This window comes from Oreochromis aureus, linkage group 8 (assembly GCF_013358895.1).
Source record: "Oreochromis aureus strain Israel breed Guangdong linkage group 8, ZZ_aureus, whole genome shotgun sequence".
In the NCBI taxonomy this organism is placed as follows: domain Eukaryota; kingdom Metazoa; phylum Chordata; class Actinopteri; order Cichliformes; family Cichlidae; genus Oreochromis; species Oreochromis aureus.
The window spans coordinates 22,790,439-22,932,135 of NC_052949.1; the positions used below are offsets into that span (position 1 = coordinate 22,790,439).

General features: G+C 40.4%; 8 protein-coding genes across 16 annotated transcripts; 3 read left to right on the forward strand and 5 right to left on the reverse strand.

The window, feature by feature from the left end:
• Positions 1-14,410: 14,410 nt before the first annotated feature.
• ubtd1b (ubiquitin domain containing 1b) lies at positions 14,411-33,606 on the reverse strand. Of its 2 annotated transcripts, XM_031748842.2 has the most exons (5): positions 32,817-33,605; positions 23,378-23,442; positions 22,618-22,845; positions 22,336-22,493; positions 14,411-20,374 (listed from the first exon to the last, which is right to left on the reverse strand). In XM_031748842.2, the coding sequence occupies exons 3-5, from the start codon at positions 22,790-22,792 to the stop codon at positions 20,102-20,104; spliced, it is 606 nt and encodes a 201-aa protein (XP_031604702.1). In that variant the 5' UTR covers positions 22,793-22,845; positions 23,378-23,442; positions 32,817-33,605; the 3' UTR covers positions 14,411-20,101. The 2 variants fall into 2 exon arrangements, with proteins under 2 accessions (XP_031604702.1, XP_031604700.1); XM_031748840.2 differs by lacking the exon at positions 23,378-23,442 and having other exon boundaries at positions 32,817-33,606.
• Positions 33,607-34,073: 467 nt separating this feature from the next.
• mms19 (MMS19 homolog, cytosolic iron-sulfur assembly component) lies at positions 34,074-50,928 on the forward strand. 3 transcript variants are annotated; one of them, XM_031748887.2, is made up of 31 exons: positions 34,074-34,188; positions 34,670-34,718; positions 34,823-34,923; positions 35,098-35,183; positions 35,334-35,408; positions 36,064-36,133; positions 37,520-37,648; positions 37,779-37,840; positions 39,741-39,827; positions 39,945-40,019; positions 40,231-40,308; positions 40,669-40,807; positions 41,749-41,903; positions 42,112-42,190; positions 42,660-42,785; positions 42,876-42,957; positions 43,048-43,145; positions 43,231-43,389; positions 43,589-43,744; positions 43,967-44,066; positions 44,376-44,478; positions 45,175-45,252; positions 45,369-45,495; positions 45,583-45,689; positions 45,814-45,870; positions 45,994-46,180; positions 47,819-47,901; positions 47,998-48,162; positions 48,333-48,392; positions 49,040-49,140; positions 49,624-49,654. In XM_031748887.2, exons 1-31 carry the CDS (start codon positions 34,101-34,103, stop codon positions 49,652-49,654), a joined length of 3,093 nt encoding a protein of 1,030 aa, XP_031604747.1. In that variant the 5' UTR covers positions 34,074-34,100. The 3 variants fall into 3 exon arrangements, with proteins under 3 accessions (XP_031604747.1, XP_031604745.1, XP_031604746.1); XM_031748885.2 differs by having other exon boundaries at positions 34,823-35,183; positions 49,624-50,928; XM_031748886.2 differs by having other exon boundaries at positions 34,823-35,183; positions 45,181-45,252.
• A 49-nt stretch (positions 50,929-50,977) lies between these two features.
• On the reverse strand, positions 50,978-59,382 carry zdhhc16b (zinc finger DHHC-type palmitoyltransferase 16b). 2 transcript variants are annotated; one of them, XM_031748889.2, is made up of 11 exons: positions 59,301-59,382; positions 58,983-59,205; positions 56,709-57,019; positions 56,433-56,627; positions 53,908-53,996; positions 53,787-53,815; positions 53,540-53,673; positions 53,052-53,137; positions 52,840-52,963; positions 52,606-52,676; positions 50,978-52,223 (listed from the first exon to the last, which is right to left on the reverse strand). In XM_031748889.2, the coding sequence occupies exons 3-11, from the start codon at positions 56,976-56,978 to the stop codon at positions 52,121-52,123; spliced, it is 1,101 nt and encodes a 366-aa protein (XP_031604749.1). In that variant the 5' UTR covers positions 56,979-57,019; positions 58,983-59,205; positions 59,301-59,382; the 3' UTR covers positions 50,978-52,120. The 2 variants fall into 2 exon arrangements, with proteins under 2 accessions (XP_031604749.1, XP_031604748.1); XM_031748888.2 differs by having other exon boundaries at positions 58,983-59,342.
• Positions 59,383-59,427: 45 nt separating this feature from the next.
• Positions 59,428-72,707, forward strand: vps35l (VPS35 endosomal protein sorting factor like). Of its 2 annotated transcripts, none has more exons than XM_031748829.2 (30): positions 59,428-59,623; positions 61,256-61,355; positions 61,467-61,649; positions 61,727-61,846; positions 61,975-61,999; positions 62,279-62,355; positions 62,448-62,576; positions 62,658-62,742; positions 62,819-62,875; positions 63,013-63,109; positions 63,582-63,629; positions 63,811-63,904; positions 64,233-64,433; positions 64,540-64,586; positions 64,917-65,028; positions 65,679-65,795; positions 65,888-65,941; positions 66,031-66,111; positions 66,207-66,269; positions 66,359-66,444; positions 66,538-66,618; positions 66,735-66,798; positions 66,948-67,046; positions 67,133-67,210; positions 67,498-67,612; positions 67,750-67,889; positions 68,012-68,177; positions 69,770-69,888; positions 70,114-70,260; positions 70,364-72,707. In XM_031748829.2, the coding sequence occupies exons 1-30, from the start codon at positions 59,607-59,609 to the stop codon at positions 70,460-70,462; spliced, it is 2,901 nt and encodes a 966-aa protein (XP_031604689.1). In that variant the 5' UTR covers positions 59,428-59,606; the 3' UTR covers positions 70,463-72,707. The 2 variants fall into 2 exon arrangements, with proteins under 2 accessions (XP_031604689.1, XP_031604688.1); XM_031748828.2 differs by having other exon boundaries at positions 59,430-59,623; positions 70,111-70,260.
• On the reverse strand, positions 71,910-80,721 carry get4 (guided entry of tail-anchored proteins factor 4). Of its 3 annotated transcripts, none has more exons than XM_031748831.2 (9): positions 80,495-80,718; positions 79,476-79,554; positions 79,062-79,143; positions 78,548-78,697; positions 76,922-77,060; positions 74,810-74,950; positions 74,611-74,686; positions 74,318-74,390; positions 71,910-73,432 (listed from the first exon to the last, which is right to left on the reverse strand). In XM_031748831.2, exons 1-9 carry the CDS (start codon positions 80,632-80,634, stop codon positions 73,344-73,346), a joined length of 969 nt encoding a protein of 322 aa, XP_031604691.1. In that variant the 5' UTR covers positions 80,635-80,718; the 3' UTR covers positions 71,910-73,343. The 3 variants fall into 3 exon arrangements, with proteins under 3 accessions (XP_031604691.1, XP_031604693.1, XP_031604692.1); XM_031748833.2 differs by lacking the exon at positions 71,910-73,432 and adding an exon at positions 73,543-73,840 and having other exon boundaries at positions 80,495-80,721; XM_031748832.2 differs by lacking the exon at positions 71,910-73,432 and adding an exon at positions 73,543-73,843 and having other exon boundaries at positions 80,495-80,721.
• Positions 80,722-81,957: 1,236 nt separating this feature from the next.
• Positions 81,958-86,771, reverse strand: LOC116327320 (GTPase IMAP family member 9-like). Of its 2 annotated transcripts, none has more exons than XM_031748873.2 (8): positions 86,687-86,771; positions 86,351-86,461; positions 85,695-85,772; positions 84,418-84,468; positions 84,258-84,308; positions 84,121-84,171; positions 83,840-83,890; positions 81,958-83,082 (listed from the first exon to the last, which is right to left on the reverse strand). In XM_031748873.2, exons 2-8 carry the CDS (start codon positions 86,388-86,390, stop codon positions 82,304-82,306), a joined length of 1,101 nt encoding a protein of 366 aa, XP_031604733.1. In that variant the 5' UTR covers positions 86,391-86,461; positions 86,687-86,771; the 3' UTR covers positions 81,958-82,303. The 2 variants fall into 2 exon arrangements, with proteins under 2 accessions (XP_031604733.1, XP_039472121.1); XM_039616187.1 differs by having other exon boundaries at positions 86,351-86,451; positions 86,687-86,752.
• A 221-nt stretch (positions 86,772-86,992) lies between these two features.
• On the reverse strand, positions 86,993-93,977 carry xrcc6 (X-ray repair complementing defective repair in Chinese hamster cells 6). The gene is made up of 13 exons (XM_031748862.2): positions 93,844-93,977; positions 93,336-93,440; positions 92,012-92,124; positions 91,757-91,898; positions 91,257-91,508; positions 90,859-91,045; positions 90,579-90,765; positions 89,190-89,358; positions 88,639-88,800; positions 88,293-88,422; positions 87,969-88,069; positions 87,766-87,882; positions 86,993-87,573 (listed from the first exon to the last, which is right to left on the reverse strand). Exons 2-13 carry the CDS (start codon positions 93,406-93,408, stop codon positions 87,374-87,376), a joined length of 1,833 nt encoding a protein of 610 aa, XP_031604722.1. The 5' UTR covers positions 93,409-93,440; positions 93,844-93,977; the 3' UTR covers positions 86,993-87,373.
• A 78-nt stretch (positions 93,978-94,055) lies between these two features.
• On the forward strand, positions 94,056-98,759 carry desi1b (desumoylating isopeptidase 1b). The gene is made up of 6 exons (XM_031748865.2): positions 94,056-94,418; positions 94,532-94,553; positions 94,663-94,735; positions 94,866-94,975; positions 95,327-95,449; positions 96,445-98,759. The coding sequence occupies exons 1-6, from the start codon at positions 94,331-94,333 to the stop codon at positions 96,521-96,523; spliced, it is 495 nt and encodes a 164-aa protein (XP_031604725.1). The 5' UTR covers positions 94,056-94,330; the 3' UTR covers positions 96,524-98,759.
• The last annotated feature ends 42,938 nt before the right edge of the window (positions 98,760-141,697 follow it).

A 141,697-nucleotide genomic window follows, 5' to 3' on the forward strand; every position in this document is an offset into this window, starting at 1 on the left:
ACTCTATCTAATAAACCAATCCTATGGCAACAACTCAATGCATTAAGCCAAGAAGTCCAAACCAAGCATCAGAATGAGGAAGAAAAATGATTTAAGTTACTTTGAATGCACCATTGTTGCTGGGACCAGACAGGCTGGTGTTAGTATTTCAGAAAGTGCTGATCTGCTGGGATTTTCCCAAACAGCCATATTTAGGGTTTACAGAGAATGATCAGAAAAAGACAAAATAACCAGTGAGTGTCAGTTCTCTGGGTGACAAAGCTTCACTGAGATCAGAGGAGAATGGACAGAAGGCAACAGTAACTCAAGTAACCATTAATTACATCACACTTTCTGCAGAGATGCAGAAGAGCATCTCTGAACACACACTTTAAATGATATAGTAGCAGAAGACCACACTGTCACTCTTGTCAGCTATGAATGAGATTACAAATCACACAGGCTCACCACAACTGGACGATTGAAAGAGTGGATAAGTCTCGATCTCTGCTGTGGCATTCAGATGTTAAAGTTAGAATGTGGCATACTTAAACAAAAGCATGGATCTATCCTGCCTTGTAACAATGGTTCAGGCTGGTGGTGAAGGTGCAATGGTGTGGGGGATATATTTAGCACACTATGGTAGCAACTGAGCATGGTTTTAATGTAACAGCCTGCCTGAGTATTGTTGCTGTCCCGCCCTTTATGACCACAGTGTTCCCATTAAATGATCTCAAATATGTTTCTTGAACATAGCAATTCACTCTTTTTACTGCATTCAAATGGCCTCCACAGTCACCAGATCTCAGTCCAGCACAGCACCTTTGGGATTTGGTGGAACAAGAGAATCATATCATGGATGTGCAGCTGATGAACTTGCAGCAGCTGTGTGATGTTGTCATGTCAATGTGAACCAAAATCTCTGAAGAATGTTTCCAGCACCTTGTTGAAACGATGTCGTGAAGAATTAAAGGCAGTTCCAAAGGCGACACAGGCTCCAACCCAGTATTAGGTAATATATTAATTAGTCCTGTCAGCGTTAATCTCGTTAAAATGAGGTCCTGAATGCATTTTAATTTAATCTGCCGCACTCTTTACATTAATCAAGATATGTTGGCTGCAAGCTCGTACAAAATCCCATCTGTGTAGCAACAGAAATGACATTTAGGAACATCTTGTCAGGTGTGTTTGTGTGGGTCCACTCACTTTCCACCAGCCACAAATACACCAAACTCTTTTCCAATGTACTTTTGTCACCTTAAGCTGTGTTTGTTATCACAACGCACAATGGGTCAGTCCTCAGCTCTACAAAGAAGCTACAACTGTAACATACAAACCTTCAGACAGCTATAGTTATGAATAACTATCAAAGCTCCCACTTTTGTGCCATGTTCAAGTCTCTCGCTTTGGGTCCTGCTCCCCAAAGGAAGGAAAGACTCCTACGCACAGCTGAAAGCAACAAATATATTTTCAGTTCCTGTGAACAAAGTGGTTCTCAAACTTCTTCTGGCTTGCCCCAATTTAGAAGCAAATCCACACCCCACAACCCACTATTTGTATCAGTCACCAAACAAAGATCATCCTGATAGCATCAGCACATTTGTGCATGTTTCAGAACGATCACATTCATGCACCTCAGGTTTACTTCATTTACCTGGTTGTCAAAACCCCACGTGCAAACTTTTAGAACAAATCGGCCGAGCTATCATTCTAAATGGCAAATTTCACGGTCACTGAGTAAAAAAGAAACGCACGCTTTTGTCTGTCATAGTCTAAAAATGCTAAAGCTATTTTCTGATGTTAAAATGTCCCTCTGTGGGTGTCAGCTGAGCAACGACTGGTCGAAGCAAGTCCCCCCCAAAAAAAACAAGTGAAGCAGCCACTGAGCCAGCTCTGCTCTGAGGTGAAAGGAAATACAGTCCTATGATGCAAACGTGGCACCCGGAGCTGCCCTCCCTCCACACACCCACATGCCCCACTCCCCCCTCTGTGCTTCCTCTCTCCTCCTGCCAAGCCAACAAGACCACTCAGGCCCCAGGGGCAACTTGTGTGGCACAGACTCCCCTCCCCTTCCATTTCCACCTCGCCTTCTTTACCTCCTCCACCTCAGCTGTACACGTTACATGTGCTTACTATCTTGTAGTGTCCGTCTAACTCTGCCATTACCTTTCACCACTGTCTATACTACCATAAACAGCTCTGTATGAGCAATGGAAATGCTCTGTGATGATGCTACAAAGCACCAAACTAGCAAACTTGTAAAATAATGTTGTCATGTAGCACCAGCACAGTGTAGTTATAAAATGATTGATACTGTAAGATTATTGCATTGTGCAAGGTTGGTCTGACCCAGACTGTCTCCAGTAGGCTTTGATTGTACCTTAGACCCTTTATTACACTGCACCCCCCCAACAAGAAACATAAACAGAGCTCACAGCGTGTTCCTTCCACACGCTAAGGCACACACATGGAGCTTGTTTTCAGGGATCTAGAGAGATGAGGGTGGCCTGGTTTTAAAATGAGATGGGGGGGGTGTAGGGGGTGAAGCAATTCAAAAACTATCATCTATTCTCAAGAGTTGTTTTCTTAAAGGTCTCTGACCAGTTTACTATAAACAACGGTCCAGACATTTTATTAGCACAAATAGAGCAGAATGAAGTCTGCAATCTGCAGGATTACCTTAATATTACTATGTTATGTATCAATAGTGTAAAATACACAATAATGATATACAAGAAGAAAAAAGAGTATGTATTTTCACCAATGGATGTGCAAAGGCCTGATTCTGATTTGACATCATATATGGTTGGAGTAAACCATTTGTGTGCATTTAGAGGAGGCTGCTTTCTTCGTTTCCTTGTTGGTACAGTTTGTTAGTTTGATAGCTTACAAGTAGGTGTTGTTTTTTTAAGACAGTTTCATTAAAAATTGCCACATAGCCACAGAATTGTGTGGCAGAAGTGCAATTAGAAATGGTTGTAAAATAGCAGTTATTGTATTGCTCAGGGGTTACATGTTATTTTCAGCTGTTAAATGTGATATTTATGTGTGTTATCACTGCATGTCCTCATCAGAGGTCTGTACTACAGCAGATTTGAGCTTACTGAGGTCACTTTAAGCCTGCGTCTTTAGCATTAAGAAGTTGGCTCACTTTTTACCAGCGTAACAATAACTTACACTGCAAACCTAACCTGCACTGGAGCAGGTTCATGATAAAAGATCAGTAGATATGAAATTACTGCTCACTGACCAATCACATGTTTGAAAAATTATGTCACCATGCATAGAAAAGACTTTAAGCGGGTTAAGCAAGTTTTTTACGAGTCTTCAAAGTCTGTGTATTTCCTTGACAAGCAATATTTCAAATATTTCAAATATAATATTCAACCACTAAAACTATTTTTTTCTGTTCAGAAATGCAAGTAAGTAGCCGTAATTTGGTGTTGTAATATATCTTTTTTCATTTTTTTACATTGAAAATTATTTACATTCAATTCAACTTCAATAATTTTAGTATTAAAAAGATTATTTTGGTTAAAGATCTTGTGGATTAAAAAATAAAAAATTAAAAGGAATAATGTTGCTTCTGAGGAAATACGGAGAGTATTCAGAAAATAAGTAAATAAATAAATAAATCTACGTCCACTGTGACCTCCAATTCCTAATAAAAGCTTTAAATCATTGGAAGGAAGAGCGGATGAGTTCATGTATAAAGACACAGGAGACACATCCAGAGATGGGGAGGACATGATGTGACCAAACTCTGGGATCAGATACAGTTCTCACAGTTACACAGCATTTACCTCAGCCAGCTGCACAGCCAGGACACACACAGTCTTGCTCGGTTCTCAGGCTTCAAATGCACTCATGTGCAAACTCACTTTTCCATACTTTCTGGAAGCCTGGTTTGCACACATCCTATTATCATGCCTCTAGAAAGTAAGTGCTGATGTAATCAGTGCTGATATAATTAAGAGTCCCAGGTTTTGGATCATGTTTAAATAACAGTGTTTTGGTTGCAACCATCTCAGCATCTTTTCTTTGTCTTTTTTCTGACATGCATGAAATCATCAGGTAAACACCTGGATTTAACAAAGCAAATAGGTAAGCACTTTCCACTGCATAATTACTGCAGTTGCCAACAGGCTATTTAACCCTGTTATGCAGCGATGCAGTGAGAAGCTTCTCATTTCTGAAACGACCTTGTCAGAAGACATATTCTGTGGTTGTGGAAAACATATTTGGTTTTTCAGAAGGGTCAAACTACTGGCATGCCTTAAGCAAAGAAGAAAACTAATGAGGTTGTTAAAACTACTAAAACCAGATTAAGAACAGCCCAACACACTATGAATAGCAGAAAGAAAAGTGGTGTACCATCATCTTTAGTGTGAAAGTAAAAGCAAAAAATTAGTACTAAACAGCTGTGTAGCCTTAAGAAAACCACTTCTCAGTGAGACTAATCTGAAAAAAAAGAAACAGGCCTCAGGTTGCTAGGGAGCGTAAAGATTGGTGTCTGGAGCAATGGAAAAATGGGTCATGTGATCTGATGAGTCCAGATTTACCCTGTTCCTGGGTAGGAAAAGAGGCATGTGAAGCGATGCCCAGTGCCTACCTTATTTAAACCGATGAAGGCATCGTTATGTTCCAGAGTTCCTTCAGTTGGTTAGGGTTTAGCAACATTATGAGCCAAAAAAATGAAGCTATGTGAACATATTGAATGACTAGGTTGTTTCATCAGTGGATTTTTTCTCCTATGGTTAATCACTCTATTATCACAAAGGACTTTTAGTGCTGTCTTAACTCACCAAACTTGCTTTGAAGACTGCAAGTAGTTGCAGAGCTGGTCAATGTATTTGAAGCAAAAGCAGAAAGACTGCAAATTCAGTGCACCATTTTATTGTTACAGAGTATTACAGCCATATTAGGAAAAAGTGTTATTGATCATTTTGAGAATAAAGTTAAAATTTCAGGGTGCCAGTTCAGCTCAGTGGGTGAGCAGTCGACCATGCACGAATCAGGCATATATGGTCAAATAGTTGCTAGTTATCATAGTAATTTAGCTGCTCCCAGTACGTTTTGCCTTGTTCTCTGTTTTTGACATCAGCCCAAAATAAACAGCTCGCTTTTTGTTAATGATTCAGTTCCGTCTCTCCCTTGTCTGCTTTTAGGTCACCTACACAAACACACTGGCCATTCTGGCCATGACATAACCACTAATGTATTTCACAAGAAACCATGAGCTGTAGTGTCGGTATTATCGGCAGTGACAGCATGTGGATGGACGTGTGAGCAATGAAGTGATGAGCAACACAAAAACAAAGATGCATGCTGAAGAAGAGCTCCCAAGAGTGTGAGGAAGGGTGGGAATTAAATATAGAAAATACTGGGCCCAGGTGTCTGTAATCAACCTGATGGCGTGCTCCACCCATCGGAAACAGAACAAAAAAAGAGATTAGGCGGGCAAACCCACCAAAATTCTAGATAAAACAAAATCAGGGAAGGAATAAAGGAAGGAAGTGTTTTTTTTCCTGCATCTAATTTAACACTTCCCTCGAACATCAAACTGCTGAAATACCAACATCCATTTTCTGTAAAAGAAGTTTGACTCATTTTTAGTCAGATATAAAAATGTAGAAAGAACCATGTCAACAATGCGCAAATGGAGAAACACCAGTACCGGTTCTGCTTCAAATCCACAGTGACAGTCAGATGTCGTCACAAACCACAGAATGACAAAAACACACAGCAGGGGCAAAGCGATAGGACATCTTTCCTCAGAAATTGTCATGTTCCTATTATCCTGCCATGTCATGCGGTTTGGATGTAGCAATATATAGGCCAGCAGTAATTGTGCATGATTAGGGTTATGTGTGCGTGTGTGTGATTCCATTAAGAATGTTACTGCCCCTCTACTGTCACAGCCAAATATTTATTTGGCTCGTCCCGAAGAAAATAACTGCGGTGATTTCTGACTTATCCGTGTCATTATGCCACAATATAAAATGTTATTTAAATGGCTCTTAAAATATAATTACAAAGTGCCCTAAATTGATAATGAGAGAGTATGGTACAGCACAAGACATAAAAGTTTAAGAGAAGCGTAAACACATAATTCAATTGATTCAATTGATTTATTGATTTATTGACTTAAAAGCTGCTCTCTCAGTGACTCAAACCCAGAAGACAAGAACTTACAAAGAATTTAAATTTTGCAAATATCTCCATTGATTTGCAGCTTCTGAAATTTTACTTTTCTGTAAGAGCAGAACATTTTTAAAAGAAAACATGACTTTAATGTAATGGACTGGTTTCTTGACCATGTGTCAGTTTCTGTTTCTCTGTGGGGGGTTTCTTTTCAAACCACACTGAAATGAGAGACTTCCTGCAAATTATGGAAAGATGCAATTCAATTCCATTTTATTTATATAGCAGCACAACAACAGTCGCCTCAAGGCACTTTATATTGAAAGGTAAAGACACTACAATAATACAGAGAAAACCCCAACAATCAGATGACCTCCATGAGAAACTGCTTTGGCGAACTCAGCTTAGGGAGGGGCAGCTATCTGCCACGACCGGTTGGACATGAGGAGAGGAAGATGGGATAAAGACGAACTGTGAAGGAGAGCCAGAGATTAATATTAACTAATGTAATCATTAGTTATTATTAACTAATGCACAGTGGTGTATAAACACATAGAGAGTGATAAAGGTGAGTGGAAAGCTCCAAGCAACCTAGGGCTATTGCAGCATAATTAAGGGGGGGTTCAGGGTCCCCTGATCCAGCCCTAACTATAAGCGTTTTCAAAAAAAGGACAGTTTTAAGCTAATCTTTAAAATAGGGTGTCTGTCTCCTGAATACAAACAGGGGCTGGTTCCACAGAAGAGGGGCCTGGAAGCAGAAGGCTCTGTCTGGTATTGCTAAACAGCGATGTCCGGCTCAAAACAGTCAAAGGCTTTTTGGTTTGGTTTGGTCTTTACTAGTCTAGGAGGACTGTTAGCATATGGCGGCTACTACCGTTTATTTTTTTTTTTATTACTTGTTCTCTTGGACTCTGCCAGTTCTTGGTGTAAGAACCTCAGTTCATTCAATGACATTGCCTGTTAGTTAGTCAGTTAGCATTAGCCAATAACTTCACTAATGTTTTGTAGTTAGATAGGCCGATGCATGGCCGATTCTCTGATGTGTATCTGTTTCTACCTTTGCTGATGCTAGCATGACTAAAGCTAGCCAAGCAGCAGTAAATATGTGAAGCAAGGCAGAAGGATAATCATAAAATGAACAGAATCATAAGAATATAACACCACCAGCACTGCAAATGTAACAAATATATGTTTACATCAAAGGGTATGTTACTAGAAATCTATATGAAACAATTACACATCTATTTTTTTCCAATTTTTTTATTTGTTTTTTTTTTCCACAATTATCTAAATCAGTATATTTGGGACTGGCACAGGTGAAAAGCCGAAGCAGCCAATTCCTCTTCTTCTTCTTTGTTTTTTTGCCACGGTCTTAGCTTCAGTTTCGACTTCAGCTGGCTTGGTAGTAATCGTGGCTCAAGAGTTGGCAGTTCACCTTGTAATTGGAAGGTTGCCGGTTTGAGCCCTGGTTCCAACAGTCTCGGTCGTGGTGTCCTTGGGCAAGATACTTCACCCGTTGCCTACTGGTGGCGCCAGTGTGCGGCAGCCTCGCCTCTGTCAGTGCGCCCCAGGGCAGCTGTGGCTACAATGTAGCTTGCCATCACCAGTGTGTGTGAATGGGTGGATGACTGAATGTAGTGTAAAACGCTTTGGGGTCCTTAGGGACTAAGTAAAGCGCTATACAAATACAGGCCATTTACCATTTTCTGTCTGGGTTCTGGTTGTTGTAAAGAGTCATGTACAGACACTGCAGTTGATGGCAGGGAGTCCTGTTTTTGTTCCTTGTCCTGTTCTCCAGTGTCTTTTTCCACCAGAGGCTCCACCCATACTCTTTTGTAAAATCTCTTCAAACATTAACTGAACACTTCTTCTCTGAAAAGCCCTCGTTTAGCTGACTACAAATCACTTTTCTGTACTACAAATATGGAGTAAGCCTAATCGTTAAGTCACTTCCGGTATTTCAGACAATCCCTTTCCGTCAAGAGCCACTTGTTAATTTGTTGCGGACTTGTTGCGGACTTGTTAAAGTGTTTTCTTAAATGTTATTTTGTTGTCAATTTTTTTTAATTTGTTTTTTTAATATAAAAGTGTTTTCGGAAATGTTATTTTGTTGTTGATGTTGTAAATGTGATTTGCACTTCCCAGCCACCGTAAGAATTGCAGTAAAAAATAAAACAAAAGCAAAACATACGTTTTAATAAATGGTTGTTAAAAACAAACCTAACCAAAGTAAAAGACGACTGTTTAGTGGAAAAGTATTTGACATTCTCACTCATGATAACTTCCATAATGTAAACTAGGACATGTAGAAAACTTTTCATATTTAGTTAAAGATATTTATTAACACTAGCCAATGACCAGCATATTTTACTGAATGTCTGTAGGCAGTGGGATCTTGGTGGTTGCCTGTTTCACTGCAGAATCTAAGAAACAACAGGCTGTAGAGGGCGACTTTAATAGAGGTTTACTAACTCTTACTATCATATCCAAAAATCTGTATAGACTTAGCATATTGCAAACTAAATATCACAGAAGAGCTTATGAGGCCACAAACACTGACGAGGTCCAGCTCAGAGACACAGGTTTAGCAGAGGTGAAGCCTAGAGGACAGCTGGCAGCTACACCCATGTATGAGAGCACCCACCTGTCACAAAGAGCAGCCTTTAACTGTAAGCACTCAAGCATTTTAAATGAAGAGTCATCTAAAGAAATCATCCTGTGCACAGTTGTTATGAAGGGAAAAATAAACTTTAGAGCTGAAAATCAGAAATTTAAAAAAGCTATCATTTGCCAACCAACATGAATAAGTTAAATTTGGCTAATGGCAAATCTAACTGGATAATATATGTATAATATTGTACAAATTATTAAAGAAAACCTTTAAAGGCTTATCGTTTGTACCAGAAGAGAGTTTCATAAACACATGCATCTTTTTCTTCTTCCTTTTTTTCTATCGTAATATCACAACTACCATTAGTACCATGCTATCATGGCACTTTAAAAACATCAGTGCAATGACAGACTAACTTCAAAAACACACGATTACACAGCTTGAGGTTCTTAGATATTAAAGAGAAACATTTCTGTTTTTAATTTTTCAGAAAGTAAATCAAACTCCTCAGACTTCCAGCCAAAGGTCTGGGAAAATCTTCCTCTGATAGAACTCATATCAGCATCTAATACCCCGTGGCTCCATGGGAGATTCACCTAAGCTGCAGTCGGGTACAGTCAGAGCTCTGACAGAGTCTGCTGATTAAAGCGGATCTGGTTTATTGGCTGTCTGGTCAGTGAGTTGATTCTGCAAACAGAGTCCGCCTAATTGGCTTTACAAACATGTCTACTCATGTGCAGCTGTCCATGTCCTTATGTGTTCTGTATATGTGGAGGTGTACATCCAGCACTCCATCTGCTGCCGTCTCACTTCATCTGGGCCTCTGATTTTGGTCATTGCAGGGTTTTCTTGAAAAAATCCCATTAAGAAGATAGAAAGAAAACACATATTCACTTTTAAAATGAGCATACTGACAACACCTCACCTTAGCTCCGTGAATCCCACAAACATCAGTGATTCCCAGCAGTTAAAGGATGCTTACAGGGTGAGAAGTCTACATGTGCAGGTGACATAAACTGTCAGAAATGAACTCCTTGTGAACAATCTCACATTTCGATGACCTGGCAACGCAGATAACCACACGTGATGCTCCTTTTTATGTAGCTTTTTTCTGTCTTTGTGACTTCCTTGCATCTTTCTGGTAGATATTCTCTCTTGAGGTCATTTTGAGTACGCTCACTGATCGCTTTGCCATGCCTTCAGTGACTGTGGAGATACATTTGAATACAGGGAACTTAATGTCACGCTCAAAGCACAGGTGTGAGATGATTTTAGGTTTGTGGCATGGCGTGTTATCCCGCTGGAAGCAGCCATCAGAAGATGGGTACACTGTGATCACAATGGGATGGACATGATCAGCAACAATACTCACCCCACCACAACCAGACGTAAATGTTGACACAAGGCAGGATGGATCCGTGCTTTCATGCTGCTGATGCCAAATTTCTTTCTGTTTGAAGCAATCTGGCTGTTTCACTCAGAGACGTGCAGCTCACTGGATATTTTCATTCTCTCTTTCAACTCTAGAGATGTGGGAAAATCCCAGCAGATCAGCAGTTTCTGAAATACTCAGACCAACTTCAGCAGGCCATCTTGACCATGACTGCTGCATGTCTAAATGCACGGACTTGCTGCCGATTGGATATCTAGTGTATTAGGTATGAGCAGCTCGACAGGTGTACCTAATAAAGCAAGTGTATGTTTGTGATTGTTTGAATTTGGTTTTAGACATTTTGCATTTCTTTGCAGGCTTTTTGAATACACTTTGTATGTTTTTGGCCGTTCTGTGGATATTTACGGATATTTCCTTTTTGTGCTCTTTGGATGGTTTTGTGCGTGTGTGGACATTCTCTGTTCTTAGACCTCTGCGGCCATGTGCTCTCTGATGGTGGTTGCTTGCAGTCTTCAAGGGTCGCTTATATCATCTGCTTGTGGTCATTTGTGATGATTTTTTATTTGTATTTATGTCGCTCTCTCTACATGCCTGCCTGCAGTTTTGAGTGGCTTTCCAACAAAGGCTGTGGACCAGATTCCCAGACCCATGGCGCCTATGACGACCCATTCAGTAATCCTTCCATGCTTCCTACAGCACTAAGCTTTGGAAAGCTTCCTCATCTTGTAACACCTTTCGCTGACTCTGCTCTAAGTGGGTGCTGTGACGTGTCTGTCAGGCCATGGGGTGACCAGGTTCGCAGTAGTAGTTTATGGTAGAAAGTATTAGGTGAGTCACACACATAACATAGAATTAGAGGAGGTTTAGGCGTGAGCTGTGTGTGCAAGGTGAGCGTTAGGTAAGTGGATGAGGGTCCAGTTAAAGAGGGATTTGATTTAAAACCTCCAATACCTAGTGCCAAACACACACACACACACACACACACACACACACACACACACACACACACACACACACACACACACACACACACGCCACCAAGCTCTGCGCTGAGAGGATTGAGCTTCATCTATTCTGGTTAAAGTCGTCTCTTATTCTGGATGAAAGTCTGCTTTGCATAACAATTCCCTGTATTTATCCCACAGGGAGTGCACACACTCCTCTGATAAACATCCTGATGACTCAAGAATGACCTCTATAGTTCCTGTAAGTCAGTGCGGCTGATTATTGTAGGTTCACTGTAAGTCTGCTTTACACTGAAAGGAATCAGTGTTTGGCCACAATGGCAGGTTCTGTTGTAAAGCAAACCAGCATGACACTGATGAGAGAGCAGCTGAGAGGAGAATTAACAGGAAAGCAGATTAGTGTTGCCAGTAAAAAATAAAATCCCCCAAAAAACAAAACAAAAAAACACACGTTTAAGCAAAATAACCACTTTTGAATGGTTTACTTTTGTTATGAAACAAAGCATATTTGGAAATTTCTTCGGCTGTCTGACAAAAGTAATCAAACTATCAAAGTTTTTTTTTAAAAAAGGCACAGTAAAATAGCAAATATCTCATGAATTGAGATAAGCTGAAACTAAGATGGAAACAGTAGAAAAAGAGTGAATGGGGTTAGAAATGATTGGAAATTAAATGCTTTAAACTCAGCAGGAGCAACAGCCATGAAACAGAAAGCATTCAGTGCCTTTATGTAACTTTATGGTTCTTTTGGTGTTTTTCTGGGATTGTGGATTGTAGGAAATTCCACTTAAACAACCAAGGAAAAATGGCAGTTAGAGCTTCAAGATGGAAACAACTGGGATTTTTTTAAGACCTTATTTATTTATGAGCTACAGTTTGTATCAGATGATATAAGAATACAACATTTTAACAGGGCATCAGAGCCATTGACTGTATATAAAAGATGAAAGTAGCTGTTGTGAATTCACTTATGTGGATAGCAGTTTTGAGTTTAAGATTTTTGCTTCTTTTTTTATGGGTATTGTGTTTTTTTTTAAGTAAGAAGTGATGAGTGTGTGTGTGTGTGTGGGGGGGGTGCTAGCTTATCAGCTAACACTAAGAAAAAATCTTAGTGCAGTTAACAAAAAAACTACATTATCTCTTATATCACTGCTTTAAAATGTTCTAAAGTTCACAAACATGACAAAAGAAATCCATTGTAGTCATAGTTAAGGTGAAGCCACCTGTACTGTACTGCCACCACTCTCTATGCATTTATATGCTTCTATTGTATATGATTTATTTTTCTCCTGTAGTTTGTGTTTTGTTCTATTTACCTTTACCTTAAATACCCACCCCTTCCTGTTTGAAAGAGGCTTCTTCTTCCCCACCATCACCAAGTACTTGTTAATAGAGGATAACTGCAACACTCTATGGTCGAGACCAATGTTGTGAATTACCACTTAATTCATCTAAACTGAAGTGGCTTGTAATTTATTTCACTAAAATGATGGATATGTACATAATTACACATGTCTAAAAAATTTTCAAAAAATGTTTTTTGTATTAACCCCGTCCCCGCCAAATAGCATATTGGCTAACTGATGTTTCATTATAGTGTCAAACTGTATGATGTATTATGTATTGCTAATGTCACAATGTAACATTAACTACAAATATTCCCACAGTAGAACAAATATTTGATCAATCATGACAGTAAATCCATAAACTGGCTAGAAGATTAATCTCAGCTGTGCAGCTGGAAATTATCAAAGTGACTCATTTGCAAACGCCCTTACTGACCAGCAAGCTTTAGGTTTGCACAATAAGGTAACAGTCAATAGGAGCAAAGCCGTAGAATTACAGGGTAAAACTTGGGAATTTCCAGCTTTGAGCAGAACAGTATGTCTATGTCTAATGGGGGGGCAGCAAGTGTGGATTTTCACTTGCATTTTCGCTTCACCTCTTCCTGTCAGGCAGAATTTGTCCTCGGTTATAGTGCGGAGTGACAAGCTGTGTTAGTTTGGGACTTTCTGTTTGGAGAATTTTGTATAAAATACACAGCTCTTCTTTTGCTGGGATGGGGTGTCCGACTGATTAAAGAGGAATAAAACAAACTACTTGCCTGTGAGTGCTGCGTATTAAATTAATCCTGTAAAAGTTCAGACTTTGCCGTTCATTGGGGAGGATTAGTGTAAACATTTATGATGTCCACTACAGTGTTTTTGTTGCACAGAGAAAAAAAATGAGTCATACATTCAATGTGGAAGGTTACATAAAACAATATGACTGACATCCAGTCTCCATGACAGTGTTAGGACCCCTTAGGCGTGTGTGTCTGTCCAAGTTTTCAAATCCTCTCTGCTGTGGAGTCAGGGTCATCCTGGGACTGTCTGTGGGGGAACAGAGAGTAGAATAAGACTTGGGCGAGTGACCGCAAACACTGCGCTCCCTGTGAAATTCCACTGTCAATAGGGGCTTTTTCCAGGCCTGGTGCACCACAACCCTCCGGAGACCCTCTGTTGACTGTATTTGCAGAGACTGAGAAAGAGGCAGCGCATAGCTGCACTGCAAGTTTCCTCTGAAAAATGTAGGCCCTAAAAACAAAAGTGCAGTAGAAAAATGAAAAATGCCTCCGTTTATTATTTACAGCACCAAAAACTGAAGGTTTTAAACACTGCACGCCCTGCGGTTTATTACCTCCTAGACAGGAAGTGATGCATTTTACAGTTTTGGTGTGTTCAGGTTTCCATCATAACCACTTCTGCTCACCACAGGTCAGCTGCATAAGAGAAGAGCGCCACCTACAGAAACCAGAACTTCAACATGGGAACCTTCTGGAAGACTGATTGTTTTGCCATCCACACTTTAAAGCAACAAGTGGCTGCTGGGAAATGCAGTGCAGAAACATTAAAGTTGAGCATCTAAAAAGTGGGATATAACAGCATGTCCCAGGTACTTTGACAGGTCTATAACACCACTGCTGATTAGAATGCCCTTATTTTGAAAGGGCTTTAAGGTATTTTTATGAATGTTAGGAGTACTTTTATCAGCTTATGATATATAATTCCTATTAGACCTATGAGGCGAGCATGTGAAGATGCAAAAATGTAACCTTTTTCCACTAAAAAGGAATTTTTTGTACTTTACGACTCTTTCCTTGAACACACATCCCGTAAATCACGCATTCCCTGCACAAACGCAGCTGTGTTTCATCCACCTCTGCCCAGCAGGGACCAGCTCACTCAAGTGTTTGCCTTGGAGCACAGCGCCATCTTGTGGTAAAGAATAAAAGAAAAAATAAATAAAAATCCTAATTTCTGGAATAAAAACACATGCTTCATTTGTATAATAGTTTGATTTTATTCAACCATTTAAAATCATGATTTAAAAAGAAGTCAGCACAAACATGAACCCAACAAAGGTACAATTATTTTGCAGATGTCATTCAAAACATATTCGTTAAAGGACGCTCTTTTTTTCCCCTACGCACTTGGGTGGTGTGGACAATTTCAAAAATATGTATTAGGCTCTCTCGATTTTTCTTTTTTTGTTTCCTTTTTTGAGTGCTTTACATATGGCTGCTCTTGTGCCAGAATAATTAAAGAGCTTTAACTTTTGCAATAGTAATGTGTGGAGTGTCAATACAAAAAGAAAAAAACAAAACAAAAGAATTTTAATAAATATCCACCGCTTGTTATGGCTTTTATAACCAGCTTTACATGGAATTTAGTTCCTGTTTATCATGAACATATGTGCCTGATGTCACATATTTATTTCAGTCAAGTCTTACATGTTTGCAGATACGCAGCACTATTCCAAGGAGTTTGAGACCATAAGCATGGTATTGTGTGTGTAATCAGTGTCCATTTGCATTGCTCCTGATTGAAATTCGACACGTTGAGGGTGCTCAGCGAATGATGGAAGAGACCAAACGCCATCTGATGAGAACACAGACTGTATATAAAAGCTGGACGTAGCCGCAGTGATGTCACCCCTAAGTTATGACCATCAAGGATTTTCATGTTCGAAAACCAGAGATGATCCGTAATAAACATAAACATGAATTTGATTCTTATTAAACACAACTTACAAAAGGAACATCAGACTGTGTGAATGTGGACTTGAAACTAGTGACCGAGCCCATAAAGTTCATCAGGAAAATGTTTAGTGAGACTGTAGATCATGGGAGAAGTAGGGTGATTTTCGTGCAACGTTTCTATGCATATTCTGCTGTACAGACTGTAGCAGCCCCCTGCTGGTTATATGAGAGAATGCAGGTTTAAAGCACATTCACATTGTCACTGTTAAGACCTGAAAACTATGTCCATGTTTTTTATACAGTCTGCAGTTGAGAATCACCTCAAAGTGTGGTCAAGGGATCTGATCTCAAGTCCTCTCCCATTTAAAAACATCTCCAGATGCTCAAAAATATCTTAAAGTTGACTTGGGCACTACTTCTATCACTTCTCATAGTCACAAACATTTTTGAGTGCTTGACTTCTCATAAATTGTGATTACATTTCGCTGAAAAAGATGAGTCACTGGACTCAACTCAAACTAAAGGAGGTGAAGTGGTTCAAGACAGAAGGCGGGGGGGAGCTAAATAAACACATGTTGCCTGTGCTGAGGCTGCGTGATGTATCTTCACAGATAATCTTAAACCATCTTTATCTTGAATTAACTGCCGTTACTTCAAGAGTGAGATCCAAAATATAACTCGACTGACAAACTTGTATCAGTGCTTAATCTCATGCCTCAGAATTTCAATTTTATCTCATCTTTTTCCTCATATTCCAAGGTTGAGAAGATAATTTATCTCCTTATGGGTTTAGAAGAAACAGATTTTAGTAACTTGTATCTAATGAGACAAAGAAAAGACTATTGCGAGTGGTAACATTTTTCTCTGGGTTAGTTCGCAAAGCTGATAAATGCAGAACAGTGATTAGAGCAACAACGCAAAACACAAACCTGTCTTAAAGTCCGTATGACCTATATGTGCAAACACCATGTCAGAAAGACTGATAACAAACAAGACAATTTCCAGAGTAACCCAGCAGGGGTGTGCTATGCTAATGTGTTAGCGAGGTAAGCCAGTGTTTTTAGGCTCCCCTTGAACCTGGACAAGGATCGGTTTCCCATTGACACTGTACGATGAGAAATCTTTTTTTTGTGGCCCCCTGGTGGCCATTAAAAACAATACAGGTTTAAGGCACTAAAGTTTAGGCTTCGGTTTTCAGTCCTGCAAGCCATGTCCATATTTTATACGATTAATGGTGAGTGTGCACAGAACCTGGTTTAACAAAGACAGTTGGTAAAAATAACCAAGGCTGTGACTAGGGTTCTAGGTTCAGGGGGCTAGATAATGCAATAACTAAATGGCTGGCTATGCTTTGCACAACACTCCTAGGATGCAACCATGCAGATATTTACACTTTGCCTTTAATTGGCATATTGAACAGCTAATGGGAGGGCGATGGGCTTTAGTCGTTTGTATACTGTCAATCAGGGGTCCTGTTTGCAGTTCTCTGAGGGCACCTTAAAGCACTTTCTAGTGTAATAACGTGGTCCCTTTAATTAAGTTTGGACAATGGTCAGTGCTCACAGTCTCAAAGACACGGAGCAAGCAAACAAGCTTACTTCAGCAAGAATGGCATAACAGGAGATGCCATGAATAAAACTGTCAGCAGAGCACCCTCAAGTCCAACGACACTAACCTTAACGGCTGAGATGAGCGCCGCACAATGCTAAATGGACACTGAAATGAACTGCGTAGGCAAATTTTAATCTTTAGATATTTACTCTAGAAATAGTAGGAGCCCGCGGGGACGGGGCGGTCAAGGCGACAGCTAGCAACACATTTTAAAGAGACAACACAAACACAGGTGATTGCAGCACTGCAGATTGTACCTTTTGACAATACTCATGGCTGGTGCTGTTGGAAATCAGCAATAAGCAGAAATCAGACACGAAACTGATGAGGTCTATGTCTATTGTATTGCACATACAGAGACAAACGCTTGTTCAAGTTTGCATACGATAGTTACAAAACATATCCCTTTAGGAACCACAGGTAAAAGGTGAAGGAGGAAAGAAAAAACATCCTGAAAACACACACAAGTTTATGAACCACAAGGTTGAAAAGTGGCTAGACAAAGAGAGAAGAAACATCATCTTGATGTGGTGAGCTGCTGCTGTGGCTCAGGTCAGTTTTATCACCTCCACGATGCTGATGATGCAGGATATTTGTGCGACAGGAGCGGAGAATGAAAACAAAGGTCGTCCAGCTGTGGACGTGTGTGACAGTGAACCAGCTTATTCTGCAATGTGACCTGGAACTGATGCACAGAGTGCTCTTGTATCTTTGGCTTTCCTCCTTTGTGTGCAGAAACAGGACAACTGAAAACTGAAGTTTGAAAAAAACAAAAGTAGCTTAAATGTACTTTGAGTTTGAAATGAGTCACTGAAGAAAAGAAAAAAAGAGAAAAGAAAATCAGCTGGTGTGTGCTCTGCAGTGACATAAATGTCATGATAAGGATTATGGCTTTTATTTTTCCTCCCATACACGTGGGACGAACAGACTCTTGTGCAAACACACTGCTCAGGAAAGCAGTCTCATATCTCTGATTGCAAATACAAGAAAGGGTGATTGTGGTAATAAAGCATGGTGTTTTTCACACCGAGTGATCCATGGCTATTATTCAGGCAAAATCATCTTCACTGAGCTCCAGTGTGAATACAGCCACAGAGATTTGAAGTGGATTCAGATTGTCCAGCATGAAGGGGATGAATGTGGGGCTGTTTTGTTTGTAGCTCATCAATCTGGGAGTCCAGCCTCTGGGGACAACATCCAATTTTTCAGGGATTCCAGCATCAGCCAAGCCTATTTTGTGCACTGGTTATCACTTATGAATGCTGTTAAATTTAAAAAGTTCCCAGATGATAGCTAATAATCTCCACGGGTACATACAAACAAAGGCTGCTTAAGGTGAGTGAAGTCGAGTGAACTCCGGACTGCTAGCAGCTATAAAAGTGAAAATGTTCCACTGCCAAAGATCTTGCAGCTCGTCTGCAAACTCTGCAGATTTACATACAGATATCACATCTCACTCGTTTGTTTCCTCTGGTGATCGCTGCGGCTGGTGACAAAGCTGATGGCTCTCTGCCCTCCAAACAATTATTGTTGCTCTTCAAGAGCCGGTTAGAGTCGGGGCATGAACACTAACAGATGTGCTATGATGTAAAGAAAACAGGCAGTGCGTGCTCGCCGCTCAGTGTGAAACTAAGACAGACAAACAAGCTCGAGAAAACCTCTCCTTGTTCTCTGAACTGACACCAGGTTACAGGAAAGCCACCACAGAAAAAAAACATTCTCGCCTTAAAGCACAGATTTTGGTTTGTTTTATTTTTAGCTTTCCAGTCAGATCTGTGAAAATATGATTAAATTAAAACTTGTTAAAGGGGAACTCCAGCAGTATTAGTACAAGCCCCCCCAACCCCCAAAAATCCCATAAAGCAGTATGTTGCATTTCCCTTTCCCTGCCTGTTTAAGACCATACCTGCCATATGTCCAGTTTGCTATATGCAAAATGAACACTTAGTTCCCAAATCCACCTTGTTGACATCACTCTGTGGGGCCTTCCTGCCACACAGAAGGCCTTATACAACTGCTTTTACATGACAAGCAAACAGACCGTTGTGTGGAAATCCCCAGGTTGTGCTTGTAAGCAGCAGTCATGATATGTAGGGGATCACTGGTATGGCCAGTTTTACCGAAGAAAAAACAAAAAACAGCTTGAGCTCTTTGTTTTCACTCGCCGCTCCGTATCAAACCTGCTGGTGAAGAGAACATGCCTTTTTGTCCAGTCTTTCTTTTTTTTGTTCAACATTACCGGACCACATCGAGAGGAAAAAGGCTGGATTTACATTCATCCGGTGATGGAAAGGGAAAAAACAAACAAAAAAAAAACAAAACAAGTGACCATAAACAACTGATCTGATTAAATGTAATAAGGCCTGTGCTGCTCCCTCCTGCTGGTCAGGGCGTCACTGCGCAGTCAGCAACGCAGCGGTTAAGACGACACCTTTTGCAAGGGAATTCCTCTTTCCCTTAAATGAATGGCATGATTCACTTAAGCTATAACTTTGAGTCCAGTCTCGACTCTCAATGGATCATATGGGTCAGTTTTGTAATCTTGTCGCACACCCCCCTTCTACACACGCACGCCCACACACATACACAACCATTCTGTCCGCAAGACTCACGAAATCTTGTAAAAGAAATAAAGGCAACACTTATAGCTTAGGTCCATCTAAAGGTTCCTGAATCTAAAATAATATTAGCCTAGCAGTAAAATTGCAGTGATCTCTCCCCGTTTTTGTCTTGTAGAAGGCACACAAACTACCACAAAAGTATAGTACTAATCTTTAAATGTGCAAAAAAAGCCCAGTTGACTTAATTTCCTCAGTAAGAGAAAGGGAAAAAAATTCAGAATAGTCAGCATGTTTTTTTTCCTGCTTTCCTTTCCTGTTTCTGTGGAGGAGAAAGAGAGCAACAGTGCTGAGTTTATAGGTGACCTAGCAGAAATACGCTCTAGAACCAACGCCTCTGCAGTTCCTCTGTTGGCACTCTGTTAGCAGGCTAAAGGGCAAAGGCAGAGTCTGCATGTGCAGCTCTGATGTGCACGTTCTGTGCACTGAGAAAAGGCTTGCACACCAGCGCAAGGAGCTCTGCTTTAATATGCAATGATGACAGGCATCTCTGGTTAGTGTGATGACTGGAACGACTCAGCAGAACCCCCCCCCAAAAAAAAACACACACGCGCACACACAGGGACATTTTTTTTAAAAAAAGAAAAAAGAAAAAAGCAGCACTTTTCAGTTTCTTCTTTGTGTGTTTTTGTTTGTTTCACCCTCACAGTTTATTTCTCTTTCAGTAACAGTAGCTTTTGTCAAGAAGAATAAGTTATCCAGCATTGGGAGGCACCTCTGGTCCATCACAGACTGCATCGCTCTTCCGACGGTCCTTGTTTACTCGGGCACAGGCGAGGAGGCGGTGGTTGTCGGTGGTGATGGCTTGGGGTCTTGGAGTGCCTGTGGGTTGACGATGACCTGGATCACAAAGTCCTTCTGGATCTTAGTGTCTTGGAGTCGCGTCTTGTCCGTGAGCAGCTTCCCGGAGAAGAACCAGCGCTGGTGGACGGCGTCGATGTCTTCCTGGGCTTGGAGCTGCTTCTTCAGCTGGCCTATGGTGTCAACCATGCTGACGCTGAGACGCAAGTCCTTTCCTGTGGACAGCCGCACCTACAGGGGAGCAGGGAGCAGAAGAGTGAGCTAACAATGCTTCATGGAGAGGTGAGCCAAGTACCAAATGTAGAGATCTCAAAAACTGGTCTGTGGCTTTTTTTTGTTGGCATTTTACAGTTTTAACCACGTATGAAGTCCTAATAAATGTCGAAAGCTGCCTGACTGTTAGTACATAAGCTTCTCTAACATCTGTTTGCACTTATTAGGCACATATGAGGATATGACTCATAACCACAGGAAGTAAATGTTGGATGAAATTTGTTTTTCTGTCCAAAGGTGAAACCAGCTGCTGATAAACCAGCTCAAACAACTAGCTAACACAAAAACAGAGTAATGTGTAACTACATCGACTTTCCCAGAGCCTGTCAATCTGCGGCAGTTTGACAATTAATCAGGAGAAGCGCAGCCACAACATTAATGATGATTTGACCCAGATGTAGTCACACTCGACTAATTTTAAGGTTTTCCATATCAGAACATAATAAAAAATTATCTAGACTTTATCAGGTCTTAAAACTTAAGGCATGCTGCCTTGTTCTTTTTAGAGAGAAGAGACTTTGTTCAGTCTTTGTCTAGTTGTTCTGTCAGGAACATTTAACATGCTGAAGTGAACTGTTAAAGTAGGGCTGTAGAGTCTGAGAAGTGGGGATTTTTTCCATTTCCCTTGAACAGTGTGCAGTCGGACCTTGGGGTGAATTTTCTGGGACTTCCACTCCTGGGAAGAATGGTGGCTGATATAATTGTTTTCCATGTGAGAGTCATCTTTGTCACTGCCTCATAAGCCTTCCCACACAGGTGGAAGCAATTGTTGTTTCTCTTAGGGTGTTTTCACATCTGCAATGTTTGGCACATTTAAATTGAACTGATTCATTTTCCCCCTTAGTGCAGTTCGTTTGTGGAGGTGTGACCACGGTAATCGCACTTGGGTGCGGACCAAAACAACCACACCAAGACCCTGTGGAGGAGCTGGTCTTGGTGTGGTTCCAAATGAACTCCAGAGCAGTTTCTGTATGGTGCTAATGCTGTAGGCTTGGAACTATTGATGTACAAAGGTCTGTACAGGTAGGCAACTAGCTGTGACGTGAAAGTAAATTCTTCATGTTCAATAGTCCGGAGCACAGCACCTTCTTCCTGTATTTACTTCTGTTGTTCTCACCTCAGACACATCTGGCCAATCAGCAAACTGAACACTCTCACGTGGCTTGCAGTGATACATTGTGGTTCACTTGGAATTAAAATGAATTAAAAAAGAAACCAAAATACAAGCAAAAGCTACAAGTTTACAAACTCATCAACTGATTTGGACCAGACTAAACGAACTGTAGGTATGAAAACGCCCTAAGAATAATGCTGAAGTCTTTTCTGTCTGGAACTGTGTTAACACACACCTGTATGCTCCAGAATAGCAAACTACTAAAACTTCTGCTTTTATAGAAGTGCTCACACTTGCTGACCAGCAAACAAATCCATTCAAATTACTAGCACTAATTGTTGTAGATGCAGTAAGGGTGCACTCAGAATTTCACAAACTGTTTCTGCATTGTTTTTTTTGCATGATTAATGGCAGTATAAGTCAATTTTAACAGTTTTATGACCTGCTAGAGGACTAGATCACTTTTTAGCATGTTCTGATATGCAAAACCTTGGAACTGTAGTTTTGCCATGACTGTATGGAGATTTACATATTTAGTTTTTTATGCAAACTTCAAGGAAAACCCCTAAAGTTGTCCAACGCCCCCTCCCCCAAAAAACAAAACAAAGACTGAGTTGCCAATATACCCAACTGAATATTTGTCTGAACTTAATCAGTTACTCTGAATTAATATTAGACCAATTCATCTATTTAATTACTTTGAGTACAGTGTTTAAGTGTGGGTTAATACACAGATGACACCATTTACTCCTAATCAGTTGGTAACGTGACCCGTATCTTACAGGAGATGTACTAGTCGTGGTACCTTGAGCTGGAATTCCTTCTTGGATGCTACTGGGGGTTCAGGGCTGTCGCTGGGGTCTTCGTCACTACGCTCTGAGATGAGGTTGATGGGTGGTGCCAGGCAGTAGACGGGCAGCTGGTAGCGGTTCCCAAGTTCATCGTAACACTCTGTCAGGGTACCTGAGGAGAGGATGGCACAGGAAAAGAGGTCACAGTGTAAGTTAAGCCTGGTTTAAGCAGCCTATGTGAGAGTGAGTTGAGAACTGTACTGTATAAGTATACTGTGTGTGTGTTCTGTCCTCACCATGTGGCAGTGTGATGCTGGCTCCATCCACTATAGCCTGGGCTAATTCATGGTCGTTACACTCCAAGGCCACAGCGGCTGCTTTCAGAGCGTCCCAGATTTCCTTGCGGCCCTCGAAGGCCGGCGCCGTGTCCCAAAATTCATCCCGCTTGCTCCGTAGCTGGCCCTCTGTCATTGGGTAGTCACTCTTCCATTTAGGACGATCTTTTTTCAGAGGTTCGTTACGCCCTGTGATGGGTAAAGATAGAGGAGGGTATTAATTTAATGCTGAAGTTTCACACTCATAATACGCACCAAATAAAACAAACCCCCCACTAAATTCTAAGGTCAGAGGCAGAATTCTGAAAACACCTAATTTATTTGAATACAGCATGTCGTCCTCTCATTACAAAATAAGTGTTGATTCATTCACCCCCATGTACAATTTATTTCCCTTCTTACTATTGGAAAAAATGGAGGAAGAAACAACAGGAATCCAAACACGAAAGTCAGTGGAAGTTGTTTTCACAATCCTCATTATCATGTGTAAATGCCGAATGCAGAGAACAGACAGCTTGGTTAATGAGGAAAGCCCAGCCTTGTTCTTTCATCTCCTTACTGTAATAAACAGAACTGCCAGACAGAAACTCGAGCTGTCATCAGAGAAAGATCGTCCTACCCCACCCTAACATGTCTTCTCAATCTAAAATTAGGAGGTCATTCAGAGTTTGCTGTATCCATGAAGCGTATGCTTACTCTATATCTGTCTATGTAACCTTACCTTCATGTTTCCCACTATTCAGTATTAACACAGAGCACACCTAGGCCAGGAGAACACTGACTGATCTGGAGGGAAAGCATAAGGACAACAGGCTAGGATCAGCCACCCATCATTGAATCTTCCAGTGATTTTCCACACCTGTTTATATCATAGCCAGCATAACATTCCTCTGACTGAAGCTACGGAAGTCTAGAAATAAAATATATGAAGCTGTAAATGAATGTAAAAGCTCGACAATAAAACTGAGTACTAAACTTGCCTATAGTTGCTAATGCCTGCGTCACAGCTGCCACTCCCTGAAGAGTGGACCGATGGAAAATTCAGCATACAAAAGGGACACCTCACATCCAGAGTTGCCTTTCTTTCAGACTAATTATCTATAGTGCAGGTGGCTCAGGACGAGTAATCCTGAGGCCGTGGACTGGTGTAGGATTAGCATTTAAAGGTGAGTGAATCCCAAGTAAAGCAAAGCAGGTTCCTCACTACCACTGAGCAAAAATAAAAGCAGGCCTGTGGTGTCCATGACAGCCAAAAACATTTGAATTGATACCCAATGCTGATTAATTGCTGTGTCCCACATGTTATGCAGCCATCTGCCATCAGATGGAGGATCATTGTTGAGAAACGGCATGAATGCGTCTATCTTGGCCTGATCTTTTTGTTAACACAAATATTGTTAGTCCTTTTAAAGGTGAAAGCACGAGATCGCAGATACAAGTGGCGGAAATGGGCTTTCACCAAGGAAGGTGCATGGTTTTTCCCTGAGCGATAGTTCAGCCATTCAGGACAGGCTCAGAGCCACTGCTCCTCCACATCGAAAGGAGCCCACAGAGGCGGGCGTCTCCTGGGTGAGGTCTCCCGACCGGGCATGTCTTACTGAGGGGAGGCAACAGAGTATACCTGGGATATGCTGGAGAGATTATATCTATGGAATGGCCTAGGAATAGTTCGACGTTCCCCAGATTAGGCGGATCAGGCTGCGGGCGAGGTCTGGGCTTCCCCGCTAAGGCTACTTTTCACTACCTACAACAGAAATGCTTTTTTATTTATGGGTCCATAGCTAAAAAAAATAATCTTTGTTTTATTGTTACAGGGCAACAACCAATTTTTTCTGTAATTTTACACACCTATTATGTACAACTTAGTTCCACAGAGTAATGCTGACAGATTTCTTTAACTTACAATTTCAACAGTAACTCACAGTTTTTCTACATGATGAAGAAAGGTTGTAGTACTTCTTTTATTAATATGAAGATATCTGAGGGATTCAATGCATGGTTAAACTTCTATATACTGACAGAAAGAGGAGTATCACTGGTCTGAGTAGGCTGTATGTGGCCCGTGATGTGAAGATGAGTTTGACATTCGTGATCTATAGAAATATTGCAGTTATGTCAACATGGACGAATGCCAATCAGCACATACACAGTGTACAGGACACCCAAGTGGGCTCAATCTTGTAGCCAGTCATCTTACGACCACACTACATCATTCAGCTTTCTGCAGTTAAAGACACGGCCCGCCTCTGTAGTTTAAAAGTGTTTTTAAAGCATCTGTAATGGTACTTAAATTTTTTTTTTTTTTTTTTTAAACCCACACGCATTATTACTACAATAGTGCCGCCACTGTCTTTATATGCTCTGTTTACAGATTACTCGGCTCAGAAAAGCTACCGACAGGTCCACCTGCTCCTATTTTGTAGCTCGTAGCTCTTAACATGGATGTTAGAAGCTTACTGCATCAGTATCATCAGTAATAAACACTGCATACATTAAAGGCACTTACAGGCTATGAGATTCCACACTCTCATTAGTTCATCGAAAACTCCATTGTGCAACATGGCTCTATAAAACTTGGGTACACCATAAAGACCTCCTCATTTCTAAGATGAAACACATGCTGTATATCCTCAACTATCTGTTTCCATTCTGCCGAGGCATCGTGATGTAACACTCACACAACGCGTCATACAAAAGAGGCTTGTATTACAACAACAAGAACTGCTTAACTGGCGTCTTTTCAAGTTTTGCATGTTTTGCCTACAGCTATTGCAAACTGTTTTTTTCTCCCCGCAGTCTGTGTCACTTTATTCTGCATTTATATCTATTGGTTAGTACAGGACTGTTTTAAAGTCTTGAGCCAGCCCTTATTTCTTTATATTTTACTTCCAAGAAACCAGACTTGTAATTTTTAATGGGATCTTGAGCAATAGTTCTCCCAGCTTTCTGAAGGTCTTGCAAAGGTTTTCTTTGGACCCTACTCCTTTTCTGTTTGCTTGTTAAGCCATTTAACACGAACCTATAAATCATTCAAGCATTAAAAAGGCTCCGAACTCAAGGAATAAACCAGTTTTGTGCCTAACAGACAACTTAGAAAAGAGCCAATTCTGAATGGCTTCTTTAGACACTTTGTTACTAGCAGCCTGTCACCAAAGCACATAATACCCATTTCTTTTCTATTTCTTTAGCTGAATCTATGAACAATGCCAAAGATTACACATTTTGACAGGGCCAGAATTGTAATGTTGCCCTAAAAAGTTGATTCCTGAAGAGGAAACCTGACAGGTGGAGGACAAAAGATGGAAACTGAGTGGCCTTGAACATCATCTACAGCAAATGAAGTGGCTAAAAGTCATCTTCCTAAGAATAATAACAGACAATCCAGCAAAGACTTGACAAAAGGTCTCAGTGATGAATCCAGATATGAGATTTTTGGTTCAGTGTCATCAGTGAGTACAGATGAGGTCAGGAGTGGTGCAAAGTAGGGCTGTTCGATATAACGATATAGACGTTTTTATATCGTCATCCGATATAAAAACGTCTATCGTTTCCTATTACGCTATCGTTTGTTTCGTGGTGTCGTAAAATAAACTGTTTACAGCAATATTTTTTCATCGTTTTGATGGTCACTGTAGTGGCTATATTAATTTCTTAAAGTTCTCTCTTTCTCTTATATTTAATATAACAACACTACGGACGGACAAGCGCCTGTTTTTACGTGTTGTCGTTAGCAACAATGATGGTAAAACCATCGCTGTCCGCTTGTTTGTTTTTCACGTAACACTTTCACAATAAAGCTCAAGATCCTGTTGAGACTTTTCAAAATAAACTGAATCACGTGAAAGAGTATGCAGAGAGTTTACGGATGAGAAACAAAAAAAGAGACGTCAGGTGCTAAAAAACAAACCTTAGACTCAAACTTCGAAAGAAAATGGTGTCTGTTACAACTTATGTCTAAAAATGTGTCGTTTCATGCATCAGTTAAAACACTTGACTCCAGGTAAAGGATGCCCAGCTGGAAACACTTCACGCAAGTCGAGTTGCCCGAGATTCACAGAATTTACAGAAAATGTTACATTTTTGTGATTTATATCGTTGTCAGGACAATAAATGTCTTATATCGGGGACTTTGGTCATATCGCACAGCCCCAGTGCAAATGGCAATTTCTACAGCATTGGTAGGCAACTCCAGGCCTCAAGGGCCGGTGTCCTGCAGGTTTTAGATGTGTCCGTGATCCAACACAGCTGATTCAAATTGCTAAATTACCTCCTCAACATGTTTTGAAGTTCTCCAGAGGCCTGGTAATGAATTAATCATTTGATTCAGGTGTGTTGACCCAGGGTGATATCTAAAACCTGCAGGACACCAACACTTGAGGCCTGGAGTTGCTTACCCCTAGTCTACAGCAGTCTACTGCACCTTAGTCAGTGATGTTGGATATCTTCTCAAAACTTATGGAATTATGAACACAGGAAAGTACCATTAGGGTATAATCTGCCATGCAGTGCCATCTCTTTCCAAATGGTACTGCATGGTATTGATTCACAGTTGCCATTTTTCAGCATGACAATGATCTCAAAAACACTACCAATGCAGTAAAAACATACCTGAATAGGAAATATGTATATGTAACACTATCGGCCACAGACTATCCTTCACAAAGCCCGGACCTCAACATTATGTGAGCAGTGTAGTGCACACATGTCTTAGTCATTAAGCATTTGGGGGGGCTTTTTGGTCAAATAAGGTAACAGAGACTTTGGCCTCAGACTGGTTAATCCTCTTCATGTTCCACTGAGATGCTCAGGAGTTTAAAGTTTGAATATTAACAAAATTCATCAGAAGAGGGGATGGGTTAATACATGCAGGCAAACAGCAGTGCTGCAGTACACTCTTATGAATCAGTGTCACTGTGTCTGCACTCATAAACAGTGAGCTAAACTGTATAGAAAAAGAATGGGGAGTGAGACCGCGTGCTAAAAATGTTCACGTTATAGGAGAATACTGCTGAAACTGCAGTACGGTGAGAGAGAGCGCGAGTGCAGAAATAAAATTTATGGGGATAAGTGTGTGTGTGTGTGTGTGTGTGTGTGTGTGTGTGTGTGTGTGTGTGTGTGTGTGTGTGAGTGAGAGAGAGAGAGAGAGAAAACAACAACAGGAGGCTTTACACCAAAACTAAGAAATAAAGCAACACACTACAGACAAATGAAGCAATATCAAGGTGTTGTTCATCATGATGGGCTCAGAGAAGCAAGTGTCACATGATGAGGTTGAACTATTTATGAGAACTGGTGAAATGCCTAATAAAACAGAAAAATCAACAAGGCTTCCTTGTGCTGCAAAAACAGCGAACCCGACAACTACAGGTGGCTGATGAAGATTACCTAACCCTAGGAACAAATGCTTTACTTTAACAAAATGTTGCTTTGAACCTGCAAGACATTTAACAGCTGCACACATTCACTTCACATGAGGCAAACTATCAGTGGGGAAGGTGTGGTTGTCCACATTCTTCCTTTAAAGAGCAACAAAGATAACGCTGCTGCCAGATGACACTGACCGAACTGCCACTGACCAAATCAATATGTGGACGTACTGGCGCACACTCCCCCACGTGCGGTGAAAAACGTGGGCTCATTCTGTAACTGCTTATCTTATCACCACTTTGTTTCCTTCAGCTTTCTGCAGCTAAAGATACATTCAGCCTCTAAAAGCTACTTTTGGCTGCTCCCTTATTCACAGGGGGTCGTCACAGCGGGTTGCTCTGCATGTTTGATTTGACAGGTTTTTATGCTGGATATCCTTCATGACACAACTCCGAAGGGATTTGTGTCTCTTCTCAGGATGGATCCTTACTTGTCAGAATAATCTTTAAACGACTAAACTAAAGAAACAGTGAGTCTCTGTAATCTGAGAATGATCACTGAAGCAACTATAATATTTTACAGAATATTTTCAGCAAACTGTAAGCTGAAAACAAGATAATCAGAAATACAATAAAAATCAAGCCCAAGCATTTACTGTAAACTATAAGGCCAGAAGTACTGGGACACCCACATGTAACACAAACTGCTCAGCTGTGCAAATCCATACTGTGAAGCTCCCGGTGCACAGTTTTTGTGCTGATGTTAAAGCCAAAGAAGGACCCCACTCATTAACTTTAATTGGCTGAGCTGCTTAGGGCTGCCACAAACGATTATTTTGATAGTCGACTAGTCACCGATTATTTTTGCGATTAGTCGACTAATCAGATCATGCATCCATTGGACGTAAAATGTACAGCTTATTGCACCAGCATGCGTCTGCTCTTATATAACTATCATTAGCTTACAGCTTGAAGTGTTTAAGGTATGTGCTAACTAAAAATAAAGACAAGATGATAGTTTATTACACTTTTAATGAAATTTGCAGATTGTTTCAGTGAAGTTTAATAAACTCAGCCGTCTGCTCCTTGCTATCTAAAATATAACAGGACACCGGAGTATATTCTCGAGCATCTCACACTTCTGATAATCAGTTATCTGCTTGATGTTTATTCATCTGTGCAAAAACTATAACTTTATTTCTCAGCCAAACCGATTTACCCAGGAACAAATAAAATACTAAAAAAGCCAAACAATAACATTTTTAAGTTATCTAAGTGACTTATATTACATGTTTAACCTGAGTAGCGAAAAAGACGGTGAGTTTGAAAACGATTTGCCGGGAGTCCGTGTTCTCACCGGCTCTAGTGAGCAAATCAACCCCAGCTAGCTATCGAGCTGGTGGGTAACAGACGCCTCGGAAAACGTCGGAGCGCTTTTGAAAATATGTGGTGTCTTGATAGACTGAGCAGATATTTGAGGTTTACACAGCTACATTCTCACCTGAAAATATGTTAAACGTTTATTTTGTGACCCAGAAAGAATAATAAGAGTAATATTAAAACTAACTAGCTGCCGCCATTGTTGACAACTGCGCTGGGCACTATGAATTCTGGGACACAGTTTCTTCTTCTTCGGGGTTTAACGGCAGCTGGCATCCTTGACATGCAGTGCTGCCATCTTCTGTTTCAGTCCGTTATTACACTCTTAAATACTACTACTTATTCCTGCGTCTTTTGGGATCTTACAAAGCTTCAAACGACGCGTCGACTATTAAATTAGTCGTCGACGATTTTAATAGTCGACGTAATCGTGACTAGTCGACTAATCGTGGCAGCCCTAGAGCTGCTGTCGTTCCACTTTGCAAAAAGATCACACACAGTCGATCGTGGAATATCTTGGAGGAAAGAGGCTTCATGAACTGACTTGTTGAAATGGTGGCATCCTATTATAGTACCATGCTCTAATTAAGTGAGCTCTTTCGAACGACCCATTCTTACACAAATGTTTGTAAAGGCAGCCTGCACGACTATGTGGCTGATTTTATACATTGTGACAAAGCCTGCATTCAAAGATTAAGAGGTGTGGCCCATTACTTCTGTCCATGTGTATGTTTATGTTGTTTATGCTGGATTGATCACTTTAATAGTGGTCACCCTTTAAATGGGAATGTGCTTGAGACAGATGTGAAATGGATTTGGTTCAACCATAGCGATGATGTGTTGATGTAGCAGAAACCCTGCTCGGTACGAGACGAGCCAATAAAGTGAAACTATGACTTGAACGCCTCCATGTCAGAATCAAGCCTTGACATGACAATACAACAGCCCAGCTGATTTCTGGTTAGTCTGAGACAGCTGGATACAAACAGTGCTGAGAGCCACTCATGGGGAAGCTGGTTTGAGGTTTGATCTATATTTGCTTTTGACTGAAATTGTAAACCACTGTTACAGAGATGCTTAAAAAAACAAAAACAAACAAAAACGCACAACACCACTAAATTACAGACATTGTCAACTAAATTAATGTGTTTCTCCTTAATCAAGCTATTTTCTGAAGCAATTACATTCAAAATAGATACAACACCTTGGAACGGGCAGGTTTCACTTTCCTTCACAGTTCAGCTTAGTTTCCAGTGAATTATTTTGTTGATTCTTGAGATCCTAATCTTTGAGAGCTTTGACGTTATCGTGGCTAATCAGTCTACCGTTATTATTAAGGGATTTACAAAACTAGCAAGCAAACCTTGTGAATATATATATTCAGCAGGTTTTATATACTCTTAAAGCCTGATTGATATTTGACTTTATAAAAATCAATATTTAAGATAAACTGGAAATTGTGCATTTCTAATCACCTTTCAGTTACATCTGTGCTGCTTCTAAATGTGTTACTAACTTGTATATTCTGTAACTTCCAACACTTCCACAATAAAATCCCTTTATTGGGACAAACGATAATTTCAACGGGTGTCTGCATATCTTTATTTAAAGTCCAAACTTGTTCTTCCATTATTTTGTTTCAGCATGACAATACAAACAAGCTTCTTTTTTGTTCCTTTGAGCATGTGGTAGGCAGACCTAACACGAACATAGTAACACAAATTACTGAGCTCTCATCCAAACGAAATTAGAACAAACGGAAAAATTGAGATCCCATATAAGCTATCCAATTCCTTCTCTTATCAAGTGGTGTTTCTTTATGAGCGTGTATGTAACAGACAAAAGTCAGTGTCAGTCAATGATGCAGCGGGGCATGATGTGACTTGTTCTTGATCGAAGCCTCGTCTAGCAAAGGGAGCATGTTGAGTCTAATCAAGTTGGGAAATCAACATGAGCCACTGCCAGAAAGCCTGGGTATGCTGGCTGTGACAGCTTTAACTTTAAATAGCTACTCTGGCACACGACAAAGAAACTTACTTAGAAGGTCATATTGGCATCAAAAATCTATGTTAGTGTCTAATTTTAGGATGCAACTCTATAAGCAGGGGTCAGAAAGTCTATTCAAACAACGCCCTTTTTTATATGGCGAAAGCTGGAATCAATCTTAAAAACCTCCCATCTTTCTGATGCAAACTGGAGACAATTCCCACTGGAAAAAGGCGTACTGAAAAACTTTCCAGCAGTAACAAATCAAGGGGACAGAACCTGCATCCAAATGAATAACAGACATTTAGTTTCCTGAGCAGCCACTCTAAGGCAAACACTGAGCTCAAGTGGGCCTGCACTGTAGTCACACAAGTGAGCATGCTTTTAAAGCAATATGACAGAAATCTGAAAAAGCTGGAAAGTCTTTTCCCATCCCAATGTGTTTATGTGACCCCCATTCATGAACCTGCCAGGCTGTAAAGCGCTAATCTCCCAATAACGACTGAGGGTATCATAACAAGGTCACACAAAATATAATCAGCATTGTTTTCTGTAAATCGAAACTAAGGAGAAGTTCCCAGTGTCTAATAATTCAGCTGCACGGAGCCTGTGTGTTGATGGTTAACTTCAGGTTGGTTAAAAAAAGTAGCAGTTTATTATTATGTTAACTTTCAGGAAAGTCCGTAACCAACAGACATGAACTGATGTGAAAAGAGAGCAACTTTTGGAATTAATGTAATGTAGCTGGCTGTTACAGTAACCACAACACAGAGCTTACACCCTAGATTTTAATATACGAAAATTACCCAACGAGTTTACTGCCATCAGCTTTGTTACAGATGTTATCTGAATATACTGCTTCACCAGTCTGAACTGATAAGATGAGAAAGAAACCTTGTCAAAGCTAAAGAATAAACTCCTTTTTCTTTTCTTTTTTTACCGATGCAGAAGAGGCACACATCAAAGAGAGCTACAACAGAATCCACTTTCCTCACACAAAATGCAAACTGCCACCTCCCAACCTGCTTCCATTTTCTGTAACTAGACAATCTGGTAACTTTAACCAACCCACCCAGATCTAAACCCCTTCTAAACAATTCATACATGTTTAAGATGTGTGTGTGAGTAATCGTGAATGGAGATTTCGTGCACCTGCCCAGATACCTCTGTTTAACAGCAGCCACAAGACAAAAAAGGGCCAAGTGGTGACCAGAAATGCACTCTGAGTAAAGTCTAAACCTGCTATTGCTATTGGCAACACAAAACTATCAACGCAGGAATGTTTCTTTTTTTTTTTTCTTTTTTTTTGGCATCACTAATCATGAACGGTCAGAGACACTATTGCTGTATGATTTTAAGTTTCCAGCTCTGATGTTTCAAAGAAACCTCCCCGCATATTTATACAACATCCACACAATGTTGCCTTACCTCCTCGTCCACCGTTCCTGGAGGAGCCCCGGCTCTGCGAGTCCTCCCAGCCTTCCAAGTATCTGCCCATACATCCCCCCATGGTTAACGGGCTCCAGATCGCTTCCACGGGTCTCAATGGCTAAACAGGGGCCCCATTGCAGACGAGGATGTTGTACTAGGTCCGATGAGGAGGATGATTCGTGCGCACAGCGACGCAAGACTGAGGGCGGCAGTTAATATTTAAATCACGTTTTGCAGCTCTATACGTTTCAGATTAGGGCTTAAAGTGCCCTTTGTAAATAATTTCTGCCTGCGTGTGACACGCGCACGCAGAGTTCACGGCTCGTGGCCCGCACCAATGTTTCAAGAGTTTGAGCAATCCGCAGCATCTGCCACCAGCTCGTTGTTAGCTTCAGGATATATACAGTATGTTTCTACTGTTTAACGTAGCTCGTTAAGCTGGGCTGACTTGTAAGTGTTGCTGTTAACCCGTCCAGGCACAGCGCACCTTTCACGCTAACAGGCTAACAGGGCCAACACGCTAGCTACCGCGGCGTAAGTAAACACAAACTTCCGCGCGCACGAGATCATTTCCCCGCATGTTCCGTCTCTGACAAACGCAGCGGGTCATTACAGCCTCCCTCTGTCCGCCGTACGAAGGAGTACTTCAGTTCTTTGACGAGCTCGGTACAGTCTTTTCTTTAAATAGCTCCCCCCCCAAAAAAAAAAATTCTCTCCACTTCGCTGGTGAAAGGTGACCAGCGGCGGTCTGCTAGCGCCGCCGAACTTTTTTCTTTACGCTTGCGCAAAAGCATCCAGCCAGGTGTTGGTTTCTATTGCGTCAGGACTTGACACAATTATGAATGCAGGAGTACGCAAATTAATTTGTACACCGGAGTTATCATACAACAGCTACACGTTCTCCTAATGTCTATACTTGAAATTATACTAGTAGTAATTAATTGGAACCTCTTAAAAGCAAAACTTCAGTGGAAGGGAGAGGATGTACATCAGGAACATCAAGAGAATTCCACTTTTGCGAGTTCTAGTATTTGTAGTGTATTGTTCGGACGGTACGTGAATGCAGCATTAAAGGACATGATATTGAAGCTTTTCTTCCACCATTTGGTAAATCTTTTCATTCTATAAAGATGAAAAGACACTGTTTTGTGTGGAAATAATATTATACTGTTTTTAAAGGTTATATTTTTATGAGATTATAATCTAAAACCAGTCGCTTTTCGCGATTCACCTAAAGTTTTCGCGCATGCGTAGTGCCAGCGAAGTAGTTACAGGGACACGATGGCTGCGGAGAGTACCTTGGCGCTGTCTCTGGTGGAGGAATTTGTGTCTGGACTGCAGGACAGCAAGGCTAAAGATGCGGCAAAAGGTAAAAGGCTTTCGTCGCGGTTTGCCGGTGACATTTACGATGCATTTTTCACAAAAGTAACGCGGGAGAGGCTGTAGAGCTGCTCTTCGAGGATGCGCAGCGAGACGTGATGGTTAACTAGCTAACTTAGCGCTACAACATCCTGTGTAGTGTTGTAACCGCAAGATAAAGAGCAAGCATTCGCCATGAAAATATATTTGCTCATTTTGTTGGCGTAAATGCACATTCTGGATGTATGCATCAAGTTTGAACACATTGTCTCTTCACAAGGACTCTTAATTTGATGCTAGTCCGCAGCGGTTAAAGCACATGCTGCTTGCTAGCTGCTGTGTTTGTGTAGAAGTACCCTGTCAATGAACCCTGTGGCCTTACCTTTGAGTTATAACCTGGTACAGCTACTAGAGTTAGAGCATGCGTGTATTTGCATTGCGATAGCGCATCACTCCACTTCACTAAACTTATTTGGGGGTTTTTTGATCAGGTGTCAAAGATGGGAAGTTTACAGTTCTGCAGCTGGTGGAAGCACTGGGGTAAGCAATCTTCATCGTCATGTCAGGGGAAAATATCAGCCAGAGTTTGCAATTACATTCCTATCTAATACCAACTTCTATCTTCATTCCCTTTCCTATTAAAGGTCCAGTCTGACCAGTTCTCAGCCTCACACTCGAGCCCGAGGAGTCCATCTGCTCTCTGAGGTTTTGCAGGAGTGCTATGGAGATCTTACAGAGAGAGAAGGTACACCTTTCTCCTTCCATATACTGTGCTGGCATTGTACGGCTTCGTGCAAAGTGACAAATCAAAAATGCTTTCAAATAACTGCATTTTTATATCCATATATGTCTTCCGATGACGCTTATTCATGTCAAGGGGCGATCAGCACTCAGCATTTCTTCCTGTTCTTCTCCACAGTGGAAGTGCTCATTGCCTTCTATGAAAACCGTCTGAAGGATCATTATGTCGTCACACCTCCCGTCTTAAAGGGGCTCAAGGCGCTGGTTAGTCGTTCTTTGAAAACATTTTGTTTCTGCTCAAATCTGTAACTTTATTTCAGGCTGGGGGACTTTTTTGAGAAGTTCCAAATGTGAGGCAGGTTATGCATTTCCTCTTTCTTTTTTTTTTAATGTGCATTTTTTCCCCCCACTCAGACAAAATGTACAAACCTGCCTCCTGGCTCAGCTGTGTCCATGCTGAGGTCAGTGTTCCAGGACATCCATGTACAGGTGAGACTGTCATATTGTACGTTTAAAGTGTTATTGTGAGGAATAACAACAGTGCTGGATTGATTTTTACCTACATAATTTCATAGTTTCAATACTTAGTTGTGAGCTTTGATGTGTTTGTGTTCTTTAAAGTTGGAATTGAAGAGAACATGGATTTTACAAAGACTGCATTGTGTATTTTACTTAACCGAAATTGCTGTCAAGATCAAGTTGTTGCTTATAAATAAATCACCTAACATTTATAACTAATCTAGATCACTGTACTTGGAGGGTTATGACAAAATGCTAATGTTAAAAATTAGATTTAAGCAATTTGCAGTGCATGAGTTTTCACCATTAATCAAAGAATTTATTATGATTAACCAAACAATTCACATTTTACATTCCACTTTTTTTTTTGTAATATGATATCAACAGTTCGACTGTCTGAGTTGTTTATTCTGGCTTTAGTGGACGTTTTATGACTTTTCCTAGTTTCGCAGTGTTTGATTTTTCCGACATTAATGCTTTTAAAACCTAATGTAACACACTGTTGGAAACATCTAGCCACACTTGTTAGATGTTCTTGTTTCCTCTCTGTTATTGTTTTTGCTGGTAAAACTGACTCATCTAAAACTGTTCCTACTAATAACAAATGTATTTATTTCCCCTGCAGTCTCTGATGCTATCAGAGAGAGCATGTGTCTACAGCATGCTTATCAACATCATGGAGACCAGAGAGGCGGGTAAGAGATTATGTTTTGATTCACAAAACCTCAGTTAATAGAGACAGAAAGCTCTGTGGAAGGAAGCAGGTCATGTTGAAGTAACCAGTGATTTAAGAGTTAAGCATGAGCTTTAAAAGTCGGGCAATCTCACAGCAGTAATGGAAGGCGTTGACACACTGTCCTCTGTTTGGCTAATATTTTAGGATAACAGCCATACTGTAAAAGATGCAAATGGAGGGCTGACAGTGAAATCCTTGTGCTCAGCTACCAGTTGTTAAACTGGAAATGTTTACAGGAGGGATGGTACTGTGACCTGGGCTTTGTTCCAGAAAGCAGATTTAACAAACTCTAAATGTAAGCTCTGAGTTTTTGGTTCCAGACTATGTTCACCATGGCAACGGTCAAGACCCTCCTGTTTAATTCTGTGGGTCATGTTGGATCGTGTTGTTTTTGTTAAAAAAACAGAAGAGGGGAAAAGTGTGATTTTAACAGCAGAGATGTTTACTCATTTACACAGAATCATTTCATTATTATATATTTTTTTTGAAAAAACAGTTGGGATCTAACCAGATTTTAAATGAGTAGTGAATCTTCATTATTCAGCTGACCTGACAGGGACAACATGCAGGTTAGAGCAACTGTAGATAACACAGTTTAATTACAAACTGGTGATATTAATCAGACCCAGTAAGGCTGCTTTTAGGTGATTTGTCGATGTGCAGCACCTTGGAATACATTTATTAACTTCATTCAGAGAGATATGGAGGGGAGAGATGATGAATAGCCTTAAATGTAGACAAAAGTATTTTAAATTGATGCGATATTTGACCGGGAGCCAATGAAGCTGCTGCAGGACGGGTGATGTGGTGAATAGAAGGGGTCCTGGTGATAATACGGGCAGCGGAGTTCTGGACACGTTGAAGCTTGTGGATGGATTTTTTAGTAAGACCAAAAAGAAGTGAATTGCAGTAATCGATCCGAGAAGTAACAAGGCTATGAACAAGAATGGCAGTGGCATGAGTGAGAAAAGGACGGAGACGATTAATGTTGCGCAGACCGAGTGACATTATTAATGTGTGAATTAAAAGATAGAATACTGTCGAGGATGACACCCAAACTTTTCACAAAAGAAGAAACGGAGACCGGCGAGTTATTGATAGTAATAGAGAAAATAATAATCATCCCCACGTGGAGATGGTTGTAAGCTTCACCCATACACCCTCACCAGCTTTCCTAGTTTTGAGGAAGAGACGGTTGGTTGTATAGTTCCTCTATCATGGCACTACCATGCAAGCCATTGTTAGTCATTGTGTAAACCAGTGTTTGTCTCAGCTGTGTTGCAAAACTCTTTTCTTTTTCTTTTTTTTTTTTCACATGATGTCTCCCTGCTTCGTTTTCCTACAGAGCTTAAGGGTTTGGGTGCCGACTTTGTCTTCGGTTTTGTGCAGTCCATGGACGGGGAGCGAGATCCTCGCAACCTCTTGTTGGCCTTTCAGATTGCCAAAAACCTAATTCACGGAGGCTATGATCTCGGTGAGAACATTATAATTTCTTCTCACGTCACCACCTCTGTATTTCTGTCCATCTCTGACCTGCAGCTCACCCTTTTCCTGCCACAGTGATGAAACTGTAACTCCCATTCATTTCCTATCTGCTGTCTCAGGTAAATTCACAGAGGAGCTGTTTGAAGTGACGTCCTGCTATTTCCCAATCGACTTCTCTCCAGTAAGTCCCTGTTTACTCAGCTGGTTTGGACCGAGAACTGAGTGTAGCAGACATAAATGTCATCACTGACTTCCTGTGACCTCAGACAGACTCTGTAGGAAATAATAATGCAGCGACTGCTTGTGAAAAGCAGCTCGATGTCACAGAACATCACAGGTCTCTCTGGAGCAAAGCAGCACATGGGCACAAAGCTTGTTTGTGTATGTGACATAAAACATCATGTAAGGTATAAGAACAGGCACATTTAACCATGTGTATTATTAAGCATTCAAAGCCAGCATCCCTCATCAGTCTAAACTGAAGAGGAAACACAAACGGTGCACGATCAGCATTAGTTTATGCTCTGCACTGATGAATGCATGAACACTTTAGACAATATATCCCAACACATCAGTCGGCAGATTGAAAAAATCTATTATTATAGCGTTGCATTGATCTATATGAGCATGTTATTATATTCTTAGTCTATATTTAATAATGATTATATTTACTGATTCATTAATTAGTGACCATTTTGACAGCAAATTTTGATTTAGCTTTAATCCTAATCTTCTGACTAAAACATTATTTAGTTTCATTCACTGTAGTTTTTGTCCTTGTGCGTTTTTTTTGTTGGGGGGGTGGGAGGGTTGTTGATGAAAACGAATTCATCAGCAACCTCGTTAGAATTATTGGTTGAGGAAATTAACAATGATGTTAGAACTCCTTGTAGGCCAAACCGGCATACATGTGACAACAGCGTGTAATAAATATTGTTTATGTGGTGTAAAGCAATATAAGACAGAGAGCTGAAGTTTAACCCTTTAAGACCTACCATAGAACCAAGTCCGTCAGAGCTTATCTTGATATTTTTACATGCTATAGTGCCATTTTTGGGAGTATTTCAAGTTGCTATACATAAATAAAACATTATATCCCAAATGTTAATAATATGTATGCATTACATATTACATAGTAACTACATAAATTGCAAAAAAGTGCAATAAACTACAAAAAAAACTTCATTTTGGGTTTTTTTTACACATATTTCTAGTTATAGAAATTTCAGAGGTATATCCCTCAAAACTGTAAATGCAAAAAAGTTGCACAAAAAAGTTTCCAACCACAGGAAATTTATTTTGAGCGTCTTCAGTTTTATTTTTGAGATACACCAATTTTTATATACTGCAAGAAAAACAAAAATAAATATTATAATGCAAATTTGCAAAATAACAGCATGTGCATCAAAATTAACTATTTCCAACAGTGCAATTTGAGTTCTAAGCATCCCAGAAACTATACAGAAAGGCATAAACCCAAAGATTAATTTTAAAAACACCAGCCTATCTTTGTAAATGCCCTATAGGAAAAAAACTGCGAAAATGACTTCACTTCCAGTTTCGGGCAGGTTATGGCAGACATCAGATAGGTCGTGCTGACGTTTATTCCAACGTAGGAGGTGTTTTGAACAGCTGATCAGATCGGCAAAGCGTGTTCCTGGAATATTATGTTTTTATTACTGCAAATGCTTTTTATGCACTTTTTGCATTTTAGCTTCACAATTAGTTGCCAGTCGATAATGACTGATCAGTGGTATCTGGGATAACATTTTTAATGTATTATTTCAGGTATTAAATGAAATGCAAACAGAGGCTATAGAGTGAGAGCGAGTGTTCCACAATAACACGAGTGTTTCTCCATTTGTATATTTGTGTTTGTCAGAAATATTTATCTCGGTGCTTGTATAACAAAAGAGAACACATCTTTAAGATTTACATTGGAGTCTTTAGATTCATTATTTGATAGCACACTGAAGAAGGACAGGACACTGGGAGGGGACGTGATGTACTTTCCATTATCTGTGAATGTTTGTAGCGTTCTGCATGTTTTAATAGACTTCTTATATCTCTTCCCACTTCAGCCTCCTAATGACCCACATGGCATCACCAGGGAGGAACTGGTTCAGGCGCTGAGGGCCGTCCTTACTGGGACTCCAAAGTTTGCAGAGGTGAGTGAAAGTATTATTCATTTATTTATTTATTTATTTATTTTCCGTTTTGGAGCTTTTGCTCCTAAGCAAACTAAACGAAGTGCTTCTGCTCTAATATTTGTTGCTATCTTACAGTTTCTCTTACCTCTCCTCATCGAGAAGCTGGACTCAGACGTTCAGAGTGCAAAGCTGGACTCGCTGCAGACTCTGGTGAGAAACTCATGTCTAGCTGTGTGCCTCCAGCTAAAACAGGAGCTTACAGTTCAGATATAAACATTTGACTGTCAGCTGCACAGACTATGCATGAGTAAAGGTGAATGATGCACAGCTCACGATTCCCTTAAGCAGCAGAGTCGTTCGTCACAAGTGGTCCAGTGCAGAGAGTCATGCAGATAACTTGTGATTATTTTTACATTTTCAGGCTGCTTGTGTGTCACAGTATGAACATAAGCATGTGGCTGAATTCCTGCAGGGACTGTGGACATCAGTACGCAGAGAGGTCTGTTTGAGATCAGTTTTTAAATGTAAATAGCAGTAGTACTTGTGTATTTTGTGCCTTGGCTCTGTAAAGACATATTTTAATATCTTTTAGCTTGTCTTTCTTGGGTGTGGTGTGATTTTAATTTCTGTTTTTAGCTCTTTTTCACCCACGCCACCCTGATTAAAAAAAATAGGCACATTTAAGTCCAGTAGTACTTTCTGAAGCACCAAGTTATGGCCTTGAGTGTGAATGTGAATCTCTAGCTCGAATGCTAGATATACTAGGTTTCTTTTGTAGCATTAAGCGAATGAAGACCTCACTGCTGTTTAACTAACAACACCAGAGTCAAGTGAAGTTGCACTTGTTGTGTCGTTGCAGGTGTTTCAAACCTCCAGCGAGAAGATTGAGTCTGCAGGCCTCGCTGCTCTTACCGCACTCACTTCCTGTCTCTCTCGCTCAGTCCTCAGCTCTGACTCTGAGGACTCCCTCAGCACATTCCTGGATTTCATTCTCAAAGGTAAAATGCAGCTTTGTTATGCATGAATGAAAATGTGAAAAAAGGTACATTTGTTCTAGAAAGAAACATAGAAATGAAATTCTAAATACTGATGAGGAGGAATATGGCACTATGTAGTACAGTTCACTGGGGAGGAAGTTGGCAGGAAACATTTTTTTATATATATACTGTGTATACCACGGTGGTTATCTGAAAGTTAAACCCACAGCTTTTTCATAATTAGTATATCATATTTACTGTCTAACAGATTGATTGTACAGTTGGGTTTAAAATACAGTATTTGAGTGTTAGGGCCCTGTCACAAAGGTCTAGATCCCTGTTGGCAACTCCTATGGCAACAGTCAGTTGCTATGGAAAAATTGGTACTTCTCAAGGCCCCCCTGAGGCTGACTTCAGTGTTAAAATTCCCAACATGACACCATGAAAATGCATTTTTTACAGCCTGTTAGAAAAAGTGTTCTGCCTCCTGCTTTTTAAATACAGCAGATATATTTGGATACTGTTGTAAAGTTAGGGTCGTGGCCTCCTTGATTGACAGATGTCTACACAGATAGCTGTAGCCAGGGGTTCTCTGCCAGGCCTTTGTTGTGGTGTATGTGCTTTTTATACTTAGCATTAGCTAATAACTTAGCGTACCCCACCCTCTTGCCTAAATACTAAACACCTTTAGCTCCAGAAAAAACAACAGTGCAGTGACTAAACTGCTAATGTTGAGGCTTTATAATGAGGAGCCCGAAAAACTGAGGGTGATGTCACAGTTACTGCGTCCATCTTTTATTTACAGTCTATACAGTCAATGTAAACACACTGTAATTGTCAGTGGTTCTTTAATGGATCTTTGTTGGAAGAAATCAGTATTTATTGTTACATACAGTTTTGATTAATGAGTCTCTGAGACATTCAAAGCTGTCTTGTGTTGTACTGTGTCATCCTTTTTTCAGACTGCAAACATCACCTGTGTGAACCAGACTTAAAGCTTGTATGGCCGAGCGCTAAGCTCCTCCAAGCCGCCTGCAGCGCCTCCACCAGGGCGAGTCACATCATTACAGTTGCTGTCATGCCCTCTCTGCTTGAGCAATATAACAACAGAACACAGGTAACAGAGACAGCTGATGTCCACATGTTTAACTGGTTTATATGAGCTACATTTTTGGCTATTTAAGTATGGGTAGAGTAGAGAGAATGTGTTGTATGAGAACTCCAGACCCTGTTTTCTTTGATTAACATCTGGAATTTTATGTTTTGTTTTGTTTTTAACACAAATAAGTCTATAATCATCTCTCTGTCTCTCTCTCTCTGTGCAGTGTTCCCATAGAAGGACATTACTGGAGGTGGTGCACCGATTTATCCATTCAGTAAAAAACTGCCAGTCTTCAGATAATGGTGAGCGCTGCGTTCACTGCTGTTCTTCACTTATCTAGTCACCGCTGCATCTCATTAAACTTCAACATCGGCCATAAAATCTTGAAATTATGGTCTCTTCATTTGCTGCTCTACATTTGTTTCAGATATGCACGTCCTCGATCCTGTAAATATTTGAGTCTTCTTGGCTCTGATCAAATCGGGACTTCATCGCTTTGCTGATATACAGCAAACATGTTTTGTTTGTCTTTTGTTTGAGTCAAGCTAAAACATTGAGTCCAGTGACCAAAGAAAAACTTTACTTGGTTACGGCTGTTGACCTTTAATCAGAGTCTGTTTCTGTGTGTTTACACTGTAACTGTCACAAACTTCAAACAGTTATAGTGTGGTTTAAAAAAAGATAACTGTTTACTTGCTGCTTGACTGTGACCAAGAGAACTACAGCTTTGACCTCTGTTTCTCGTATCTGCGTTTCATCTCTTTACTTCAGATGAGAGTGTGCTTTTAGCCTTCCGAGAAGCTCTGTGCAGCATCGTGTTTTCGGCTCTCTCTGAGAGCAACTCCAGCCTGCAGATCACTGCCACCTCTGTGCTCACATCACTGGCACAACAAGCAGGTGCTTAAATAAAAAAAAAAAAATGCTTAAAGCACTATAACGGAGTTGGACATTTTTCACAAATGTTGTAAATGTTTTCCCCTTGTTCAGGTCTGCTGGTAGAATCTGATATTGAGCTAGCTCTCGATCATCTGACCAGACTGCTGCTGACTGAAGAGGATGACAGAGTCAGGTGAGCTTTCGTTTCTCTTTGATGCTCTCTGTTATCTATTTGAATCACGTTCATCCTGACACCTGTCTTGTGTTTTGTTTCTGCCTCCAGTCTTGCTGTGGTGGAGTGTGCTGGAGCCTTAGCGCAGCTGCACCCGGCACTCGTCATCACTAAACTGATTCCAAAACTAAAGAAAGAGATGTTTACTGGTAAGCTGCTGAAAATATCACGTATTTTAAGCACAGGAACACATACAAGTAGTGTTTATCTGACCTGGTCCTCCTGTCTGTTCAGAGCCCATGAATCAAGACCAAGAGGAGGTTTCTGAACTATATTCCCATCATGCAGTGCGTCAGCGGTGTCTGTCAGCTCTGGCTGCAGTGTCCATCCAACCCAGTGTTGTCCAAGAGAGCACACCTGTCCTCCTGGAGGTCCTTCGTTCAGCACACACAGGTAATCTGCCAAAAAAGATGCTTTTTTTGGCCTCGAGTGCTTACTATTTATAACTGATCGGTGGGTCATTGTGCAACTTTACAATCACACATCAGTTTATTGGAGTTTGTCTCCAAATTCAAAGAGCTTTATCAAAATGTGTTGTTATCCTATGAAATACTCTAAGGTTAACACCTCCGTGACATCTTGCTCATTTCAGGTAGTGTTAATTTTTCGGTGGATGAGGTGGTGTTGACGTGCCGCAGCCTTCAGAGAATAGCAGAGCGGGTCCAGGACAGCGAGGAAGCGGGGCGCTGCTTCCACGACGTCTTCATCCCACACCTGTTGTCTCTGGCACTCCAGGCAGCACTGCAGGGTAAGAAAGGATCAGTGATTGACCACCTTCATCTTACTTCATCAAAATAGTTGTAATTTGAATCTGCTCAGTATAACTTATGAATTAACAGACTTCTATCCATTAAGTCCTGAGGCTACAGTTACATTTTTCTAACAAGGATTTGAATTGAGCTTTGATTTGTAAAACGTGTTCATGGCAAAAACATTTAGTCCCCCGACTTAAAAAAAAATCGTTCCCCAGATGAGGGATCATCTGGAACTCGTAGTCCTCTGGTAGAGGAGGTGGTCCTGTCTGCCATGGTTCCTGTCATCAGCACTTCCTGCTCCAGACTGCAGCCCACGTCAGTATTCTTGTTCACTTCTTGGCCTGATTTTTGTCTTTTGACACATTTACACATCTACATAGTAAATGTTGTTATTCTTATCACACCTAGTGTCTCTAAATGCAGATATGTACAAAACAAAGTTGCACTAAATGTGGCTTGTACTTGCTGTATTTCCTCCTTTGTGTCACACCTGCTGATCTAAATATATTATTTCCTGTCTGTTTCACAGTTTGTTTCTGTTTTTTTCTTCTTTGTGAATGCCTTTGATTTGTTTGCACAATGCAGAGCGTACTTTTTGATGAGGTGTGTGTGGCTTCCTTTCAGGCTGGCGGGGCAGACGGCGTCGAGAGCTGTCTCTCTCTTCCTGGATGGCGATGTCTCATTTTTGCCTGACAACTCGTTCCCTTCACACATGCAGCTTCTCAAGGTCTTGTCTGTGCTCATTTATTTTATGTATTAAATATTAGTGACTATATAATTAGAGTTTATAAAGAATCAGACAGTATACAAACTGATGCAGTCAACACAAATGTCAAGGCAGTGTTGTGTTCTGAATGGCTTTTTCTGATTGAACGAAATACAGTGGATGAGTAAAAAACACATAAGAATTAGAATGAAGAATTCTTGTGTTTTAGACTTTTTTAGCTTTCTAAAATAAACAATGTCAGAACTAAATACAGGGTCATAAATGTACATACCATTCATCCATTCTCTTCAGTGGGGGGCGGAGCCTATCTCAGCTGTCCCTGGACAGATCGCAGGGTTAACACATAGAGACAAACAACCATTCACAGTCACATTCACACCTATGGGCCAGTTAACCTAGACCCCCAACTGGGTATATGCATTTTTTTTTTTTACTTTTATGTTTAGATCTACAATGTTTTTATTTCAGAAAAGCTCAAGTGAAAAGTTATTTGTTTGTTTATTTATTTATTTTATTTGTTTAACTCTTAAATGTGTGTTTAGCCATTATTTGGCTTGAGAAAAAGAGCAGCTGACAGAAGTATTGAAAGCACATTAATGCCAACGTTCACATCCCATTATGAGTAGAAGGAAGCTTTAAACTGGAACCACTTCATCGGGCCATGTCTCAGGTAACAAGTGTGACTACCTTTCTCAGAAGCAGGAGGGGGATTCCTGGAGCCTGTCTCGGCTGGTTTGTCTGCTTATGGGCAGTGTGTGTTCTCTACCTCGCAGCGTGAGTCTCAAGTTAAACACCTAATTCAGATTTCCATTAAATTTAAAGAAATAAATAAAAACTTTTAGGAAATGTATGTTGAAGTTTGTTTTGACAGTGTTAAGTATCGTGTGCAGGTGGAGGTGCCCCAGATCGACAAACTGCTGTCGGCACTGGAGGAGATGAGCTGCACCTGCAGCCACCCGCTGTCATACACGTCGGCTGCAAAGTGCTTTGCTGGCCTGGTCAACAAGAAACCACAGGGTCAGTTTGTGTCCTGTCACAGCTCGGCTTTTATTAAATCTAAAAGCTTTAGATCATTTATTAAAACAGTTTCGGTTTCTTCTTCAGGACATTCCCTCGACAGCCTAATTCAGAGGATGATGAAGAGAGTGTGCAGCGAGCTGGACTCACCTTCCTCCTCTGTTCGCACTCAGGCCTTCACACTTATGATCTGGGTAAGAGTGACTCTGTCTGTACTGCTCACTCCTAATGATCAGCGCATTAGGAGCTTTTACTTGTTTCACCGCTCACCTTACAATTTTCTTTTCAGAATGATACTAAGGTTGTGCTTGTCCGCAGGTTGCCAAGGCTCTGCTTCTGCGATACCACCCTCTGTTCACAACACTGACCGACAAGGTACAAAACTGTGAGCGGCACACGGTGGAGCTTTCACTCTTTTACTGTGTCAGCGTGAAGTGGAAAACACGTTCGGTGTTAGTCTCCTTTTTAAAACCTTGTCTCTCCCTGTGTTCCTTGCAGCTCTTCTCTCTGCTCGACGATGCTGATTTAGGTCCGATGGCGGCAGACGGCTTCTCTCTGCTCATGAGCGACTCCACTGACGTACTGAACCGAGCTTGCCACGCTGATGTACGCATCATGTACCGCCAGCGCTTCTTCAGCGAGAACTCAGCCAAGCTGGTGCAAGGCTTTAACGCTGCACCACAAGGTAGAGGCACCAGGACAGACAGCCTAAACAAAACAAACATTATTGGCAATAGGTCCCCGTTAATATTTAGAAACAAAAAAAATTAACAGCTCTTTATTCTTGAATGCTGCAAATATTGCACCAATATTTTCTGTGGACAGAGACAGAAAGGAAAATAGTAAAAATACCTGATACCTGAAGAAATGTTCCTGATTTTCTAGTGTTTTGCATATTTGTCACACTTGCATGTTTCAGATCATCAGAAGAATTTTAATATTAGACAAAGTTAAGCCGAGCAAATACAAAGTGCAGTTTTTAGATGATTTCATTGATTAAGGGAGAAAAGTCCAAACTTTCCTGGTCTTGTGTGAAAAAGTAATTGCCCCTCTTGGTAAACCATGAATTAACTGTGATTAACCAAATTTGTGGAAAACTGAGTTCAGTTTTACTAGACAGACTCAGGCCTGATTACTGGCAGACCTGTTGAATCAAGAAATCACTTCAGTAGAAGCTGTTTGACAAAGTGAAGCAGGCTGAAAGATCTCAAAAAGCAGCACATCGTGCCACGATCTCAAGAAACACCTGAGATACAAAATCACTGACAGCTATCAGTCTGACAAGGGTTGCAAAGACATTTCTAAGGCTTGGGAACTCCAGTGAACCACAGTGAGAGCCATCATACACAAATAAAGAAAACTTGGAACGGTGGTGAACCTTCCCAGGAGTGAGCGGCCGACCAAAATTACCCCAAGAGCGCAGCGACGACACATCCAAGAGGTCAAAAACAACACTGAAGAACTGCAGACCTCACTTGTCTCAGTCAAAGTCAGAGTTGATGATTCATCAATAAGAAAGACACTGAGAAAAAATGGCCTACATATATGGGGGGTATCAAGGAGAAAACCACTGCTGACCAAAAACATAAAGGCTAGTCTCACATTTTCCATAAAATATCTTGGTGATCCCTAAGACTTTGGGAAAAAAAAATTCTGTGGCCTGACGAGACAAAAGCGGAACTTTTTGGAAGGTGTGTATCCTTTCTGCAGCAGGACAATGATCCAAAATACACCAGCAAGTCCACCACTGAATGGGTCATGAAAAACAAAGTGAAGACTTTGGCGTGGCCTAGTCAAAGTCCTGACCTTAAAAGGGCAATTCATGCTCAACCCCCCCAGTGTAGCTGAATTACAGCAATTGTGCAAAGATGAGTGGGTCAAAAATCCTCCACAGTGCTGTAAAAGACTCATTGGCAGTTATTGCAAATGCTTAATTACAGTTGTTGCCACTAAGGTTCACCCAACCAGTTATTAGGTTTGGGGGGGCAATCACTTTTTCTAACAGAGACATGTAGGATTGTTTCCCCCCTTAATTATAAACACCTTCATTTAGAAACTGCATTTTGTGTTTACTTGTGTTATATTTGATGATCTGAAACATTTAAGTGTTACAAACATTAGAAAAAAAAATCAGGAAGGGGGCAAACACTTTTTTACACCACTGTATATATTGAAAAGTTAATTGATCGTTGCTGGAATTTGTCACCAAAAACTGATGAAGACGGAAAGTTTTCCATGCTTTAAACTCTGTTTGATCAGTGTATATACAAGATTCAGAATGTAATATTTTGGGGGTTTTGTGTATTGTTTGTGTTTCCACCAGAGAAGAAGCCCAACTACCTGAAAGCTCTGTCTAACATCGTCAATAAGCTGCCCAAGCAGGTTCAAGTCACTGAACTTCCAGCGGTGAGTAACACTGAGCAGCTCTGATGCTTGTAAGAAATGACTCGAGCTGGTAGGTGCCTGTAATCATCAAAAAGTCCTCTTCCTGTTCCCGTGCAGCTTCTTTCTCTGCTGCTGGAGGCCTTGTCGTGTCCTGATCAGGACGTTCATCTGTCAACTCTGTCCTGTCTGGAGCCCGTCCTCGTCAACCCACCACAAGTTCTCATACAGCAGCTGGAAGCTTTGATCAACAGGCTGTTGGCCCTCATCTCCAGTCCAGCTATGGTTAGTGAGATCACTGCTGTCTGTTCAGTAACTATTCATCCTCAAGATTACAGTGAAAACTGTTGTTTTGTTTTAGTATTTAATGCTGCAAGTGCTCTATAAAAGCCTACCTTCATTATTGGAGTGTATAAGATAATTAAATGATCACAGTATTTTCCTTTAAACTGCAGAGTGTACGGATTGCTTCGCTGTCCTGCATCAGCACTCTTTCCCACTTCCCTGTACATGAGGTAAAACTTACCATCTTTGAATACTTTGATTTCAACCTTCATAAGAACTTTTTTTATTCTTAATTTGTGTGTTTTATCTTTAACTGTTTTAAAAACTGTAACCTGTTTATTGAAATGAGTGTTTTTATAGTTTTACAAAAGCTGAATAAGGACTGTTTGATTCAGAAAGTTACAAGCTATGATTTTGTCATCATGTTGGGACTATTGATCCTCATAAGAGGAGCAACAGTTCACCAAAAGTCAAATTTTTGTATTTTCCCTCCTGAAAATAGTGCAGATTTTGCGTGCAATCAATGACATTTGTACTTGTTTGCCGAAAGTGCCATAAAATATATTTGAGAAGCTCAGCAGTGACGTTTCTCTCTAGAAATCATGAGGTTTATTGTGAGCAGCTCCATGTGGGACCTGTTTTCTGTCTATTGTGTAATTAAACCAATGAGAAACATTACAGCTCAGCCTAGATGGGCACCATTAATATTTAGATCCTGTCACCCAGTCGTGAGCATAACAGGATTTCATGGTGAACTGCCTCTTTAAGGCCTTAGAAGAAGAGTGCTGTGATTACAGGAAAACTTGTATAAAAAGTGTAATGTTAACATATGAATTGCTTTATCAGTTTTTTTTCTCCTATCTCTGTGTGATTTAAGGTGTTGCCGTTTCGGGCCCGAGTGCTTCGAGCGCTCGCCAAACCTCTGGATGACAAGAAGAGGCTGGTGAGGAGAGAGGCGGTTCAGGCCAGAGGAGAGTGGTAAGAACTAACTTTTCCTATTAAAGATGGACTCATCTACAAAAATCAAAACAAAAAGTGACTTATCTAGAGGACAAATGTCAGCCTGTGATTGTACTAATGTTACTCTGACTCTGGTCCTGTGAATCTTGCTAGCATGTATGGGGCGATCGTGGCTCAAGAGTTGGGAGTTTGCCTTGTAATCGGAAGGTTGCCGGTTCGAGCCCCGGCTTGGACAGTCTCGGTCGTTGTGTCCTTGGGCAAGACACTTCACCCGTTGCCTACTGGTGGTGGTCAGAGGGACCGGTGGCGCCAGTGTCCGGCTGTCTCGCCTCTGTCAGTGCGCCCCAGGGTGGCTGTGGCTACAATGTAGCAGTGTGTGAATGGGTGAATGACTGGATATGTAAAGCGCTATATAAATACAGGCCATTTACCATTTTAAACAGGTGCCATAGCATTTAGTAAAGCATGTGTTTATGGCTATTTCTCTAATTCTCCCTGTAGGTTCCTCTTAGGAAGTCCTGGTGGAAGATGATTTTCACCCTAATTACCACCAAATTCCAGATACCAAGTAGCAAAGCTGTGCTGCCCACTCAACAGCTCACTCTCTGCGGGTAAACTCTCCAGCAGCCTCCACCCTCGAGGATCTTCCAGCTTCCTTCTGCCCCTCCTACTCTTCCCCTTTATACTGAAATGTTTTAACTGTCTGTATTTTCACAAACGCACAAGTAAGACTGTATAGACTAATGCACATAAATCTGATGGCGGAGCTTAGTCTAAGTCAAAAGAATGAAATGAGTGTTTTGTTATTATGCAGCACGCCTCATGAATGTTGTTGTCCTGTTGGAGCAAACAGTCACATGAAATGAGATGGTGTCATTTTGATTGGTAAATATTTCACTGCTCAAGGTTCAAAAATTTCAAAATGGGATTTTAGGCGTATTTATATTTTAGGTTTTACAGCTGGTAAAATCATACATGCATTAAGGTCATAATCATAATGAAAGAAGGGACACTTGTCTGGTCAGCTAATCCTCTTTTAGCTAACAAAATAACAAAAACCACTTACAAAGGTGAGTTTGTGTTTCTTCAGAATGTCTTAAATCTAGTGTTACTGTCCTGAGATCATGAACATCTGTCAGTAGGCACCATAATGAGGTAGTGCCAGGTAATTGGATATTTCAGCTCCTGTATAAAAAGAAGCAATTTTTTTTCCCACTGCATATAAAGCAGAGAGAGTGACGCTGACAAGGCGTCGGTGTGAAGCTAGATCTGCCTCGATGCCTTTTAAGTAGCAGCCATTATTTCAGCAGGTTTGAGAACCGTAACGTAGCAGAAACTTGGATACTTAAGATACTGTGTCCCAGCAATTTCACACTGCAGACAAAGCAGGCACCTGCTCCAGTCTTGGAACCATTTTTCTTCCAACCCCCACAGCAGTGGAAGACACGTCAGTGACTTTTTTACCCTCTCATCTGAATGTATACCCGATGTTGAGACTTGCTAGAATACGAATGTGCCAACTGTTCATGGATCGAGCACTTGTGAAAGCTTCCACTGACTCAAATTTTAGGATTCTTTTTACAGAATGAAATATCCGTTTAGGTAAATGTACTTTTGTTTGGATTGTAAGTTATGTGAACCTCATATTCAACATCTGCCTTGTATTCTGTTAATATTGAACAAATGTTAATATTAAATCATAAATGTTGGCTGACTTTGGACCTCACATCAACTTATGCCAAGAAAACAAGACAATATTTAAAATGTCTAACTTAAGATGTCATTAAACCTTTGTTTACACTGAAATTTCACTCGTGTCTGTCTGAATATCGTCACCTAAAAACGGAAACGCGTCAACCGAGAAATATCAAAACCTTGTTTTATTTTTAAAAAGGCAAGATAAATGAAATCAGAGCACAGCTCCAACACTATCACAGCTGGATGTCTGTTTCTATGGCAACTGCAGCGCCTCCACAACCATCGTGAGATTACTGATATGAAAATGTGGCCTTAGAGGAGGGAAAAATAAATGAAAGAATAATATTTCACAGTGTCTGATTCACACATTTCAAGGTTGAATAACCAAACAAGGCACACAACCACGTCTGTGTTTAAGGTTCTGTGAAATCAAGAGTTGTGTAGTTGGTTTTTCACTCGTCTTTGGCACCAAGAAATAAGTTATGGTCAGTGGTTCCCAGTAATGCCAGGGGATGGTTTTTGAAACACATGTAGTCAGTATTAAAAACAATTTGCAAATAACAATTATTTAAATACTAACACAACACTTCTTAAATAATATTTTCACGATTTGCCTCCCACAGCTATCTTCTGTTATTTTGAAGACGCCGATCCTTAAATAAACAGAGCTGGAGATTGATACAGTCTCAGCTGCTAATGGTGCCGTGTTTTGCACTTTTGTCACTAATTAATAAAAAGCACATTAAGGTGGCACGATCTCTTTTACAAGCTAAAGTCATATTGAGGGGAAATGTGCAAGTCTGCTTTACAGCATGAACCGAGTAGAGTCTGCTGTAAACAGTCTGCCGACATGACCTTCAGGTCTTCACTTAATAACGATACAATATAATTTTTTTTTAATGTGCTGTACTGTATGCAACACACAGCACCATTTACAAGCTTTAACTGTGGCTCCTGTGATGGTGCCAAACCACACTGTGTAACAGAATCCCAAAACATTTCATCACCTCTTCAATAAAAGTTGTGTGAACGAGGCGTTACTGAGATGCTGACCAGCAGCACCCGTGAATCAGATCAGTTGACAGCTCTGCAGTCACAGCTTAGTCTCACTGTACAATGCTGGAAAAGTGACAGTTGGATCTGAGAAGCTGAGACACTCCTGTGTTTCTCCACTTTTATCAGTGCTGATACAGACACAGCAAAAGGCTGCTGATCTGTGTAACCACAGTCTTTTCTTCTTTGCTGGTTATAAATGCAGGTTTGAAGTTTTCGATATGGTACAACATTAAAAGGCTGAAGGTCAGATGGCCATGGGGTCTCTCCTGGCGAAGGTGCAATCCCACACGATGCCGTCTCCGCAGGGTAGATGGCTGGAGGGTAAGAGGACCCGTGTGAGCCAGTGACTGAGGAACAGAAGAACAGATGGCATGAAATGTGACTGAAAACAATGAAGGATGACAAAGCTGTGATCTTTTGAAGGGGATACAACTGATATAATCTGATACTTTCAGAATCATACATATAACAGTGGTAATTTGTGTCCCTGCTTTTCAGTAAGCACAACACTGAAAGAAACCTGTCAGCTGGCTTTGCTGGCTTTGTATGAAAAGCATCAAATGTGTCAATTTAATATAAAAAGATTTTCCTATTCTTTTCCTTTAGGTGGAATAATAGTTTGTATTGAGTGCATCCCGGCTATAACTAATAATAACGTCTCTCTAGATGGAATACTTGCACATATTTATCAAAATCCCCAAAGGCTGAAGCAGCAGTGACTAAGCTCACCTCCTCTTCTGCACACCAAACAGTAGCTTCAAGTTGTTCATTTTACCGTGATGATATGGATTTCGGAACACCTGATTAGGAAAAGAAGAAAACAGGATTTTCAGAGACAGTCGATTAGTTTGAATCTTGTTCCTATGCAGGACTCATCTCTGGTGAACTTTAACTGATTTGTCCAACAAAAGGCTAAACTTTTGCTCATATACAGCAACTGACTCTGCACAGGAGCACATGTACCTTTCCTTTCTCCTTTAATCTTCTGGCTTCTTTGCGGTTGATATGCCGCTCTATACTGGTTTCTCCTCTGCTGATAAGCATGGCGTGCCACAGGGTGAGTCCACCCAGAGCGACTGCCACAGAGCTGCAGGGAAGAGGGGGAAGAGGCATATTACAATTTGAACTATACGAGTGGCATTATGGACTTTCTTAAAAGGTAAAGTGTCTCACACCTGGTCAGCACCCAGAGGAAGATGATGCTCTTATGAGCACTGGTTTCTCTGAAACTGTAGTCCGGAGGAGGGGTCTGATAGTAGGTCTGAGGTGGACAGGAAGGACAGTTAGTAGTGTCAAAAGTTTGTATTTTGTGCTGAACTGCTCCTTTAACGTTACTATCCAAAGCCTACAGTTTTGTTTACCAGCTGGCACACTTTAGATCCTTAATCAGAGTAAGAATAAAAACAGAAGGTGTTTCCCTTTGTTGTTTGTTACATGAGCTCAAATTTTGCAAATCATGCTTTACTGACAGATGCAAATTATTTCCTCATAGCTCCTCACCCAAACTGTGCAGAGTGGTAGTGCTAATAATACCTAGAAAAACCTGTTTAAAGGAATATGTCTTGTCAGAATGGATCTGAACTGGAAGAAACGGATGCAGCTGCCAAGACAAAAACGCCACCCAAACATATCGATGGTTGAATCTTTCCTCGTCGAGCCTTACCTCTACAGCGTTGTAGGCGTCCAGAAACAAGTTCCTGCTGCTGATGCTGCAGTAGATACAGCCCATGGTCATGTAGACGCAGAAGGAGAAGAAGTAGCGATGGTTGAAATGGCCCACGCAGTTATTCAACCAGGCTGGAAAGAGCTCAGTTCAATATGTGCAACAAGTGGAACATCAGGAGACACCAAAACAAAAAGTGAACAGAATAAAAGTAATTTTCATGAGTTTTTCCTCGCTCAAAGGATACGACAGTGGTGATCCATCTTCAAAACACACCTGCAATATAGCAAACATTTTAATATGATAAAACAAAACAAAAATATAAAAACACGCCAACTTTCCACATTGGAACTACGTGAAGATCTTACACGTTGCAGATGCTGCAGTGGTGTGTCCTCGGTGGTTTGGGAGTGATGCATTTCTTACAGATGGACACAAAAGGGATGTGGCTTTTGTCCTAAAATGAAAAAAAAAAAATGCAGACATTCAAAAGCTCGGCAACAAGAATAAAATGAATGACCAATGAATCACATGTAAGTGCACGCTCTTGTTCTGTCATCTTCAGAAGAAAATGCCACAGCCTGTACATAAAAGATGGTGTGATGGACCGCTGGGTCTGAGAAGTGACACATAAACCTACATTCTTTCTTTCTTTTTTCCCTCCATTTATGTGTTATTGGTTTTCTTTTTTATACAACATGTACAACAATACAACTTAACCACAGTGGGGGAGGAGAAATGGAAGAGAAAAAGGAAAAACAGAAAATACAACGAGTCAGGCCTCCCATTTTGTACATAGTTCAACCATTTCAACCAGTATTCATCAGCTGAGTCCACCTGCAACTTTAGCCTAAAAGTTATTTTTTCCATAACAAAACTAGTATATATCACGTCAATCCACTCATTTATAGTAGGAGTATCCTCATTAAGCCAACGACGGGTTATGGCCTTTTTGGAAGCCACCAACAGCACACTAAGCAAATATTTATCCAGTTTACATAGTTTAAGACTCTCTAAGTTCCCTAGGTACAATACTGCAAAATGAAATTTCTTTTCTTTTCTTTTGGAAGATTGTTTCCAGGACCTTATGCATTTCCTTCAAAAATGGAGCCACACGAGGACATTTCCAAAAGATGTGGAAGTGATTTGCTGCTGCTTGTCCACACTGCCTCCAGCAAGCTGTCTTATGGGAATATTTGGATTTTTGAGCCGGGGTATTAAAATAACGAATTACATTCTTCCAACTGAATTCCCTCCACGAGGGGGAGCTTGTTACCGACCACTGCTGCTTACAGATTCCCTCCCATTCCTCTCTTGATAGAGATAGATTACCCTCTGTTTCCCATCTTGTTTTAACATATCTTGTATCGTGACCCCTTAGGTTGGTCAGTGCACGATATAATTTGGAGATAATTTTCTGATAGGGTGCATCTCTATATGCATTCTCGAATATGTAAATAATTTCTTCATTCCCAGTCGGTAACTGGGGGTGTTTTAGCTAACCTGCATTCTTTCTAATGAACCATCGGGGGGCAATTCCTCTGGTTTTAAAAAGTCAAATTGTATAAGTGTTTATAAAAAATAAAATAAAACTTTACCTACTTCTCACTTGATTTGTGACCTTAGTAAATTATTTCACAGGTTTATGATCAAAGTCACTGGTTTGATGTCTTTTGTTACAAAGTTATGTTTTGTGAAAAAGTTTTTGCCCTCCTCTGATTTCTGCGTTTCTTGAATATTTGTCAAACTTAAATGTCTCAGATTAAACTAATTTTAATATGACAAAGATAACCTGAGTACATTGACTTTACATGCAGTATTAAAGTCGAGATTTCATTTATTAGGGGGGGGGGTGTCAATTCAAGAGTTCAGAAATGGCTCATCCATGAGGTCACAAAAGAATCCAGAACAACATCTAAAGAACTACAGGCCTTATTTTCTCAGTTAAAGTCAGAGTTCATGATAGAATAATAAAGTAAAGACTGGCCAAAAATGGCCTCCATGGGAGAGATCCAAGGAAAAAACCACTGCTGATCAAAAAGAAGACAAAGGCCAGTCTCACATTTGCCAAAAAACATCTTAATGATCCCCAAGACTTTTGGTGAAATATTCTGATGAGACAAAAGGTTTGAGTTTTCTTACATCTGATGTAAAACTAACACAGAATTTCTGACAATCAGTTAACGCCCTGAAGCTCAAGAACACTTGGGTTATGCAGCAGGACAATGCAAGTCAACCTTTGAAAGGCTCAAAAAGACAAACTGAAGGTTTTGGAGTGGTCAAGTCAAAGTCTGGACTTCAATCCGATTGAGATGCTTTGGCGTGACCTTAAACAGACCGTGCGTGCTCAAAGACTGTCCGGTGTGACTGAATTAAAAGAATTCCTCCACAACGATTAGAAAGCCACATAGCTAGTTATCACAAATGCTTTACTGCAATTCTTGCTGCCAAAGGTGGCACAGCCAGTTATTAGGTTTAGGAGGCAACTATCTTTCCACACAGGGGCAGGTAGGTTTGGATAACTTCTCCCTAATTAAATAAAATCATTTAAAAACTTTTGATTTTCTCGGGTTATGTAACATATAAACATGTAAGTGTGACAAATACGCAAAAAACTTAGAAGTCAGAAAGGGGGGAAATACTTTTGCACAGCATTGCATGTAGATTTTTATTTTATTTTATGATTTGTGAATATTCAAAAAGTCGTTCGATTATACAGTCTTTGAAATATAATCACTTTACTTCAAAAAATACTTACAAACTAACGCATAAACCAAAAAAAGAAACACTTTAAATGTTAAAAAGTATTCACATTTGCACTTAAAAAATGTAAAAATCAATGATGGGGGCAGATTAAATCACTATGTCAGCCTCTGAGGAGTGTGACACCTACCTTTGGTGGGTGTCCTGGAGAGGTGGTGGTTGCCTTGTAATAATGGAACACCACCATAATGAGAAGCCAGTGGCCACAACAGAGGTGCCACACAATCCAGTGTGCAGGGTATGTGCTGACGATTGTGGGCAGGACAAACAGGTAGACGATGACCACAACCGAGGATGTCAGCAAGATGACAAGACAGACAAACACCTGGGAGGGTAAGAGAAGGAAAAACGATTAAGGAAAGCAGCAGCAGGCGTAGGAATCAAGAGAGGAGGGAAGTGAGCTTACCACTCCAAACCAGTGGGTCACGTTGTCCACAATCCAATAGACGGGCTCAAAAGCACAGTCCAGCAGAGTGTCTGAGTTGTTGAGGCTGTTGAAGTACAGCGACTTGAGCAGGAGCTTGCTGTAACGCCACACCTCTGACAACCTGCCGCCGATCCCCGCTTTGGTACCCCCGCCTTGGCCCCCCCTCTGCGTGCGGCACAGCCAGCACCAGCGCAGCGCCAGTCGCATGGCTCGGGAGAGCTGCCACCTCCAGCTGCTGCTCACACGCATGCCACCACCGCCGCTGCCTCCTCTCCTACACACTCTGCCTTCTAAACACACGCAGACGCACAGACACACAGACCAGCAGTTAGAAACACAGGCCGCATAAAACAGCAGCTCCTCGTAACGCAGCCTGACAGACACGGAGCTTTCCATCGTCACCGAGTGCTTGCTGAGAGCTCCCAGTGCATCTGAGAAGGCAGGCAACAGGAAGACTAGTGAGCTTTATAGAGGAGGAGGGATCCCATTCCCAGAAAGTGTTCCCTTTCCCTAGAAAACACTGAAGTTACTCAAGTACAGTAACAGCATCTCCTGAGTGACATATGCCCATCAAAGCAAACAAGGACAGGGGCTATCAGGTAAGGAGTTACGCCCATCAGCCCCTACAAATAAACTTCTCCTCTTAATAATTGAAGGCAAATCTTCATCTGCAGGCCAAAAACCTCTTGGGGACTCTCAGGGGAGATGCAGATTGGTAACCTTATAAGAGGGAAACGCAAATGGACGTCTTAAGGAAAATAAAGTGGCCACCTGATCCTGGAGCATCGTGTCATGAAAGTGAGTATTGGTTACACAGATAAGACTTGTTCAGGTTCTCCAAAACAGGATGGCATTAATAATGAGAGCCCATCTCTCATTATTTACATTTAAAAGAAGATGAAAACAAGACGGTACATCCAGCAGCTGGGCTTCTCATTACAAATTAAATCAGGCCTATACGTGGTCTCTAGTTTGTACTGCACATGTTCAAGGAAAAACTAACAAAACAGAAAATGTGACATGTACAGATCTGTCAAGTTTAACATCATCGCAGAAGTCAGGGACTACATGTCCTTGTTGTGAGGGCCTTTACTTCAGCAATAAACAGAGCTAACACGATTTCGGGTTGCATGACAAGTTGAACGAGTCTCACCACTGCACAGAAAGGCTGGTGGGAGTCTGAAGGGTGTTTGAAGGGCATAATATTAACGTTCATGGTTGTATCTGACAGACAGAAGGAGATCGTGCCACACAGAGGGGGGATTCATGGGAGAAGAAGCAGTCTCTATGGCAACCTGCTGCCCTAAATCTGGACTTAGATAAAATAAGGTCACTACCTGACAGTCTCACTATAATAAGCTTTACTTTGTCCTCTTCCTCTGCACTGTCTGAGTCAGAGAGGAGGAGGGGGGGATTGTCTGATATTTTGTAGTCAGCAGCTTGCTTTTTCATGTTTTGGGAGTAACCATTATGGATTCTGGATATTGGAAATGTTCAAAGAATATCATTCAGTATTTCTGAAACTGATTAATCAAACACAGACACTGAGATAATGTTGAGTATAGCCCTGTCTTCAGTCCCTTTGGTAGCAGCTTTAGTGACTGTGATGTGGTTTGCTCATTATTGATCAGGCTGCTGGATGAAAGGGTTTTTTTTTTAAATTACGTCTTCAGCTTCAAGTCAGAAAACTAATGGAGACTGTGAATCAGAGTCTGACTCTTTACCCCTTTCAGCTTCACATGAAGGCACAAGAACACTTTCGTGTTATCATATTATAAAAATCCTCATACGAGCGTCTACACTGCGCTGATGGATGAATGGAAACTGATGGATATTTCACAGGAAGGTCTGGCTGAGTCAAATGAACACAAGGTCTCCACTTGGTCATCACTTTGACATGTAAGCCATACATTGTGTTCAGACCCCATCACAGTTCAAAGTTTATCAAATCACAGTTCTGCTACTGGTTTTAATGTTTTTATATACAAAAAAACAACAACAAAAAACACGTTTCCCACAGTGATTGGTTATGACTGATGAAGTCTACAGATAAAAGACAAAACAGTATAACTAATGGCCACATGACTACAACCAGTTTGACTCGTGTCCATTATATCCAAACAGTCAGACATGTCACGCTTTAACGCTAGCTGGCTAGCTAATTGTAGCCGCTTCCAAACGCTAGCCTTACGTGTTCGTTTTAATAGAAACTATTTACCGCCCCGAGCCAAACCTAACATCGCTAGACTGTACCTGGTCAGGAGAACTGGGCAGACAGACCTGCAGCACCACGGTCAGGTCATGGTTCGGCTGGACTGAAACCTGCAGCGTCTCCTCTGACTGCAGCAATCAGACTGTAAGCGGCGGGACTCACGAAGATCGTATATTGAAGTGATGAGTCGTTCGACAGCAGCAAAGCTGGCAGCTTGTCTCTAGGTTCTGTTCTGGCTTCTAAACTGGACCGCTAGCAAAATATCTGGAAAATATTTGTAAGGAAAATGTGCCAGGAGTTGACAGCAACAGTCAAAGTCATCGTAAAATCAGTAGCGTTAAAAATAAAAACTCGCTAACCGGGTGTATTGTTCCAAAGTGGCGCCTCCTGTCTTCTTCTTCTCTTCTGTGGCGAAAGCACGTCGAAAGCTCGCGATGCATCCTGGGAAATGAAGTTGTATTTTGCGATAGTTCATTAAAATGCCTCTTAAATCACGTTGTTGTTGTAAAAAATTATAAATAAAACTTAAATACTTATTCACTGCGGTATCCATTAAGAGTGGCGGCGATAGATATTTAACTAACCCCTCCACTGTGGAAGAAAAACACCCAAATTAAATTAACTTCCGAGCGTGGAAGTCCTGAGGTGTCATATGATGTAGAAAAATGGCTGCGGTGCAGTGGTAAGATGCTGTCTTCTTATTTAAAAAACGGCCTATTAACAACTTAAATCGTTAGTCTTTAAACACCGAGCCACACTTGAGCACACATATGCAGTGTAGATACGATTATAGCGCGTTTAATGTTCAGTTAGCGTCGTAAACTAAATGTCAACTTTTTTTCAGGCTTGCAACATAACATTAAAGACAAGAAGCTTTTTCTGGTATTATTATGACTGTGACTTTGAGTCAGACACCTTCTTCAGTTATGGTGTAGTTTGGGCTTATAAAGACATTTTTCCTTCCTCGTTTTTTCAGACGATTTTTCACTAGTTTTGCATTTGCCTAGGGTCAGTGTCACTGCTGGTCACACGGAGCGATACCTGAACCCTACAGAGGTTGCACAGGTAGTCAAACTCCTCCAAGATGGCACATTAATACGTGCCACTGCCACAAGTTTTGGTATGGTCCTTAACCAATCAGCAGGATCAGTATCTGCTCTTTTGTGAGGAGCAAGATGAGAACTGTCAGCGCTCCAGCAGGACACTGGTGTGAATGTCTCTGACCAAACAAACTTCATGAAGCTGGCTTGATCGCCCAGCATGGTCTAGTGGGCCCTGTACTCACTGCCCGGCACTGTGGATTGCACTGGCATTTCCCATAGAGTACCAAAATCAGCAGGTCCACTGGCACTCTGTGCTTTTCATAGATGAGAGCAGGTTCACCCTGTGAACCTGCTCTGTGCCTGTGACAGGCATGAAAGAGTCTGTAGAAGCCATCGAGAACATTATGCTGCCTGTAATGTAGTTCACTGTCAGTGGTATGGTGGTGGTGGATCAGTAATGCTCTGGGGAGACATATACATGGAGGGACGCACACTGTAACTTTACAGGCAGTGACACCCTGACTGCCATCAGGTATCAGAATGAAATCTTTGAACCCTAGTGCAGTGGGTCCCAGATTCCTCCTGGTGCACAACAATGCCCAGCCTCATGTGCTGAGAGTATGCAGGCAGTTCCTGGAGGATGATACCGATGTCTGGCCTCCACACTTGGATGACCTAAATTCAGCAGAACACCTCTTGGACTTTGTTTTGGTCCAACTGACGCTGTCAGGTTGCACCTCAGACTGTCCAGGAGCTCAGTGATGCCCTAGTCCAGATCTGGGAGTAGATCCCCCCCGTACACCATCCATCATCTCAACAGGAGCATTCCCCAACATTGTTAGACATACCTACAAGCATGTGGGGGCTATACAAACTACTGAGTACAGTTTTGAGCTACTGCAATCAAATTTAGTTTGATTTTCAGGCTTTCAGCTCTGTGTAGGTTGATCATTTTCATTTCCATCACTCCTTACACATTACTCGGTCCTTATCAGTGTAGATGTCCAACATATAGCTCAGAAATGTAGCAGCCATTCACTTTCCTGTACATTTATTTCTCCAGATTCTTTTAGACTTTTAATTATGAACCACAGACGATGAAATCAGACAACTTCTTTGCAATTTCACATATTCTTAAATTGCTTAACCATTTGCCCATGCCTTTCTTTCATAGAGTTGTGCCATAATTAGTTGTGTTCAGTTTTGTGTGTTCGTCAGTGCTTTATTAACAATAGCAGGACCAAAAAGTTGTCTATCTCTTTTGCAACCAGGCGTTCCCGTGGCCGCAACTATGACGCAGAGCTGCAGAGGTGTGGTCTTGAGGCCGCTCTTGTTGATTTTGGAGACTACCACCCACTCAAACCCATCATGGTATCAGTGTTGAGCTGCATCTCTATCAGCTTTAATTGAAAGCATGCAAAAACATTCTCATGGTCTTTTAATGGGCCTGTGACGGGTTTGACCCTCTCTCAATCCATCCAGGTGACTGATACAAAGACCCGCCGTGGGACCCGCAAAGGCAGCACCTCTTCCTCTTCATCTTCCTCTTCCTCAGCACCGCCAGACCCTCTGAGCTCCATGCTGGATGGGACCGACCCCCTCTCCATGTTTGCAGCGGCCTCGGCAACTGAGACGCCAACCATGTCCCACAGCAGCTCCACAGGAGTAAGTGACTTGCACAAATGTAAATCCTGAAGCATGTGCTCATTTAAAAGCGAGGTTAAATAAAGATGTGCTTTCAGGACCTGGGGAGGAGGAAGAGAGAGAAGGAAGAAGAGGCAGTCGGACCAGATTTTGAACCTTGGTCACTGAAGCGAGGGGAAATCCTGGCCAGGTTCACCACCACCGAAAAACTCTCCATCGTGAGTCCTCTATCCTAGCAGCAAGGCTGTTTTTATGCTTACCTCTTACCCAAGGGCCTGTTGTCATAGTGGAAATGAACCTGATGGCTTGACCAATTTTTGACCAATAATTTGTTTTTTCTCCATAGAATCTGTTCATGGGCTCCGACAGAGGTAAGAGGAACCTGTTTCTATCACATATAATTAATTTCAGAAACATTCTGAATGCTTTCAGTGTCTATAGTTATCTGTAGTATCAATAAATCCTGTGACAGCATCAGAATATATTCATTTTACTACCTAAATCCTTCTAAGTTGCTTTTTTCTGTCCATCATAATCATAAATGGCTGCAAAAACAAAATGGGCATACAAAAGGAATATCAGCATCAGTTATTAAGTTGTTATTTGATCCTTAACTTCACAACTTATACATCACTTCCTGTTTTTACTAGGAAAAGCCACCAGTCAAGGATCGGCTGTTTCAGAGAAGGTTCGCACTCGTCTGGAGGAGCTGGATGATCTAGAGGAGGTAGGCGTCTCACTGTTGGCTGACCTTGCATTATTCTTTCAAGAAATACGATGGATGGATGTTGTTGGATCTTCTTGCCTGTGTGTGTGCAGGGCTCCCAGAGAGAGCTGCTGAACCTCTCGCAACAGGATTACGCCAACCGCATCGAGGAGCTGAACCAGTCCCTAAAGGAGGCCTGGTCCTCTGACCAGAAGGTCAAAGCCCTGAAGATTGTCATCCAGGTAATGTTTATTTAATTGGTGTTCATTTTAACTGGTGCCGCCTTAATAAATATCACCCCTGATCTGTGATCTGTGCTGCAGTGCTCCAAGCTTCTGTCCGACACCTCGGTGATCCAATTCTACCCCAGCAAATTTGTTCTCATCACTGATATCCTTGACACATTTGGTCAGTAAAGATAATTTTCCACAGTTGAACCTGAACAATGTGCAAGTTTTGTGACTCGGGTCCTCGTTGTTTGCAGGCCGGCTGGTGTACGACAGGATCTGGACCATGTGTTCAGACCCACGACCTTTACCAGGTAAGGTGGAAATGCTGACAATGAGCTTAAAGCTTTAAATTCTTCGTAGCATTTAGACGATCCTTGCACCTTCTGAAGTCATGTTGCATTGATTTCGTTTTTGTTAACTGACATTCGACTTTTGTTTGCCACCTCAGATAATTTCACAGTTGAAGATGTGAATGACACTGCAAAGGAGACGTGCCTCAACTGGTTCTACAAGATCGCCTCCATCAGAGAGCTCCTTCCCAGACTGTATCCTTCAACACCCTCACACAGAAGGATTTCTGTTCATAGTTTGCTTTTGAGTTTCATTCACTCACAGACCTGGTTTTAAAATCAAGTTCAATTTAGTTTTATTTACATAGCACCAAATCACAACAACAGTCGCCTCAAAGCACTTTATAATGTAAGGTAAAGACCTTACAATAATACAGAGAAAACCCCAACAATCGACAACTGACCCCTATGAGCAAGCGCTTTGTAACAGTGGGAAGGAAAAACTCCCTTTTAGCAGGAAGTAACCTCCAGCAGAACCAGACTCAGGGAGGGGCGGGGCCATCTGCTGTGACCGGTTAGAGGTGTGGGGAGGGAGACAGGCCAAAAACCCAAACTTTGAAAGAGAACCAGATATTAAAAATAACTAACGATTAAATGCAAAGTGGCTCAGCTATGTATGTTTGTAAGTAATTTTTATGTAAATTTGTTCTTTAACCTCATGATACAGCTATGTTGAAGCTGCCATTCTCAAGTGCAACCGCTTCCTCAACAAATCGTGAGTCTTCACAGTTTATCAGCCAGTTTCCACAAGGATTTCTCTTTAGGATCCGTAAAGATTTAGCAAGAATATTTGGAAAATGTCATTTTAATAGCTGTGATGCATCAACCATGTTTGTAAAATGGAATAAAATAGTTTGACATAAAGAAAACACCATCTGTCCTGCCACCGTCCACAGCGCCATTCAGGAGACCCTTCCTCGGTTGACTGCCATGATCAGAGGGATTGGAGACCCTCTTGTGGCTGCATATGCCAGAGCTTACCTCTGCAGGGTGAGATAGACTCAGCTCTATATTCTGCTCGTCTTTCCTTATTTCCCTACCTTCCTGATTGTGTTTGTGGGGTGTGCTATTTAGGCTATTGTTGCTACATCTGCAACCCACTGTGACCCCAGCTTCTCTCCTTCCTGTTACTTCTGACTTATTTCTGTCTCCCGTCGTTTGTCGTTGATGCCCTCTTTTTTTCTGAGTGGGCATATTGCAACTCCAGAACAGTAAATAAATAAATTGCTGCAAATGCATGAACAATGCTATTTTTGACTTGCCCTGTTTACCAGCTTTGTAGGTTTTGTTTGTTTGACACCTATATCCTTCTTTCCAGGTGGGCATGGAGGTGGCCCCCCACCTGAAAGAGAGCCTGAACCGCAACTTCTTCGACCTGCTCGGCACTTTTCGACAGATCAGCAGCGAGAACGTCCGGGCCCAGCTGGTGCTGCAGATGGTGGAGATGCCCGAGTACCTGACACTCTACTCACCTGCCATCAGCTGGATCCTGCAGTGTATTGCGTACAGAGCTCCAGAGGTATTTACTTAGACTTTATTGAAAAAGTGGAGCTTGGTGAGAACCTCGCAGGGGCACAAACTCAGTGATGTTTCTGCTTTTAATGCTGCTTGTGTTTCTGTTTCAGTCTCTGCTAACAGAGATGATGGAGAGATGCAAGAAACTGGGAAACAAGTGAGTGCTTTCGGAAACAAAATAATTAAACATTTGAATCAAATGTGGGGAGTTAGGAGTGTGTTAGGCTTCATTTCAGATCACTTTATTACATTGGTTGCTGACCAATGTATTTTTTTTCACAAAATCACAATTACATTAAACAATTTTTAAAGTTAGCTGTTTCTTGTCATGTGATTTACCTGGAGGTGTCATGATCATTTTATTTCATGTAAATGACCGTTATTTTAGACAAACCTCATGTTCATTTAAGATATAATTAGCATGGGTATAGCTAAAGTTGTCACAAAATGTATGGCACAGCACTAATTCATCTTTGCTTTCCCACAGTGCTTTGCTTTTGAATTCAGTAATGAGGGCGTTCAGGCCAGAGTTTGTTGCAGCCAGAGCCACAGACTTCATCGGTATGATCAAAGACTGCGACGAGGCCGGCTTCCCAAAGGTCAGAGAACATTTCATGTTCACTGCATCTTTTTTTTTTCTTACCTTGGTTAAAAACAAAGAAGTCATCTTCTGTTTATTGGATGCGGGGAAATAAGTACAAGATAAAAAATACTTACGAAAAACAACTTAAATATCCCAGAGCAAAACAGCTTGGAAGGGAAAACAATTACACCACAAAAATCAACTCGGAGCTCAGTGAATAAAAGTCTAAATATGACACAATAAGGAGCTCAAAGCTAAAATGAATACAGGTATATGAGGTAAGTGGAAATGAAACTGATGTGCTCAGCTGTATGTGCAGGAAGTGATGCAGAAGGTGGTCTCTGTCCGCAGCCACAGTTACATGACCTCTGCATCAGCTGATGGAGGAATCCTCAGTGTGTGGATTCCAGCTGGATTCAAACAGCAACTGATTATAGTCAACACAATCAGCTGGTGAAAATTCATTACTGCCAATAATTTAATGGGAAGGTTTATAAAAGCTGAAGAAAAAGTAGTCATTGCACCTTCACATAATTCACAATGAGTATGAAAAATCAATCTCATTGGGTAATAAAGTTATTAAAATATATAAAGGATACAAGCAGGCAGTAGAGCCAGATGTTCATTGTCTAAATCTTTTTGTAATGAATGTTGTATCCTTTTCAGCATCTGTTGTTCGGATCTCTGGGACGCAGCCTGGCGTCTGCTGATCCTCCAGAATCCGAGAGGCTGACGATCCTGAATGAAGCCTGGAAAGTCATCACCAAAGTCCGCAGTCCTCAGGTTCTGAACCACTGACAGTAGTTTTCAAAAGGTCCTGTTATTCCTGCCAGAATGTTCCAGATTGTTACTGAAAATCTCATTTTGGTTTGCAGGACTACATCAACTGTGCTGAAATCTGGGTGGAGTTTACCTGCAGACACTTTACAGTGAGTAGAAAGCAGTCAAACACTATTTTTATTTATTTATATTTTGGAAATGCACTACCTTCTTAATCCTCTCTCTGCGTGACTGTCAGAAACGGGAGGTCAACACGATTTTGGCTGACATCATCAAACACATGACCCCTGACCGAGCATTCGAGGACGCCTACCCTCAGGTTGGTGCACGATGCTTCCCTGAATCTCGGCTACTCTCCATCCTCCTCTTTCTTTCTGCTCTGTAGTAACTGTCTCGTGTCTGTTCTGCGTGTAGCTGCAGTCGGTGATCAGGAAGATCCTAACTTACCTCCACGACTTCTCTGTCCTCTTCTCCATGGTGAGTTTCTACAGCTTGAGCTGCAAACTGTGATTCCAGTGCAATCAGTCGAGCTACATTTTCAGTTTTTGCTCTTTTCGGTTCTGCAGGAGCGATTCCTGCCCTTCCTAGACATGTTCCAGAAGGACAGCGTGAGGGTGGAGGTCTGCAAATCCATCATGGAGGTCTTCATCAAGTAAGAGTTCATTAAAGTCATGAGATTTTTAAGAGTTGTGGCAGAAACATTGATGTTTTGTATTGATGTTCTACTCTTTTCTGCGGCGTTTAGACACCAGGTGGAGCTCACCAGAGACCCAGTAATCCTCAACGCCATGCTGCACATCTGCAAGACCATGCACGACTCTGTCAAGTAGGGTATTCGTTTGTGTGTGTTATACAGACGTATGCTACTTTTATATCTATATAAAGTCGTCGTTTCAGCTGTGTTCGTGCGGTGACACATTTATTTTTCTCTTTGTCTTGAAGTGCTCTTACTCTCGAAGACGAGAAAAGATCTTTGGCTCTGCTGATCATCGGCTTCATCCGCATGGTGAGATTATCACATCTATTATATTATGGCAACAACAATCACAACTGCTGTTTCGGCCTCTTGTATCGCATTGTTTTGATCTGCATTGTGTTTGCATCTGTTGTTTTTGTTTCAATTTTGGGGTTAAATTTTTTTTTTCTGCACTTCAGGTTTCCTTTGGTCGTGACTTTGAGCAGCAGTTGAGTTTCTGTGTGGAGGCTAGAGCCACCTTCTGTAACCTGGAGCCTGTCCTGGTGCAACTCATTCATGTAAGCCTGTGTTTGTATTTGGCATTTCAGCATTAAGTGGCAGAAGCCACAACACGATCTCCTTCATGTAACCTTGTTGTTTACAGACGGTGAACCAGCTGGCCATGGAGACCAGGAGGGTGATGAGAGGGAATCACTCCCGCAAGACTGCTGCTTTCGTCAGAGTGAGTCCACACATGCAGTCTCTAATCATTTCACATCACCGTACGTTCCTCTTCGATGACTTTTTAGCAATGCCAAAGGAAAAGTCAAAAAAGCAAAGACTGTATATAAAAGACAGACCCATTATAAAGTAACTCATGGTTTTCTGGGCTCTGCATTTGTAAGCTTCAACATTAGCATTTTGGCTAATGCTAATTTATCACCTAATGCTAGCAAGCTTTTTTTATAGGCCTTTCTTACAGAAATAAAAACATTGCATGAAATTTTCCTCTCCCTCTCTCTCATATAGGCATGTGCCGCCTACAGTTTCATCACCATCCCGTCTCTCAGCAGCATCTTCAGTCGACTCAGCCTCTACCTGTTGTCCGGTCAGGTTGCTTTGGCCAATCAGTGTCTGTCCCAGGGTGAGTAGCTGTCTCATTCCAGATTTAAGTTTAAGATTTAGTTGATCAAAACTTGGGTCTCTAATGTTTTTACTATATTGTGATCATTTCTGTTTCTCTTGCATTTTCTTACTCGTTCTCCGCCTTCCTTCTTCCAGCCGATGCTTTCCTAAAGGCAGCCGTAAGCATTCTTCCGGAGGTTCCTCGCTCCATCAGCGTGGAGGGAAAACTTCGCTCTTCTGAAAGCTTCCTCCTGGACTTTATCAACAGCTTCTTGGCAACGCTGCTGGTTATCCCGGTAAGGTTCATTACAGTTCATAGGTGGGTTTACAGGACACGGACCACACCTGTAATCGCCCATTTTTGTCTCAGTACAGCTTGACAAATGTTTTGATTTTTGCTGTTATTGTTTTTTAACAGGACCATCCAGAGCATGGGGTGCTCTACTTAGTCCGGGGTCTGCTCAACATGGTCCAGGATTATACCTGGGAAGACAACAGCGATGCAAAGGTGCGGGTTTACATCAGTGCTCTGCCCCTGCTGGCAGCCATGAGCCAGGAAACCTATCTGTACTCTATCCCCAAAGGTAACGACACACACATAAACACTGAATTTACATGAGAGACCGCTAACAAAGACAGACTCCTCTTCTACCGATTTCCTCTGGCTAATTTCTGTAAGCCCTTACAGTTAGAGTTTCACGCGTTGAGCTTTTACTTGTGACGTTTCCTGTTTTTGTCACATGTACAGTTGAGGACAGTTTTCAACAAGTCTCTCACACGTCTCCAGAGGGATTCCAGTCCATTCTTTTTAAGGAATCTCTCAAGCTCTTCCAGATTTGATGGTCTTCTGGCACGGATGTCGGTCTTCAGTTCACTCCACAGATTTTCAGTGGGGTTCAAGTCGGGGCTTTGTGCAGCCCAGTCAGTAACATCCACTTTGGTCTTCTTGAGGTGGTTCTTCAGCAGTAGCAACATATGCTTTGGACGACGACCCTGACCCAGTTTTGCTGCTGACTGTATCCTTCTCTCTTCATGATTCCCAGTTCCAGATGCATCTCCACAGCAGGTCCTCCTTAGTGCACTTAAGTCTGGCTTGAACATCTGTCTTCAGTGGAGTTTATCTCCAGTCCATTCCTCAGCAGCGTTCTAGTGATTGTCAACTTTGAGACTTAAATTCCTATCTTAGCTAAGTCATTCACTCGTGACTTAATCATTGTTCTGCAGTCTTTATACACATCTCTCATAAGATTTCTTTCCAATCTATTCATAGGCCCCACCTCACCCAAAGGAAAATGTTTAAAAGGTTTAGGTAGCACAGACACTTCAGGGAGCTCAGACAATTACTTCCCCCAGTCCCCTCCTTTTGGATAGCAGTCCCTAAAACATTATCCACTATCCTTGGCTGTCGAATCCATTAATCTCCATCCCTGTGCTTGCTCAGTAATATTACAGAATTTAACAAAATTCCTGGGAAATATAGGAACCCACTCCTTACCTCTCTCTCTATCGCCAAGAAAGCTATATTTTTAAATTGGAAATCCAAAAGATCACTACACCTGAACCACTGGATCAATCTTCTTACAGAATACAGGACTTTAGAGGAAAAACATATTACCACAGAAATAATATACATTCATTTACTGACACATGCTACCTGCTTCTGACTTATCTCAGTTTGGGTCAGACGCCGGGAGCTGAAACCATGCACATCTCCACAAACACACAAAATTGCAACTTGCTGTTATTTATTGTAACTGATCGTCCTCAATCTTATTAAGATTCTTTTTTATTAACGTGGTTATTAGATATGTATACAGTACATGCATACATGTGTGTGTGTATATAATGTATATTTTATATTATGTACTACATAGCTAATATATTACTATTACATATTACAATATGTTTTAGTTAAACATGTAAATAGCCCACCCTAGGCTAATAATATTAACCCTGGTCATTTTTTTTTTTTTTTAATCTGAAATAATTGTGTTACCTGCAAATAAAAAGTATTTGTGCTTTCTGAAGAAAACTAGTTTAGAAATGCTAAGGAAGTGAAAAAATGAAAATCCCTTGTCCTGCAAATTCCACAGGGGGTTAATAATTCTGTCTTCATCTGTAGTAAGACAGTGAGGAGTTTTCCCCGCTAATCTAATTATTCTGTTTCCTGGCTCAGTGGATTCTAATGAGACGCTCTATGGTGGAGATCCCAAATTCCTATCAGAGATCAACAAGCTGTGTGAGACTCTGATTGGACAGATCCTCGACCACCTGAAGACACTCGGTCGTGACGAGGTGAGGACGCTTTTGATTTAAATTCTTAATTACAAAACAAAAACAAAAAGCAACTGCTTCCACCGCTGAATGAATTATTTTAAAGAAAAATAATCTGGTTTTAGTGAAAATCCGGATTTCAAGCTTGGCAAAATCTGGATGCTGTGTAACCAAAGTTATGCTGCCTTCATGTACATGTGGGAATGAAAACCACGCTGACATGCATTTCCCACCCTCTTGCAGCAGAGCACACGCCGCCAGGGCGCTCTGGCCTTCTCCCTGTTTGGTGTCCTGCTGGCTCACGGTGATCTGAGGAACAACAAGCTGAGCCAGCTGGCAGTCAACCTTTGGAACCTCAGCCACAAACATGGATACTGCGAGACCCGCACCTCCGTGAGTTCATGTTTCAGAGCTCTGAAGCCCAATCTGTACACTTTAAATCTGCTTTATTTGTGAATGCAGCCTCACTGACTTCTCTTCTCCGTATCTGCTGCAGGTTCGGACTCTGGAGTTTATCAAACATCAGACTCAGCAGCCGGACATGGCTCATCTGTCAGATATGGTCCAGAGGCTCACGCTGCAGTCCCGTACCTGAACTTCAACCTCAATGACATGTGACACTGCTCAGTTTAAATTTGTGTAAATAAAACCTAACAAAGAAATTTTATATGCCTGTTTTCTGTGTCTGTGTGTAGACTCTTATATAGTCTGAGTACTTGAATCAGATCACCTTGACACCTTTAGTGTGTTGACCGTCCAAGACTGCAAGACGGTGTCCTCCAGCTGAGTGATTTATTCTGCAAATGACACAAACAGCCTCCCACCAAACTAAAATAGGCCCTGCTAGGGGAGAAAGGACCCCAGATACTTTTATCAGGAGCTGAACCACCACCTTTAAACCTCTGATAAGCTGCAGCCTCACAGCCCAAGTTAATGACACAAGTTTAAATGGTTTCACAGAGAAACTCCCCTCTATCTCGCTGCTGCTAGCTGTTAAACAACAGCTAGCAGCAGCTTATAATTTTTGTAGTTCCCAGTGCTTGCAAATAAATAACAAAATGTCAAGGAAGCCATTTCACATTCTCACACTCTTCTCAGTTGTAGTTTATTTTCTTATTTAGTGACAGCTGAAAAGTCAAACACTTCGCTTTAGCTCTCAAAGGACAAAATGATCAGAAACCGCAGCAAACAGTCGTGCTCACCGACACACACTGTAGGCCTTCGGTCACACACTTCTTCCTGGTAACAACAGGACACATCTGACTAAACTGACTTTCAGGGTAAGAAAAATAATTTCTTTCCTTTGCTTACAAAACTCAAAGGATGCTGTGAAAAATTAACACTGAATAAAAAAAAATGTAACTCACAAATGCGGTAACACAACAAATGTGCTTGGATGTACGCGCCTGAAAGTCATTTTGGCCTGAATTTCCCTTTTGGAAGGTGGACCCGGATCTGTGGTGTAACACAAGCCTGCAGGATGAGCCTAGTTCTGAATGTTTCATGATTAACAACAGCCGTTTAAATAGGATTTCTGACGACAGCTGCAGAAAGAAATGGTCTCTGTCCAACACGAGATAAACGCTGACGACACGGATCGTCTACACTATTCAGTCTGTCCCTCTGCAGCTGCCAGATTCTGTGGGGAATGTCAGTAATTACGTGTTTCAATAAATTATTCTGACTGCTATTTATCAGCATACCTACGGTCTTCATTTTATTTAATATACTTAAATGCAAAAACCACAAAAACTGAAGTTCCCCAGAAATTAATGCATTGAATTATCAGACCATTTATTGTATGTTTTTTAAATGTATTTCATTGGTTATTTGCTGTTCTTTATTATTAATATTGGCCTTTTAGGACTTCCACAGCCCAACATGTAACTACATAAAAGTAAACTAGAACAGCCCTCAGAGAGCAGATACGCTTTATTTTTTTGCAGTTTTAAAGAAAGCGATGGAGATGTGGATTAAAATCTGTTTCTTTGCTGATGGACAGAAAAATGTTTAACCAAATAAAGATTACTTTACACTGGAAGACCTGTAGACATTCCAAGTTTTCTGCCATTTATTGAAGGAAAAGTGTTGCACACCTTTTTCAAATAATCAGGGCTGAAAAAGGTGTTTTCAGATAACATGGAGCTTCGAAAAACAACAGACTGACAAGACCTGAAGTTATCACAAGTCACAATGAGAAGTTCTCAATGTGAGCAAAAGACAAGAAAGCTGTGCTCTCCGAGGGCCGATGACTTTAACACTGATAAGCAGCAGCTACTGAACGAATCATGCTTCTTATTTCGCACCGGCTGAACTGTTTCACCGCCTCCAAGAAAAACCTGGTTTGGACCTAAAACAGAGGCGCGAGAATGAGAGTGAAGCAGCTGGTTTAAATATTAGCAATTTACAACATGCGATGCAAGTTAAAGTCTAACAAACGTTCGTTTCACAGTGTCCGATTTCGCTCCTTTCATAAAAAAGGCCACTTTTGCAGATTTTTAAGTGCTTTAAAAAGTCGCCACAATTTGATGTCTTGCAGTTGGAACAAAAAGTCAAACCTGAGGGGTTTTTTAATTCTTTTTTTTTTTTTTTTTCTCTTGGCCACAGAATTCATCTTGGAGATTTAAAGCAACTCAGCAACAGTTCAGCCAGCATAGGGCAAAAAGTTGAACCACACAACAACGGAGCCGTTTGATACAGACAGCTGTGTGTTTGCAGTAGTGTTACACAACAGAAATGACACTGCAGAATGGTTTGTTTGGTGGATGTTTAAGGTGCAACGTGACCTCTGATAATAACTTCAGAGCTCTGATGGGGTTTTTAAATTAAAAAAAAAAAAAGTCCATTAAACTGCAAATGAGATGCTGAAACGTGACCTCAACTAAAAAGTATAATTTAATATCCTACTGAGAGAAGAAGATGAAGAAGAAACCTGTAACGGAATAAGTTGAAAAACGCCAACAGCAGCTATATCGTGGCAAGTCGGAGACTTGCTGTGAGTCAACTAAACCCTCTTATATGCAACATTATGTCATGGAGACAGACTTGTGATGCTGTCCTCTACACTGAGACTCCAACTACCTCCTAGGAGCAGGTTTTCACAAGCAGAGAGGACAGTTGTGATGTCTTGTTTCAAAATCTTACACCCTTAAACAACAAAAATGATGATTAAAATAATTGTATATAACAGTTCAACACAGAAAGAGTTTGCAGTTTGGCGTTGTCAGTCCAGGCAGTGCTGACGGGGGTGTTTTTTTGGATTCGTTTGTTTTGCCGGTCCAATAGTTTTTCTTTTTTTTCCTTTTTTTTGACTGGATGATTTGAGAGATGGAGTTTCTGTTAAACAGCACGCCTCTGAAATCACAGACCACCACCGTGCCCTGACCCCGCGGCGGAGCTGAAGGAGGGAGGCTGGGTGGTCTTATTCATTATTTTTCGTGCGTTTGTTATTGATTTCCTCATCCCAGGCCGCGTGCTCAGTCTAATTCTATGGGGCTGTCCTCTGGAGGTTCTTCAGTTCCGTCATCCTCCTCGCCCGAACCCATCAGGCTGTTGAGCAGATTGCCTGCAGGGTGCAAAACAGCAATCATCATTCTTTCAAAGGCTGCTGCAGAGCCAGCTGTGAGGTGAAATATCTGGCATTCGCCCCCAAAAAAAAAAAAAAAAAAAAAAAAAAAAATCAACATTTTGGAAGTGAAAACATGTTACTGGAAACAGCCAGGAAATATTAAACAATATGATGTACGAAGTACAAGCTAGTTGACAAATGCTTGAATTTAACCATTTCATTTTACTGACAAGGAACACAAAAAACAAACAACTGCAGGAAAACATTAAACTTTAATAATTTAAAAAATTTGGATTAAACATTTCCAGCGGTAAGCTGAGCCATCCATCACCGTCTCCATTTCTGCTCTTTGGTATTTGGCCACAAGCCGCCTTCTGTCAGAGCATCTGCCACCTTATTAGTCTCCTACTTCAAATTCCAACAGAGACGTAAAAAAGAGAAATAGAAATCTCAAATAGAAACGGATAAGGTTAATATCCAGCTTTTTAAACTTTTTTTGGTGGTCTGGTGATTCCACACAAAGTGTTTATGTCCATGTGGCCACTGAAACTACAGTGATGATATTCCCCTTTTTTTTTTTTTTTTTTTTTACACATATAAGTTACTGGGGGTTAAAACCAGGTCAGACAGCCTACATTCTACATGGGTAAGAAAAACGACTACAAACAGTTCCTTTAATTAAGCTCCCTGTTATTTTACATCTTGTCTAATAGCTTTTGCAAGTGCTTTCATAAATGATGCAGAGGCTTCAGGGAATTTCTTGGTTGCATCACATTCAAAAGTAGCTGGTGATGAAAAACATCGCTATCAGTCTTTCTCTTCATCTTGTTGTTAAGTCTATTAACGTGTGTGTATGCACATCAGTTGTGTTTGCCAACTCACCTAGTAGTCCGCCATACGATGGGGACTGTTTGGGTGGAACGCCAAAGAAAAGCTGTCCTATTCTGTCGAGATACTGAGGAGTCAAGAGAGAGAGGAAGAGAGGATTACACCTGAGTAGAGTCTGTGTTTACAGGCAGTTTAACCCCATAATGCAACTTCAATGACAGACTTTCTCCAACATCTTTAACCAAATGAATTCCAAGGTTAAGTTAGCCTAGTGCACATGGTGTAGTCATTTATTACATAAATTCTGGGCAAAGACAAACAGTATGAAGCTGCAGCTCAACACTCACCTCATTATACATGGGATCCCTCTTCAGGGAAGGCTGATATTGCTCACATAACACTGTGAAAACTGTTAATTTACCCCTAAAGAAAACAAGCAAAAAGCATCTAAATGATAAAAACAATCAAAACAATTCACTGATATTTTTAAGCTTACATCTGTCAGGCATGATAAGCAAACTCAACAATCCCAACATCTGTCCTCACCCGTCCACTGCCAGCAGCAGAAACCAGATAAAGTTTAGTAGAGGCTGCACGAAAGGAGGGCCCCTCTCTATGGACGGGTGTTTCTCTGTGTACGTGCTAAACACCACGGAAGCGCTGTTTTTGTTCTTTAAGCAGAGGAACCTGGAGGGTTTGAGAGTTGAGAGAAGAAAGGGAGAGTTATGGAGATGGCATAATAATAAAGGTAAATGATGCTCAAAGCCTCTTTGAAGAAATGGCTGACAGACTGAAAATAAATGCAGCTGCTGGTCGACATGTTGGAGATGGATGCGTCAGTACCATTTTCTCCATTTCTACCGCTTCTGAACACCGATACTAGACTCAATACTCCTGAGGGGTAAACTGCAAACCAAGTTCCACACAGCTAGGCTTTCTGGCATTTAGCTGGTTCAACAAAACCTAAATCCCCAGTTTATAACAGGGATCACTAGCACTGTCATCAAATTTCTCTGTTAAGGTGGGATTTCTGTTTCAGACTCTGTGCTCGGTCACTCACATAAAAATGCATGTCATGTGACTCTTCTGTACAAAAAGATTCCTATGAGCGCCACCTACTCCAATCAGAAACATTAGAAAACCACAGATTAATTGCCCTCTAACCTAATAAATGGTAAATGGTAAATGGCCTGTATTTATATAGCGCCTTTATGGTCCCTAAGGACCCCAAAGCGCTTTACATACCCAGTCATTCACCCATTCACACACACATTCACACACTGGTGATGGCAAGCTACGTTGTAGCCACAGCCACCCTGGGGCGCACTGACAGAGGCGAGGCTGCCGGACACTGGCGCCACCGGGCCCTCTGACCACCACCAGTAGGCAACGGGTGAAGTGTCTTGCCCAAGGACACAACGACCGAGACTGTCCGAGCCGGGGCTCGAACCGGTAACCTTCCGATTACAAGGCGAACTCCAAACTCTTGAGCCACGATCGCCCCTAATAATAACTGGTTGTGTTACCTTTGGCAGCAAGACCTGCAATCACGCATTTGTCATAACCGCCTGTTTAGTATCATGCCAAACATCTCAATCAGATTTAAGTCTGAACTTTGACTAGGCCACTCCAAAACCGTGATTTCATTGAGTTATTTATTCATTTATGTTTAACCATTCAGAGATGGGATGCATAAGTGTACTTGAGCTTCAAGTCATGAACTGATGTTCGGACATTCTCCTTCAGGAGAAAGCAGAATTCATGGTGCCATCAGTTACAGCAAGTCATGCAGGTGCCAAAGCAGCTCCAGACCATCACACTACCACCACCATGTCTGACTGTTGGTATGAACTTTTTATGAAATGCTGTCTTAGTTTTACCACAGAATATTTCCTAAAAGATGTTTTTTTTTCTTGGAAAATGTGAGACTTTGTGTTCTATTTGGCCTCCTTGGAGCTCTCCCACGCAGGCCCTCTTTGCCCAGTCTCTGTCTTATTGTTGAATCATGACAATAACTGAGGTAAGTGAGGCCTGCAGTTCCGGGTTCCTTTTTGACCTGATCTTCAATGCGCTCTTGGACTGATTTGGGTAGGCCAGCCACTCCTAGGAAGGTTCACTACTGTTGCAAGTTTTCTCCATTTATGGATAATGGCTCTGACTGGCTCACTGGAGTCCCAAAGCCTTAGAAATGACTATCCAAGCCTTTCCATGCTGATAACTGTCAATGACTTTGTTTCTCAGCTGTTCTTGAGTTTCTGTAGATCACTGCATGTTGACATCTTTTAGCCTGCTTCACTTTATCAAACAGTTTCTATTTAAGTGATGTCTTGATCGAACAGATCAGGCCGGGATTTAGCTAATGAAGTCAAACTCAGCTTTCCAAAAAAGTAGCTAATGACAGTTAATGATTTAAGAAATGGGGGGCAATAAGTTTTTAACATATGGTCAGCTAGGTTTGGATGGCTGTTCTTTCCCCCATAATAAATGAAATCATCATGTTTTATTAACTCTGGTTATCTTTGTTTGCTGGTCTCAAACATGTAAGTCTGATACAAAGAAGAATACAAGAAGAAAAAAAACCCCACACAGCTAAATTTAGCTCCCTCCCCCTTTCTAAATTTTGCATCCAAGAATGTGACAAGGTGAGAGTTCACTTACTGTAGGACGGCCTGCGCCACAAACATGTCAACCTCACTGCGGAAGCCTCGTGATGCTGAATACTCCACCAACATGTGTGCACAGCCCTCCCCGTCAGAGGAATGCAGGAAGTGATAACGAGACTCACTGTAGTTTTGCTCTGACGATTTAAAAGAAAAAATACAACAACACCTTAATTTCCAAGATGGCAACATCAGGACAGTAATGACGTAGCAAGCACAACAAAACAACGTTACCAGGAAAGACACCAAACAGGATGTCATTTTACAGAGAAGATGTCATGCAAGCATAATTAGTCAAGACGGACTGATACAAGGAGCAAATGCCCTGTGTTTCTAGAATAAGGACACACTATGACCTTGTGATATGACACTATGTTTTAACACATACAAAGCTACTGAATTTTAAACCCAGTTTCAAAAAGTCGAAACACTGTGTATAATATAAATAAAATGAAAATGCAGGGATGTTCATAAACCCACAAACTTTTATTTAAAATAGAATACCCATTGTTTGAAATGAAAAAAAAAATAAAAATGCACCATTATTTTAAAAGATTAGTTCATTTTGAATTTGATGGCAGCTAAAACGTCTCAAAAGTGTTTTAAAGACATTGGATGTCTTTAAAACATTTAAACTGCTGATCAGTACATTTGTTGCCCCCTTTTCAACAAAAATGTTGGAACGGGGACAACAAAAGGCTGGAAATGCAAGTGGCACAAAAAGAAACGGTGAGAGGAATATTTTCTAAACTAACTGGCAAGCGGTCGGTAACATGATTGGGTTTAAAAAAGGGCATCTTAGAGAAGCAGAGTAAAGTATGTAAAGATGGGCAAAGTTTTACCAATCTGCAAAAACAGTCTACAACTTTCGTAACAATTTCTTCAGTGTAAAGCTGTGAACACCTTGAATATCTCATCTAGCTGTACAGATTTTAGAGCAACATATGCTCCCATCTGGATGTCTTTTACATCGAAGGCCTTGCATATCTCAGTGAGACAACGCCAAACTGCAGCTACTACTACTACATGGCTTCTTAGTAGAAGAAGATGTAGGTGGTGAACTGTCCTGCCTGCAGTACACTACACTCTCAGCAACTGAAAACATTTAGTGCTTCATGAAGCAAAAATTTAGCAACAGTCAGGACTATTAAGCAGCTGGAATCCTCTATAAGACAAGAATGGGACCCTTTTGCTAACATTCTTCTCCCAAGAGTCAAAGAACTGCTCTCCTCAGCTCGAGGAGGCCTGTTGGAGATGTGTTGCTGCCGTCAAATTCAAAATGAGCTAATATTTTTCTTAAAATGGTTCCTCTCAGTTTAAACAGTTGATACATTTTCTATGTTCTATTGTAAATAACATATGTACTTGTGTGATTTGTGAATCATTGCATTCTGATTTTATTTACATTTCACACAGAGCCCCAACATTTTTGGAATAGGGTGTACACACCCACAATTAAATCTAGTGTGTATGTGCATCGAAACATTTTGTACTTTGCAGTCATGGGTTCACTGTTAATAATCAATATATCTAACAAACTATCAGTAAAACCGATGGCGTCTACTGATATCTTAATACGTACATTCAAAAACCTTCTACTCTGCGCTACATAATCAACTTTTACCTTTCCACAAAGTGACAGCAAGCAGCTGGTGTAGTTTTGGATGACCCAACTTGCCAGACCCTCCTGTGGACCATTTCAAGGCTCTGGAAACAAATGCTACTCTCTCTGGAGAGTTCTGGTCCATCTGGCTGAAGAGTTTAGCCAGACATTCTTAAAAAAAAAAAGAAAGAAAAAAAGTCAGAAGTATAAATGAAATGCCCTGTTGTGCAGACTTCTTTGACTATCATGAGGATTTATTACTACATCATTTACGAGCAATTATACACACAGATAGAGAAGTGAGATGAAGCTGATGAGTACAGTAGTCAAGGCCAATCAATTATTTATTATATGACGTACAAATCCACAGTTCAGCTACAGCAGCAGTTAATGTTCAGGATATGTTTGATAAACTGCACATATTCTATATCTGATTTTTGTTTGGTAATATTTATTTCAATAGAAAAAAAAAATGTATTTACCACTATTTACAAGTCTTGTAGATGAACTTAAAAAGACAAAGTCTTGCACCCACCTAATATTTCATCTTCAACTTTTGTCTCAGACTTTTCCAAAACCTCCAGCACCAGCATGGACAGATCTGCTGCGCTGTTTTGCTGCAAACCAAAAGAATAGAATAGAATAGAATAATCCTTTAATTGTCCCACAAGGGGAAATTTGGTTGTAACAGCAGCCAGAAAGACACGTATACAAACAAACAGTACACAGAACAGAAACATACACAATTTTTCTTACATATTTACATTACGGACATTGGTTACTATAAACACAGCAAGTGTATTTTTTTTTTTTTTTTTAAATCTACACCGTCAGGAACTGTCTGGAACTTGGGTTAATGATCTACGTTAAAACATTATAATTACACAAAACAAGTCAATTATTACAGCCAAAATAATTTGCTTTCTAACAAACTCAGTGCTGCATGTACCTGGTTGTAGCTGAAGAAGAGCAGAGCTCCGTTATACATCAGCTCCCTGGCCTCCGCATGCTTCCCCTGTGACATGTACCTGATGCAAGACAGAGTATCAGTATTACACAAGAGATGACATTATCTGTTTCCAAGGGACACGAGCTCAGTCCTGCTTCCCTTCCTTCTTTTTCACAGCAGGTATCAATGACGGAAGACAATATTTTAGACTCCCTTTATTTCCAGGTGTTAACACTCCAATGATGAAAACCAATGAATGAGCAGGCCAACACACACAACTGTGAGAGAAAGAACGTTTTCAAACTGCATTCAAATAGGTTTATATCACCTTTTTTCTTTTTAATTAAAAGCTGGTGGTACGCAGCTAACCAGTATTGCACCTTGACTAATAATTTTATTGCACTAAACAGAGCTCAGATGTCTTAGTGTTGGAGCAGGGAGTTAAGACTGATCTTTTATGACAAAGACTGGAACACCCAACAAACGCTTAGGCTTATTCAGGTTTCTAAATGGATTGGCTGTGAATGAAGACACTTTTGCTAAGCGATAGCACATCCAGCCATCACGGTCCAGACCGCGACGGTGCAGAATGTTGCTAACTGGCTAACTCAGCCGGACATCTTCAACTAACAAGTTTTCGCGACGTCGTCAGTTACTAAAATAGTCAGCCGCTAGATTCGGTTATGTACGAATAAATAGACTTTCAAGTAACACACAAAAGCAGAATATCTGTGGTAGGCATTGTCCGGGTAGCTAACTACACTTCAGCCATCAAAAGCAAACACATAGCTGGCTAACTAGCATTAGTTAGCAGTCCCGTTTTCAGACTAGATGGAAAACGCGACCGTCCAAACAAACACAAGAATCACGAAGAGTGGGCAGGCCCGCCGTGAAAGCAGACCAATCACAGACAGTCAGGTGTAAAAGCATGGTTGACAGCAGAATGATCTGGAACAGGCAGGCCTCGAAGCCAAATGGCAATTATAACCGAATGAACAAACGTAAAAACGAAGTCTCACCTAAAAAATAAAGTCCTGTACATCTGATGTGCTTCATAATAATCCCCCTTTTCTACGCTGGCTCGCAGTTTTCCTTCCACCCTCTGTACGCCTCCACGGTTTCTGGCACTGGAGCACCTCAGAGACTCCTGCTCCGACATCGTTGCTCCGTAGCAGCAGCAGCACACCCAGCGACTGTTGACAGGGTGAACCCGGAAAGCTTTAAACTTAATGGACCCTCGTCGCTTGCCGTAGCCGGTGTATCGCAGTAGGTGTAATAATCATGGAAGCATGAAAACTTTTGAAACCTTTTTGTAACCAGCAGATGATGCTTGAGGCAACACGGTGACGAGGTTAATTGTAAGGAAAATAAAACAAAAAATAAAAACATGGTTAAAAAAAGAGATTCACCGTTTTTTGGCATATATTATTAAATGACTGGATAGTAAGTAACATATTTGCATCCTGACTTTAATTAATTAATTACTGTTAATTACTATAACAGATTGAGTTATCTAGATTTGGAGAAAAACTTAAAAACGGGATTTATAGTGAAGAATAAATAAATCATAGTTTTGTAGTGTGGCACAGATGCTAAATATGTGTAACATCTCATCTGGTGAACTTATTGTCATTCATTAGCTAGCTGTAAAGCCAGCTTTCTGATATGTGTTATGCTTACAGACTGTACTGTTACTGTTCTTCTAGTGTCTGTAGAAAGCTATATGAGAAACATTACTAATCAGGAAAGATCAGAGAGAAAGACTTAACAGATAGACAGAACATTTCTATAGATATTTGCTGTAATTACAACAACAAGAGGATCATTTCATATTTTCGAACAGCTGAAGTTACTTGTATCTGTTACTCAACTTTTTTTTTTAACAGTCAAAAACGCGTCTTAATAGACTTGAATCTGGAATAAATCTGGAACCTGAAAATAGACGAGGTGCAGAGGTCCAGGTGCCTCTCAGACCTTGTAAACTACAAAATACCTAAACATTATTATGGGCTTTAATCCTATGTCCTTATATCCTATAACAGCTTTTTCTTGTTGTGGTTTTGAGCCTATAGCAATATTAGTACTAATGGAATTTATTTAGCCAGATGACATTTGGCATACTTGGTGACTCTGACTGTAGTTTTTGGGAGTAAAAGTATAACAGCACATAGTGTATTGAATACTTGATGTAACTAACTCTGCTTCACTATTCTTATATTCATTATCATCATTTTGGCTACATTATCAAGAGAAGTTTGTGGAAAAATTTACTTATCAAAGCTAGGTAACCACAGTTGACTGACAGCCATACATTTGAAAAATTTAAGTGATTGTTGTTTCAGATGAGTATATTTAAGAGCACATTTATTTGTTATCTATAAGTGACAGACAAGTTAGTTCTTTTAAATTTTTATATATTTTTTGTAGGTTTTGTAGTTTTTTTCCCCACTTAAATTATTGGAAGAAGAATGAAAAGCAGAAGTAAATTTAATAAAAATATTCATTTATAAAATGCTGATTCTGTAAACAGTGACTTTTATGCATCACATGTAGACAAATTCATCATCTACAGCTACAGCTAAATATTTGGGCCATATAATCAGCAATCAGTTCTTTGCTGAGAAAAGTAAACAGTAAACATTTAAGCATTTAGTAGCTGTAAACAGCCATCTGGAGAACACAAAAAATATATTTTTAAACAATCTAGGGTATGTTGGAAACTATAATACATACCACTGTCCACTACTGAACAGTGGCAAACACTTCCACCTCCACCATCTTTCCAACTTGTTGCACATTCTGCCCTTTCTTCTTCGCTTCTTCTCTCTCTACATATATCCCAGTCTTTTAGCCAGTGCAGAGGTCATATCAGCCAGCAGCACCTCCCTCATGTGGTCTTCTCTTCTCTGTAGCTCGTGGACAAAATGCCCCTTCAGCTCCATTACCTCCATCACACGCTCCACCAGCTGCCTGCGTGTAACACTTCTTTCCTCTGGTGGGCAGTCGGGCCTGTTATCCACTAGCTCAGGCCTCTGGCCACACAGTGCCACAGCGCTTTTCAGATTTCCAGCATCTGCATCAAGCAGCTGATCTAAAGTGTTCCTTCGACCCAGACGGTCTGCATGAGTGAGCACTGGGATAATGTACCTCTTGACTTCCACACCGAACAGTTCCATTGTGGCTCGGACTGCTTGGGCAGCATCCTGCTCAGCCCCCTTGGTGAAGCCTGGAGCACGCATCACCAGTAGAAAGGCATGTGGTCCGGGACTGGCGAGCTGGACACTCCTCAGAACTTCCAGTGCTCTCTCTTTGTTCCCTAGTGACGTCCCCAAAAGATCCGGGGTCTGAATTACTATAAGTTCTCTACCATCTATAAAAGCCCTTTGCACGGTACTCTCCTTTAGAGGAACCCTTTTGGTGCTTCTCTCACTGTTGTTCATTAAAGTATCTGCTAGGGAAGTCCATCCTCCACCAGGAAGCCCCAGGAGGACCAGCCTGAGACCTGGTTTCTTGGGAATGCTGCCGCCAGAGGGATCAAGCATTTGGTTCAGTAAGCTGCTAATGACTGGATCACTCTGTGAGTCCAAAGAGCCGTCTCTGGATGAATCTACAGAGATAATACAATATTATTTTAGAATTAAAAAAAGCCTTATGGGGTAAAGCTGTGATTCTAAATCAAAATGAGTTCAATCTGATGATCTAAAATGTCATTTTTTTCATTTTCTCAGTTGGGAAATTTGTAAGAAGAGCCTTAAGAACTTGTGTGGAATGACAAAATTTGCTGCTGAAAACAATACAATACATGCCAAAGATGGTGATTCGGGAAAAGAACCTCATACCAACAAAAATAACATGGTTAGAGGGCACATCGCTGCCTCACTTACATACAGTCAGTGACATAAGAATGAATTTGTGTCACATCAGTGATCGCTTTAGGCCAGTTTGAGAGATAGTGTAAGACCATTTGTCTGAAAGCTGAGACTAAGCTGAAAGTGGACCTTGTGCTTAGGATAATGATCCTGAACAGATTTGCAAGTACAACAAGAAATATATCTCAGAAAGATGAATCACTCCATAATCCTTATAATACAAAACAGGCATTATAAGGATGCAAGAACCTGAAATATCCTGAAACTGAAGGAGTTTTGAATGAAAGAGTTCTTAAACATACCAGAAAGCCAATAATTATGGAAAAACCTCTCATGAGGTTGTTTCTGTAAAACCACTAGCTTCTGAGACCATTGATCGTTTTGTGAGACAAATCCCATAAAAGCACAAAAACAAACTACAAAAAATGAACAAATACATATTGATATATAGAGTATGTAGCTAAATATAGCTAATAAAAATGACAACAAACTGACTGTTGATGGCTTTGATGACAGCAGCGATCCACTTGAACCTTGAGGAAAATGCTGAGGAAGCAAGCAGATAGAAATTTACATTAGGGTTGTAATAACTCACATGTATCACAGAAACAGCTGTGATGCCTTCACATTTTAAACTGCTGTCACATGTCTGCTTGCACTGCTGGGTCACATCCTCTGATAGCCACTCAGATTCTAAACGTTTTCTTTTTCGCTCTCTATTTGCAACACGCAGTGAAGAGAAAACGAAATCCAACAAAGATACAAGAAATACTTACTGGCTAAAAAGCGCCAAATCCGAGACAGCCACTTAAACAAGGTCTGGAGTACTGAGACACGAGACATGGAGTGGAAAAGTCAGCTCCAGTTTAACAGATTTTGTTTTAAATGGTAAAATGGGGGATGTGCTTTATACCTCGGAGGGTTCCCACAAGCCGGCTTATCCACCCCCAAAGAGCTGACAGACCTGAAGGGAAAAGAAATAATCAGTGTGCATGAATTAACTCAGTTTCATTTTGCTGGTTTTGTCCTGAAACTTGGAAGTCAAAGTGATGTATTAGCTTAGATAAACTCACCAGTTAAAGAACAAAAGAGACGAATCGGCCATCGAATCAGAGCTGGGAGAGCTGCAGGGAAGTGAGGCTAGAATGAGTATCACAGAGTGTCATAATAATAGGGAGACTTGCTGATTCATTTTCTATAATGAACATGTATTTATTCATATGCCATAACTGTAGGATCCATACTGCCCCCTTTTATTTGTTTCTTTTGGATTTACTATAGTCAAACTCTACATTCAATCAGCTGATACAGGGCAAGAGAGACACTGTAGACGTGAGCAAGAGATGAATAGTAATTAATAATGAAATGCTGAGTGGTGTATGAACACACAGAGAGAAAACAGCTGATTAAAGACGAAACACTCATTGAATCATAGGAAGTCTGCAGCATCCTAAGCTTATTGCTGCATAACTAAGAGATGATTCGGTGTATCTTTTGTCCTGTCTCCCTCTCTGAGCCTGGTTCTGATGGAGGTTGCTTCCTGTTAAAAGGGAGTTTTTCCTCCCCGATGTTGCCAAATGCTTGCTCATAAGGGGTTGTCCGATTGTTGAGGTTTTCTCTATTATTGTCAGAAAATGCCTTGAGATTACTGTTGTAATTTGGTGCTATATAAATAAAACTTAGTTGAGTTGAATTTAACTGAATTGAATTAAATTGAACGGGGCCTGATTATTCATGATCTTCATGCGAAGAGAAGGATTTTAAATTTGATTATGCATTTAACTGGCAGCCAGTAAAGAGAAGCCAATATAGGAGAAATACGCTCTCTCTTTCTAGTCTCTGTCCCATTTTGGATCATTTAAGTGTTCAGATGACAGGTTATTGATTCGGTTTGAAGATTTAGACTAGTGTGTCATATGTTTGCGGTATGTTACTCGAAATTACCCCCTCCACCCCCCTTATCTCCTGTCTTTCGACAACTTGGCCCTCACACCCTGTCAGGTCTGGCATGATAACCAGTCAGATAATAATGTGAGATCTAAAATAAAAGATATAAAAAATAAATAAATAAAAGAAAACAACTAACAAAAGGAGCCTATAGACTGTCTACAGCACTCCTCTTGGCAATGCAAATGTGTTTGGCACAACAAAGCAGACCATGATTCTGTTTGCTAAAAGTGCTGGACAGGAGAAGTTTAAAAGAAAAAGAAATGGAAAAAAAGACTAGTAAGATTTAAAAACATCTGTTTACTACCTGAAAATAGTTCACTATTACAGATTCATTATTTATTTTCTAGACGCAGTAAAAGTCATTAAACAGTAGAAGTGTGGGTGTTGCTGTGTGACTGACTCTGTGAGAACCTGTAGAGAAGATACCCCACCACGGTAAAAAGTCCCATCTGGACACTGTTGGTGTTCATCCACCAGCCTATCAAGGAGAAGGCAGGGAGGCAAACAGGACATTAGCGGTGCAGAGCTGTTCACAACTTAGCATCAGTTTAGCCTTTCACCCACATTTAGAGAAAAAAAAATAGAAATGAAATCCCCTGAAGGATCCCAAGAAAGCTGTGTTTGTAAAGACAGTGTTTTATGTGTGGTGAGTCTGCAGGCATCAGCTTTTACATTTAGAGCTGCTGCTTTTATTTTTAATTGCTGGCATCACAACAGAATGAATATTTCAATAGCAGGAAACAGTGTGTCTGGTTCTTTAACATTGTTTGCGTAGTTTTTGTTATAAATGACTTGTAACAAAAAGACCAAACCTGTCACATGGTTTTTGATTGTTTACACTTATTTTTAAGACTTAACTTGGCTGTAACCTTTAAAGACTGCAAACTACAACGCCTGAACTCAACACTTTACATGTAACATACATTTTGCAGCAATAAAGATGCATCATCAGAATATGATATTTAAAAAATAGGCCAATAAATTAAAAAAAAACCCCATGTCAGTAGCATATTTTTTGTGTGTAAAGGTTTATTTTTTTATGTATATTTTGCCTACCTGCATCCTCAGGGGTGTTTTTCTCACACTGACACTCCATGTCTCAGCAGATGGGAACGCTGTAGTTGGTGTCAAGGTAAGAAGAACAGGCAGCACCACTTCTGCTCAGAGCTAACACGGGTTAAACAAGCTGCTTGAAAACGCTGCAATGTTTATGTAATTTTCCTAGTGTTCAGTTATAACAAGGAATAAAAACTCATCTGACAAAAAAAGGAAAGGGTTCTGATTAATAGGTGTCTAGACTACAAGACAGAGCTGAAAAACCAAACATAACATAATGTTGTTAAGTCCTTTTTGAGCTTTATCAACAGCAAAATGCTCATGAAGAGCTTTTACCTGATGTATAGCCAGATAATCTCCCTCCAAGAGTGACATCAGCTTTCAGACTGCCAGTACAACTCACATGGGGTTACAACTCTGATTTCTTCTTCCTGCTTTTGCGCACAAGTATTAGCCGGCGCAGGCCTGCCCTCAACAGTACTTCCTTTTTGTTATGTCGGCAAAACAAATCAATGACGAGGCCTAGGAATGCTGATCATGTGGTTTTACCTGGGACACACCTTTTTCTGTGCTACAAGAAGAACTAGAAATGCAGCTTAAGGTGAACTAACCTGTGTGATTATGTAAATAAAAGGAATCAGATGCAGTAGTATAAAACAGTTTATTAATGCAAATGCGACGCCATCAAGTGTCACCACTAGTTACAGTATTTATAAGATCAGTGTATTCCAATGCTTTTAGACTTCTTTATAATTTCAACACTACTAGAGTGACTGCTTGATCACAACACAGTGACAGTTTTTTTTAAACATTCAAACAGTATTTATAGAAAATGGGGCTGTCATGCTGTTCTTATCTAATCAAGGACAACAGGAAAACACGGCGTCTGGTCCATGTGAAGGCCACATAGTGAGTTTAAAATAAGCACAGGAACCCCAGACGATGACTGCTCAAACAGATTCAAAATTAACCAGAACTTGTGTTTATGCACAGCTGTTGTGGAGTAAGTCTGGTGTAGACTCCTCATGATCTCAAACGGGCAATCAAAGCATCTATCAGCTCCTGCTTCTTGGTTCCAGTGGTTCGAACCCCAAATTGCTTACAGGCGTCCTTTAGAACGGGCACGGTCAGCTTTACCAGAGTGTTGTTCTGCATGTGGGCCTTCAATTCATCTTCTGTCAGCTCTACTTTCGGCTTCTTCTCAGCTCCACCTCCAGTATCAGCTGCGAGTTCAGGGAGTCAAAGAATAATCAGATTTATCAAATCAAATCACAGAATTCCCAAACTACTGAGTGATGCAAGTTATTAAAACGTCAATCTGACTACCTGGAAACATTTTGCTTGGGATGTAATTCACAACACATTAATACTAGCACATAATTTTACGTAGTTTCACTGATGGTTCATGCTCTGACCTGTTTTGCGTTTGGCAGCTGGCTTGCTCTCTGGATTGTAGTAGGCAGGGTAGACCAGATCTTTGAACTCCTGGACCAGAGGACCCAGACGCTGGTCTATTTGGTCAACCTTTGGCACTGAGGAAGAGAAAGAACGCGATGAGTAGAATTACTCTAGCAGCCACAAAAGGAAATTGGGATCTGTGTTTAGGTCTGCATCTTACTGATGAGATCCTCAATTTCCTCTGGAGCCATCATATCCAGAGCCAAGGCCTCCAGGTTCCTAAAATGCTGCTGGATGACTGGGTTCTCAAAACCTTCACTCCTGCATGACATTACAGAGTGTGAAAATAATATTAGTGGTTACTCAAAAAACAAAAAAGGAGAAAAAAAAAAAAAAAAAAAGGAAATGCGTGACTCTGCCAGAAGTGGCAACTTCCACAAGAAAGCTGTCCTGCTATAAAGCAGAGTACTTCTTATTGTTAGTTTTATGAAATTTGATATAACTCCTCAGTTTTCCCTGTAAAAAAAAGGGGCTCTAGCGTTACCTGTATTTGAACCTGAGTTTGGAGACAATCTCTTTCATCTTGTCCACCTGTGTTTGTGAGGCCGAGGGAAACTGCGGAGGGTCCAGAGTCCGAAAATCGTCGGCGAATGGCAGGTAGATGACGTTGAAACCTGGTAAAGTCATGAGCAGACAAGACGCGTCACACTGCAGTCAATTACACACAACTAAGTTCAAATGTTTAAGTAATATTTATGTATTTGCGAGTTCTCTGTATTACTGTAAAATTTAGTTATTTTTGCTAAAAGCTGTAAAGACTCTGAAGTTGCACTTAAAGAAGCTAAAATAATTAAATGTAATTAGCCATCTTGACCTCAGCACCACATTACCTGGTGGTGTAATCTGTACTTTCCCCTCGTCGAGCTCCTCATTCTGAGGCAATAGGGCAACAAACCGAGGTGGGTAGTTTCTGCGGGAGATGAAACGGCACAGAGCGAACACGTTCCTCTCACTGCACTTCTTCAGCAAGGCGGAGAACAGACATGAACTGCCTTGAGTGAAAAAAATAAATAAATAAATGAATAAATAAAAATCACAGGATATCTGATTCAGTATCAATGAAATCCACATTTACTATGACTGAACAGACAATTTTTATAGCTGCTTACAATTTAATAAAAGCTTTTACTTTAAACCCATCATCAATTCTATTTTATCAAATGCTTCTCAAATTCAGGGGAGCCTAAGCATAACTCAGCTTTAACTCAGCGTTCTTGGAACAAAGAGTCTGTGGATGCAGGGTGTGGATGAGTGAAACTTAAGTTTAGTTGACTATGACCTTTATTTGAAAAAATATTTAGAAATATCCAGAGTCAACACTGTGGTTTTATTCTTCCTTCCTAGAATTAAATCAGACATACAACCGCACACACAGTTCTACCTTTCACCTCATCCTCCTCAGGATAGAGGAAGACAGCAGGCCGGATATGGTGATGCAGTTTGAGCTTTTCCATCGGTTTGAATCCAATCAGAAACAATCCAGGGTCATCAAACTTCTTGATGGCATCCACCTCGTCCCTCTCCATCACAATCTCTTTACCACCATAATACTACACAACACACACACACACACACACACACACACACACACACAGAGAGATAAAGTGGAGTTTTCATGTGCAAGTTAAATCTTAAAAAAATAAAAATAAACGTAAAAGCGCTCAAATAATGGAATAAACATAGCACTAGGGATGGGTACCGGTATCCGGTGCCATGATGGCACCGGTTCTGACATAAACGTTAGTAACCAGACCAAAAAGCAGCGCACATTTCGGTGCTTTATTTCGGTGCTTTTTTTTCCTGAGATGTCATACACTTTGGATTCTAGCCAATCATTTTATCTTTGCAAGCGTAGTAGGCGGGGCCAGGTACGTACGTTCTTTTAGAGCAGAGCTACAGATTAAAAATGCCCAAGGCGAAGCGGTCAAAGTCTGGCTGTACTTCACAGCAAAAGATGCAAACTCAGCAGCCTGCAACAAGTGCTTTAAGCTGATACTGTGCAAAGGAGGTAACTCCTTGAATCTGATGAAACACCTGGCGACGCATAGCGTTTTTTTAAAAGCCGAGAAATGCACCATATTTGATAGCTTGCTGCGAGACCTCACGCTGTGCACATCTACTGCGGGTGTGGTGCCTGTTATCGGACCTGGAGTTAGCAACATCCACCAAGAACCCGAAGAGTAGAGTCCTGGCCCCTAGCCCTGCCAGTGTAGCAGAAACGATGACTGATGATGATGGCAGCAGCAGCCGTTCTCCTCTGCGTGAGTAGCTTAATGTTGTTCGTGTGTAATTTACGTTGAGTAGGCTAACCACATTATTACATTAATGCATGTAAGGTGAACTAGCAAACACCGTCGTAGTTACATGCGGCTGTCTTCTTGTTTGATGGCAGATACTCCCTTCACCCTGGCCAAAAAGGCTAAAATGACCAAAGAAAAAGTGGGAAACAGCTAAACATGAGAGGTTTTTGGACAAAGTTTGTGTTTTCCCATTGTTTAAGCACTGCTTCCAGCCAAGAGTGAGACCATATATGCCCTATAGCTGCAGAAAAGGCTAACATTGTTATCTTTTTACAAAAAAAACCCAGCTAAACATGAGAGGTTTTTGGACAAAGTGTGTGTTCTTCATTCTTTAAGCACCGGTTCGAGCACCGTTTAAGCACCGGCACCGTTTCAAAAGTACCGGTTTGGTACTGGTATCGGATAAAACCTAAACGATACCCATCCCTACATAGCACTGTTTTCGATTGGGATCAGGAGATTTTCATTACCTGGGCTTTCTTTATCTCACTGGGCAGCAGCAGACTGCCAGTTTGGGTGTGGAAGGTTCGAGTTTTGCTGCGGACAGGCTCGTTGGTTTCCCTGTAAAGTTTGATGGAACCTGGTTTGCGAGCTGCCACAGCAGTTGCATAAATTCCCACGGCTACATTTATGCCCTCCCCGAGGCACAGGTTTAACCTAAAGACAGCAGAAAGAATAGATAGTGTAAAGAACAGCCAAGAGGAAAAGGTAAATAAACACGCTACGGATACAAAGAAAGCCATCACTTGCCTTGCCAAGGCTCTTTTCTTCAGCTCTTTGGCCCGCACCCGTTTCAGGAGGTCCTCCAGCTTGTCAGAAGGCTGCAGCTGCAGCCCCAGCTCACTCTCATCCTCCGGTGGACTTACAATGTCACAAAAGAAGAGCGAGATGTCGAAGCCCCCCGGTTTCATCAGGTGCATTAAATCAATAACGACGCCTAAAAGAAGAGGGTCGAGGGAAGACAGCCCACATACACAATTACCAATGATAACAAATCATCACACTTCAGTAAAATAATGTGAACTTGCAGAATTAGCAGAAGATAGAAATCCGAAAGGCTGGTAAAGTTAATTAATTATAAAGGCAGAGCGGCAGTGATAAAATTTACAGTTAGAAGGGCTTGCGTGAATAGCTTCTTTTAGACCCACCAGTCTCCTTGAGATCACTGGCCTTGGTGCGAGCCTGTCGGTCTTTCACGCTGTCGCCTCCGTGTGGTTCATCCCTGCACGTGAAAATCATAAGCCGCTTGTGCGAGAGGCGGAGTTTAATGTCACTGTAGAGGTTGGCACAGCACCACAGAGCGTCTCCTAATGATGTCTCTCCACTGCCTATGGTCTCTGCCGCCAGCTTGGCACCTTTTTCCCCCCGCAGAGCATCCACCTCCTGGACTCGCTTTGCACCTGTCCAAAGCAAAAGAGACAGACAAGGGTATAAGAAAGATATGTTCAGCAGTTTACAAACTACTGAGGAAGTATGAGCCAATATTGACTGCAGCTTTGCTCTGCTCTTTTTAAGTTTTGGTCTAAAATAAAGAAAAAAAAGAGGAAAAAGAACTGCAGATAAGAAGATTGCCTACATTTGTGTTTGAAACAAAACAATAGCAAAATAAAGTGTAATTATGTGTTTGTTTGAAAGAGCTGCATCTTACCAGGCTCACTGAGATCATGGTACACGTAGACATGCTTAAATGAGTTTCTGGGGTTCTTGCTCTCCTCTGTGCCGTAGAAAACCAGAGCCACCAGGTCCTTGTCGCTACTGATGATCTTACTGGTGTACACAGTGCGCACAACCTACAAGAGCAGCACACAAACCATCATTGTTACAAGGTTGCTATATGAAGCAGAGCGAAATAACTATCATAAAATTAAAACTAGCAAAAGAAAAAGATAACCAGCCATCTCACCTGCATGGTCATATCAAAGTTGGAGGGTTCCCCATCTTCCCCTTTGATGAACATCTCCTTGGAGGCATCAACCAAGAACACCAAGCTGTCTCTCCCTGTAATTTTGTAGTCTCCTATTGAAGATGGAGACCTGGTTGATTCTGTTGTCACTTCAGTATCACTTTTTGTATCAATGCTACGTGCCAACATTTTACTTGTGCTGAAGTAGATTTTAATAACTATAATGTGATAATAAAATGTGATAAAAGCAAAAGTATCATTTAACAAATCCTGAGCCACCCCTCAATTCTTGACTTTTTGCCAGGAAATAGGTGCAGCATTTATTGAAACATGTGCAAAGATACAAGGAAATACAGTATATAAGGTAACTATTCTCACAAAGGCGAGTTTATACAACAGTAGTTCTCCAGGCTTCTTGAAGAACATTCAAACCTCTTCTTTGGATGCTGGCTGACTTTTGTTGTATTCTATGTGAAGATAATCCCACAGTGCTTCAATAAATGTTGAGCACTGGCCTCCAGAGAGCCCAATCCATGACTGATAGTGTTCCATTGTTTGTTTTTTCATCCAGGTTTGCTTTTTACTGCATTGGCAGTGCTTTTAGGATCAACATCAGGGTTAAAAATGAAGTGGCTGCTAATCAAATGCTTTTCATATGGTATTGCATGGTGGAGCAAAGTCTGATGCTACTTTTCTGCATCCATATATCCATAATTTTAACAAGATCCTCAATACTGATGTCTGAAAAGCAGCCCCAAACCCTGACAGAGCAAACACTGTGTTTTACAGATGCCTGTAGACACTCTCTCCCACACATCACAATCACATTTTCTATGTGATTCCTTCCTTAATAATGTCTTTTTGACTCTTGAATTGAGACAACTCCTAATGAGGTTTTGGTGAGCGGTAGTCAGATCCACTGAAGGGCCAGGCTGCTAGTAAAAAAATCTCCTAAAGATGCTTTTAATAATCTTTTTCAAGTTACCAGTTTATGTGTAGACAAAACACTGGTTGGTCAGTGTTAGTTGCCTTTTTATGCCTGAATTATTTATAAGTCAGTGTTAAGTGAATTAACAATTAAAAACATTATTCTGAAAATTGCCAGGTTCAAGAACTGGAGTTAATAAGGGGAAAAAAGCAGCCAATGTTTAAAAAAAAAAACTTTGAAAGACCTTCATAAAACCTGGAAGGCTATTGCACAAAACTACTTTAAAAATTACAAAAAAGTGGGGCTCTTAGGAAGCTAAATATAAACAAATAAGTGGTGGCTCAAGACTTTTGCACACTGATGTAAATAAGCACAGAGTAACGGTTTTTCTCTTACGCCCTGAGTGCTCCCCTTCCTCTTCCTCTCCCTCCTCATCCTCGTTTTGGTAGTAGGCGTTCCACTCTGCCATCGGTGCTGCCTTCAGTCCTGTCTCAGGATTTACTGTGAAAACCAAGGATAAATGTAAAGACTGCCGCATTTACAACACTAGATTCAAACAAAGTATCTGTGGCGTATTAAAAAAGTGCATCCTACGTACTCCTACAAATAAACATGTGGTGCAACTTTTACCAGATAATAATTATTATGCACACGATAAGGTATTTCAAAACAGGTTTAATGTCTCGTTAACGCATTACTAATGTTTAATTAACTATGTTTTTAACTTTAGCTAGCAAATGCTAGCTAGCTTAGCTTGTAATTAGCCACTTTTCGTTCCATTTTCATTTAGTAGGCGCCTAAGTAACAATTTTATGGGTCTAATGAGGCACGAAAATTGATAGCCTAAACGTATAACATAAACGAAATATATACACAGTTTTCCTCAAAGAATTGAGTCACTTACCGTGTGCTTCTACTTTCTGCACACAAGTCCAGGCTAGTTTCAATCACTGGCGCGTTCAGATACGTGAAAGAGCACGATTAAAACGCCTACTGGACTTCTTATCGTCTATTGGCCGTTTATCTGCCAATCTAAGATATTGGCCAATCCTGTTGAAATACGCGGGGTTTATTTACCCTAAAGCCGGAAGCCCGCTGTTCACGTGATAGGACAGTAGTGTTATCGTTCATAGACAGTGACACAGCACTGGATTTGACTCCCGGCAACTTCGAGCTAGGTTTTACATTTACTTTTTTATTTTACAGTTATTACTAGTATTTTAAACAGCCTGTAGCCTGAATGTATTATTTCTCACAGTTCCACCACCAGAAGCTTTATTAAACTTTTATTTGCTACCGGGAACCTAGCTAGCTGGCAACTCTGTAGTGACTAAGTAACTTTCTAGAAGGTTAGCCGCATTGTCGTTTCGAAGAAATCGTTTTGGGTTATCATGGACCAAACTGATTCTTATCCAGTGAAACTTTACGTTTATGACCTGTCCAGAGGGATGGCCCGTCAGCTGAGTGCTTCCATGCTGGGTGAGTTTCTGACAAACTCTGTCATGACTCAGTGGGATGCTTCGGAAGTGAAAGTTGTTGTTTTCTAAGGGCGGAAAAAGTTGATCGTAATTTTAATTATTTTATCTTTACAGGGAGACATATTGATGGGATATGGTGAGTTTACGTAAAGAAAGTTCTATTAAAAAGTATTCTCTCTGAGCACCTGAGCTGCAGTTAAGTAGTTTAATACCACTGTTTAAAAAAATGCATTGGCGTCTAACAGGCACACGGGTGTTGTGGTCCACGGGAAAGAGCACTACTTTGGTGGATCAACAGGCATCACCAATTGTCCACCTGTAAGAATCAGCACCATCCTCTCATATAAACAGTGCACTTTACAGCCGTTTGATCTAGACACAAATTCAAGAAACTTGTGCCAGAGTCTCAGTGACAAGTCACTGAGGTGTGCATCTGTTTGTCTCCTAGGGAGGCACCCTGTTGGGACCGCCTGATTCTGTAGTCGACATGGGCTTTACTGAAGTGCCTGAAGACCTTTTTAAGGAGTATTTAACTTCACTGGGAGAGTCCAAGTACAGGTAAAAGAAGATGATGAGATCTGTATTATTGCAAAACAAAACTGAACCAAACAGTTGCGAATTATTTGTTTGTAAATAGCATCAGTAGAATAAGTGCATTGCTCCAATGCACAGAACAAGGCTCATGAGTTACTTCCCTGTTCGACACTAAATAATAGTTTTTAGGAATGAGCTAAAATTTACATCTAGTGCTCTTCCCCCTCAGTATTTTGCATTTAAAATATTTCTGTCTAATCACTTGCTGCTACTCACCTGCTTTTCTCCAACCTGTGGTGCACCTCTCTCTCCCTCTCTCTGCCCTTTGAACTCCTTCTTCTTCCCTCCTCTGACTTTCTCCTTCATTTGTTGCAGAGGTGCCAATTACAACTTGTTTGAGAACAACTGCAACACTTTCAGCAGTGAAGTGGCTCAATTCCTGACAGGCAGAAAGATCCCATCCTACATCACAGACCTTCCATCTGACATCCTATCCACGTAAGCTTCTTAATTCTGTGCAGTTGAATTGTGTCTCTGCTGATACTGATGGCAAAACACTAAAAATGTATAATAATATCAATTATATTATAGATAATAAATATAAATGGAAAAATGAATTTGAAATTATATGCACCCTGAGTGTTGTATTAAATACACCATTACAATATGCATGTACAATTGTCAGAAATTTGAGACTTTGGTGGGAGATACAGCAAACCTTGTGGCAATATCAAAATATCAAAATATTCTCAAAGTATTGATACTTTGGGGATATTTTCATATTTTGTTTCATATTTGCCCCTCTAGTGCGCCTGTTGTCCAGAATTTTAACTGACTTGATGCTTGACTCTGATTAAAAAGTGTTCCTTTCATTTTTTTGAGCAGTGTATTATTATGTAAGTTGGGGGGATAAGGTAAACATGTTGCTCCTATCTATTCCAGGCTTTATTAAATATTCAGTTTTTATTATTCTGAGTATTTTTCAACCCAGTGAAAAACACCCAGAACAATGAGAATGAGAAGACCTATTTTTATGCTGCCAAAAATAAACTACTATTTTTAGTCCACTATGATCACTAATAAGACATTTATTGGCCTTTTCAAAGTGTAGAACTTTCAGCTCCACTTATTAAAGATTTAGGTGAGTGATTTAATTTTGACCCGATGTCATTTGTAGAAAGATCCAAAATAAACTGAAACTTGTGCACCTAATTCCTGTTATTTAAAGACATTAAAGATGTGTGCTGTACACTTATTCCATCCTGAAAAAAACAACGGTTCAAATAAATCATTAAAAGCCTAAAATGACTCAAACATTCAGTTCATGATGAGAGTATATAAGCTTCTGACCAAACTGTACATTCCTGGGTATGTCTTATTCCCTTTTGAAAGATTATTCTTGTGGTATTAAGTGCTTGCTTTTCTTGTATACAATAACTGACTAAGACTTTGGTTTTTAATGTAACTGTACTCTCTGCTGTATTTCCTCACAGACCATTTGGCCAGGCTCTCCGTCCCTTCTTGGATTCCATGGTCATAAATCCTGGAGGCAACAACCTGGCTGGGCAATGATAGACAGAGTCGTGGATTTTAGAAGATATCTGATAACATCCCTGCCTGTGGCTGGCAAGTCACTTTTATATTTAATCAGCCATCACTTATTGTTATTGAGTTTTATGGTGTTATTCAACGTACTCTGAGGTGTATGTGAGGGGTGAAGGTGTGACAGACGCTCTGGACAGGGGACTAAAAATGGATCTTATACGTGTGTGTGTGTGTGTGTGTGTGTGTGTGTGTGTGTGTGTGTGTGTGTGTGTGTACATTAACGTGTTTAAGATTACGTTTTCTTGGGTCAGCAGGATCATTATACATGCATATCCTCTGGATTTGTATTCAAAGTTGTCATTTTAGAGGCAGGATTCATCCTCTCATGCACTGCTATTTATGAGAGGCTTTTTAGCAGGTATTGTCATCCTCTCCTGAGGTGCTTCATTATGTCTGTCATTGTGGCAGTCTGTCACAAAGTGTATTACAGTTAGATGACTGCTCCAGAAAATTGAATGATGAAGAGTCCATGAATCGTACTATCATCACATAACCAGCACTGGCCTTGTCTTCCAACCTTTCTGCTTTAATGTGTCTAAAGGATGTCTCAGTTTTAGTCATTCACACAGATAATGAGAATTTGTAATAGTTTTCATGGACAGCAGACCTTATTGTGTCTTTCTCCAGAGATCTTGTGAGGCAGACAGATGGCATGTAAGGATTCCTAAGTTTAAATCTGACATTTATAGAATTAAATGAAACCTTTTCTTTGATATTTATCTATGTATGAAGTTTTCATAGTGACTTTTTAAAATTAGAATTAGTTTAGGAACTACTCAAATAAGTTCCTAGATGCATTTAAAGATCACTGGCAGGGCCGATACTTTGTTTCTTGCTCTAAGACTTTATTACAAAAAGTATTCATGTTGAAAATTAGACTCTGATTGTGTTGCTTTGGTAACAAATTGCTAGATGTGTATCAAAATACACAAAGTGCCAGGATGTAACTGGAGACTTTTAGTTTTTTTGTCAAAAATCCGAATCTGAATTTGAGTCCGATACCAAAAATGAGGTATTTGTTCCTTAGTGCATTGTCACATTTTGGTCAGTTTGTTTATTTAACGTGTCATGCTGTGTTCTGCCTTTTCTTCAGTGTGAGTGTGAAATCGTTTCCACTTTTTCTGTCCGTCATCCCAATAATGTAAAAACTACTAACTTGAATTCTATGGAATTTGGTGGAGAGGAAGAAAAAATGTAATTTGGTGCCTTAATTTTTTCTTGTGTGTTTTTACTGTTTGTATTCCTGTAGTTATTAGAACAGGACGTATTTGAAGGCCAGCTCAGTTAAACCTGTTCTGCTGGGTCGTCTGGCTTTAAAAATATCGTTTGACCAAATCTAAAGTTTTATCTTCAGCATGCCACCTCCAAGTTATGTATTTCGTCCAGAAACGTGATGAACACAGGGAATTATATTTTTTTATTTATATTTTAAATTCAGGACCACTCAGCTTTACAGCTTTCATTTGCTTTGTTGGGTTTAGAATTTTTTCAGTTTATAAACACACTGTTTCATATACATTATACATATTTGACTGTTTATATTTGCATGATTAAAGCAGGCATAGGAAAATTATGCGTATCAACCACTTACCTCCATCACTGTTTTAGCAAACGGTGTTTAATTGTTGTGTTTGGGACATCTTTACTCTAAATATTGTTGAACCTGTTGGTCTTTCACCATCCTGATCCTACATAAAGGGTATGTGTAGATCATTAATGCACAAGTCTTAAAAAGGCCATCATTTTGCTTATATTCAAATATAAATAGGTCTTCAGTTTATTCAGATTGTGAATCTAAAATGACTGAATTGAACCTGAATTTGTTGAGGGGAAAAAATGTACTTAAAAAAAAGATGTTTGCTTACAAGCAGAGGGTCACACGTGGTTTAGACAAATATTTGTCTTAAAATGATTAATAAAAATGTTCGTCTGACATCTAAACCACCATAGGTGGTAACCCTACCCTAATCCTATATTTTGGAAAGAGGCCAAACCTTTTTTGGTGAGCATGTGAGGTGTTTTGATGTGTCTAAGTTAGTATGTTTATTTTCTTTGTTCCCCGATTCCCGAAACCTGGGCTGTTTAAACTGGGGTGATCATTGATGATGATCTAGACCTCACAAGGCAAATGTTTAACTCTGCACTTTATTAAATGTGTGACATTTTCAAATACTATCTTCCATTAAAATTGTTATTCTCTGAAGACTTTTCTGTTGACTTCTTTATTAAAATGTTTTCTCTTCAGTTCTATAGTATTCATCAAGCATCTTAAGCCACTTCTGAATTCTTCATGTTTTGCTTCTTTTGTGTTAAAGAATAAAGGCGTTTATACCAAGTACTAACTTTCAAATCTCGGTAAAATTGTACAAACACAGTTTTTCTTCACCTATTTCCATTTTCCTAGCAAAATATAAAGGAAAGAGAGGCGGCGCCAGACTTTTGCACTGTATGTCATTAGTAGCAATCGGTGATTCGCTTTAGAAATTAAGTTTCCAGGACTCAAAACTGCTACTGCTCTGGTTCCGTGTAATATAAAGAGCAGCCACAAGGTGGCACTACAGGATCAGTCCTGCAGCATCAGCTGTATTTGTCAGTCAGGCAGGTCGACTATTAAATGTTTTTAAATTACCAAATGTTTGTGTGAGTGACGCTGCTTCAAATATTCAACATGAACTGAACCTGCTGCCTCTGAAGTAAACACATTTTACTCCAGCTGCTCCAGGAAAAAGTTTCCAGAAAGTGCACTAAATGACGATATTTGTCTGATAGGTGGTATGGCCATGAGGATCAGAAGTCTAATATTAATTTCATATGAAAACCAATCAAACAAAACTCTAATTTTTCTTTAATATCAATATTTAATAGTTCATCTTTAAAAGTGTCTCCTAAACAGTCTGTTAGAAACAACATCTCTAGAATATTTTGGGTATAAAGTAGTTGTTCTGTTGTAGTAAGAAGTATGGATACATACAGCATAAACACTACATACTGTATTTCTCTCCAATACACTCGGACCTCATCTGTATCTATTTATATTTTATTACTTGCAGTAACTGAGGGAGCCAAAGTGGTATAAACTCGGCAGTCTTTACCCAGCAAAAAATAATTCTTCCAGTTTTAAACATGCGGACAAATGTTCCAAAGCACATGTAGTTCCTTCTCACCACTTCTGGCCATTTAGACCTCACCAGTGGCTTAGACAGAGGTGCTGCAGTTCATCTGTGCCACTGTGTTTTGCCACTTATGTGAAAAGCCCTGTCTATCGCCCAACTCTGCCAACATAAAGTCAAATATTCTGTTAAAACCTGACAGCAGTAATAATAATAATAATAAATACTCTCTGTTCATACAGCCCTTATATAAATAAAATATATAGGAAATCCAATAAATAAAAATATTTACACAATAGTCATAAATCAAAGCAAAATGATTCCCAGATGGTGGTTGCACTACATAAAACAAAAATCAACAAAAGACGGAGTAATAATGTACAAAATGTGTCAAGAATTTATCACAAAGACGTGAAAAAAGCGGTTTGTTTCATCTGCAAAGACTAGAAGATCAGGTGGAGAAAAATGCAGTTTTCCATACCACGGGGGAAAAACAAACATTGGAAGCACTTGTTCACTGCAAAGAACTAAACTGCTATTGTTTAAGGGGGAAAAAAGCAGCAGCTCTCAACATTTTACACCCACAACACCGACCGTTTGGAGGGGAAAAGGATGCCTGCCCAGGATCCTTCACTGCACTGTTGAAGAGGGGAATCGCATAATTACAGACGTGTCCTTCTTGTGTTTACATACAAGGGAATGAAGACAAGAGAGGGTGTGGTGAAAGAGTTGCCTGTTTTTTGTTTTCTTGACACAGCAGGAGCCACAGAGCTCTAAATGCCATTCACTAATGTGGCATCACTGTGAATGATGCAGGTGTTTGTCTCGCTGATCTCTGCTGCTCCTATTAGATTTGGGTTTACTTCAGTTTCCTTCTGCAGTCCAAAGACATGCATGTTAACGGGTGATGTCAGTGTGCGGGCAGTAGGTGTGACTATACCCTCCTGCGAACCGAGGAAAAAAGTATCTTCCAGTTTAACATTTTCACCCAAACACATGAGATATCATTGGAACGGCCAGGATATCCTCTATTGAGAACATCAGGACTTATTAAGTTAGCTCAAATAAGTCAAAAGATATAGACCAAAAACAAATGTCCATTACAGGAGACATAAATGAATAGGCTGGATCCCAGGAGGATATGACAGATTAAGCAATTTGAAGTGCTTAGAGTAGGTGAATGTGGCTCGAGGCCTTTATAAATGCCAGGTTAGACTTGCACTTAGCTTATGTACCAGACTGAGTGTTAGAAACAGTGTTAAATGAGACCTGCTGTGTTTTTTTATTATTTTCTGTCACTCATGTACTGTTACAGTGGTGGCTGCTTATATTAAACATGTCTCTGTTATGGTCATTTCAGGCACATAGCTCCAGCTATGGATAAAGAAGCTAAACCTTCTGTTTGCAAGGGGCAACCAATCAGAACAAAGTTGGGAGGATGGGTTAAAGGGAGAGAGTTAGAACAGTGGATCAAGTGAGGGGCTGCACTAAGGCTCATTATAAGACATGTGAGGATTGCTTCAAGCTATGGGTTGCTGTCGGATTAAGTCCAAAATTAAAATATGGTAATAGGTCCCCATTAATTACAGATTTTGGCTGACAAAAGACACCAAATATACATTTACTGTACTTTTACCTATTATCAAAATTTCTGACATTTCTCCACATGGTTCAAATAAACAGTTTCAAACCCCTGTCATGGATGTCTCCATGACGGCAGCTGACAACAGTACCAGTCACAGATTATCAAATCCCTTTAAAATTGAAAATCTTCAAAGTTGCTGCTTTTCTTGCTCATTTTTCCAGGGAAACACAATAAATAATAACTTCTATAAGCCTGGTGGCAAGATTTTAAACCTTGTGTATTTTTTTAATTAAGAAGTTCAGGTGGAATGTGAATAGGTCCATATGGAGAGATGAACCAAAAATGAATTATGATGCAAATGTCCAGCTTAACAGAACATTTTGGTGTCTTAAAAATATTCAACCTTGTTCCATCAGGCAGCTGTTCCAGTGGAAAACAACTCCAAAACTTAGCAGACAGACAAATATAGGTGAGAGGAGAGAAAGTGTTAAACTTTACTTTGGGTAGAGGCCAAAACAAAATGTTCCTCTCCATCATTTGGAAGAGTTATTAAAATTTTGGTCTGCTCAAAAGGGCAGAATAGGTCAGATTTTTTTGTTCACCTGTCTTCTTATGACATATTGTTAAGGTGCTGTAACCTCATATATGCATCCTGGATTTAGGAAAATATTAACCATACCATATTCTTATTGTTTAGTATCTTGATTTCATGTTTAAAATACCGTACTGCAGAATTGCATTTTACCAACAGTGCATCTATGTGTTGCTGTAGAGTTGTGTTTGGGCAGTCTTTATTTAGCAGCTGTGTTGTTTTGCATGCATTGCCCAATATCTTGACTCAGTTTAACCTACAGCAACCTTTTTTCCTGCCTCTTAATTCAGCTGCTACATAATCAAAGGAAAGTTCCCCCCTCAGCTCTTTCGGCACAAATTCAATTCATGAACCTCATGGAACCATTTCTGGACACGTGTCGTACATAGTACGTCTCCTGAGGGTGTTCCAGTCGTACATCTTCACCAACAAGTGCAGTGGAAGCAATGCAAAAACTGTTGAATGTTTAAATCAACAGCCGCAACTCTGCACAGTGTCCTTTGCTGTCCAGGGTTCAGAGATGAAATGAGAAATGTCTAACGCTCCAGGGTTGGAAACGCCTCAGAGAACTTTCCCGCAATGGCGCCTGTAGGTTAGAAATTACATACAGGCATCTGCACACTCTGAATTATGCCTCAGACAGTTCAATAGTAGGAGACCAGATCCACACTGACTCCTTCCCCCAAGGAAGGAAAACATGCAGCAGTGTGTGTTTGTTATTTATTTTCCTGTTCTCTCTCCTCCTTTTCTCTCCTTTCTAAAGAGTTTGAGCCGCTGGCTCTTACGCTCTTCCTCTCTTTCCTTCTCTCCTTTTCTCTAGCTAGGATGGAGGCTGATGGGAGCTGACATGATGGTGGCATTGTCCTCACCGTCAGTTAATGTGACCCGCGGGGATGCTGTCCCCGTATGCTTGGCCTGATGGCAAAGAATGCAAAGCGCTTCATCTCAGAAAATTGGTGGGAGAAAAAGGGACAAGGAGAAAACAGCTGTGCATGGAGGTAGACTGAGAGCTGCAAAATAGAAGAGGTGTTTTTACAAGATAAACAGGAGGTAACTTGATGCACACAAAGGCTTGTGGGGCCTGAAAATTACCTGAACTTTTACCTTGACGATTGCACTGAATGGTTGATGATATCTATATAGAATGACACAATGAGAAAACTCTTAAACTAATATGAAAATGAATGCCTCAGCTCCAGCTGGATCACCATCGAAAGCACTTATTTTTAACTCATTTGTACACCAGCCCAAGTTGGGTTTTTTTTTAACACGAACACCAATGATTAACTCTCTTTTAAGAGCCACCCTCAAGTGGCCATTTGAGGAACTGCAGTTTCCAAAACTTCCTCATGGGCTTCATTATTAGTGCTGTGTTCCATTTGCCTCAGATGTCAGAGTTAAGAGAGATCTCCCGAGTAGAGCGTGTCCCTGTAGTAAAGCCAGAAAAAAAAACATTTGTTTTGCTCTATTGAGAGGCAGAGCCAATCGTGCATCATTAGCATTAGCATTAGCATCATATTACAGATTTTATACATTTACATGCTCTGAAACCATCTTGGATTATGAAGTTGAGGTTGGTGATGCTATTCCATCTTTCTAAGGTGGAAATTTAACTTGGGTGGGTGAAAACTCTAACTGGGAACTCCTAAATTCCAACTTCTGACTTCAAATGGAAAACACCATTAGCCACAGAGATTTTATACATTTGTTTAATCCAGATAAATACTGAAGTGTAGATGATAAACGTCAGTTTGATAATTTCCAAGGGAGAAATTATTGTTATTGCTAACCTTGGCTAATTGGCTGTGTTAGCGTGCTTCATACCTGTGCTTCTCAGTAGTAGGAGTTAATGTTATCTTTTGATAACATTAATTTCAAAAGTTTTCAAACTATTATCGTTTACAATGAGTTCCTTTACAGTAGAGGAGGTAGTGAGTAGGTGAACACAGACAGAGTTCCCATTAAATGACATGAACACTTCCAATGTTCCTGAGGTCTAACATTTGCAGGTGAATGACAGAAAAGAGTACACAGGAAGCTACATTTGAGTAAAAATAGCTGCATGCTAGCTGTGACTATTTCTTTGGAATGGTATTGTAGTTTTTGATTTTTGTGTGTTTCCCCACATGAACTGATCACCTGCTTCACCTGTGCTCATGCAGAATTACTTTGATTAATAAAAACTGACTGTTTCTTTCTGCCTAATCTGACTCGAAGTATCAAGCCCTCTGCTCTAGGGTGGCAGAAGTATTTTGTTGTTCTTTTGTTCTGTCCATGTTTCTATATGGCCTGTACAGCCGCAATTAAAGCACACTGTAGTGGAAAATCTGTAGCAGTTGGACAATTTTTTAGCTATGCAGCCTATTGAAGCCTGAGACTGGATTTGAGATATCCTTTGGGTGGAATCTAAACACTTATTATACGAGACATTCGCTGGAGTGCGCTAATAACCTTTACCACCACAGTCCATTTTCTACAAGAGTGGTGGTTCTGTATGTCAGTGTTTTCCTCCTGAACCTCACTGTTTCCACTTATGAAAACACCCCTTTTCATTTTTTCGTGTCTTAAAAAAACTCCTTGTTTGATTAACCACATGTTGGATGAGCTGTCCCAAACTCTGGCCTTTTTGGCTAACGCCAAAGCTTTTTCGTTTTTGTGTTAAACATGGTGGAAGGCCGCCCTCTGAGTTGCTGCCGCTCAGACAGTCACCTCATTTGCACTGTGGGTGGAGTAGCTCTTCTGCCTGGTGTGGTGGTAATAAGTGGGTTGAGATGGATGTTGCCCCTGGACATGTGGCCCCTGTCCTGCTCCCCCTCCAGTTCCTCCATACATCCCTCCATAGGGCTGATTATAGAGATCTGGGACATTCTCTGTGCTCTGCTGCCTCCGGGTTGAGTAGTTGTGTCTCCGGGTGGAGCTGTGCAGAGAGGTGGAAGTATGCGTTGGGGCGGAGGTCTGCCTGTGGACATGGCGGGCGTTTGGCTCCCATGCTTTGAAGGCCGAGTTGGAGAGAAACGGGTGTGTGGTTGTCTTAGAGAGGCGTGACTGCTCGAGGTGGCTGGGGGGGATGGAGATTGAAAGAGGGGAGTGTATGTCGTGGTGTGCCGGCAGGGGTTGGTGATGGATGTATGACTTCTCTTTAGGTGGAATGGGCACAGGCTGGAAGGCAGGTGGAGCTACAGGCTGGTAGTGGGAGAAATCCATTAGAGGGAAGCTCTTGTAGTAGCTCCGAGATGCAGTTTCAGCTGCAGAGAGACAGGGTGGAGACAGTCTGTGAGACAAAGACAACCATAACTGTAAAACTTTTAAATACCCGAGAAGTCTCCCCATCCTCCAGGCTTTCAGTTTGATGGGCATCGAGAAAGATCTGAGATTTAGCCCAGCAGTAATCTTGTCGAATCTGTTTTTTTTTTAAATTTTCAGACAGATGTGATCATGAACATAGATGTAGTTCTATTTTTAAACTTTCAGTTTTCTGTTGTAGTAATACACTTCTCCACCACCGTGCTTAACAATATGTATGAGAAGTTTGGCTGATATGCTGTGCTAGGCTGTCACTAATCAAGGCACTGTGCATTTTTCCCAGTTTAGTTTTGTCTGTCCAAAGGACACTGTTCCAGACATCTTGTGGATTTTTAGATGCAACTTGGCAAACCTAAGCCGTGCTGCTTTATTCTGTGTAGAGACAAAAGGCTTTCATCTGACCAAATAAGCCATGCTTGTTCAGTCTTTTTCTAATTGTATTGTTACGTACTTTACAATACTAACATGATAACTGAGTCTGAGATGTAGTTTTGGGGTTTTGTGGCAGTCTTGAGGGACGTCCACTCTTGGGAAGATAGGAGTACTATATTAAAACACACCTGAATGCTCAAAACCAGCACCTGGCTTTTTCTGACCCTCTTAATTTCTATGGAAGCAGTGAGGCTGTATTAAATTTTTCAAAGGATTGCATAGAATCCTTTTCACATGACTGTAAGTGTTGTTATTTTCTTGTTATTGAGAGAAAAAAAGGTTATTTTAGCTGCTTAGCTCAAATGGCTCATATTATGAACTATTTCATGGGCTCTGCTCCACTTGAGGTAAACTGCAGCCAATGTCTGTACAACTGGATTAATAGGAAGTAGAATGGCTCCCCTAGACTGGCTCTGGTAATATCAGGGAATTTCTAAATAGGGGAGAATCTGTTGTTTAATTAGGATTGCCTGCAAGGGCCCTATGGAGCAGTGATTCGGATAATAAAATATTTTTTTTCTTTCAACTTTTAAAATTGTTGTTCAGCAAAAAGGATTAACAAAATAGATGTAATTTCACTTCATTTTTTAGTAAATGACCTTTCCTTAAATCTTAGTCTTTATAGAATTTGTCCCAAATATCAAGTTGTCAAATTTATTTAGAGAAAAAAAATTAGCACACGTGGCTATTATTACTCTACTCGTTTTAATTCTATTTTATTCCTTTGACCAATGGCAACTTGTCTGCAGACTGTGGGCTTTATGTACCTATAGCTTTCTGCTCACTTCTTGCCCTGTCACAATTCAGTGTTACAGTAGAAGTTAAAAAGTTGGGTCGGTAGAGCAAACATGTGCTATATTTGGCCTCTTTAAACTTGTTTACACTTTGAAATCATTTTCAATTTATCACAGTCTGATGCAGTTCTGAGTCACATGCACAAGCAGTCTAAGAAATTAACTGCCAATTCACAAACACATGATCTGTCATCATAGGAGGAGGGCTCAAGTCTGAATCATGGTTAATTCATGATGCATTTCTGGCCTCCTGGCTCCAACCTGTCAGCAGTGTCACCAATAGAATTAAAACACTGATCTCCTCACAAAGGGACCGTGTTAGCATGAAAATGCACTTTTATATACGTAAAAGTTTAGAAAAGTACATTTAAAGTAGGGGAAAGATGACAGAGGGAGTCAGAGGAAGGTGAAGGTAGGATCTGAAAAAGATCAAAGGGCAGGCTGGTTGTTTACGTATTTCCAACTGGTGCTTTCCCTTGAGGTGAGTGAATATTAGTGTTGTTACTCTTTTCTTGAGATACTGGAGGGCAGGAGGAGCAGGAGAAACTGAAGAGTGCAATGGAGACGATGGAGGTAAAGGTATGTGTGTCAGGAGGAGGGGACACAGCGATGGAGGTTTATAAATACCCTCGCCCTGAGTCTGACTCTGCTTGTGCGTGTGTGTGCGCGTGTCATCGGCACACATGAATGTCACAGGGAATTATTTAAATAAACTAAACACTGAGGTTATCGCCGCTAGCTTCCTGGCTACATGAACAGTAACCTTGTCTCTGAGTGTGCTTTCATTGTTTTTGCTGGAAAATCAGAGTACACCGACAAAGGTTGTTTCCTTTCTTTTCAAAAGCAAATGTTTTTATTTTCAACAGTGTCATTTTATTTTATTATTTAATAGAAAAGCATAAAAAAAACTTTGAGAACAAGTGAACTCCTATCATGATTCAATCTGATATTTTTGTTGAGCAGATGGTAACAGTTCCCTGCTTCTGTGATGGAAAACAAGCACAAGTAAAAAGGTAATTACCCTATGCGTTTAATCTTAACTGCGAATGTTAGCATAGCCTGGCAACTAGCTTCAGAGCCAGCTGAGGCATAAGGAGGCTAAGCTGCTGCTTGGGGCCCTTATACCAGGAGGGGCCTCCAAGAGCACACAAGACAGGTGAAAAATACATGTTTTGTGCTTGTGATATATCAGTAGTGATCATAGGAGCAAGAGCATGTTATTTAGATAAATGTGTTAACAAACTTAGCCACTATAAATGTTTTGCTACATGCATAATTGACAAAGAACAAGCATGGAAAATAGAACATATAATGGCCCTAAAGTGAACACGGCCCTGTCCCAACCTCTCCGAGGACTGTTGCTGTCATTAAATTTTAAAAGGTGTTAATATTTATCTTAAAATGACCTATTTTCTCAGTTTAAAAATTGTAATGTTAGATGTCTTCTACTATGAATAAATGTGGACTCTGTTTTGCCTTCAGAACAGCCTGAATTCTTTATGTCATAGATTCAACAAGGTGCTGGAAACATTGCTCAGAGGTTTTGGTCTGGTGATAATACCACCGTACAGTTCATGTTCCACTACATCCCAAATCTGGTGGCTGTGGAGGCCTTTTGTGAGCTTACTGTCATGTTCAAGAAACCATTTGAAATGACTTGAGCTTTGTAACATCATGTGTTATCCTATTGGAAGCAGCCATGAGAAGATGGGCACTCTGCGGTCATTAAGGGATGGACGGAGTCAGCAACAATACTCGGATAGGCTTTCTTGTTTTAATGATGCGAAGATTAAGCACGATGGTATCACCCACACAATTCATAGCCAGCAGCCGCCTGAACTGCTGGAATAAGCCAGGATGGATCCATCCTTTCATATTGTTTCTGAGAAATTCTGACAGTACCATCCAAATGTCGCAGCAGAATGAAATGAACATGTAATCTCTCTGCCTCTGATATGGTTGCTTTGAAGATGAGGAGCAGGTCTGCAACCATTTGCGGTCTTCAAAGTGACTTTGGTGTCAAAATGGTGATAGAAAAGCAATAAGTCAGAGTCAGTCTGCTATGAGTTTGTGATTGAATGGGGTCAAGTGGGCGATTATGTCCAATTTATTTTTCTGAAAATGCTGCGATTAACTGTGATTAACCTAAATCAGAGAAAAATTGCATTTAGTTACTTGCTTTCAGAGTCCAGCAATAACTTCACAGATCTGAGGTTCCAACACAGCTGGTGACGTAGTTACTGCGGGACGGCAATTTAACTGCAGATGACACAGGAACTCAGCAACCTTGCTTTTATATCGGAATATAACCATAATATAACCAGATGGCTAGAATTCAGCTACAATTTTGTAATCAGAGATTTGTGGATGTGGAAAAAAGTGAGATGAGGTGGTGCAACTAAAAAAACAAAGCTGGAAAAAGGGAATTTAATTGAGGTATGTTAAACAGGCATGTTTGTATTGTAATGTTTGACTGAATCAGCTGTATCTGAAGAGGAAAACATGAGACTGAGAATATTGTGAATAATTGTGGATTTAATTTCATTAAAAAATAGGTTACTAATAGATTATTACTATTATTGTTTGTTTTTGATAAGAATTACATTGAGAGGAGTTATAAATAATAAAGATTCTAACAGGTTTCTATATAGGTTTGTGGTTTCTGTGGTTGAAAAACTTAACATATACTTATACTTCAGTCCTCAAGCTAAAGCATCCATCTTTCAAAGCCTTTACTTTAACTTTTACTGGTCATGACCAAACTAACAAAACCTCAAATTTGTCTTGAAAAGCAGTTGTGCCTTTGGATGAGCAGTAGAGGATTATTTTGTTGTAATGGGTGCCTGAGGTTGTTGTTGTTCTGCTACATATGTGTGTGACCTTTGCCAGCAGAAAACAGTCCTTACAGGAACCTGGTAAAAGTCCTAAAGCCACCTTTCCTGTTTGTCGTATGTTTGCTCTTTATTCACAAATCTCCATAAAAATACATTTGGAGGCATCATAAAAGTGTGCAGAATACAACATTAGAAAGGTGTAACTAGGCAATTTGAAAAATGTGTGCAAACAGTCTGAATAATAATAATAATAATAGCTGAATAATGTGTCCATTTGTGATACTGAAAACTATTTTGACTCACAGTGAAGTAGTACACTTTAGCTTCAGCCTACTTTGAGCCTATCTTTTACAAATATAGGCTTCAGAGTTTACTTGTTTTGATTTTGTATTTCAGGTCAATAGATAATTTAGACATTTTACAGCAAGTTAAGAAACTGTATGTACGCTATATTGACAAAAGTATTAACTTGTCTGCCTTAACACGCATATGAATTTGAGTGACATTCCATTCTTAATCCATAGGGTTTAATATGATGTGTGCACACTTTTGCAGCTATAACAACTGCAACTCTTCTATGAAGGTTTTCCACAACGTTTAGCAGTGTGTTTATGGGAATTTTTGATTAATTCAGAAGCACAATTCTACGATCAGAAACTGATGTCGGACCAGAAGGCCTGGCTTACAGTCTCCACTCTAATTCATCCCAAAGGTGTTCTGTCTTGGTATGCTGAAGCTTTAAGTGTTCCTTTCACTGGAATTATGGGTCAGAGCCTAACTCATCCAAAATGTCTTTCCTCCTGAAAACAACACTGTAATCCCCCCTCCACCAAACTTTACACTTGACACAAATCCCATTCTCCTGGCAACCGCCAAACCTAGGCTCATCCACTGGATTTCCAGACAAATAATAGTGATTTGTCACTCCAGTGACCACGTCTGCACTGGTCCTGAGTCCAGTAGTGGCGTCCTTTACACCACTGCATCCAATACTTTGCATTGCACTTGGTGACATAAGTTGCTCGGCCACAGAAACCTCTTCCATGAAGCTCTCGATGAACTGTTCTTGAGCTTGGCCACATGAAGTTTGGAGATCTTTAGCGACTGACTATGAAGAAAGTTGGTGACTTCTGCGCTCCTCAGCATTCGCTGACCCCGCTCTGTGATTTTACATGGCCTGTCACTTTATGACTGAATTGCTGTCATTCCCATTTGCTTCCACTTTATTATAAAACTAATATATAATATAATACCAATAACAACTTACTGTGGAATATTTAGTGGCAAAGAAATGTCATGACTGGATATTACGCAGCTGACATCCTAACATGGTACCATGCTGGAACTCATTGACTTCCTGGGAGTAATCGATTATTTCACAAATGTCCGTAGAAGCAGTCTGCATGCCTAGGTGCTTGATTTTATATGCCTTTGGCCATTCAAGTCATTGGAACACCTGAATTCAATGATATGAATGGAAGAATGCCCTTTATACGTTTGGTTATATAGTGAATCGTGGAATAAAAAATATAAAGTACTGTGCTACCTTTTAGTGTACATGCAAGTAAGCAAGCTACACATTTTTTGTTGAAATAAAAATCATCATGTCTGTATCACCTGCACTCCATATATCATAGAGCTCTGTCCTTAGCAATAACTAGGCCCGTGCGGACAGATCTTCCTAAAATATTCCTGTGCACTGAGGTTTCTTTGAATCAAATCACACAGAGGCCTTACTGCAATAGCTCATGCTTGTCTGCATGACGTGGTACCATGGGGAAGTAAATCTCCTGTGAAGTCCAGTTTACGTCAATCACTTAGTAACATTTAAATGATTAACGTTACTTAAATGGGAACATGGTGGGGGGTCTCTCTTTAAGATTAAATCTGTTTTCCGCGAAGTAAAGGGAGCCTTCATCATCTGACAGCTCCTGTACTCTTAACTTGTACTGTAAAGGTTGCAATGTCAGTTGAAATAAGCATCATTTAGCATGTATTTATGTCAGACTTACCCACAGCTTTGAGGGAGGTGTATTTGTTCAGTCCCACTGTGCTGTGGTTGCTGTGAGGCTGTGGAAGCCCTTGTCCAAATGGTCCATATGCAGAGTTATTCAGCTGGTACTGTTCTAGTAAGAGATAGACAAAGAGTCAGTTGTAAGTACATGCATGCTTTACCTTTAGAAACAGTCCTACAACATATTCCTGTCTCATTCAGACAACCGTAACTTCAGCTTTTTAGTGTTTTAAATCGAATGTAACTGTGCTGCAGTTACCAAATGCAGGCACTAAATACATTTACGAGTCATGGCTTTGGGCCATGTGACTTTTTTTAACCGTGAAGTACAAATTTGCCGGGAGCCAGAATGGCCAACGCGTCCTTACAGTAGCCTGTCAACTTGAAGCAGTGCCAGTGCACAGTGCCTATACTGTAGCACAGCACATGCGGCAGCTTCTTTATAATTTGCCCACAGATTTGTTTATTAATAATATAAAGCGAAATAATAAAGGTCTGCGTGTGTTGCCTGAAGGTTTTTACAGTTTCAGTTCAGATTATACAAATATTTCTAAACCAACATAATGAATTGTGGCTATAGGAATGCTTTATGGTCTGCAGCAGTATATACCTTTGCCTCACCAGAGGCAATATTGCATAAAAGACACTGTACAGACCCACTGCATGTTCATCCAGTAAGCACTTCATTAAAGATGTTACACCATAAATGTACATTCAGATCATAGACAGCTACATAATTGTGAAAAATGAAATAAAATCCATAAAATTCCATTTATTGATTTGTGAATTTAAAGCCTCGTCAGATGCCAAAACAGTTTTTTCAAGCTCTGGAAAGTTAGTGTATTTTAAAATCTTTGATCATGAGAGTTGCAGGGTAGAAAGGAGAAATACTACTTTGTGTACACTGCAAAGGAATGTGTCTTTGGATGTACTGATTTGATTGACCAGTGGAGGCCCTTGCAGGATGATACTGCAGCCTAAGGGATATGACACACCAAACCAAAGCAACAGGCCACAGCATGCTGCTGGGCTGTCATTAATCGCTGATGAATATAACTTCATAATGGAGAGATTTCCCTCATTTAGAGGAGTTTATTATGGTTTTAGCCTCCAGCTTTTCTCAGTTTTAATACATGCAATAAATTTCCGAGTGATTGCTTTTTTTCCTTGTTATAAAAAACATTTTTCCTTCTTCATTGTTGTATTTAATGTTAGATATCCTAGCCATCCATCCATCCATCCATCCATGTTATGGGGCAACAGTCTAAGCAGCAATGCCCAGACCGGCGTCTCCCTACACCTCTTCCTCCACCATTTCTATGGTGTTCCCAAGCCATTTGAGAGACATAATCTCTCCACTGTGTCCTGGGTCTGCCCTGTAGCCTCCCCACAGTAGGACACAGTAGGACAGACTCTTCTCTGAGTCTCTCCAGAATGATTGAGCTCCTCACATGATTTCTAAGGGAGAGCCTAGGCAAACTACAGAGCCAGCTCATTTCCCCCACTTATATTAACAAGCTCATTCTTTTGGTCACTATTCACAGCTCGTGACCATATGTGAGGGTAGGATTGTAGATTGACCACTAAAATGACAGCTTCGCTTTCCCACTCAGCACTATATTTATCTCAACAGATTAGTGCAGACGCTGTCCTCCTAACAATGGGCCAGATATCCTGGACTCCAAGTGGATTTCCCAATGGACATGCCAAGATTGGGCAAAGTTCCACACATGTCGAATATCTTTGAGAGGATAAAGAGCTGGTCCAGAGTTCCAAGACCAGGACACAAAGCATATTATATCCCCTTGTTAGAAGGTAACAGGCAGATAATTCTTTTCAGTAACCTGCCTTAGACCTTCCCTCTAGGCTCCCTTCTTAAAAAAGGGAACCACCACCCCAGTCTGCCATTCCAGACACACTGGAATGTCTGTGTGTCCCCCTCAGTGACCTTAACTACTGTCAGGTGGTAATGTGTGGAGCAGAAATAGGACATGCAATTGTGGTCAAAAATTTACGTGCACTCATCGTGGGCATGAATGTTATTGGAATTTTTTAAGGTGGAATGATTACACAGCATACATCTGTAATAACTAAAAAACAAGAATTGGGTGAACAAGTTTGAATTTGTTTTGTGTTTTCTCTAATCCATTATAACAGATGTGCTGAAGGGTCTACAAATTTTTAACTTTAAGGCTTATTAACTTCTCATTAGTGATCATGACTGACTACAACTGGTCTTTGACAGCATAAAAAGGATTTTTGACAGCACTTATTGTATTGACCAGTATTCAGTGGGAACAATGAGAACAGTGGGAAGGACAAAGGAACTCAGTGAAGAACTAAGAAGGAGAACTGTAGAACAATTACACAAGGTCAGAAGGTGTCTTGGAGCCATTTCTAAACAACTGCATGTGCCCAAAAATCAGTCAGTTCAAATAACAGTATGTAAGTGCTAGTTATTCAAATGTATGACCACTTTGCCAATGTCTGGAAAAAGACCCAAGCTGTCAGATGCGAAAAAAATGAAGATGTTCAGAAAAAAGCAGGAATCACCACAACCAATGGTCCATAATGAAGGATGCATACTTTTGACCCAGATTAGAGAAAATCCAAAATAAATGTAAAGCTCATTGAGCTTTACATTTAAGATGTACCAGCCTGGGAAAAGAACAGTTCAAAAAAAATAAAAGACCAAAATGACAAGTGATTTATTCTCATGATGAGTGTATGTAAACTTCAGAGGACAACCGTAAATGCTGGCTTAACACGAGTTAAACAAACAAAGAAACAAACAAAAAAATATGCCCTTTTACTTTGAGACTGGTGACTTTGGGTGAAACAGTTCCATCCCTGACAGGCAGCCGGTCCCAAGCTAAATGAACTGAGGTTAATGAACAATGGAACAAACTAGGAGTAAAAGAGTAAATCCCTGGCTATTAGCAATAATGAAGTCCACTGATGCAGCCAGTGCACTTGATGTGAGCCCCAGGGATGGATGGATACACACGAATGTTCACTCTGACACACACATACCTAAACATCCTTCATGAGGTCATCTGAAAGAGAAAGACAAAATTGGTGGGATATAGTGCTTGTATAGAGTGTCCAATGTTGGAAGCAGAAAACATGTGAGAGAGGTACAGATGTGTACGATGTACAGCTTTTAAATGTTATTCACTAGAGAGAGACCTAGACAGAGAGAGTATTACAGAAAATGGTAGGATGTACTAGTAGAATAAATTAGAACATTTTTCAGAAACCGGGGGGGGTGGAGAAATGTCAAGAGTTAGTCATTATGGTAATAACATTAACACAACTCTGAAACTACACACACACACACACACACACACACACACAAGAAAATAACCTAGTGGTACTGATGTTCCAGCATTTGCCAGATTAGTGGATTATGAGGGGAGAAAATCCTTTTTATGCCATCATCATCATCATTATCACTACCTTCATCTTCCTGTCATGAAGCTATTGGACCAATAAATGATCAAGCGATCACAACACACTGGCTATTAATTCAACACTTGATTAACATTTGGTTGTAAAATGGTTTTGATCAGACAGCCGCCCAACTTCCAATGGTAAGCCTATTTATATGCTTGTTTTGAAGTGTAGTATGTAATTAATGGCACCTCATAACAAGTATTTGGGCCGGAATCTGCTTGTTGCATGAAAGGGTATGCAGAAGTTTTAGGGGAAAAAACTCAAACAAGACGTATTAATGAATCACTGTCCTGAGCCAAAAACATAAAGTAAGTGGATTCAATGATAGCATAATGGAACAAGTAGCAAAGTGTGTTTGTTGAAGCCAATGCATAAAACACTAAATGAGGGAATTAGGAGAGGTTCTGGTTCAAGGCCGTAAAATGTTAAAACTCCACATTAATTCCTCCATTAAGCACTGCAATGTAAATGTTAGTCATTGGGATCTCTTAAGCACCGAACAAGAGGGCAGGAAAGGTGCTTAATGTGTTATGTAATATCTTCTCTCTCAGTAGGAATGCTGGCAGTGCTCGATTAATGTGTACAGAAACACTTCTTGTGTCTTCTGTCTAAATGATGTTTGGAGCATACTGTCAGATCTGGGGGGCAGAGAAATGCAAATGTCTGAATGAGCTGCACTGGACACTAAATGTATACGATGCTAGCTTCCTAATACCAAGTCACTGTGATGGACCTGTGATGTGTTGTACAGATGTGAGAATAGCCAATCATCCAGTGAATTTACAGCAAACAACATTTATGCCAAAAACAGAAGTATTTCCAGTAAAAGAATGCATCTGGCACAGATAAGATTGCCTTCTGTTGTGTGCTACATGTGAGAACTTTAGACAATGTCTGGACCTGATTCTCCCGACATTGTCCATAGTTCATGTGTAGAAATGGCTTCTGTTTGCCATGATTTTCAGATATACTTCCACAGGTTTAATTCATTTTGATCTATACCTAATGAATCAGTTTAGAGAAGGGCAAGCAACATTATTGTGTTACAAATTGATGGTAAATGTATAGAGTCAAACGTGAGACTGTAGTTCCTGGTGTGGCCATGGCTCTGAAACCAAGTCCATCCCCATGCCCAACTTAACAGTAGAAATGAACATGTGTACAGCCTGGGAGAATTTTTTTTGTCTTTAAAGCAGTGGCATGTGGTGAGTTTATAGAAAGGCAAGCAGGAACTCATTTGAAACTGCTCAACTTGCCTGTTTTTTGAAAGTAGACATGACAGTGTACCGCTCCATTATCCAGACTTTCCTTGCTAACATGCTTAAGAAGTTATTAAAAAAAACTTTTTCAGACTACGCTCTAATAGCTCTACATCACACATTGCCAAGGTGGTTATTAAGAGAAAATCTGTATGTCAGGATGAATGCTTGTTTACTTGTTAATCCAAGCTTTGTTTCCACACAACACAGCTCATAAATAATCTCAGTGAAAACAGTGCCAGCTTGGCAGCTTGTCTTAAACGTTAAACACTAAACTGGAAGTTTAGTCAAGCCTGCTTCCAGAGGCAATAGCCAACTATGGCAACAAGATGGCAAACATCTCTCGCAGGCAGTGAGAGAAGCTCGTGGTACAGACGGCTGTTTGAGATGCAAGGAGAGAGATTACTTCATGTTGGTTTTAATTGATGTCTGTATTTAGATTACACTGGGCAAGCAGTGCCGCCTTGATTGCCTTGCTTGCCATGACAGAACAACACTACTCTAAGAACTGATGCTCTCCTTCATAACAACTCTAGTTGGTGGATTTTTTTTTAAACTTACCCACTGGGTTTGTGAAGGTTTAACATTAGGGGCGGGGCCACTTTGACAGACAATGGTGCCAAGACGGGCAACTGTAGCCAACAGCTGTCTACTAATGTGTGTCCCTGTACTGGACTTCTCTACAGTCCACACTTGTAGTATTGTTGCCTTTTGATGAAATTATCTGTTAAATAATATACCTGCTGTGTGGTAGGACATCCAATATGTCTTCAATGAAAATTATTGATTTGTTATTTAGCATGAACTAACAGATATGTGTGTCTGTGTGCTTCTAAAGAGGCAGTCACACTTGCTGATGATCAGTTAAACAAGTACATTTAAATAGGAGCACCTCAGTCCTACTTATACTCTTAATTCCTATTGGATTAAGGGGTGTACTTACTTTTACACAGGACTACATAGAACCTTGTGAAATATGTCTTTTCACATGACTTTGGAGGCATTATGTTAACTGTTGTTTGTATTTTTGCATACAGAGCTTTGCAATTTGGAACATTTTAGAACCTAATCAGGAAACTCCAAAAAAACCCCTAGATGGCAAAAACAACATGGCGTTGGTGACAAATGTTTGTTTGATTTTTCCCAACCCTAATCTTTTTCAAAAAACCTTTAGAACATTTGAGAGTAACTTCAGTAAACTGTGCTGAGGAGAACAGCACATTGATTTAAATGGTAAAATAACTGGTGCTGGTAATTGGCCATCATTTTAGGTTCAGATGAAGTCTCTTCTGATTTAAATAACTGAGACATTGATTATTAATAACAGACATTTTCTGATTTGCAGCTTTTTATGATGAAAAGGAGGAGGATATGTTTTTCTGGTAACATGAAAAATACTAGGTTATCAATAAATTAACAAGCAAGGGCTCATAGTTTGCCAGATATCTTCACTTTCCAGAGTGTCTAACTGTTTAGCAGAGTTTTAGAAGGCTAATGATGCAGCAACATGAGCTTCAAATTCATTTTCAGGTCACAAAGTTAAAAGCAGTTAGAGTTTTCAAGAAGTTAAAGTGCTTTTTAATGCAATGGGATTCACACTTCTTCAGTTTCTCTCTCTCTCCCTCCCTCAATAACTTCCACACACACATTCACACGCACCTATCATCTTCCTGCTGTTTGCACCAGCCTGCAATTGTGAGTGCTCAAGACCATGAAACACTGTTTCTGTGCATTGAGCGTGTTTGTGCATCTCTGCGTGTGCGTTGGCATGATACAAATGATACATAAAAGGAGTCTTATGTGCCGTGGGGAAAGAGATAAAGGAGAGAGTGCATTGCATAGCGTCTCTCATCTCCAAGATAGCACAGGAGCATCTTTGTGTGGCCGTGTGCAAAACAGCAGTGGGAAGAATAAGGAGACATAAGTGCTGGGAATAAAGCGAGTAAGGAGGGTGGCCACCATGTCTGACAACACCACGATCCAACGTGAAAGTCTGTGCGCATCATCATTGAGTGTAGTAGAGGCAGTGTGAACAAACACAATCTTCTCCCACATCCACTTTCTTTATAATCCTCACTCTGTGCGATTGCCTGAGTCAGGCATACACGTGCCCTTTGTGAGAATAATCAACATGACAAGAACATGGAGTACAGATTCGTACTAAGATCATTAAGTAGTTTGCCTCTAATTGACCCCAGGGAAGAGTTGAGAGTGCAGGAAAACATTTTGGATGACACAAGCACTCAGAGTCACTCTTCTGACAGCTGGGGTAACAGGGAAAAAAAGAGATGTGGGAGGAGAGGAGGTGAAATTTGTGTTTGAAGTGATTTGTTACTGGGTCACCCTACTTCTGCAGTCGACTTTGATAAATAGGTCATCGCTTTTTGCTTCAAGCTTTCTATCTGCAATGACTCATATTTGTTAGAGACCAAATATTTGCCTCCTGTCCCCAGTTAACATCAACGTTGGTTCATGTACATCTCAAAGTACGTGACTTTAAAGGCTTGTGACTTCTTGACGTTTCCAACCTATAAAGTCAGAGTGAAGCAGAATTCAGAGCTTCTGTAATGTGACATATATCCACATGAAATGTAACGTGGGCGGATGCATTCAAACACAGGTCTGCAGACAAAAGCTAACCTACACATACTGGTTACTCTGCCAGAACCACATTTAAAAATATATATACATTAAAATATGCTTGCTGAAAGTTATTGGTTTGCTTGCTACCCAAGAGCTTAATGGCCAAGTGCACTTTTACCACAATCAGAATCAGCTTGATTGGCAAAGTATGTGGACACATGTATGGAATTGGGCTCCGGGTTTTCTTTGCTCTCAATGTATTAAACAAAACAGACAAACAGACAATAGAAACATTCATAGCATATTTATTTGTATGTGCAATGGTGCAAAGATGTTGGAATAAATGATGGAGTAAGTAAAAGATGGATAAGATATTATATAGATAATGGACGGATGGCAACAGCCAGGATAACAAACTTGAGTCCAAAATCTAGGAACGCAAAATCACAGATCTGCAGAACATCCCGTTAGGGTACTCAGTGTTTTTTAAACCAAGTGGATACTTCAAACTTTTTTAACAGCATCCTACAGGCCAAGTCCAACAGCAGCAACAATCCCAAAGGAATTATCTGCCTAGTAATCTAGATTTAGATTCGTTTTCACGTTACCTAATAAGCTAGAGTTTAGGATCTATCTGCACTATCACATAAAAGAATAAAATCCACATTCTTTTTTTAAGTGAATGTCAGTGCAAGAGAAAATGGCAGCAGCCCTCTCAACAACCCTCCAATTAGTTAAAATGTGTTCAATTGCTCTGTGTGTAATGAGTTTTACTTTTTTCCAAAGCCACCTCTGCTTTCTTGTCTACAGTGGAAAAACCAATAATGTTCATCTGTTTCCTGCCCAGGCAATCTATGCAGTGCTCCACTTTGTCCTGTGGCTCAATAACGGAACAGTTTGGATGGTGAATACATGTACATACAGTGTCTGTCAGTTTAGATTCAGCCCAAATAGCCTGAAAAGTTTTTAAAAAATCCTTGAAACAGATGAAGAGCTCAAAAAGGAGCGAAGAGCGAATGGATATCTGGGACAGAGGGAGGTGATTCATGGTGCGCTGACCCTTAAATGTCATGCAGTGAGTTTGCTTAAAACCATTTTATAACCAAACAAAGTATATTTGTAGACGGTAGACAAGGCAAGTCCATATCTCAGACTTTTTTTTTTCCTTCTCAGTTGATAGTGTGTTTGGATGTTTGTTTTTTGTTTATTGATCAGTAACAGACAGTGAACATTTTCTTCCTGTGGGAAAAAAATGACTGTAATGTACATAAATATGAAACACATTAGTACCAACAGGTATCATCATCAAAACTGATCTCCCCTCTGCTTTTCTCTGCTGTCACTCCACATTAACGAGTGGTCTCACTCATGTCCTATATCTAGTTTTACATAATTTTCCATTTAGTAACACCTTGGGCCAAGCGATAGTAACCACCTGCACCTTTTGTCACAACTTGGCTAATATGAGGTCTCAAATGATTAATAAGTAGGCCAAGTCAAGTCAAGACAAAGTTTATTTCTATAACACATTTAAAAGACTAGTGTACATCAAAGTGCTTCACAATAAAACCACAATGCAGGCAGAACAAGAAACAAATAGAACAATTATAATTAAAATCACATTTGACCCTCAGGAGCTCCTGCAAGGGGACAGTTGCCACTTGAGGATAAATACCTACTTAAAACTCTCCATCAGTTGTTTTATAACTGACAAAGCCTCTTGAATGGAGAGTAGAAATGTTTTCATGAACGTAAAGAAGTCCAGTTGCCTTCTTTTCAAGCACTTCAGACAACAAAAAGAAACCACACCTGGACAGTATGGGCCCCTGAAATGCCCTGACTGTCTAATGGATGTAAAATAAAGAGCAACAAAATCTGAACACAAGAGGTCTGAACACCTTGGAGATCCACATACATTATATTTCCAAACGTATTCATTGATCTGCCTTCACACTCATATGACTGACATCCCATTATTAATCCATAGGATTTAATATTATGCTGCCGGAGGTTTCTTCCTGTTAAAAGGGAGTTTTTCCTTCCCACTGTCACCAGAGTGCTTGCTCATAGGGGGTCATATGATTATTGTTGTTTTTTTCTCTGTATGTATTATTGTAGGGTCCACCTTACAATATAAAGTGCCTTGAGGCAACTGTTGTTGTGATTTGGCGCTATATACATAAAATTGAACTCTTTCAAGATGGCTTTCCACAAAGGTTAGAGATGTTTAGGAGTGTGTTTATGGGAGTTTTTGACCATTCTTGCAGAAGCACATTTGTGAAGTGAGACACTGATGTTGGATGAGAAAGCCTGGTTAACAGTCTCCACTCTAATTCGCCTGCCTTTATAGACCTTGCTTTGAAGACTGGTACATAGTCATGTCACAAATATTTGCAGATGCAGTCTGCATGCCTAGGTGCTTGAGTTTATGTACCTTTGGCCATGGAAGTGATTGGAGCACCTGAATTCAATGACTGGGATAGGTGAGCGACTACTTTTGTCAATATAGATGTTTTTTGTACAAAATCAACTGACTAATGAACCATTTTCTGTCCTTCTTCCTCTTTCTTCCTCTTTCTAAATTCCTTTGCATTTTCACTTTTCCCCTGTTTCTGTCCACACTGTACAATTCTTATACTTCCATTAACTCACTGAAAATATAAAAACCCAACATAAGGCACATCCAATGAGCTGCACTCAGACAAACTTGACTAGCAAACCGAAGTTGATATATTGAACAGTTAAAACAGCATTATGTAAAATAATTTTAGGTGCACTATTCTCTTTGTTTTCGGTCCTGCATCATAGAAGTGGGTGTTGGGTTGATGGTCGGGCCATGCTAATGGGCATTTCGAGTTCCTGAGGGGGTAAAGAGTGGGCCTAGAACTTGTTAAAACATAGCCATTCTTTATTGTTCCCTACATGTTAAAACTAAAATGTGAGATGTGGGTGTGCTGGATTTGGAGTTGTTTAAAAAAAAAAAAGAAGCTGTGCTGAGTCATACTTTTAGCAATGTAATTTGCAGATGACACAACTCTGCTGGGGCTCATCTCTGGGGGGGATGAGTCTGCCTACAGGGATGAACTAGAGCGACTGACAGCATGGTGCACAGACTACCTGATTCTGAAGGAGCTCATTGTGGATGTCACAAAAAGAAAAATGGACATTCAACCACTATTCCTCAGTGGGGATCGTGTGGAGAGGGTACCAGACTTCCATTTCCTGGGAGTCCACATCATGGAGAACTTGGCCTGGAATGTGAACATGGCAGAGCTGGCAGAGAAGGCCCAGCAGAGACTCTATTTCCTGAGGGTCAACAGGAAAAATAACATCTCTCAAAAACTGTTGGTGTCCTTCTACCAATACTCTATTGAGAGCATCCTGTGCTACTGCCTCTGTGTGTGGTTTTCATCTGCACAGCGGCACAGAGAAAAACACTCCAGAGAATCATTAAGACTGCCCAGGAAACCATCAGCTGTCCTCCACCCTTTCTTGAAGAACTCTATAGGTCCCACTGCCGTAGGAAAGCCAAGAACATTTTAAAAGACTCCTCAAACTCCGGTCACAACAGGAGCATTAAAGCAAGTAGCCATCAGGGCTTTATACACCACCTAGCACCATATGTAAAAGACGTCCAATATTGCCACACATGTGATGGTGTTCTCATACAATTGTGTTCCCGCCCCCATAAAGAAGGAACCTAATCTCCCTATATTTCATGTATTTATAATGACAATAAAGATAAAGAATGTAACAGCTTTCAATGACAAATATATTTTGTTTTTTAAGTGTATTCTCAAACAATATTTTAATGTCATGTCTTTCACAAAAGACTGACAAGAAGTTAAAATAATAAGTAAAATATATCTTGCTGGGTAACAAAAAAGCACTGTAGTAAGGTGGCAGAATCCAAAACGCTGACAAAGACAACCAGCATGAGAGAGGTGGGAAGACACAGGAACAGGAGCTGGATGGCAAGATGTACACAGTCAAGAAGAAGGGTGATAGAGCACATGTGAAGTCAAACATGCATGTGTGGGAAAATGAACAGAAGAACCAAAAACAATGTCCTATATGTATATGCCCTAAAAAGTAAAATGGGAAGCAACTAAAAGATAGAGAAAGGCTGTTTTCCATCCACCCTAAGTAGAAAATCTTTTGCTCTCAAGAGTATTTTTGTAGTAGCTTAAAGGATCCTTAAGACTGTTGCTTGTCTGTGTTCCTACTGTTCTGAAGACCCACAAACATTAGGCAAAATGTTCCGCTGATGTGGCTACGTCTCAGTTTCATTTTTGTTCTGTGACTGAGTGTGACACACAACATGTCTCACACAGAAGCTACAGCTGAGAGAATGAAGCTGATCTTTGGTTGTGTTCATTAGTGCTTTGGTATGGAATCAAAAGTTTGTTAAAAGTACAGCGTGAGACAAAACATATCCAGGCTGAAAAAAGGAGACTGACTGTCTCTGGGATTTATGTAAGCACAATTGTCTCAAGTGTTAATTTAACTCTCTAACTTTAATTGTTGAAGATGCTGCCGTGTGTGTGCAACCAATGCCCACTATTGAATTAAATAAATATAACATGGTCTTTTTTTTTAGTGCGAGAGCAAATCATCTCAGTTTGCAGACAGGTGTTCATTTTTACTTGCACTTTTAAAATCTGTGCACCCTCGCAGAACTTTTTGGGGGAAATTAAGTTTGCTGAATTAACTACAAAAAGCTTTTCTTTTTTTTGGCATTATGTGTGGTCCTTATTATGAGCTTTTTAATTATAATGAAGTGATGTCATACAAGAGGCTAATCAGTGATTGTTATCACTACTACCACTGCTACACAGTAAGAAATAGCTGGAAAACTTCATTTTTCAAAATGTAAACAAGTTGCTATCATAACTCACTTTGACACATTGCTAATTTGAAGGAGAGACCAATCACATTAGAATTTTTCTTCCTAGATTTTTTTAAATCACCGAACTGACATTGTTTTTAACTGGGTGATTCCTGTGGGGGGTGGTGTGTGTGTGTGTGTGTGTGTGTGTGTGTGTGTGTGTTAACCTGTAAATTCTGTTTGTGTTGTGTCTGTATGTTTATATTATCATCTGTGCTTTTCTTTAGTAATCTTACTTGCAGTTACTGTTTGTATAAAACTAATAGTTTTCTTACTGTTGTGTCTTAGTTTCTTCGTTTTCCTTGTTTCCTGTCAGTTTATCTTTATGTTAGTTGTCTCCTGTGTCGTTATCCTAATTGGCTTCACCTGTGCTTCATTCCCCAGCTGTGTCTAATTCCCTTGTCCTTTGTAGCAGGACAAGGGAGCATCTTTTTTCCTCTTGATGTTTTCCTGTTTTGGATTCTTCTTGTGGTCCTTTGCACTCTGTAGATTTTGTACCAGCTGTAATAAAATGCTTTTAGTTCATCTACCTGTCTCAGAATCCTGCATTTTGCATTTAGGTCCTAATCCAGCAACTCTTGACCTTTGAAAGTTTATAGAAACCTGTGATTGGCCAAGTCCTCCCTGGTTACTTTCTCTTTCAAAATACTAAATGGCAGCGGTGAAAATGCTCAACTCAAGGCTTCATAACAGACATTCAGAAACTCCACAGTGGCCACGTCCCTCTTTTTTTAAATATATCATAGAGAAAGGGAGAAAAGTCACACAGTAACAATCGTCCTCTTGAGTTAGTTCCAGCCAGCATATTTGTTGCCCTTTTCAAGTGCATATGATCAATGACTGGATTAAAGTGTCTGCCACATACTGCATGTGGCATCATGTCATTAGCTGGGTGTGAAATTCCACACAGTGAGAGATGCGAGATAGAAGCTGCAGGGTCTCTCATACGAGACACCCAACCTCTCCCACCCTCCCACACCATCAGATGCAGAGTACACACCATCACATCGCTAATCAATATACATGCACCATAAGTGACTGGTATGCACAAACCGAAACAATCCAGTAAAACATGGTTAAAATACATGTTTAAAATCTGCTGATGGAAATGTAGGAAAAAGGCGCATGCTGCCTTCGGGGTTCAGGCCTGCTTGCATTAACATATTAATTAAACAGTGCATGTGTGTGCATATTGCCCAAGAGTCACACGTTTAAGCATGTGTTCTGCCTTTTATTGTTTTTACTCTGTCTGTAAATACATCTCATCAGCTAGTGCCAGTAATACATTGCACAACAGCGTCTGAGTAGAGGGGAACACATTACTTCACCAAACTTGAGGTTGATAATGAGGTTGGCGTACAGTGGTGCATGTAGCTAATTTGCTTTGATCAGCTTCAAGCTGCAAGACAGATGACTGGCAGTTCCCTCCTTCCTGAAAAGGTTCTTAACCTAATGAACTTTTATTTAGTCAGTTTCAAATGTTTTGTAGACACAAACAAGCAAAAAGCATCCAATGTGCTCCAGCTGCTGCAGATTGTTCTTAGTTCTGTGACTCTTTTTGTTCTCCCGACTGTCTCCCTGGTAGTCTCCATTCAGTGCATTCATTTTTGCTGGTGGATGAATTTTGTAGTTCCACTCCAACCCTGTATGTTTGGGCCAGTACCTACACTTATGGTCAGCCTTGCTCATTCTAAGAACAATAAGACATTTAAAAAAATTTAAAGGTTTTATAAGATTGTATGAAAAATTGTTACAATTTACATCATTGAAATATAATATTGAATATAACATGAAGTTCAAAGCAACTGGGTGTTGTTGAGCAAGAGGTTTCCTGGTTCAAACCAATGACTGTAGAAAACTACTACTTTTCTGCAGTCATTGGTTCAAACCAGCTGGCTGGTTGGGGCTTTTCTGTGTGTAGTCTCCATGTTCTCCTTGAACATGCCTCTGATATCTCATCACAGTCCAAATGTGCTTTTTAGGTTAACTGGTGATTCTAAATTGCTCATAGGACTGAATTTTAGTGTGAATTGTTGTCTGTCTCTCTGTGATAGGCCTGCAATACACTGACAAGCAGTCCAGAGTGTACCCTGCCTCTAACCCTATGACAGCAGAGACAAACTTCAGAGAAAATGAAACTAGTTATCAATTCAATAAGTTACGCAGGATTTCCCCTGTGCATTCACATGAAAGGGGTGGAAGCATCTGATCAATCACAATAATGGAGAAGTGTCACAGCATATTTTACAATGACATGTGAGACTTTACTATTAGAAAAATCTGAAGCGATTAAACACAAAATAGAGATGAAAAACAACACAGCTGTTGCAAGCAAATCAGTGGCATGAGTGCGTGTGAGAGGAAAAACATTGTACAGGAGTCAAGTACTAATACCCACTCATAAGTTACCATGGCAATATGCTCCGTAACAAGTGAACTATCTTCATAGTACAGAAAACTCAGGCTTAACCCTGAAATTACCAGGGTAAGATGAAATCTTGTTTCATAGTGCATGAACAGTACTGTTAGTTGGTGAGTCTATAGCCTTGCAATCTTTGACAGCAGTAAACTAATCTTTTACTGCATTAGCTTTTACATGTGCACCATGTCCATGTGTGTTTACATGTGTTTTGGTATGTGCACAAGCTTTCTTTGCACTTACCACTCCTGCTGCGCAGCATCCTGGCTGAGACGCCGTTGGCTCTCCCTCCACTGGGCGGACTGGCCGTGGCATTTTCCACCGAGCTCACCTCAGTCCCCTGCTGTTTCAGCAGGTCTGTCAGGGTCCTGGAGACCAACACACACACACACACACACACACACACACACACACACACACACACACACACACACACAAACAAGCACTGGTTGAAAATGGTGCTCAACTTGTTATTTTATTTGATAAACCAAGTTAGACAGCTACAATTGATATCACAAAAATTACAAATTTCTTATTTTATTAATGAAATGGTTATTTTTCTTTTAAATTTGACTACTCATCCAGTCAATGACGATAATGAAATCATAACAGAACTCTGAATAAAATAAATTGATTACAAAAATTGGAGGCTTATGTTTTAATATGATGTTTTTTTTGTTTTTAGAGGAATCAAAGACAAACTATACTGTAAGACAATTTAAGTACTGCGTAAGTAATTTAAAGGAAAGTGTAAGTAATTGTGGGTCATGCATAAATAAATTTATGTATTGCACAACTTCATGTATTTTACAAGAAAGAAAACATAATCCTATTGTAAGTAGTGCCTAAATTACAGAAATTATACAGGAAAGGAGACAGAAATAATACCATAAGTATTTGTAAGCATTGTGTAATTTCATGGTAATATTTAATATACGATGTAAGTGGAAAAATATTTTTGAAATATAATGTTTTTCTGCAAAATTACCATGAAATTGTACACCACCTAAAATTACATATGCAGTATTTATATGTAAATATAATTTCATGGTAATTTTATTTAAAATACATTGAAATTCCATTTAATTACAGAGGAATTACACCCTTGGTTGTTGGCTGTATTATGAAGTGTGACCAACAAACAATTTGAACCAAGCCACAAACATAGTGTTAAGTACATGTGTGCACAAATGACCATGGAAAAGACATTTTTACCACTTTGTCTCAGGTCTCTCTGCGTATACATTATATAGACAAAGATTTGTGTCAGTTTGAAAGACATTTGATGCCGCTGCCTGTATTCTGACAAAGTTAACTGTTTGCATCTTGTTAGATTTACTGTAGGAAATATGCTTATGTAATCGAGTCTGAGCAACATATTTTTATTTCCAGGCTAAATTTCAGCCAGCTGTATTGACTGGCGGCCTTTTTGCTGCTTGTCGTGTTTGCAATATGTTCACATCGGGACTTGGCTCTAGATGAGTTTGAGTGCAAGAAATGCTTCCAAACAAGTGTGAGTGCAAGTGTTCATGTGTGCACACACGGAAACACACACACACACACACACACACACACACACACACACACACACACACACACACACACTCGTTTTCATAGCTTAGTGAGGACATCTAATTGACATAAAGGCCTTCAAACTCATGGGGACGGGCATTTTGTGCCTATAAGTGGCTGTTCGTCTCCAAAATTATAGTGTCATGCCAATTTTCCGTCCTCAGAAAGGTGTCTAGACATGTACACTTTACACACACACACTTTACACACAGATGTATGTTTATGCACAGTTTGGGGGACTTTCGATTCATCTATTTTCAGTAATCACTTTAAGAAATTAAGATATACACTCCTTTAACACACCTTTTTACCTGCATTTCTTTGAAAAAACACATATCTGCTGCTTGTGTATTTCCCCAATGAACACTATTGATTCAAAACACTTGTAGTTAAGCTTTACAAAAGGTCCACAGCACCAGTCATACACACACATAGATGCACAGGTATACAAGACACAGTGCTGCTAGGGGCCACTTGTTCACACCCAGATACCGACTAGAAAAGCATCTCCCTTTGGCCACTTCTCTGATAATCTGTAGGTGTGATGATGTGTGTGAGTAACCGTGACACAGATGCCAAAAAGTGGCTTCTGCGGGGACTATGTTGTCGCCATGAAACTCTTTTGATGTAGAATATAATCCCATCTGTCATCACCCACAAGTGTCTGTTATAGATAAAGAGTGCATGTTTGCTTGTCTTTGTGACCCACATTTGACTCCCAGCACTCGAAACGGTGGTGAATGATAAAGCCACTACAAAATATATATGGATGAAACAAGTGGACAATGATTTAACAATAATTTCACTGAATAACTGCAACTACTGTGCAAAAGTCTTGATTCACCCCTTATTTCTTTATAATTGGCTTCCAAGAAGCCAGACCTTCCCGTCATTTTGAAAGAGGTCATAAGCAATAGTTCTCCAGGCTTTCTGAATTGCTTTTTCAATTTCATTTTCAGTCCGGACCTGTACATGACCATTTTCAGATGTTTTTTCTGTTTGTTAAGCCTTTCAATACTAACCAATGAAAAAAACCAAAGAAGAATAAAGAAAGGCACCTAACTCAAAGGATGAACCAGTGCCTGACAGACAACTTCTCAAAGAACCAATTTTAAATTGTAATTTTCATCCCTTTGTTTCGAGCCTTTTTCTTTAGTTGAATAAAATGCTAAAGTTAACACAGTTTGAGAGGGATAAAACTGTATTTTTTGTACCTGCAAGTCGATTCTGAGAGAGCTGCTAGCTGAAAACTTGGCATGTCTCTGGATGGTGTGCAGTGTGTCTTAAAAAGTTTGAGGACATTGGATAAGGAGGACAAAATAAATGGCAGGCCTTAAAAAACTGTCAAAAACAGCCTCTGAAAGAAAAAGAAACCCCAGCAAAGATCTGACACAGCACCTGAAATATATATACGATCCTTCAGTTAATTCATGTACTTTTTGCTGAAGCTTCACTAGAAATGGTCTCAGTGGAGAGGTGGCTGTCAATAAGCTGTTCTTAAGAAACGGCGAAAGTTCACAAAAACTGGACTGAAAATCAGGTCTCATGGAGAGATGAATGCAAATTCATAATTTTGAGCTCAAATCATCATCAATATATACAAAGGAGGTCAGGAGAGAGCTACAACAATGAGCATCCACAGCCATCCGTAAAACATGGTGGAGGCTCTGAATTTCAGCCAGTGGTGTTGAGGATCCTATCAAAGCACACAGAAAAGCACAATCGAATGTTGATCCACCTTCCACTACTATCCAAAAGCACTGGTTTCATTCTAGCATGATAATGATTCCAGATAGTATATGGAATATACCAGTGTTGTGTCTACTTAGCAAAGAACAGATTTTACATTATATTTTGACTCTAACCACTTTGCCAGTGCAGTAAAAGCATACCAGGATTGATCATACCACGCTGTAAAAAACGCTGGACCTATTTCACATTTTCCTAGCAAAATATAAAGATATGAAGGGTGAGCCATGCCTTTTGTACAGTACTGTAAATGTTGGCACCCTATTCACGACCCATTTTACTAGACTTCAGTGTTGTAAGCTAAAATGTTCCCAGTTTAATTCACTTACATAAAAGTAAGCCAAAGGTTAACAGTAAACACATCAGTTCCAACAATAATGAATCTTCCATTCTTGGTTTCTGACTCTGACCTCACTCAACATTTCTCAACATTTGACACATTAAAAAACCCAAACGTCTTGAATCATTTTCTCTCATCTTCTTAGATTTCTTTATTCTGTTTTTCTTTGAGTCTCGTTCTTTCTCTCTCATCCCCCTCCTTTCCTAAACTCAGTCCTAAATCTGACTCTTTGTCTTTTCCCTCCACTTCAAACCATACTGTTTGTCTTCCTCTCTCACCCTCTCTCTGCTCCTCATCCCCTCTGTGACTCACTACCACACAGTGCCTCGGGCCTCTGCGCACGCTTCTCTTGGCTCGCTGCTCAAACAACTTGCTGATTTGGACTTTTAATCTGCAACAAAAACTGCACCTGTCTTCAGGCTATGTGGTGTTTATGGAGCGTTGGCTGAGCTTCATGTGAGTTTCTGTGGGTGCCTTTAGATAATGAAGACGTCTTTGTCGCTGGTTAAGAGGTTAATACTGGAGTGTGGGCTAGATTGACAAGAAAAGTCTGTAGTATCTGCAAAAAAACAGATGTGAACATTAAGAGTAACACATTCATTAATGAACCAGAATCAGTTGAAGTCCTGCTAGTGACTACTCTTTGACTTCCTCTTCTTGATTTATTGGTTTACAGCAGGGATGTCAAATACAATGTTATTCAAATATGACGCATAGTTTTGTCTTTTGGTTTTGGTTCAGTGAATTTTGGTCAGAGAGTGACGAAACCTGCAGTTTCGGAATCTGTGAGATGTCTACTTCAAGCACCCGCATGTCCATGTAAGTGATGTTGGGTGAAAGGGGGGATCTGTGCTTTGTGTTTACATCTTTTTGTGGAATTTGTATACCTGCTCTTTAATCACTTGCTGTTTTAGCTGTTTGTTGGTTGTTAAAATGGTTTTGTGAGCTTTTAGCGTCTGACGTTTTCGTACACATGTCTCTATATAAATATCAATATATCCTGTTAAACCAGATGTTCTCCACCTTTGCCTCAGGTACCTATGGGACATTAACAGTTGACATATAAAATTATCTCGAGCCGTGCGTTTGACACCCCTGGTTTACAGTCTTGGTAAAATATTAAGCGAGTGTAGTCATCCATCCATCTATATGACCCCTTCTAAGTTATATTTGATCTATTATGATAAAATGTAACTCTACTGCAACACCAGAATATCAAGTCACGTTGAAAAGAAAGTACATCCTCTTTGAATTGTAAGGTTTTCACTGTCAGTGCGCCCAGGGCAGCTGTGGCTACAATGTAGCTTGCCATCACCAGTGTGTGAATGTGTGTGTGAATGGGTGGATGACTGAATGTAGTGTAAAGCGCTTTGGGGTCCATAGGGACTAAGTAAAGCGCTATACAAATACAGGCCATTTACCATTTACCATTAAATCATTGCATTCATTCTTTTCTTTTTCAGACATTTTTTTGTAGATTTGCTGCTGTGCTTGTGCATAGTCCTGTTGGATGATCCAGCTTTAGCTGTTGGGCAGACTAAACTCAGAAACTGCAAAACAAGCCAAATTAGCACCCCTCCACTACTGTGCTTGATATGCTGTTACCATGCTGTTACAGAACATCTCCACTTTAGCCATTGTTCCAGAGGTTTTGTAGTTGTTAGTTTGCACAATCGGACCTTTGGATGAACTTTCTGATTTGTTCACTCCTGGGAGGAGTAGCAACCACCTTTGTTACTCTACTTGTTGTATTTACCCAACAAACTCACATTTATAAAGCTCATAAAAAACATGCAAAAGTATCCAGACTCCTAAATGCCTCTATGATATGAAAGGGCAGGCCAAAGCTCAGGACTCTATTGCCCTAAAGTTCCCTCAGAAGTGTTCCCTGTGAAAATTATTGCTTCTGAGCTGTACTCTTGGAGAAACCTTATGGAACCTATATGCATATTATACTTATATATTTCATGAGTAAGCTTCACCCTCACTGCTCTTATTATGCTTTAACATATTATATAACAGTATTGTGCCTGAGATCGGCGAGCTCATCAGTTCTTCCATCCTATCTCATCACATTAAAGCCACAGTGAAATGAGACTTCACTAATGTCCTGTAACAATCAATTAGTCCTCTCAGGTCACTCAGATTAGAGCGTGCACAATGAGTCGTTCCAACAAATATTAACAATAAGTCTCTAAATGTGAAATCCTCTCTGCTGTATGACTGCACTGACTGAATGTAAGATGTTCTCAGTGGGTACAGTACATCATTTCTGTACACTGCGCCTCCTTAATACACACATTAACATTTTTATAAGGTCTTGGTAACTTTGGTTACAGCTTTTCCTAAAACATCAAACTGTGGAGTTTGAGTGATAAACACAATGAAAGATAAAATCCCTTCCAACCAGGTTAGCCATTGATGAGTAGTGTTTGTCTCTGACCTTTTCCTGAAGACTGCGGTTAAGCTCGAGCTGCACATGGTAACCACATTGTAACAGATGTCATTCCATTCTGAGTCTTTCCTCCTCTTATTTTTCTGTATATGTTCAACACCTGTCTTGTGTCCAAAAGCACTTTCTAAAGTCTGGAATTCTGCATGCAGTACAACAAAATACATAAAACATGGGACCAGAGCTCTTCTTGCACGTTAGCTGTCACCCCTAAGTTCCTAAAAAGAATGCAAGTTTACAGCACTACCATGCTGTCTGCACTTTTCAAACCTACATCGAAAGCTGAAAGCTATACCCATCTTTACAATGCTATTTCAGCAGTATATTTTTCCAACAGCAACCTCAGTCATTTAGAAGTAAATATCAGAAAGTCGTGAGAGCGCTTTAAGCTTTTGTGTGTAATGACCAATACACTGAGCGATTCCATAGGACTCACACACCTCCATACCGGATGGTATGGAGGTGCAGCACTGATTACAAGCTGGAGTGTCGTCATCATCGCTTTAGTCCAGAGGATGCGATGTCTGTGTTTTCTGCAAAGAATTTCAAATTCCGATTTGTCTGACCACAGAGCAGTTTTCCACTTTGCCTCAGTCCATTTGGACATATGGCTTCCTTTCTGCATGACAGAGCTTTAACCTGCATTAGTGGATGGCACTGCAAACTGTGGGAGTGTTTGCAATTTTTTTACTTTGACACGCTGCCTGTCTAAGACATTCCTTTATACCCAATCATGTTACAGACCTGTTGCAATATTTTTCATGAAAGAGTTTCATGACATTTATACTTTTTGTTGTATTGTGAATAAAATATGGCATTGTGTGATTTGCAAATCATTGCTTTTTTATTTTTAGTTGCATTTTACACAGCGTACTGAATCTTATTGGAAATGAGGTTGAAGTATAACAACAACAAGCAAAGGAAAACTTACAAGAACCTGTGCCAGTGTCTAGACAAGCACACTTCATGCAGCACAGAGTACTGTTTTTGACTGCTTCTCTTTTTTGGCCTGTTATCTGTCAGTCAACTTATGTATAAGGACAAAAAAACCTTTCAGTGCAGGAAATTCAAAATTTGCCTTTATCAACATTAAACCTGAGGGAATATCACTAATGGACAGACAGCATTTCTGCTTCATTACCCTTTTCAGTTTAAATTTTTTGATAAATGATCCAAATGTAATAAAATAAAAACAAATTATACTATTTTGATGAGGTAATTAAAATAGTAAGATTGCATTGTTTACTTTCAGGTTCATAAACTTGTTCAGATTTCATCCTGGCATAGAAGAAGCTGCTACATGACTTTTCTTTATTCACACCTTGAAATGGAAGAAATGTTGTTCTGTGCTGAATTAAAAGTTTTCAAGTTATCACGGTTGTTTTTAGCTGGTTCCCTTCACCCATTTGAAGCTGTCCGTTAGTCCGTTAGAAGTTTGGAAGAAGAAGGATGAAATGGAGCCTCATGGTCCAGCTCACTGTGTGCCTCCTGATCCTGTGAGATTCACTTTTGACTGGTATGGGTTTGACTGTAACAGACAAAACTCTTATTGTTCCAACTCAAAATTTTTCATCTGTCATGTTCCAGACATGACAGATGTGAGGTGGCTGTGTTTGAGGTTTTCATTTCCCAACACCTCTACTCAAAAAAGGGGGGGCAACCACAAACACAGAAACAACACAGTGCCAAACCCTTAAGTCGGTGTGCATTGACCCACATTTAAGTGTGTGTGGGCCCAGTGAAGCCCGGCAGCAGTGAGGAGGAGGAGGAGAGAGGAAGGTAAAGTAGCTGCAGGGTGAAAATTGTCACTTCTGATGGAGCCAGGAATCTGTCAGCTTATATGTTCTTTCACTTTGGGAGGAACTGCGACGAGTGATGGCGCAGGCACAGGCACACGCGTGTGCACACTTTATCACATTTGTTTGCAAGTATGCATGCATGCAGACTTGCTCACGCAAACAGTGGCGACAGGTGAGAGGTGATAGAGAGTGACAGCTCAACCCTGGAGGTACTGAAAAAGTAGGAGAAATTTTGGAAGGGGGGGTAATGGAAGTGTAGGAGAGGGGGGATGAAACTTTGCAGAAACTAAAGTAGTAGCCAAGTCATTTCTCACATAGTAGATATTTACAGCTTGTAGTGGCTTGACTTGCTTCCTGTCTGCAGTCCGTGTACGGGGCAGGCTGCAGGGATAACATGTCTATCTTTTATAGTATACCTGTTAAGCCGTGAACCATGATGCTATTCATGAATGCAGATTTCATGGTGCTTTTCTTTCACTGATTAAGCACCTCCAGTATCAGTTCTAGAGAGTCCAATCAAAACTCTTTTATTAAAAGCTAATTAAGAGAGAGACCCCTTTTATCGTTGAGGCCCTCAGACGACAAGCTTGTTTAAATTGTTATTTACATTATAAAACTGCAGATAGTTGTAATGTTATTACTAGTTTCTTGATTTGAAGCCCAAAATGTGAGCTAAAGTAGTGTTGGGTCACTCTCTTGGGTCTTTTGACCATCGAGTGTACAGCCGTCTTTGTGATGGAGTTATTTATAACACTGGGTTAGCAGGGCTCTGTTAGAGATCGCTTTCAGCCAAACGATGGCCAGGATTCTCCAAAGGCTTTTGGTGTGAAAGGTTGAAAGTTTGTTGAGGTCGCTGTCTGTCACCTCCCATTACTCTGAGCCACAGAGCAAAGAGAACGGCAGACAGCGGGGATTTAGCTTCATTTGGTGTGGTTGTTGTCCTCTGATGACCTTGAGACTCTGTTCATCCTTGATCTTTTTCTTTGACCCTGCTCTGTCTGGTTATGTGAAATTCTCACTGGTGAGACCTCTCAGTTCCCTGGGATTGATGCTGAGCTGTTAATAATCAGGGCCATCTCCTCAGGTTTGGTCTGGTTCAGGTGTACACAGCATTGTGGATGCAGACTGTCTGACGCTCCTTGGTTTGGATTCTTTCAAATGCCACATCACCATCTATTGATTGGATTAAGTTAAAAAGTATGACACACATCTTATCCCCCTCTTTTGTCCATCCATCCTTTTTCTTCTGCTAATCCAAAAGATTTCAAATAAAAGATAAGGAGCAGCTTCTGGGTCTGAAAAGTGAAATCATGAGGTACCTGCGTTCTTTGTAATGGCCAGCAGAGAGCAATAACTCTGGTTGTAAAAAGAGCGGAGATTGTATAGAAATCTAATTAAAAGTTTTACCATAGCACTCTCTCAATGTCTGATCTCTAAAAACATTTGTGATGAACAGATGTTCTCAATTGCTAATTTCAAGTCCTCATTAATATGCCTTAATGTTCCTTCTGTACATTTTTATCCCATTTAGAGTTGAATCCATGATAAAGCAGGGCATGCTTTAAGGTATGGGTACTTTGCATGTTCTTGAGGTACCAACTTGTCAATCACAGTGTCCTGTTAGCAGTTTATCAGTAACATCTACACCTCCCTTATGACATCTGGCTTAAAAAACAAAAAACAACATAGAAGTGTCCAAAATGCTCATCTCGAGGCTTTAAAGTAGCTCGTGGCACAGCTTTTCTCTCGCTCCTCTGAGGTCAAACACACTGTAACTTTAAAAAAACACCAGCAAATAGAAAAAAAATGCTTCAAACCACACAAATCACAGCAGAAGTAATTTAGTGAGTCAATAACATGATTTAACAGAAGTATTGAATAGTGAACAAGTAGCTAGAGCTGGAGCCCCCTGTTGAGGTACTGCAGGTTGGTCACAATAATAACAGAGACTCAGTTTGAAATTAGTAACAAGTATGTATAATTACGTATTTATAAAAATATATTAAATTATATGAAAAGTGAATTGAAACTGGTAATAGGAGGCGAGTAGTCCCCTAAATCACTTCCATTGCGTTGTTTTTTTCTTTTGGCGTGTGTTTCTTTTTGAAATTCTGTTTTTCTTCTGTCTGCTTTTGCAGAGTTTTTTCTTTTTGCATTTTCTGTGTTTTCTCAGGTCGTCGTGTTTGACCTCTCAGGTCCACTGTACATTTTATTTTAAAAAGTTTACATCAACGTGTCAATAGTGCCCTTGAGCTACAAAATGTGACTCAATATTTTCTATTTGGAAGCGAGAGAAAGGGTTAAAAAGCCAAGTGATTCTATGTGCTTTGTGTGAGTGGTGATGGGCTCATATATATGCCCGTGCTATATTGAGTGTCGCTTATTTGTGGACCTTAAATCAGGGCAGAGCAGTCAAACCATTTAAGCCAGCGGTCCCCAACCTTTTTTGCGCCACGGACCGGTTTATGCCCGACAATATTTTCACGGACCGGCAATGAGGTGTCGCGGATGAATACAACAAAATAAAACTAGTGCCGGTACCGAAAAAAGAAGATTTATTCATAACACACGTGAAAAGACCCAGGAAAACCGAGTTAAAGATAAAAACGATAACAAAATAACGTTGAAAACCGATAAAAACCCTGAAAACCATACATTTCACACCTGAGGCTCAACTCTCACGGCCTGGTACCAAACGACTCACGGACCGGTACCGGTCCGAGGCCCGGGGGTTGGGGACCGCTGATTTAAGCAACGGCGTCCTTCGTTATGTAATCCAAGGACTAAAAAAGCAGCTGGCTTAAAGACACACCGGATAAAGATAACATGTCAAAGCAGTCAAAGATGTAGCTTTGATGCTGGATGGAAACCTCAAGAACAGAAAGGATAATGTTGTGAAAAAGAATTCCAGGAGAAGCGTCCTTTGATGTAGAAAGGGTTTTTGTTTGAGGTTTCGTCACCAGAAAAAGTTTTTAATCTTTTAGGGGCACAACTGTCCCCACATAGGTTCACTCTGAGTGCTGCCTCTGTTCACGCACACTTGTTAGCATTAATCAGCAATTCTAAACTGGTCACAATTGTGAATGTGAGCATGAATGGCTGTCAGTCACTCTGTATTAGCCCTGCAGCGGCAGTCTGTCCAGAGTGTCCCCGACCTCTTGCCTGAAGTCAGATGGGCAAGGTTCCAGTCCCTGTGACCCTGAACTGGACAAGCAGTTCAAAAATACATGAATGAATAAATGGGTCTCTGATGAATGGATCTTTAAATGAAGAAATCTATGTATGTGTTTATATCTGACTCTTTTTAGCCAATCTTGTGACTGTTCCCCTGATTGCTTCAGTCTTGGCAGTGTGCTGGGAACCAGAGTAGGTGCAGTGCTGTATTTGAGACATTATCGCTAATCAATGACGTCAGAGAGACATAAAAAAACTAGCATTTTTGGCTACTGCTTTTATTTAAGACTAAATGAATATTTTATAATCACTTTGGCAACAAAAAGTAGTAAAAGAGTGCACTAGTCATACATTAAATTAAAAATTCCTGTTGTGCCTTGACACACAGATTCATTAACAGTGGCCACAGCTGTCTTCGAAACATGGTAGCTGCTAGAAATTAGTCGAATATAAACAGATTTCTGAAACGAGGCTTTTTCTATCCACCCAATCTTTTGCTCTATTTTCTGAGAGCACCTGGAGCGCTGTGTCACACACGCTCATTAATGTACTTACTTGCGCAAACACAGCCCTCCGTCCCAACCATGTGACCTCCACTGCCACCATGTTGTTTCCAGGTCTCTCCCACTTTCCTAGGTGGACGCTATGCTGCAACACATCTTGCCTCCTGGCTGTTCTGACCTCTCACTGTGGTGATCTGACCCATGCTCATGTAACCCAAATGCCACTGCTATTATTCTTGTTGGTAATTGAACTATAAATCACCACGAGTGTGAGTGTATGTGTGCGTGTACACGTAAAATCATGAAGGTCATTTGTGTTTGTTTACGGTGTACGGCCGCTCCAGTTGAAGCTTTTCATTAAACACGACACGCGTGACCTAAGGCGTTCTCCGTTCTCCATTGTTGGCTGGGGATTAGTGCGGCTTGCAAATACACTGAACCCTGTGCGGCTGGAACGAGTTGAGGGGTATTAGAAGGTGTGTGTGTGTGTGTCCTTGTTTACATATCTTTGTGGGGAACCAAAATTGGACATTTACTATGCTTGTGGGGACCAACAGCCCTTATGGGGACAAAATCCCGGTTCCCACAAGTCTGAAGGCATTTTTCAGATTCAAAATGTGGTTTTAGTGTCAGGGTTACAATTAGGTTATGGTTAGGATTGGTTAGCATTCATTTGTGATGGTTAGTGTAGGTAGGGTAAACGGCTAGGGAAAGCATTATGTCAATTGGATGTCCCCACAAATATATGAAAACAAGTGTGTGTGTGTGTGTGTGTGTGTGTGTGTGGAAGGAGAGGGGAAAAGTTTGCAAGGAGGATCACTCTGGATTTTAACTTTCAAAGCTGATTTGGGAAAACTGTTAGGATTTCAGCCCGCTAATCACCCTCTGCTTGCAGGATGTTAAGAGAAAGAGAAACCTGTGGTGGGAAGCAGGTGCACGGCACGAGTTTGAGAGCTGCAACAGCACACGCGCAGATTGCAAAAGTCTTGCTTTGTGCTTGGCCACTCTTACATCCATCTCTAAAGCATATGCAGAATTTGTGCATCTCACCTCATGAAGTGTGTGTGTGCTGAATATGAAGTCCTGGTTTGCACGTACACTTTTGTAGCAGGGATTTATGTCAGCAGGCTAATAACTAAACAAGTGCGCAGGCAGAGCAGCCCAAAAATGGTAAAGCTGTAATCTCAGTGAAATTTGTTTAATCTCAAAGGGGAGCGGTAATCTGTCAAGATGGGCTCACAGAGGATGTTTATGCAGCCACAGTGTTTCTATTTCAGTTTAGGTGCTACCCTGCAGGAAACGTTAATCCTAGTGGTTCGGTATCCACAGAATGAGTTTTGCAGTTGGGGTTAATGGGAGGCACACAAAGATGCCTGGTGGTCAATGGAGGTTTTGGTGGCACCAGTGCAGCTGTCCTCGTGTTCAGCTTCTCATTTAAAATTCAAGTGAGAAAAATGATGTGGGAGGGATGGGATGTTTGCAAAGTGAAATGGAAAAGGGGGGAGGAATGCACGAAGATCAGAGTGACTGAAAGTAGCCGCTGGTTTCACTTCTTATCCTTATGAGCAAAAGGGGGATAAAAAGCAAGAGAGGTTGATAAAAGGACATTTGACCTGGTAAAGAAGGAATAAAGGAGATGTGGCAGAAGGCTGAAGGAGAGGACTCTTACAAACCAAAACAAAGTGATTTGTGATGAAGAAATTCTTGATGAGAGGGACAAATAGCGTGTGATGAAACAGATATTCAAGCAAGAAAATGAGATCAAAAACAATAAGCCTGGAGAGATAAGAAGAACAAACTCTATGGAGAAAAGAATGAGGAGAGGCAGCTAGAGAGAGTTGGTTCGGGATGAAAGCAGAGAGATCTGAGCCCATGCTGTGCTGTAATGATTTCCTGAGGCGAACAGATTGAACTTTGAACCATGTATTTAACTCTATACTGCAGCTGGAGTGTATGCACGATTGCATTTGTATCAGGAGAAAGGCATAGAAAGGCTAAAACTCAAACTACAAATCTTTTTTCTTCTCTAGGTTGTGCTTCAGTAACTCAGTTTATAAGCATCAGATTCACAGTGTAAAATGTGACTTTGTGTGCTCTTTCTAAAACCCTGACACATTTGTACACATGAGACATTCTAACACAGAAGCACAAAGTTAAGAGTGCTTAGCTGCAAAAAACCCCTCAAAAACTAGAAATTTGGTTGATTTTCCCCATTTCATGCTTACAAGAAAAGCAAACAGTACGCAAAGAGCTGGAATATAAAAGAAAAACTAAAAAAGAAATAAATGAACCCTAAGAATAAACAGGAGAATAAAGAAGAATAAATATGTAAAGATTTAGATGTGTACACTGATGAAGCACTAGCTCAAAGCTTAGTTAACACAGGTGAAAATAAACTAGTTCACATACATAGTTCAGACTTTAGACTTTAAACTGAAAATTAAGCCTCACCCACATATAAAGCGATTTGCTCACAGCACATTACTTTGTAGCTGACAGCTGGTCACTATTTTTGACATTCCACCCACATGTATATTTACCAACTCCCAGTTATGTCAATCAACAATTTGCTTCACTCGCATTGGTGGTTGCCTCAAAGGCGAGATAAGTTTAACACTGTATGTGCCCATTTTATGTTTTTGTGATGTTAGTTACGCTATTTCACCTCTCAAATAATACTGACATTGTATGTCTGCAATTGCAAGTGTCTTGCTGTGCTAATCTCTTTCAGTAGAACCGTCATTTTCAGTAGTGCCATGCATGGAGTCCCCATTCAGTGCTTCTAATCTAAACGCATCCCTGTACACCACTGTAGGATCATACATCATCATCTCCAAAAGCCAAGAAATAAAAAGTGCTGGTACTGCAAAAATGTATTCACTTAAATAATGAGATGGGTCATTAAGTAGATTCAGTAGATTCAAAACTGATCAGTTAACGAATGTTAAAATGTTCTTTGGGAACTTTTGTTGATGTTAGCTTATGCTATTACACTTTGGTAATATTTACAAGTCATCTTCATTCATGTGCAGAAATTTCCCGGGAAATGCCATACTCATTATAACTTTTCAGACATGTCAATAATGTGCCTGATGTTTGGACTGAGAAGATCAAGTTTTACTGAATTTCTTCTAATTTGCACTCATAAAACTCAACTTCACGTTAAAGCTACATCGTCTGTTGGATGTTTGAGGAAAAATATTTGGTGATTTAAAAATACAGTATTCAGTTACGTTTTTTTAAAACATAAACGCATTTTCCTAACATTTCTTCAGTGTGTTTGTTCTATTTATTTACTCTCTTACTCTCTTTTAATTCTCTGCCTGACTCTGCTCAGCTCAGCTGGTTCTGGTCCTTGTGGGGAAGCTGTGAAGTGCCCTCTGGTGGACAAACTTACCCAAGTTTGTAATTGGAGGGCATTTCTCCATCTCTTTACTGTTAAATTTTCATTTTTCATCATAACATTATAAATACCGATACCAATAAACTGCCAAATAGCTAATATTACTGTTGATAATAAATAAGTCAGACTCAGTTTGGACTTTCTTCAGCAGTGCGACTTGTAGCTAGAACTCAAACTAGCCTAGTATAGCGATTTTGCGCATCATGTGATGCACACATTGCTCGAGTCATGTCCACCATATTGGACATTATATAACCAGTGGTTGAGTTCATAGAAGTTTCTGGCTGTCTGTAGGGAAAGTGGCAAAAGGGTATTATACTAATAGATATCCCAATTTTTACTTTAAAGGCAGGTTTGTGTTGCACTCATAGTTTCATGCTGCTTGAAGGGTACCTGGCAAGTGTTTGCAGACATGTTCCATGCAAAGTACAGGTGACCATAACAATTTGATAGTAACCAAAGCAACTGCAGCCAATAGGTTGGGGAGAACAATAATTTTGCCTGGAGGCCAGTAATTGCCAGGGGAACACAGACCAGTCTCAAAGGCTCGTGTGACTAGGACCTTATTCACTTGACCCTATGTTGCTGCCATGACTATCACATGTCCAAAATGGTGGACAACTTAATATTATGTATTTAGCATTCATGTTTGCCAAGGTTTGAAAATTAATTTGAGCACATTCATACATTAGAAAGCCTCCAGTAGCCAATTCAAAAGTCTGACTTTGTTAATTCCAAGCAGGCAATCTGCTAGTTAAATAAATACAAATCTCCATTTAGTCTACTTTGAGTTTTCTGCTCAATATGCTAAGGCAAGTCAGGGTGAACCCACACATAAGCAGCATTAAATTCACACTCACATCTGGTTCTATACATGAGA

Coding starts and splice junctions, on each gene's coding strand:
- ubtd1b (XM_031748840.2), bottom strand. CDS start 32,898: ATGGGGGGATGTATGGGCAGATACTTGGAAGGCTGGGAGGACTCGCAG. Junction 22,846..32,816: donor CAGGAACGGTGGACGAGGAG/GTAAGGCAACAT, acceptor TACCCATCACAG/GGCGTAACGAACCTCTGAAA. Junction 22,494..22,617: donor CAGCATCACACTGCCACATG/GTGAGGACAGAA, acceptor TCCTCTCCTCAG/GTACCCTGACAGAGTGTTAC.
- mms19 (XM_031748885.2), top strand. CDS start 34,101: ATGGCTGCGGAGAGTACCTTGGCGCTGTCTCTGGTGGAGGAATTTGTG. Junction 42,786..42,875: donor ATCACTGGCACAACAAGCAG/GTGCTTAAATAA, acceptor CCCCTTGTTCAG/GTCTGCTGGTAGAATCTGAT. Junction 48,163..48,332: donor TCATCTCCAGTCCAGCTATG/GTTAGTGAGATC, acceptor TTTAAACTGCAG/AGTGTACGGATTGCTTCGCT.
- zdhhc16b (XM_031748889.2), bottom strand. CDS start 56,978: ATGCGTGTGAGCAGCAGCTGGAGGTGGCAGCTCTCCCGAGCCATGCGA. Junction 52,964..53,051: donor TTCCTCTGGGTGCTGACCAG/GTGTGAGACACT, acceptor TCTTCCCTGCAG/CTCTGTGGCAGTCGCTCTGG. Junction 52,677..52,839: donor GATTAAAGGAGAAAGGAAAG/GTACATGTGCTC, acceptor TTTCCTAATCAG/GTGTTCCGAAATCCATATCA.
- vps35l (XM_031748828.2), top strand. Junction 67,047..67,132: donor TCCTGGTGCAACTCATTCAT/GTAAGCCTGTGT, acceptor TGTTGTTTACAG/ACGGTGAACCAGCTGGCCAT. Junction 70,261..70,363: donor ACTGCGAGACCCGCACCTCC/GTGAGTTCATGT, acceptor TATCTGCTGCAG/GTTCGGACTCTGGAGTTTAT.
- get4 (XM_031748831.2), bottom strand. CDS start 80,634: ATGTCGGAGCAGGAGTCTCTGAGGTGCTCCAGTGCCAGAAACCGTGGA. Junction 79,555..80,494: donor TACAGGACTTTATTTTTTAG/GTGAGACTTCGT, acceptor GTCTTGCATCAG/GTACATGTCACAGGGGAAGC. Junction 79,144..79,475: donor TCTTCTTCAGCTACAACCAG/GTACATGCAGCA, acceptor TTTGGTTTGCAG/CAAAACAGCGCAGCAGATCT.
- LOC116327320 (XM_031748873.2), bottom strand. CDS start 86,390: ATGGAGTGTCAGTGTGAGAAAAACACCCCTGAGGATGCAG. Junction 84,172..84,257: donor GCTTGTGGGAACCCTCCGAG/GTATAAAGCACA, acceptor CTCGTGTCTCAG/TACTCCAGACCTTGTTTAAG. Junction 83,891..84,120: donor GATTTGGCGCTTTTTAGCCA/GTAAGTATTTCT, acceptor TTGCTTCCTCAG/CATTTTCCTCAAGGTTCAAG.
- xrcc6 (XM_031748862.2), bottom strand. CDS start 93,408: ATGGCAGAGTGGAACGCCTACTACCAAAACGAGGATGAGGAGGGAGAG. Junction 91,509..91,756: donor CCATGATCTCAGTGAGCCTG/GTAAGATGCAGC, acceptor TGCTTTGGACAG/GTGCAAAGCGAGTCCAGGAG. Junction 88,423..88,638: donor AGTACAGATTACACCACCAG/GTAATGTGGTGC, acceptor TGACTTTACCAG/GTTTCAACGTCATCTACCTG.
- desi1b (XM_031748865.2), top strand. CDS start 94,331: ATGGACCAAACTGATTCTTATCCAGTGAAACTTTACGTTTATGACCTG. Junction 94,419..94,531: donor GCTGAGTGCTTCCATGCTGG/GTGAGTTTCTGA, acceptor TTATCTTTACAG/GGAGACATATTGATGGGATA. Junction 95,450..96,444: donor CCATCTGACATCCTATCCAC/GTAAGCTTCTTA, acceptor ATTTCCTCACAG/ACCATTTGGCCAGGCTCTCC.